This window comes from Astatotilapia calliptera, chromosome 13, assembly GCF_964374335.1.
Source record: "Astatotilapia calliptera chromosome 13, fAstCal68.1, whole genome shotgun sequence".
Taxonomy (NCBI): Eukaryota; Metazoa; Chordata; class Actinopteri; order Cichliformes; family Cichlidae; genus Astatotilapia; species Astatotilapia calliptera.
Genome location: NC_137434.1, coordinates 2,762,734 through 2,884,629, shown reverse-complemented (window position 1 = coordinate 2,884,629; position 121,896 = coordinate 2,762,734). Strand labels below are relative to the sequence as shown.

At 39.7% G+C, this 121,896-nt stretch overlaps 4 protein-coding genes and 2 long non-coding RNA genes across 8 annotated transcripts; 5 read left to right on the top strand and 1 right to left on the bottom strand.

The window, feature by feature from the left end:
* The first annotated feature begins 228 nt into the window (after positions 1-228).
* LOC113034913 (uncharacterized) lies at positions 229-21,649 on the top strand. The gene is made up of 8 exons (XM_026190073.2): positions 229-546; positions 8,447-8,592; positions 8,698-9,280; positions 10,188-10,752; positions 13,890-13,948; positions 14,042-14,138; positions 14,231-14,346; positions 20,424-21,649. The coding sequence occupies exons 1-8, from the start codon at positions 343-345 to the stop codon at positions 20,976-20,978; spliced, it is 2,325 nt and encodes a 774-aa protein (XP_026045858.2). The 5' UTR covers positions 229-342; the 3' UTR covers positions 20,979-21,649.
* Positions 21,650-29,379: 7,730 nt separating this feature from the next.
* Positions 29,380-99,394, top strand: LOC113035008 (B-cadherin-like). 2 transcript variants are annotated; one of them, XM_026190234.2, is made up of 18 exons: positions 70,668-71,451; positions 72,541-72,655; positions 75,935-76,023; positions 76,171-76,392; positions 77,611-77,751; positions 78,784-78,939; positions 79,670-79,811; positions 80,120-80,292; positions 80,848-80,976; positions 88,358-88,543; positions 88,698-88,948; positions 93,743-93,885; positions 94,968-95,059; positions 95,204-95,336; positions 95,731-95,952; positions 96,057-96,187; positions 96,563-96,706; positions 97,779-99,394. In XM_026190234.2, exons 1-18 carry the CDS (start codon positions 71,401-71,403, stop codon positions 97,992-97,994), a joined length of 2,736 nt encoding a protein of 911 aa, XP_026046019.2. In that variant the 5' UTR covers positions 70,668-71,400; the 3' UTR covers positions 97,995-99,394. The 2 variants fall into 2 exon arrangements, with proteins under 2 accessions (XP_080143945.1, XP_026046019.2); XM_080287819.1 differs by lacking the exons at positions 70,668-71,451; positions 72,541-72,655; positions 75,935-76,023; ... (1 more) ...; positions 77,611-77,751; positions 78,784-78,939 and adding exons at positions 29,380-29,530; positions 56,795-56,935; positions 58,022-58,177.
* Positions 29,548-36,728, top strand: LOC145419625 (uncharacterized). The gene is made up of 2 exons (XR_013900932.1): positions 29,548-36,152; positions 36,343-36,728. It is a non-coding gene; the product is annotated as an uncharacterized LOC145419625 (long non-coding RNA).
* Positions 36,773-39,819, bottom strand: LOC145419626 (uncharacterized). Its single transcript, XR_013900933.1, has 2 exons — positions 39,756-39,819; positions 36,773-37,338 (listed from the first exon to the last, which is right to left on the bottom strand). It is a non-coding gene; the product is annotated as an uncharacterized LOC145419626 (long non-coding RNA).
* Positions 49,592-51,641, top strand: LOC145419723 (uncharacterized). 2 transcript variants are annotated; one of them, XM_080288079.1, is made up of 5 exons: positions 49,592-49,721; positions 49,917-50,079; positions 50,583-50,684; positions 51,093-51,267; positions 51,412-51,641. In XM_080288079.1, the coding sequence occupies exons 3-5, from the start codon at positions 50,630-50,632 to the stop codon at positions 51,560-51,562; spliced, it is 381 nt and encodes a 126-aa protein (XP_080144205.1). In that variant the 5' UTR covers positions 49,592-49,721; positions 49,917-50,079; positions 50,583-50,629; the 3' UTR covers positions 51,563-51,641. The 2 variants fall into 2 exon arrangements, with proteins under 2 accessions (XP_080144205.1, XP_080144206.1); XM_080288080.1 differs by lacking the exon at positions 49,917-50,079 and having other exon boundaries at positions 49,619-49,721.
* Positions 58,776-68,074, top strand: LOC113035007 (cadherin-1-like). The gene is made up of 10 exons (XM_026190233.2): positions 58,776-58,912; positions 59,227-59,399; positions 62,139-62,267; positions 62,891-63,076; positions 63,227-63,474; positions 65,367-65,509; positions 66,327-66,418; positions 66,603-66,735; positions 66,870-67,085; positions 67,187-68,074. The coding sequence occupies exons 1-10, from the start codon at positions 58,786-58,788 to the stop codon at positions 67,318-67,320; spliced, it is 1,581 nt and encodes a 526-aa protein (XP_026046018.2). The 5' UTR covers positions 58,776-58,785; the 3' UTR covers positions 67,321-68,074.
* Positions 99,395-121,896: the final 22,502 nt, after the last annotated feature.

The window sequence follows — 121,896 nt, the reverse complement described above, 5'->3', positions numbered from 1 at the left end:
TGCATCATGACATTGATTTAATGCAAGACAACACTTGCATTAAATTAAGGAGTTGTATATTGTCAAGGATTTTTGTGTTTATATACAGGGTATATAATTTAAATATCCCTATGGTGAAAACTGGGAAATAACGTTATAGTCTGAAACATTTAGTGAATGTCTAAGCTCTGACCAAAACAAAAAATAGTGGACTGTATTTTGAAAAGATTACTCCGGAAGTGTACTTGTTGTCTTTCCGGCGGAAGCTGCAGACGGCGAGAATTGCAGCGGCAAACCCTAAACACACACTGGGTTGAAAAGAGCTTCTCTTATTCAGCGTTACGTGTCCTCTTGAACACAGACATGTATCGCCCGGGTGAACCTGTTCGCCAGGTGCCTCCACCGCTGCCGTTCGGACCTCCACCGCCTCACGGCCCTCCTTTTAGACCCACAGGGCCCTGCTCTGTTCCTCCTCCTGGACACTTACCCCCCAGGCCCTGTGGACCATATCCGGTCGCGGCACGAGATTATCTCCACAACAGACCGCCGAGTGGGCATTTCGTTCGTGTACGTACCCAAGACTAGGTAGTACTAGCTTAGTGGTGAAGTAACATGATTGGGAAAAGGGAGTTGGCAACCATAACGCTAGCGTACGAATTCATAGACCACTGTGAGATACAGCTCTGACACTCCTGTATGTGCGGGAGGCCTCAGTGCACAGCATGCACCTCTCATTGTGAAAGAAGTGGTTGGTTTCTGTATCCTAACTCAGCTTTTTGTGGGTAAATGCGAGTCACGTGACTGACATGAGCACGCTACACAACGTTTGGCTTCACGCTTCATAACGTTGTACTGCAAATATGTGTAGCCGTTTCTTATTAGGTCTACCATATTTAGAAATAAATTTAATATATGTATATGATCGATGCATAAAGCAATTTTGAGAATTCATAAAGTCATATGTAGTTCAGAAAAAAACAAAAACATTTTATTTAAATTAAAAAAAAAACACATTGTTGGGAGGGAAACAAAGAGAAACTGGCTTCTTTTTCCACTCTAACCGTGTTTACAGGCCGTTATCTGTTTTACACACTCGATCAAATAACAAATACAAAATAAAACAAAAAGCAAGTTAAGAATCATAATGTCTCTTTCAGTGGACATAAAAAAAGTCTTCGGCGTAATGTTAAGTCTTTTGTGCTATTTGGTGCATCTCAAATATATAAAAGAAATAATCCTAAAAGTAGCTATATTAATACTGAAACAAACAAGAACAGAAAGTAAAATATTCCCTCCAAACAAAACGTATAAATACGAAACATGCAATTCAGTCCATGCTCCGCCCATCTAGTTATAAAGCACCAAATCACAACAACTGTCCTGCAAGGCATGGCCAGCGACACTCCCTTTTCTGTCAATGTAAAGAACTGTAAAAACACATTAAATCCCTTAGATATGTTAATAAAAGACAAATAAGTGCAATTTTAACTGTATGTATCAGTTTTTGTACATGATAAAAGAAATCCGTCAGCGTGGGCAAGAAATAAGTGTGTAAACATGCAGAAAACATTCTGGTAGCTCACTGGCCAGACTGTCTTTTAATTATAAAACGCAAGACTTCTTTTAATCAAAGCCATTTTTCCCCTACCACCCTAAGGCACATAGTGGAAAAAAACAGGAAAATTTCTGTCATTTAATTGTTTCTGTTACTTAATTACTTTTATCCGGTAAGTTGTAAAGGTTAAGGACATACAGTTAAAGGTCTAGCATCTACGCTGTCCAAAGACACACTGGGCTGGATTGGAGTCTTTGTCGAGCCAATTCTGTTCCCTGGTCCTTATGTTTGACAACCATGATGTAGACAGATACAGTATATAGCCTACAAATTTCTGCTAGACTAAACATCATTTTAGACAAAAGAGTGAATGAAATTTAAAAAATGTAGTTTTTGAAATGGTAAAGAAAATCAAAATGTCTTCTTAAGAAAAAAATGTTTAAACATTAACGTCTTGTGTTTCAATTTTGAAAAGTAGTCACATTCCTTATACATTTTTAATAATGTAAGCTGGCTGCAAATAACTACTAACATTCCATTTGTTACCTGCTGTCTAAAAATGACACTCTTAAATTTATAGAGGTTGCTGGTAGAAAGACATACGAGAAAGGAAAGAAATTTTAGAAAAGGTATAAGAAATACACTGTTATCAACCCTAAAACAGCCGTAATAACTCGGAATGCTTGCAAACTTGCAGACATAATTAATCTTCTTTAATTATGTCTTGCATTGGTTAAAGGTTTTTAACCCCCGGATAAAGTACAGAAATGCTAGTCCACCTGTTTGTTTCTTTCTAAGATATGGTTGAAATGGTGCTGCTGTCTTCTGCTGATCCATTTTTTTCTGTAAAAGTAATTAGTACTTGCTAGCTTCCTATCTAATCAGCAACTTTATGTTTATATGTATGTATATATTAACATGGTACTTAGCTAGAGAGGGCTACTTTTGGGTCAATTCATACGCAACGTTTTCTGTCTGCTGTGGAGTAGTGACAAGCGGCTGGCTTTGTGGTTAATTTGTCAGTTCCGTATGGATCAGTATTTGCTCTAACTGCTTCACATCAACAAGGGTAAGTTGGCACTTTTTTTTCTGATGAAAAACAGTCTAGATCATTTGTGAGTTGTAGTGTTTTATAGTGTCTCTGTATGTTAATTGCTAATGCTAATGACAATAACTGAGCCGTATCATGAAGTGTATCTCCAGGGAGTCTCTTGTTGCTATAAGTCAGTGTTTGGACTTCACTTTGATTAGTCTGTTCTGTTGAAATAACAAAGTCTGAGTTGACGTAGAAAAATGTTGGTGATCTCAGGAAAAGAAGTATTTAGATAGCATGACCCAACCAATAAGGTCAGCAGTGTAAGCTACTGTTGAATGAGCTTGCTGCTGTTAGATATTATTAGATCAAATGTGGAATTATGCCAAACATCATATCCTACTTAGATCATCTGACTTTAAGGAATAAAATTAATAAACCATTCTAATGCTGGGACATTCATCCCCTTTTAGATAGCAGAAACCATCTTAACAAAATGCAGCCACTACAGATCCCTTTGTGGATGTGTTAGTAAGAGCATCTAGCGTAAAAACCCAAGTAGCTCTTTATCTTCAGTAGTTTGTGTGAGATTCTTCACCGGGAGTGTGATTCTCCCTCTGTGAAGAGTTCAGCTGAGCCAGTGAACCTGGACTGCATCTGTACTGTTTTAAATGTCATGTAATAAGGTTAAACTGTTATGTAACCTGAAAACTTGTAATGGAGAAGTTAGTTATCCCCTTCTTAGGATTGTACCATTAGTTTATGTCTCTGTTTTGTGTTACCAGTGAAACATTTTTATGAACATAATATATTTTCTGATAGTGTTTATTTACTCTACATTGTTTCCCATATTTTGCAGGATAACATTTTAAAATGAAATCGAATTGGATTTTTAAATCCTGAAGATGCACTGAAGAATTGATGGGATTTGAATTGTCCCTTATTTGCTTTTAGGAATGGGCAAATACAAGTAAATATGTTGTACTGATTCATGACTTTTTTCTTAAGAAACATATAACATGTCATTTTTAGCCTTCATGTAGAGATTTGTCTTCCTTTGTACAGCAGGAAAAAAACAGTACTATCTGTGGCTGCTACTCAGTTTGACTTGGTGGAAGTTGTATGTTTGTGTGCCTACATTTATCAGAGGAAACTATTGTGTATTTTAGTTTGTTTAGTTTTACAATAGCCAAAAGTCTTGCTAAAGAAACATTTTGGAAGTTGCATGTTTTATAGTCACATGCGGTAATTGTACAAGCCAGAGTTCAAGAAGCCTTGGAAGCATTTAAACACCATTCTGATTACCATTGTGAGCACACACGATTATGGCCATGGCTGATTTTTATAGCATTTTGATATATTTATTGTATGTGGCACATGTTACATTAGGTAATTAAGGAGCTCTGTTTTTTTAACCTGTCACAGTGTCTTCATTTGCTTGGTTATGTTGTGACAAAATAACAAATGTATGTGTACAAAAACCTTTCAAAAAGTAAAGAAAACCTGTGTCCTGTGCTGTTTTTTTTTTAAATTTTTTTTAAAACAATTTCATTTTTACTTTAGAAACATCAGCTAGTGTTACTAGAGTAGAGCTGGCTTTTTATGCTTTTATTGAGACTCAGCTACTCCATTTGCATCCCTTCAAAGTCACTGACTGCAGGTTGTCATTCACACAGTGGTTCAGTCACTTTTTACAGCATGTACTCTGTTCAGAATGACCTGAAAGGTGATGTTGATGCTTAGCACTGTTTACTTTATTAAAATTCCTGAGAAAATAGTTGCCACCAGTGTTGGTCAAGTTACTTGAAAAAAGTAATCAGTAACTGATTACCGATTACTTCCCCAAAAAAGTAATCCCGTTACTTTACTGATTACTTATTTTCAAAAGTAATTGTTACTTAGTTACTTTTTAAAAACACGATTTACAATCTGAAGAGGTGATAAAGCGATAGATCTTTCAGCCCAATTCTACTTTTTCTGCATAATCCATCATACAAAATGTAATCAAATGGAAAAGTCTCTTTTTAAAACTTGTTTTATTAGTTTTAATCTTTTAATTTTATGCATCAAGCAAAAATTTAATTATATGCAACATTCTCTGACTGGAAGAAATTAGTTTAACATTTAAACCTATTTTCTGCACATTCCAGCACATAAAATAAAATTTGCTTTTGTGTTTACACTCACTCGTTCGAATAGATGCAAGTAAAACACAGCAGAAAATAAATAAAATCAAAGACTCAGCGTTCCTGTTGCTCTATTTTCACCTGTAAAGCAGGAGTGGGGCAGGCGGAGGTTTACCCTGGTGCAGGTGTGCCGCGGTCAGTTGAAGAATCCGCGAGTTTCTCTGTGAGTTTCCCATTACGTCGTAGCTACTCGGTGCTTGTTTGGAAGTTTAGGGTTTTTTTTGCTGTAAAAAGAAGTTTTCTTCCCACGCACAGCGGACACTAATGTTTTTGTCACTTTTTATGGAATCAAACTCAAAGTAAGGTCAGTACTTCCACGCTTTAAACGCTGCACGCTCATACTCTCTCTGCACTCGATATGTGATCCATTGTTGATCTGCACACAGCTGTTGTCACGAACGGCGCACTCGCTTACGTCACTGTCGTGAGACATTCTCGCAAAAAAAATCATGGTTTTAGTAACGCAGTAACGCAGCGTTCCTACGGGAAAGTAACGGTAATCTAATTACCGTTTTTGCAATAGTAATCCCTTACATTACTTGTTACCTGAAAAAAGTAATCAGATTACAGTAACGCATTACAAGTAACGCGTTACTGCCCATCTCTGGTTGCCACACAACCCCACTCACATTTAACTAATAATAATCTGTATGAACAGTTCCAGTCTGGTTTTCACCCCTCCCATAGCACTGAAACAGCACTTATAAAAATAACCAATGATCTTCTTATGGCAGCTGACTCCGGTTTACTTTCCATTCTTATTCTCCTCGATCTGAGTGCTGCTTTCGACACTATTTCTCACTCTATACTTCTCAGTAGGCTAGCCTCTATCGGTCTCTCCCATACTCCACTAGCCTGGTTTAAATCATACCTGTCTGATCGCACTCAGTTCATTCAACTCAAATCCTTTACTTCTCAGCCCTTTCCTCTGACCACTGGTGTGCCCCAGGGATCTGTCCTGGGGCCCCTTCTTTTCATTATCTACCTTCTACCGCTTGGACATATTTTCCGTAAATACAATATCCATTTTCACTGTTATGCCGATGACACCCAGCTTTATCTGTCCACTAAACCTGATTCTGCTCTTCCCCCATCCTCCCTTACCCTCTGTTTAGCTGAACTAAATTCATGGTTCTCTTCTAATTTTCTCAAACTCAATAGTAATAAATCCGAGCTCCTCTTGGTGGGCACTAAATTAACATTATCCAGAACCAACAGTTTCTCTATTACTATCGATAACTCACCGGTCTTCATTTCTTCCTCTGTGAAAAGTTTGGGTGTCATCCTCGACTTTATCTTTCAATTCACACATTAATAATGTTACTCGGTCTGCATATTTTCAATTGCGCAACATTAATCGTCTCCATCCTTTTCTCACCCCACATGCTAATGCCATTCTTGTCCATAGCCTTGTTACTTCCCGGATTGATTATTGTAATTCACTTCTTTTTGGTCTTACTCAAAAATCCATCCACAAGCTCCAACGCGTCCAGAACTCTGCTGCCCGTATCATCACCAGGACCCCTTCTGTCCACCACATCACTCCTGCCTTGCAGCAGCTTCATTGGCTCCCGGTCAAATATCGCATCAATTTCAAAATACTCTTGTACACATTTAAGGCTATTCATCATCTCTCTCCTCCATATCTCTCTGATCTGGTTAAGATCACCGCCCCATCTCGTTGTCTCAGATCTTCTTCTTCCCTTTCACTCTCCGTCCCTTCCCCCCATCTTGCAACCATGGGCAGCAGGACTTTCAGCTGCTCTGCTCCACGACTCTGGAATTCCCTAAATCCTGATTTAAGAAATATCTCTTCCTTCTCACTCTTTAAGTCCAAACTCAAAACCCACTTGTACAAAATAGCTTATCCCACATAACCTCTCCACTCTGCTATTTTATTTGTTTATGTCTTATCCTTTTATGTTGCTTTTATTCTACCGTGTACAGTGACCTTGAGTGTTTTGAAAGGCGCTTTCAAATAAAATTTATTATTATTATTATTATTATTATTATTAGTCTGGTGAGATTATTTTTCTCTGCAATTCATGAATAGGCATGTTACTGAACTTGCATTTGAACAAGAAGATGTGATACAGAGTTTCCTCCATGAAGAATTTTCCTCATCTTAAAATGAAACATGAACCTTTTAAAGTAGAACAAAAGTTTCACATTTCCATGGTGGTTAGCTAGGGCCTTGTATCTTAATTGCAAAATCCTAACTCTGATATGCTGAGACAGGCAGGATTCACATGGATGAATTTCTGGCTTCAACACTCTTATTTGCCTTGAATTGGGTAACATCATGCATCGCTGATCTAAATTACAGATCAATTGCTTTGCTTTGTCTGTACTATAAGTGGAGAGACATTCAAGATCTGAAGCACCAGTGCAGACATTCAACAGTCATGATTATTCACTTGTGATTTGTGCAGTTTGGCATCTAAATGTAAGAAATAAGTTATTCATTGCAGTGAATAATCACCCTGTCGTATTTGAACAAAATTACTCCGAGGAAGGCACCTCGGCTGATGTTAAAGGCTAATCAAAGCTTGGCTAGCTTGCCTTGTGATGATTGGTTACTATTGCTATGACATTTGTGCCAGCAAAGTTACCCCCAAACATCAGGAAAGCTTATGTCAAACGTTGGAAGCAATGCATTGATGTGAATCCTGCCTTGACTTACACAGGTGATAATACTGCAAGGGTTGACTCAGCTAAACAAACTTTAACTGACTATAACTATAACTGATTCTTCTTCACAAAAAGAAGAACCTCACTGCTTAGTACTCATCTATGTAAAGCTCCAAAAGGAGCCACTCACTGCATTCAGATCTGCTGTAAAAGCTTTGCTATTCTAACATTAAGATAAGTAAAAGACTATATAAGCAAAGACACAGTTGTTATGGAACAAATGCAGACTAACTGAAACGTAAAATTAAAGTTTTATATTGTCAAGAATAAACAGTGAATAGTTTAGAGCAAATACTCTCAAAAGTTGGAACATTATTTTACCCTGGCAGCTTAAGTTGCCGTCACACTGGAAACGATTCCCTCATTGCATATTTACTTTGAAGCTGACGACTGGTCACTTAGTAGAATGCCGGGAAGTTGAGAGATGTTTCTTGGGTCCTGCTCGCTTTGAGTCACCAGCTGTTATTTTCCCCGTACTTGCTCGACGCGACTTTCTATGGTCTCTGGTTGTTACATCAGTGTAAATTGCTTCCAGTATGGATGCAGCTTCAGTCTACAAAAAAAAAGACAGGCTTGACACTTGACGCAAGTAGTAAAAGCATTAATCCACTCTGTAGCAATAGTGACAGTTATACTCTGTGCTCTACATAGAATAAAAACTGTCAAAATTACTATGGGTTGCAAGATGAGGCAGGTCAAACATAGGCTGTTGTAAGATTTTGTAAAAAAATTCTAAAATAAGCTAATAATTACCTGTTGTGACCAGACCACTTAAATGGCTAATCTTTTGTTTTTAAATGGAAAACCTTCTAAGTGCAATCATTTAGTGTGATAAACCAAAACTGCATGGGCTTGACCATTTTTAGATAAATACTATCATTTGGGAAATGTCTATTTAAAATCTCTTTAGAAGTTATTCCATACAAAATAAAAAATGCCATAGATAATCTTCTGCAGTTATAACCTGTACAGCACTATAACATGAAATCTTAATGCTCTCAGCCCCACTGTAGCAGCTTCTCCATAGACCGTAGTACACCAATTGCTTTGGGAGGAAGCCAGCAGATTGTTACTCCTGCTGAACCATCAACACATCCGGTACCACAGTGGAATCCCCCTCCAGTGGAACGTCATTCTCTAGATAATAGGTCTGTGTGTGTGTTTGTGTGTGTTTCTGTCATTGAAATAGTGTGTATAAGTCAAAGTTTCAGCATTAAAATATTCTTTTGTTTGTAACACATGTTTGTTTCCAGTGACCGTGCTGGTGAGGAATTCCTGAGATGCATTGCAGCCAACAAACCTCTCCCAAACTATCTGAAAGGCAACATGGCATACAACCTGGCTGACGCATTTAAGTCAGCTAGTATCTTGAAAGAAGCAGTCAAATCAGACCGTGAATTCCAGAAGCATGTGCCTAGAAGCAAGAGCCGTAGTCGAAGCAGAAGCCGAGGCAGGTCTCGAGCCAAGAGTCGCGGTCGAAGCAAAAGCAGAGTACGCAGCCGAAGCAGGGGAAGAAGCAAAACTCAAGCCTGTGGGAAGAGTCGAGCTAGAAGCAAAAGTAGGGCTCGCAGTAGGAGTCGGAGCAACAGTCGAAGTGAGAAAAAAAGTCATGTACGGAGCAAGAGTCGAGCAAGGCGATCCAAGTCACGAAGTAGCAGTAGTGAAAAGAGCCGAGGCAAAGGCAAAAAGAAAAACAGGAGCCCCGGACTCATCACTGTCAACAGCAGTAATAATCTGCCAGGAAATAGTCTATTAGAAGGATTGAAGCTGGTTATGAGCAGCCAAGATTTGGAAGATCACCTGCCATCTCTCAAAGATATCATCCTCACTATTAAGGTAGAGCTTATTACTTATTCCACAAGTTATGCTAAGATCATTGTTTTGCTGGACCAAATTGAAACCAGCTGCATTGTAATAAAAAAATCAACATTAAGAGTTCACAACAACAAACCCTAACATTATAGTAATGTTTGCCAAGTACTAGTATGATTTAGCATTTGTAAGTCATTAATTAGTGTATTTTTTTGTTTGTTTTTAAATTAAGACAATCTTGCAGTGCAAAACAGAATTCTCTGACATGCTTTATGTAACTTGATCTAAAAATGACATTGTGTATGGAAGTAACTAGTAATTGATAGAGATTTCAGCAGCATTATTTATATATATATATATGTATTTATAATATAAAGAAATTATCAAATTCTATGTAAAATGTCTTTAAGTAGAAGTGCATATGTCAAGTCAAGTAAAATTCTTGTAATTGCAGAAGCTGTTTTTAGGAAAATAAGACTTTTCAGTGAAACCTGTACAAATTATGTGCTGTATCTACCCTGCATGTTACATTGGGACAATACTATTACAAATTGCTATTATATTTAAATAATAGCAGCTTAAATTAATAGGAGCTTAAATTGAAATTTCTTAACACAGCACATAGACGTCTCGGACATTGGCAGTTGTAAATGTTAAAAGCTATAGTTTATAATGGCGAGGTTTCAATATAGGCCATATGATCCAGGAAAGAATGTTAGTCTTAAGTTAAAGCATGTAACAGTGCACTGGAGCTTGAGGTTTTTAGTTGGTGTTTATGCTGAACTTATTTATGCTGAAATGAGAATTACATTGACCTACAAAGGCTCGTGGGTGAACAATTGATTGCTTTAGCCCTGAACCTTTAAACTGAGCAGTATAATTGTGAGCAGCCACAAATTCAGTGTATCTAATTGTGATTTCTTCTACACAGGCTCCAGATGAGGGCAAAAAAGTTGAGTGTGTATCTAATGAGCCTACACACATGGAACATGACAGTCAAGACAGTTTATCAATGCTGGAAAAGGAAAGCATGCTGCTTCCGCATGAAAGAGTTGGTGGTGATTTCTCATGGCTTCAAGGACAAAGTCAAGAAGATGCTGCATACCAGAAAGCTAATGAACTTGAAGATGAAGAGTCTTTCTTGTATGGGAATGAACCAGCTTCCCAGATTAATGAAAAGGCCAAACTACAGAAAGAGAGTAGTTCCCTTTCCACTCGTTGTGGACATCTTCTTGATCCAAATCAGTCCCTGCAGTTGGCTTCTTCAACTTTAGTCCACTCCAATCTGGACAACATGGAATATGAGAAAATCAAGACCATATTAAAAAGCCTGGGTTCATCAAGTGAGATCAAGGTGAAGACGCAGGGTCAGAATGAGCAGGAGTCATCTCCTACACTTGTCAATTCAGACAAAGCAGCAGCAACTTTAGCATTGCCAGCACTCAATAACCCAAATGTACGTCAGGCTCTGGAGTCTCTGCAATCTCTGATCAAAGGTGAGAGATTTCTATTAAATGAAAGATTCAGCATAGTTTACTCATGCTACTGAGTTCTATTTTTTTCAGTATTTTGTGTTATTAACGATAACAGTTGTTTGATTTACTTCATTATGGCAGATTATGAGTTACACATAACATACTTTTAAATTTTAAACCTGAAATTGTATGTTATTTGACTTGTCTGTGAATACAAACCATATGCAGTGTATTTAAAATAAACATAGATAATTTCAAAAGATGCACTAGTTAATGGACTACTGTTTTCAGGACTTGAGTTTGGCATTTAGCTAACTTCGTCTTTTGTTTTTGAACCAGAAGGGATTTGGATTTTATATTGGAGGAAGAGTGGAGATGCCCAGAATCCATGTTTTTTTGAAGTCCAGTATCCACAGTTACTGATAATTTGTGGTGCCGCTTCATCTTCCAGTGTTTGTAGTGATTGATCCACTGTGTTTTATCAACTCCATTTTCAGTACAGAAGATTGTACAGCACTATCTCACAAGTGTTATGGAGATGCTGGTTTCTTTTACCAACAGGACCTCTATCTAACGACAGTGCCAAAATTACTAAAATGATTTTCTGATCTGTTTATAAAGTAAACAGTAATAACATACTGTTACTTTATTTAACAGCATGTTATTGGTCAGCTAACTCATCTGACGCTAACCCCATAGAGCAGCGGTGCCCAACCTTTTTTGCGCCACGGACTGGTTTAATATCAGACAATATTTTCACGGACCGGCCTTTAAGGTGTCGCGGATAAATACAACAAAATAAAATGAAAAGGCCAAGACAAAACTGTGGTATTTTGTAAATATAGTAATAAACACTAATTCACTGTGTAATTGTGTAACTTTATTAGCAGCGTCCTCCTGAAATGCTCCAACAAATTTGAGAGTAACATAGTCCTCTGTGCCACTTGCTCTCGCGTAAATATTTCTTTCAAAATAAGACACACAACTACAACACGGGAAAAGACCCAGGGAAACAGAGTTAACGATAAAAACCCTGAAAACCATACATTTCACAACCAAACCTCAAATCTTGCGGCCCGGTACCAAACGACTCATGGACTTGTACCGGTCCGAGGCCCAGGGGTTGGGGACCGCTGCCATTGTTATATTTATATAACATACAGACGAGGTAAAGGGTGCTCAGGCTCCTAAACACGTGCTTAACTTTTGGTGAAAGAGTCTTGGTTTTCTTTTTTTCTGTTTTCTTTGAACTCTTCTTTTTCCAGGGTGGAATGATTGTACAGCATACATTTTTAATTACTTTAAAAAACAAGAATTGGGTGCACAAGTTTAAATTTATTTTGAATTTTCTTTAAACCACACTGTGTTAACATTGTACATACAGGCTCAAATATATACGTCCCCACTAATATTTGGTTAACCGTCCCTTAGCAAATTGCACCTTGACCTGATGCTTTTAGTACCCATTAACAAGCTTCTGGCGTAATCCTGGCTAGATATTTGACTAGTCTTCTTCTAGCTGCTGATCTGAGGAAATGTAAAAGAGGAAAGATTTTGGAGGTTGTAGTCCTCCTTCATTATTCCAGCCACTTTGTGCAATGTACCAGTACAACTGTTTCATGTGAGTGGGACAGTTTGCGTGTTCTTTTTATTCTTGGCTGTGCTGACATATCCAAATAACTTGTACTTATTTATAATTGTTTGAATTGATGATTCTGGAATGTGTAGTTGTTTAGAAATGTCTCCGTGAAACATCCCCTGCATGTGTAAATCTACAATTATCCATCATAGATCTTCACCGAGTTCCTTAGACTTTTCCAGTGTTCTAGACATCGGTCAATACCATGACTGCTGGCAACCAACTTTTTATGCTGGAAAAGAGAAACTACCAATTGTAGTCAACTGGTAGTTTTGACAAGTCAATAGGTAAAAGCCTTGTCAAGTTAAGATTCTGTAGAACCCTCAGCACCACTTATTAAAACATAGTGAAGTGAATGTATAGATTTAAGCATACATATAGTTTTTGCACTTTGTAGATTAGAGACAATCCATCAATTTAAACTTAGGAACCAAATTCTTGTTTTAAGTAATATAAGGTGTTGTACAATCAGTCCACATTGGAAAAGGGTTAGGGTTAAGACTCAAGTGACTACTGTGACTACAACTGTAAATGTGCATACTTTTCAGATGTTAGACATTTCTGTATTGCAAATGCTTTTTGATTGATATGAGGAAATATTCTATAAGTCTGAGGTACTGGATTTCTGATTTTCACATGCTGTTAGCCATAGTCATTGATATTAAAACAAAATAAGCTATTTCACTTTGTTTAATGAATAGGAATGAAATAGGAAATATATATGTAAATTTATCCCCTTTAAATCAAGTAAAAACAAGAATATTTTTACCAAATTATCAGTTTTTTAAAATAGACTCATAAAGGGTAACTTTTGCAGTGGACATGAAAGGGGAAAATGGGAGAAAATTATAAAGATCAGACCTTTTTCTTGTAGCAGTCTGTAATGAGTTTTATTTAAGCAGTGAAGTTGGGCATTTTGATATGGGAGTCTGTGGAGATTGAGTTGCTTTTGGAGGCATCCATGAAACTGCATTTTCTGGCTCCCTGAAATTTGCTTCCTTTTTAAAAAAAATCCTGAAAGGGAATTGGGAAAGACCAAAAAAAATAATGGTTTAAGTAAACCATTGTTTTTTGTATATATTTAAGCATATATACGCATGCTTAAATATATACTTCACTCTCTTTTAATCCAGTTTCTGGGTAACTAAACTATAATGATTTGCTAATTATCACACGTTTTGCATTAGATTTTTACCGAGGTAAAATTCTTTCACTGTGTTGCTGGTGTGGTTGTGATTTTTTTTTCTTTTTCTTTTTTAATGAAAGAGGTCATAAAACATTTTAAATTTCATTAGGTCAGCCATGAAGAAACTTATAGAACGCCCAGCATTATTGTTGCCTGAGGGATGGCAACAAGCACAAAAGTCTGCTTGTGTGAAACGAAGAGACTTGTATGACAGCTATTTACCCAGCTGATGTCACCTGGTCTGATGTCTTAGACCTCTGTTATTATTCTTTTATACTTTTATTAGTGAAAGCATAGTTATACATTAATTACCGTTAATCTTTGATCCTTCAGCTACAAAGGAGAAACGAACAAAAAGTGACTGCGCATCTCAAGCATCTGATAAACATAAGGTGAATTTTCAAACATCATTTGTGTAATGAAGTGAGATACAGGAAAAAATGCTAAAGCACCCGCTTATTTTGAAATTCGAATGTGTTTCACAGGAGGGTGACAGTGAGGAAAGGAAGAGAGAGAAACAAGAGAAAGTAAATAAAATGGAGTCTTTGGCCAAAGAACTGGATGAACTGTTAAAACAAGATGGTAATGTAGTGTTCGTTGTTTATTTCCATTTTGTTGTCTCCCACAGTCTAAAATATTCCTTACACTTAAATACTTTTCTTCTCCATTTGCAGGACTGGGTTTTATAACTCCAGTTACTGGCTTTTACTGCCAGAACTGTGAGGAGTTCATTGGAGATTTGAAGTCTGCTGAAAACCATGCAGCTATCCGCCATCATAGTAACTCTATTGTGAGTACCCATTGTACATAACTCATTATGGATGAGGCACATGATACTCTACATTCTTTTGAAAAACATAAAAGGATAAGTATGTAACCGATTTCAACTTAGCTGACATCTTTTTCACATAGTCAACGTGCTCCTTGCATATACAGAAAAAAAATGTTCAATGATTTTCAGTTATATTTGATTTAAATAGGATCATAACCCTTCAACTTCATGACTACATATTTAAAGGTTTTAATGCCACTTGTGCTTATGTTTCATGTTACTCACCAAAACACACTGTGTGTATCTTTGCATGTTGCTGGAGCTATTAATTCTATGAAAAAAACCCCAGATGGAGTAGCCCTGCACCAACATTTTTGCCAGTGCAATTCACCAGTTGCGATTTTCTTTCTTTCAAATTTCCTTCTAAAGAAATCAAACAGCTCAGAACAGTTGCGTCATTACATACACTCATCATGACCATGTCTTGATAATTTTGGATTTTTTGGTGATTTCTTTGAGCTGTTCTTTTTCCAGGTTAGACTGATTCTGCAACATATATCTTGAGTGATTTTAAAAAACAAGAATTGGATACACGAGTTTGAATTTATTTAGGATTTTCTATCATCCACACAGGGTCAAAAGTATACATATAGGCTCAAATATATGCATATACTCAAAAATTTTAATGAGTGGCGTCAAAAGTTCTACAGTATATTAGTTAGTAATAAAAGTATATATTAACTTAGTAATAAAAAAAGAAGTGTATGTGTATTGCACACTGTTATTATTGCACATTAATTATAATGCACCTTGTTATAAATATAAATATTATTATTGTTAGTTTTTTTTACCATTGTTACCTCCCTCCCAAAAAAGTCCAGGGAGGTAGCCAATCAGGTCAGCTATTTGCATTGATCAGGGCTATTGCCCTGTTGTAAAAGCTGTCCTTGAGTCTATTTGTTTGGGACCTCAGCAGCCTGAACCTCCTGCCGGACGGCAGCAGCTTAAACACCCGGTGTCCTGGGTGTGTGCAGTCCTGTAGGATGCTGTGTGCCCTCTGGAGACAGCTCCTCCTTCAGGTCCATTTTTTCTAAGGATTCTCAGAAAGTGGAGACGCTGTTGGGCCTTCTTTAAAACCACAGAGGTGTTAGGTTTGTCTATGTGCACACCCAGAAACTTGAAACTGGAGACCCTTTCCACACACTCCCCGTTGATGCTGACAGGCTGCAGCTCAGACTTCCTCCTTCCAGGTGAGAGATGGTGGTGTGGAGCGTTGTAGCAATGGCATCTTCAGTTTATCTGTTAGCTCTGTATGTGAAATGGAGCAGGTCGAGTGTGGGTGGCAGGCAGGACATGATGTGACGTCGGACCAGTTTCTCGAAGCACTTCATTATAACAGGTGTTAGAGCAACTGGTCAGTTGTCGTTGAGGCTGCTAATGTTAGTACGCTTTGGCAGTGGGACAATTGTAGCTGACTTTAGGCACGGCGGGATGCAGGACTGGGACAGTGAACTGTTGAAGATCTTAGTGAAGACCCCAGCCAGCTGGTCTGCACACTCTTTTAGGACCCTTGTGGTTACCCCATCTGGTCCGGCGGCCTTCCTGGGGTTCACTGCCCTCAGTGTGCGCCTCACCTCATATTCCTGCACTATAAGGCTTGGGCTGCTACTGCTGTCCGATGTTTCTACTGCTTCTGCCTCTGGTCCCTTCACTTAAAGCGTGCGAAGAAGTGGTTCAGCTCCTCTGCAAGCACCGCGTTACCCTCAGTCAACGTGGTATTGCAGGGGCTTGTAGTGCTGAACTCCCTGCCATACCTGTCGTGAGTTGTTGTTGCTGAAGTGGTCTTCGATCCTTCTCTTGTACGCTGCCTTGGCCTCTCTGATGCCTCTTTTCAACTCAGATCTGGCTACACTGTAATGCATACCATCGCCGGATCTAATCTAGTCTATTGACTTCTCATTACTGTTCATGATTGACTACGACTGATAGCCTCTCTTTGCTACCATAAAAACAATTAGTTTTACAACAGTCATTATACTGATCAATACTCAGAACCAATGTTCCCCCTAAGTTGCGTGCGTGCGCAGTTGCGCACTGCTGGCACGGTCTCTGCACACAGAAAATCTGCATTGCGCAAAAAGAAATCTAACCTGAATTGAAATGAAAATAAATACGTTAACAATTCTGTTTTGCAGTGTTAGTGTTAGTAAATGACTGGCTGCTCCAGTATGGCAGCCACCTTATCCCATAGTCGAGCCAATGATGCGATTCACATTCATATACAGTGGGGCAAAAAAGTATTTAGTCAGCCACCGATTGTGCAAGTTCCCCCACTTAAAATGATGACAGAGGTCAGTAATTTGCACCAGAGGTACACTTCAACTGTGAGAGACAGAATGTGAAAAAAAAAATCCATGAATGCACATGGTAGGATTTGTAAAGAATTTATTCGTAAATCAGGGTGGAAAATAAGTATTTGGTCACCTCAAACAAGGAAAATCTCTGGCTCTCACAGACCTGTAACGTCTTCTGTAAGAAGCTTTTCTGTCCCCCACTCGTTACCTGTATGAATGGCACCTGTTTGAACTCATCATCTGTATAAAAGACACCTGTCCACAGCCTCAAACAGTCAGACTCCAAACTCCGCCATGGCCAAGACCAAAGAGCTTTCGAAGGACACCAGGAAAAGTATTGTAGACCTGCACCAGACTGGGAAGAGTGAATCTACAATAGGCAAGCAGCTTGGTGTGAAAAAATCAACTGTGGGAGCAATCATCAGAAAATGGAAGACATACAAGACCACTGATAATCTCCCTCGATCTGGGGCTCCATGCAAGATCTCATCCTGTGGGGTCAAAATGATCATGAGAACGGTGAGCAAAGATCCCAGAACCACACGGGGGGACCTGGTGAATGACCTGCAGGGAGCTGGGACCGAAGTAACAAAGGTCACCATCAGTAACACACTACAGCGGCAGGGAATCAAATCCCGCAGTGCCAGACGTGTTCCGCTGCTGAAGCCAGTGCATGTCCAGGCCCGTCTGAAGTTTGCCAGAGAGCACATGGATGATACAGCAGAGGATTGGGAGAATGTCATGTGGTCAGATGAAACCAAAGTAGAACTTTTTGGTATAAACTCAACTCGTCGTGTTTGGAGGAAGAAGAATACTGAGTTGCATCCCAAGAACACCATACCTACTGTGAAGCATGGGGGTGGAAACATCATGCTATGGGGCTGTTTTTCTGCCAAGGGGACAGGACGACTGATCCGTGTTAAGGACAGAATGAATGGGGCCATGTATCGTGAGATTTTGAGCCAAAACCTCCTTCCATCAGTGAGAACTTTGAAGATGAAACGAGGCTGGGTCTTCCAACATGACAATGATCTAAAACACACCGCCCGGGCAACAAAGGAGTGGCTCCGTAAGAAGCATTTGAAAGTCCTGGAGTGGCCTAGCCAGTCTCCAGACCTCAACCCCATAGAAAATCTGTGGCGGGAGTTGAAAGTCCGTGTTGCTCGGCGACAGCCCCAAAACATCACTGCTCTCGAGAAGATCTGCATGGAGGAATGGGCCAAAATACCAGCTACTGTGTGTGCAAACCTGGTAAAGACCTATAGTAAACGTTTGACCTCTGTTATTGCCAACAAAGGTTATGTTACAAAGTATTGAGTTGTATTTTTGTTATTGACCAAATACTTATTTTCCACCCTGATTTACGAATAAATTCTTTACAAATCCTACCATGTGAATTCATGGATTTTTTTTTCACATTCTGTCTCTCACAGTTGAAGTGTACCTCTGGTGCAAATTACTGACCTCTGTCATCATTTTAGGTGGGGGAACTTGCATAATCGGTGGCTGACTAAATACTTTTTTGCCCCACTGTATACGCAGCTAGTCAACGTCGTTGACAGGCTATGACAGCATCCTTATGTGCCGACACCGGTGTTTTAGCTAGCAAAGCGGCGTGGCTGATGTGGAGTGAAGCCACGTTAATGACAACGTGAACAACCATTGGAGATGTGAGCAGGACAGACGGAACAATCGACGGAAAAAGTGTGGACTTTATACCAGTTTTTAAACTGTGTTGAAAACACGTAAAACCAGAGTTATGATAAAAATATGCAATGTTTGTTTTTTTCTTGAATCCTATCGTTGTTTATATTTACTGGAAAAAGAAACAGTAATAACGGTGTTTTATAAGGAAAGCGCTCGAAAGCACTCTCCCCCTGTGAGCAAAAACAAAACACAAAACCACCCCCGCGCCCCTCGCCTTTCCTATTGGTGGAAACATGTACGATGTGGACCAATCAAAAAATGATATGGCAACAAGGCATTTAGTTGTTTAGGAAGGGAGGAAGTTTTAGGAGTGACGGCGGTGTTTTGAGATGTGAGAGATTTGCGACGTTTAGCGCAAATCTTGTGTAGTCAGTGTGTAGTGTAGTCAATAGTTTTGTTGTGTGTGTCAGAACAATGAAGCGACTGCTGAATGTTACAGGTGTTACAGCAGTGATACATCTCCTGTTGTTAGGCCTGCAGGTATCAGGCTGTTGTTCTCCTTTATCTCATAGTGGACAGAAATTATTTTTTGGAGTGGCAGAAATAATTTGTGTGGCATCAGATTTGATGCAGAACAGCTGATTGTTCTGTAAATAGTTTGAAATGTTTATTTTAAAAACCACCTTGGCTGCATTTTTAGGTAAACCGCTGCAAAAAACTTTGTTTTTTGAAAAACTCAGTTACTTTTTTGAAGAAGTAACTATATAATTAATTGCACAACATTGGCCATTATATACTGTATTTTGCAGACAGAGTGACAGGACTCTCTCCCAGAGCACAGACTCATACTCATAATACAAGTCAGAGCTTTATAAAAACAAAATAAAACAAAGTTGTAAAACTTTGGTTTTGTTTTGTTGTTTCCAATAGTGTTAACATACTACACAGGTCATGAACAAGATTTTTTTTTAATTTTCACTGTAAGTGGGCTAAAGCACTTAGAATAGAATAGAATAGCCTTTATTGTCATTGTACAGAGTACAACGAAATTGGAGTGCCACTCCCTTGGTGCAAGATAAATAATAAATATAAATGTAAAATATAAAAAGTACAATAAAATAATCGCAAGTACTCAAACAATAGTAAGTACGATATATACAGGATAGCAGCATTAATATAATGACAGTATGAATAGCAGCATAATATAATGGCAGTGACGGTATGGTATAGCTAAGCAGGTTCAATTGATTTTGTGCTTAATGCTGTAATTTGATTATTTTGATAAACCACGTGACTTGGATGGATTTGATGCTGGCGTGACCACAGTGCACACGTCTGCTGTTGCTCACAGTGGTCCAACGGGCCTCTCAGGGAGTTTGTGTGTTCGCTCAGACACAGAAAGAATTAGAGGGAACATTGCTCAGAACAAGGGTTAAAGTTCAAGCAGCCAAGTGAAAATCTAAGACAGATAATTAGAAATGTCCAACTTGGAACATGTCTTGGAGTAATTTTTAAACAAGTACAGATTCCAAGGTCATTGATCCAAATTGTTTTTTGCAAGTACCCAGATGTGTCACTACTTTGAAAGGGGCTAGAAGCACACCCAAACCATCACCCTCAGATAAAATCTGGACACAACTCTGTGTTCCAACAGGATAAGGATCCTGAAAATTTGTGGACTGTGCTTAAAATGTAGGTCGAACCCAATCTGCAAAGAAGAGTGGTCAGATATCCAGTTATTATGCGCTAAACTAGTTGATGGTTGCCAAAAGTCAGTTGTAACTTGCTACGGGGCATTTAATCAAAACTTAGTAGGGGTGTGTATAATTTTGACCCTGTTTGGAATAAAGAAAAAAATCCAGTTGTGGACCCAGTTCTTGTTGTTTAAATGAATCAAAGTTGGAAAAGGAGCAGTTCTAAGAAATTATTAAAAGCCTAAAATATACTATGATGAATGTATATAAACCTCTGACTACAGTTATATAACTAACCGCATATACAAGCTTGAATCTAAAAATTTTGTTTTCACAATGAAAAAAACTTTACACTTATCCCAAAACTGTTTATGTTCAATCCCCCCTCGTGTATTTGTAGGCAAAAGAACAGACGGACAGGCACTCTAAAGACATCAAAGGACACCCACATCATTACAGTCCCTCCAGTAATCGACACCCTGACCCCCCAGACAGGAGAGATCACAGGGGTTATGGTTACCGCGGGGATTCAGGAAACCACCGGAATAGCACAGACCATCTACGGAATTGGAAGGATGGCAAAGATTTCAGAAGCCGATACCATGATGATGACCACAAAAGTCACAAGGATAGAGATAAAAACATCTTCTTGAAAGAGGAAATGAAAAAGGAGCGAATGTTTATAACAGTCTCCGATGGACTGACACCTTCAACTTCTAACATCAGGGTCAAGGAGGAGGTGGACAAGGAGAAGGCCACTGGAAGCCATGGTAAAGTTAAAGCGAAAGACCTAGAATCATCCAAGGAAAAGAAAGGCAGCATTGAAAATGATCAATACAGTGATAGCACTGATGATGACGGAAAATCACCTAAAACAAAAAAGAATAAAAAGAAAAAGAAGAAGAAGGAGAAGGAGAAAAAGAATAAGAATAAGAAACAGAAGGAGAAGTCTTAGGTGTTATTTTGTCCTTGTCATATAACTCTGGGATGATGGTAGCAGCTTATTTCTGGACTGATTTTCTAACATAGTTTTCTCACTTTCTTTTCCTCCACCCAATTGTTTTTTGTTACTGTCATTAGAAGAGGAAGGTAGACCTCAGAGTGATTCATCATGTATGAAGGAATAGACTGATATGTTAGGAAGCACGTTTGTTGGTGGTCTTTCTCTAAAAGAAGATTAGTATTACTTTTGTCTTTGTGTATCTAGTACAGTGGTCTTTACCTCACTTAGAACTAAGATTGAATTTTCTCAGTTAATTCAGGTATTTTTCCCCCACTTCAGACAGCGTGTTTGCTCGGTCAAATTAATTCTCATGTGGAATGAAATGTTCTCATGTCTTCCTCAGTAAACAGGCAAACAAAAACCTTTTCCAAGACGTCTGTTCCTTTTACACATTCTGCACAGTTTTCAGCACTGTATTAAAGTCTGCCACGTTTCAGGTATGGCATCACATCTTGGTTCTATTTTTTAATTAAATGTTCAATAAAATAAGCAGTAAGAAAATAAGCAGTAAGAAATTTTTTTCATTTCATTGGACCAACAGCATTGTAGTTTTAGAAAAGGTATACATGTATCTGACATCTTGTATTCATTTTGATCTCAAATAAAGACGTAAAATAAACAAATGTGTACTATTCCTTAGTTTTTGGGGTTTTCTTTCTTGATTTTATGTTTGATATTATGTTTGAGTGGCTCCCATCAGGAAGTACATGTAGACTATGCTTCCAGGATGTAGGACACAAAAAAAAGGGTCACTAATGTCCCTACAGCATTTCAACATCTGAACTGTAAGCCTTTCCCACCCCAGTATTGCATCCTTTTCTTGCTTCCTTCCCCACACATTCAGTTCCTTGGTAATTGAACTGAATCATTGAATCTGAACTATGATTGGTCATTTTATACTGATGCTTTTATGTTCTATGTCTTATGTGGTGGTCTCTGTGCCTTTTTAATTGCCCCTTGGGGATAAATAAAGGGAATTTGAATTGTATCAATACATTTGAAGTGATCATATGCGTGTTTGATTTAATTTTAAATTTACCACAATTTGTTTTTAATATCTGAAATGTTCAAATTTATTCAGGTAAATGGCAAAGAACCTGCATCTAAAGAGTAGTTTAGAATTCTAGTACAAATTGGAAATAGTGAAACTACAAGTAACTCAAAGTTACTTTACTAAGTTCGTAAGCTAAGTTATTTTTGCTTGACGTCTGTGGAGAAAAAAAGGTCTGACTGGTTTGACTGTTTTTACATACTAAGGCTTTTGACTGTGTCTAATGTAATGCAGTCGAAGCTCATCTATCAGAGATGAATATGCCATCCAAAAATGGAGGAACACACTCCATATTTTGTTGTAAATTATTATAGGTATATCATATGTATCTTTTTTCTATTGTATTTACCAACATCAAGAAGTCACAAGAAAAGAAAGACCACACCATGGTACATGTTTAAATACGGAAAGTTTATTGATCTAATTTATTTATTAAACAAAAAGACAACATTTTTTTCACACACAAGGGTGGGCCAATATCAGACAGAAATGTGAACTCCACTCTGTACAGTAAGCAGTAAACTGTGATATGTAGATTCAAGCTGTTCATATTTTTGGCCACCAGATATGACCGTGTTGCAAAGCTTTGAGTAATGTTAAGTGGAGTGATTCTTATATAGCGCTTTTCTACCCTCCCAGGGTACTGAAAGCTCTCTATTCAACATGCCACATTCACCCCATTCGCACCAGCACCGTCTTGTATCAGCTCACTAACTACTAGTGATGGGTAGATGAGGCCTCGTGAAACATTTCAGCACATTCCCCAAACTGTATCGATACTGTGTCGACACAGTGTTGCTGTTTTGCTCCATACTGACACCTGCTGGACCTTAAATATAATTGCGGACAACTTACTTGAGACTCACAACAGACTGATTCAATGACCTGGGGCCCGTTCTTCGTACGTCGCTTACTACATCCAAGATCAAATGACACATCCAAGACCAAACCATCGCGCTAACCGTGAGCTCGCTAATCCGGTTCCCCGAACACACCTGCTGTTGACGATTAGTACAGCTGGATGAAGTAATGTGAGATCACTGGGTGTCGTAAAAGGGGCTACGCATCGATAGTAGAAACATTGATCGGCAACCCTCTGATTGGTCGGCGAAAATGTCGAAGGAGAGCGCTCGGTATTTTTCGGCAGCAGAGCAAGAACTCTTGAGTGAGGGATTTCGGGAGTTTCAGAGTTTAATCAGAACGCAAGGGAACACTGCAAAGGCTCCAAAAGGAAGGAGAGAGGGCTGGCAGAAAGTTGCTGACAAATTAAACTCGTAAGTAATTTAATAATAACAATAATAATGGAGTGGATTGATATAGCGCTTTCCAAGGCACCCAGAGCGCTTTACAATGCCACTATTCAGTCACTCTCACATTCACACACTGGTGGAGGCAGCTACAGTTGTAGCCACAGCTGCCCTGGGGCAGACTGACAGAAGCCAGGCTGCCATATCGCGCCATCGGCCCCTCTGGCCAACACCAGTAGGCGGTAGGGTAGATTTATTATATTACACTATATTATCCAATATTATATTACATTATATTATATTATGTTATATTATATCCCCTTACACATTAGAGCCACAACAGGACCCACTAGAACATGGGAACAAGTAAAAGGGAAATATAAGAATATTCTACAGAATGGTAATATTTATCACTTATATTGCTTTTCGTCTCTTGGAAAGAGACCCTGGAATAATCTGTTTGTTTATAACAGCAACCAAGAAAAGGGCAGAGCAAAAAAAAAGACAGGTGGTGGTCCTGCACCCCCTCGTCAACAAGTTGGTTAAGTAAATAATACCCTCACGGGAATATCGATATCTCTCTATGAGCACACTGTCTCATAGAGAGGATCCTGTCTATCCCGCAATATACGCTGAATTCTGGAAACTCTCCTTATCAATCTTGCACCTTCCGCAATGGGCTGCTCGCGTATACGGACAGGATATGACTGCGACAGACTTCCCAAATCCACCTTCGCTTTTATAGCCGTGGTCTCCCATCTTGATTACACGAAGTAATTTCCAATTACTACTCTGAAATATGAATTACATCTGTAATAATCACATACATGTAATAGAATGTTAATAGTTCATTTCCCTTTTTTAGGAAATGACCTGTATGTATCTGTGTGACATCAATAAATGGATCAGGTGCTGCATTATCTTTAGTTACATTGATGTTATTTATTTATGGTGAAACAGTGGTAAAATATCGCTGTTGCTTTCGTATAAATGAAGCGGACATACCTGCGTGGCCGCGATCTGATCCTGTTTACATAAAGTGAACCTGCTCCCGAGCAGGTTTACGCTTACGGCTCTGTTGCTATGGCAGCAAGTCCCGGATGAGCTTCGGGGAACCGAACGATCCAAGATCACGCGAAATCGTCAACAATCAAATCCAGCTAACTTACTTAGCGAGGTACGAAGAACGGGCCCCTGGTCATACTTGTACACTGTAAGGTATTGTATTTTCCATGGAATCATTTTGTATCTTTTACATTTCAAATATTGTAGAAATCTTTAAAATATATTGTGAATGACATTAAGTGAAAATTAAAATGAAAGTATTGTGAATGTAATATTACTCATTTAAATGTAACTGACACAGAGTTTATTATAAATTTCTATTCAGAAAAATAAGTTTATCCAATGTTTTTCCAGCTTTGGAAAACTCACAGGCATAGATGAAGCTGGGGTACACAAAAACTGTAAAGCCAGGTGGAAAAGGTTCAGATTAGATGCCTTCCTATTCCCCCAGTACGTTAAAGGATCCTCTGATCTTGGAATGTTTCTCTCCGACACTCTCCACAATACTAAGGGGTTGGCAGTCCTTTATAATAAAATTCAGGACTGCCTTGTCCAGAACAGTCTTCCTAGATGCTTGATTTCAAAATAATAAAACACATATTAATAAAAAAAAAAAGATGATAAAGCTGTTCAGTGTCAATATAGGCCGACCTGTGTTCATTCTCGGTATGTTTGTGTCCTCATTTTCATGTTTGGCTCTATAATGCCTAAACACTGATGAGGTGCTTTTTTGTGTAAGAAATGCAGAACAGATGCGACATTTAACCTGCATAAAATGAAATAAATAATTTACACTGCAAGTCACATTGCTGTTTTTCCTATTCTGATAGATTACACTGAAACAAAGACAACGAACTATTACCTTATTTGCAGTTAAAAGATCACACAGCAGAAACATTTCTTTTTCTTAATAATATTACTCATTACCCGGACCTAAATTTGCAGCTGTTGTACTTACATTTGTGTCTCAGCGGCAGGTGGGTCACATACTGTAAGGGCAGAACCATGAAATAATTTCCAGAGCATTTTAATTTTTTTTAAACTGGGGTGTCCATATATGTTAAACTCAGTATCGAGACAATATACATGATTTGTGGCAAGATTAGTCCAGGAGGGGGGTACAAGTTTCTGATCTGCCCTGCAGCATCCTCAAGTGGTGGAAAACTAAAACATTTTGAAATGAGAGGGGGCAGGGATAGCTCAGTAGGTAGAGTGGTGGCCCCATGACCAGAAGGTTGGGGCTCAAATCCACTGAATGGCTACCCTGAGGTACCCCTGAGCAAGGTACCGTTCCTACACACTGCTCCCTGGGCGCCCAATGGCTGCCCACTGCTTCACTGAGTGAATGGGTTAAATGCAAAGATGAATTTCCCCACGGGGATCAATAAAGTATAAGTATGAAAGAGCCACACGAAGCAGAATATGCTTGTGTTTTTCTACTGATATCAATTTAACTAAACACAACTTTTAGAAGTGTGCACCACAGGAGGCCAAGATTATAAACTAAACTTAAAAAACATCAACAAAAAGCACAGCCATGTTAATAAATTCTGAGCTTTTCTAAATCTCTAAAAGACAAAGGATCCAGCAGGTTGATGCCCTGGGATCAGCAATGACACACCTCACACAAAGCTGAGACCCCACAAATAAAGTAACTCAGATCTGACTAAGAAAGAGTCCAAAATGAGCACACATCATCTGGTCTCTCTTTTTTAAGATTATTTTAAAAAGGATTAAAACCTTTATTGGATAGTGTAGCAGTGAATATAGACAGAAAGCTGGTGAGAAAGAGAGGGAGATGATGCAGCAACGGACCGCAGGTCAGACTCAAACCCAATCCCCTACACATGCTATATGGCATGTGGTCGCCTGCTCAACACTGAGCATGCAGTGTCTGATGCCCAGATGCTGGTGGTTTTGAGGCTGTTTCATAACAGTTTCATATGATTTTTTTAGTGATTCTTAGTAAACAACTGTGGCTAAAGTCTGAATTTCAGTGTGTGTGTATGGGTGAGAAATACACGGGGAGTGAGAGACACATTATCAGGAAGAGGAAGAGACTGAAATCTTCTGAATGTGGATGGCTGAGCTCGGACTCAGATCATTGCTGTCTATATAGGTCTATATTTCGAATTCTTCTAATTATTATTGGTTACAATCATATATGTGCAGGGAATATTAAAAAAAGAGCATTTACACAGATGGAGACTGCTTGGCTCGCACTTTTTGGCACTTTAGTCATCGCTTCTGAGGTGAGACTTCCTTCTTTGGTTATGATTTGGCAGTCTATATTCACTCATTTCTCTTACTGCCCATTCTGTTTAAAGTTACGTAAAATAAATGAATTTTGTTACTTGTTTCACTGAATTTGACAGCACCATTTCTTTTTAAAAGCCGAGTAAACAATCTGTTAAAATTTGGCTCACATCTACCAAGGCCTTGAAGGTTAACTTATTGAAAAATTGGTTGAAAATTGACTGAAAACTTTATAACGTAGACACTAGGATTCTTACAAGTGTGGTGTCTGTTGTCACCATAAAGAAAGTATCGCAAGAAGATTTCAAATATCATGTCTGACTTCTCACCTCTCCTTTAAAGTCATTAGATTAATCTGAATGTCAAAGTTATAATAATGCATTATAGAGCTATTTTTTTAAACTGTTTTTTTACTGCCATTTTTTGTAATGACAACATGTTGAGATTTAGGGAATGATGTGATGATTCCAAACAGCATGTTATTTAGGACCTCTGAACTAATACACTACATGTCAAAGGTTTGGACACACCTTTTCATTTAATGTTTTTTTTTAAATTTTCATAACTCCCCAAAATTTGATTCTGTTCATCTGGACGTAACGTTTTTAGTGGGAGAAACATTTTGTCACTCATCCAAGTCTTCAGACTTCTTCAGTCTCAGTTGACTGCAGGTTTCCCCAACCTTATAAACAGTAGATTTGCACATTGACTGAAATGTGTTAGTGTAACCATTTAAATACATACCAATTTGAATAAAATAAATGTTAATATGTATAAAAAATGAAAAAATCAAAACCCAACTTTACCCATACGGAAAAGAAATAGAAAAAAACTTATAAAAGACTTGCATAAGATTTGCTTACTTCAATATAGTGAATCATATAAGGCTTATATGATTTACTCATGAAAGTGGCCACTTTCTCATTACTTTCATATATTGTTTTAGTAAGTATCCAAAACATACAAGTTTCATTTATATAATTTTTCAAGGGATCTTATATCTGTTTTCACTCTTGTATGCTTTTCATACAAGTTTCATGCAAGACAGATACAAACTCTATAAGGTTTATATATATCTTTTCCATATGGGTAGCCATTCTGTATAGACTAGCTGCTGAGCACACACTAATTAAAAAAAACAATCATATTGCAAAATTGGAGCTACATGTGGAAAAATGTTGTTAATTTCAGCATGTTTCAGTTTACAAACCACGTCCCATATTCCTAACGGTGTGTTCACACCGACCGCGATAGACGCGAACACAGCGTCAGGTTTACATGTAAAGTCAATGGAAAAGCGAGATGACCCGCGATTGCGGCTCCCGCGAAAATTCGGAAGCAGATTTGTGTCGCAATATGGCAAGCCATTAGTGCCAAAAATCGCCACTTTTCTAACCCGTTTGGTTAAGAAATGGCGTAAAAAATGCAGTTTAATTGTTTAAAACGCCGAATAAAACGGCGCTCTGTTCCGACAAACACCGTTTTTTCCGACTCTCACATGGCGCCCTGAACACACCATCCGAGTGACATAAAAAGCGGCATTCAAAGACAGACGGAAACGCTGTTTTTTCCGCCACTCGGCAGAAAACAGTGTTCAAAGATGTACCGTTCCTACACACTGCTCCCTGGGCGCCCAATGGCTGCCCACTGCTTCACTGAGTGAATGGGTTAAATGCAAAGATGAATTGCCAAAAATCGCCACTTTTCTAACCCGTTTGGTTAAGAAATGGCGTAAAAAATGCAGTTTAATTGTTTAAAACGCCGAATAAAACGGCGCTCTGTTCCGACAAACACCGTTTTTTCCGACTCTCACATGGCGCCCTGAACACACCATCCGAGTGACATAAAAAGCGGCATTCAAAGACAGACGGAAACGCTGTTTTTTCCGCCACTCGGCAGAAAACAGTGTTCAAAGATGTACCGTTCCTACACACTGCTCCCTGGGCGCCCAATGGCTGCCCACTGCTTCACTGAGTGAATGGGTTAAATGCAAAGATGGATTTCCCCACGGGGATCAATAAAGTATAAGTATGAAAGAGCCACACGAAGCAGAATATGCTTGTGTTTTTCTACTGATATCAATTTAACTAAACACAACTTTTAGAAGTGTGCACCACAGGAGGCCAAGATTATAAACTAAACTTAAAAAACATCAACAAAAAGCACAGCCATGTTAATAAATTCTGAGCTTTTCTAAATCTCTAAAAGACAAAGGATCCAGCAGGTTGATGCCCTGGGATCAGCAATGACACACCTCACACAAAGCTGAGACCCCACAAATAAAGTAACTCAGATCTGACTAAGAAAGAGTCCAAAATGAGCACACATCATCTGGTCTCTCTTTTTTAAGATTATTTTAAAAAGGATTAAAACCTTTATTGGATAGTGTAGCAGTGAATATAGACAGAAAGCTGGTGAGAAAGAGAGGGAGATGATGCAGCAACGGACCGCAGGTCAGACTCAAACCCAATTCCCTACACATGCTATATGGCATGTGGTCGCCTGCTCAACACTGAGCATGCAGTATCTGATGCCCAGATGCTGGTGGTTTTGAGGCTGTTTCATAACAGTTTCATATGATTTTTTTAGTGATTCTTAGTAAACAACTGTGGCTAAAGTCTGAATTTCAGTGTGTGTGTATGGGTGAGAAATACACGGGGAGTGAGAGACACATTATCAGGAAGAGGAAGAGACTGAAATCTTCTGAATGTGGATGGCTGAGCTCGGACTCAGATCATTGCTGTCTATATAGGTCTATATTTCGAATTCTTCTAATTATTATTGGTTACAATCATATATGTGCAGGGAATATTAAAAAAAGAGCATTTACACAGATGGAGACTGCTTGGCTCGCACTTTTTGGCACTTTAGTCATCGCTTCTGAGGTGAGACTTCCTTCTTTGGTTATGATTTGGCAGTCTATATTCACTCATTTCTCTGGAGCTGGAGCTACCGCATAAAAATGGCGTTTCTTACGGCGTTCTGTGCCAGCTGTAACGGCGTTTAAAGCTGCGTTTTATTGAAATTATGCAGGGCACTCCCCATGGTTCCCTCATCCAATTACTTTCAACTCATTTCACCCAATCAAAGAAGAGGAAGTGCAGACCACACTAATGCATCACCGATTCACCTTGCTGCTAAGTGATTGCCTATTCAGTACCAGTGCTTGTCACAGTATTAACTTGTATTATAATCCCACTATGCATTTTGATGTGTTTAAGGCATGATCAAGCAAACAAACGACAGAATACTTTTTCTGAAACCTTAACTGTGTTACATGTTATGGCAGCTAACAGGTAATAAGCAGAGCTAGCTTCTTTCTTATTTTCCTCTTTACTTTTCTTAACCTTTAACTTATGTCTTAGCAATCAGATTCTGCCATCATGCATTACCGCTTCGTGCTAGTTATGTTGACTTTTCTCTTCTTTTGTCTCCACTTTTTTCACCCGTATTTGGACACTCGGTGCATGGCTTCTTTGTTTACGTTAGGGATCAGCTGTTAGCGCTGCGCCCTGCAGCTACGCTACCGGCAGACAGACCCTACGTCCCCAGTGAGGAAAGAGACGGGGGTGATGTCTCCCGAGAAGGACACCTTACACACCATCTCTCCTTCCTGTAATCACTGTAAATGTGAGATTGCTCCCTGATATGATTGAGGAGCTAATGACGCTAACCCGGTCACAGTGGCAGTATACAGGTGTCGTGCCAAACTAGGTATCCCCGACAGAATTTGTTTCCCCTGCGTCGGGAGCACACGCTGGACTGTCCAAATCACGGGAAACAGTATCCCACATTGTTGATTTTTAGTTCACAAACACCTCTTATTATGACGCATTACTCCTGAAACTTTGGAGGATTTAGCTCTTTATATAGTAAAGTTACAGGAGAATAAAAATAGTTATCAGCCAAAATGTTAATGGTTTGTTAAAATAATCCCATCTGATAGCGTTAGCATCCGTGGAGGCAGCCTGTGAATCTCTGTGGTCCGCAGATTCCAAACGCAATCTCCGACAGCTCTTCTTATAATATCAGGGGACTTTAATCATGTCTCACTGGACTCTACACTGCCCACCTTCACCCAGTATGTGACCTGTCCCACTGTAGGCAATAAAACATTGTACTTAATGTATGCCAATGAAAAAGTGGCATACAGTTCATCACCTCTCCGATCTGATCGTAACCTAGTGCGCCTTGTCCCTGTGTGCAGCCTTTAGTGTGCACGGAGCCACTAATCACCCACACATTACAGAGATGGTCCGCGGAGGGCATATAAATAAATAATAAAAGCAAATAAATGACAGAATTATTTTTTTGAAACAAGTGGAGACATTAACTTTGATCAAAATCCTTTTGTGTTCAGTTTAAATTAATACCACTGTATAATAGCCTTCAAATTTAATAATGTTAACAGTATCTCAGGGATATTTTTGCCCTTTCAACATGCATTAAAAAATAGGTATGCAGTTTTGAATTAGACCTGTATGTACAGGGAGTGCAGAATTATTAGGCAAGTTGTATTTTTGAGGAATAATTTTATTATTGAACAACAACCATGTTCTCAATGAACCCAAAAAACTCATTAATATCAAAGCTGAATGTTTTTGGAATTAGTTTTTAGTTTGTTTTTAGTTTTAGCTATTTTAGGGGGATATCTGTGTGTGCAGGTGACTATTACTGTGCATAATTATTAGGCAACTTAACAAAAAACAAATATATACCCATTTCAATGATTTATTTTTACCAGTGACACCAATATAACATCTCCACATTCACAAATACACGTTTCTGACATTCAAAAACAAAACAAAAACAAATCAGCGACCAATATAGCCACCTTTCTTTGCAAGGACACTCAAAAGCCTGCCATCCATGGATTCTGTCAGTGTTTTGATCTGTTCACCATCAACATTGCGTGCAGCAGCAACCACAGCCTCCCAGACACTGTTCAGAGAGGTGTACTGTTTTCCCTCCTTGTAAATCTCACATTTGATGATGGACCACAGGTTCTCAATGGGGTTCAGATCAGGTGAACAAGGAGGCCATGTCATTAGTTTTTCTTCTTTTATACCCTTTCTTGCCAGCCACGCTGTGGAGTACTTGGACGCGTGTGATGGAGCATTGTCCTGCATGAAAATCATGTTTTTCTTGAAGGATGCAGACTTCTTCCTGTACCACTGCTTGAAGAAGGTGTCTTCCAGAAACTGGCAGTAGGACTGGGAGTTGAGCTTGACTCCATCCTCAACCCGAAAAGGCCCCACAAGCTCATCTTTGATGATACCAGCCCAAACCAGTACTCCACCTCCACCTTGCTGGCGTCTGAGTCGGACTGGAGCTCTCTGCCCTTTACCAATCCAGCCACGGGCCCATCCATCTGGCCCATCAAGACTCACTCTCATTTCATCAGTCCATAAAACCTTAGAAAAACCAGTCTTGAGATATTTCTTGGCCCAGTCTTGACGTTTCAGCTTGTGTGTCTTGTTCAGTGGTGGTCGTCTTTCAGCCTTTCTTACCTTGGCCATATCTCTGAGTATTGCACACCTTGTGCTTTTGGGCACTCCAGTGATGTTGCAGCTCTGAAATATGGCCAAACTGGTGGCAAGTGGCATCTTGGCAGCTGCACGCTTGACTTTTCTCAGTTCATGGGCAATTATTTTGCGCCTTGGTTTTTCCACACGCTTCTTGCGACCCTGTTGACTATTTTGAATGAAACGCTTGATTGTTCGATGATCACGCTTCAGAAGCTTTGCAATTTTGAGACTGCTGCATCCCTCTGCAAGATATCTCACTATTTTTGACTTTTCTGAGCCTGTCAAGTCCTTCTTTTGACCCATTTTGCCAAAGGAAAGGACGTTGCCTAATAATTATGCACACCTGATAGAGGGTGTTGATGTCATTAGACCACACCCCTTCTCATTACAGAGATGCACATCACCTAATATGCTTAATTGGTAGTAGGCTTTCGAGCCTCTACAGCTTGGAGTAAGACAACATGCATGAAGAGGATGATGTGGACAAAATACTCATTTGCCTAATAATTCTGCACTCCCTGTACGTTTTCTGAAAAGTGATGTAAATAAGTAATCTCAAGAACATGAAATAATTGTTTCCCATTTAAACTGGAGATGTCCTTGTCAATGTCATCAGAGTACTCTGGATGTCTTACACGAATTTGACAGTGGCACATGACAGCGCTGCACATAACATAACTAGTTTACCTGTTGTTAAGGACAAAAGAAATATTTTTAATGTGTATCTGCTCATTAGATTGTTTTATGTACTTTAATAATGAAGGCTTGTAGAGCAAGGCCACTTTTGACTCACAAACTAAGTGCTCAGCCAGACTAAAAAACAGGAAGTTGTAGTGCACAGGCATATTAATAGACAAGATACAGAAAAGAGGAACTTTGCACATCACACAGTCTGAAACATTGCTTATATGGAAAGTACCAAAATAACACCTATATGAGGCACAGCTTATGATTCTAATGTTAGAGCTCTTGCAACTGGCGTTTGAACTGTGCAGGGGTCTCTCTCTTCCGGAAGATGATTGAATAAAAAGAAATATAAATGTTTTAACACACTATGAGTCGGTTTTCTCTGTTCTGTCATGGGGACAAAAGAATCAAACAAACAAACTGCCATGCATCATGGATATTCCTCTCAATCCACTTCACCAGGTACTTCTCTAAAAGTGTGACTCGGGTCTGTTGCCCAAAAGGATACAGGAAATGCACTGATTTCCATGATAGAATCATGTCTGTTTAATGCTCCATGATGATAACTTTCCTATGAGCGTTTGAAGATCACTGACATCATGGCTTTTAGCCTCATTGTTTCTGCAAAGAGATTTCTCCAGTCACTGAATCTTTTGATAAAATATATTTTGATACCTCCAGAGGATGCACTATTTCAAGTCTTCCCAACTTAACCCTGAGAAACATTATTCTGAAATTTTGGCACAATTTGTTAATGGAGTTTTTTGCAGATTGACCAACCTCTGCCCACATTTCTTTCAGATCATCTCTGCTTCTCTGAAATGTTATTTTAATATCGAATCATGTTACTGACCTGTTGCCAAGTAACCTAATTACTTTTAAAATGTCCCTCCAGCTGTTTCTTTTTAGAACCACTTATTTTTCCAGCCTTTTCTCACCCCATACCAACTGTTTTGAAACATATTACTGCCATCAAATTCAAAAGGAGTTATTTTTAACGACATAGTCTAGGTTTAAACACATGACATATTTTCTATGTTACAGTGTGAATAAATAATGGCTTTGAGATTTGCAAATCACTGCTTTCTTCTCTCTCTCTTTTTTTTTTTACATTTTACACAGGAGACTAGTATTTTCAGAACTGGGTTTGTACAAAGTCTGTCTGGAGAAAAGTGATCTGCTCTCTAATGTTAACACTTTTTTTCAGCTGTGTACTGTCACAACACCAAACACACACCAAATCACTTTATGTCCACTGCACTGTACTGAGCCACTTCAAGACCTACTATACCGTTTTTTCTTCATCTAATTCTTTACTGTAAATGTTTTATAGTTGTTTATCATTATCAGCTGCTGTAACGTTTACGCAAGTTTAGTTTATGATATATATGATTTATGTATGCAATATTTTAAATTAAGTATCAGCTCATCGTTCACAAACACTGCCTTTCCTCTCACCGCTATCTCGTCCTGTCAGCCCGCAGCAGCTGGAAACCGGGCAGCTCCACACTCATGTCCGGAGTTTGCGGTGTTAGCCAGGACTCCGTTAGCATCATGATGCTACACTGCGGTAGCGCAGCGCTAATAGCTGATCCCTCAAGTAAACAAGGGACCCATGTGCCACACAGTTAAGGTCTTGTTTCACAAAAAGAATGCCGTTGTTTGCTTGTTTGATCATGCTTTAAACATATCAAAATGCATAGTGGGTAACAAGCACTGGTACCGAATAGGCAATCACTTAGCAGCAAGGTGAATCGGTGATGCATTAGTGTGGTCTGCACTTCCTCTTCTTTGATTGGGTGAAATGAGTTGAAAGTTATTGGATGAGGGAACCATGGGGAGTGCCCTGCATAGTTTCAATAAAACGCAGCTTTAAACGCCGTTACAGCTGGCACAGAACGCCGTAAGAAACGCCGTTTTCATGCATCTTTGAACGGCGTTTTCTGCCGAGTGGCGGAAAAAACGGCGTTTCCGTCTGTCTTTGAATGCCGCTTTTTATGTCACTCGGATGGTGCGTTCAGGGTGCCACGTGAGAGTCGGAAAAAACTGCGTTTGTCGGAACAGAACGCCCTTTTATTCGGCGTTTTGAATAATTAAACGGCGTTTTTTACGCCATTTCTTAACCAAACGGGTTAGAAAAGTGGCGATTTTTGGCACTAATGGCTTGCCATACTAATGGCTTGCCATATCGCGAAAACGCCAAAACGCGTGAAACGCGTGTCAGTGTAGCGCGTTTGATTCGCGAAAAAAACCACGCGCGTGAGTTTTTGTGTTGCATTTTGTGCATACACGCGTTTCGCGTCTACCGCTCAGTTGGAAAAATCTGAACTCCAGTGTCAAATCGCACCGCGACAACCAATCAGGAGCCTGGTGACGTGCTCTGACCTAGGTCAAAGGGGCAGATCCAGCCAAAGCCCTTCATTCTTCAATGGAGGGAAGGCTAATCAACGCAGTAGCAAACCACCCGGAGCTGTACGACACCAGCTGCTTTCTGTACCGAGACAGGAATATAAAGGACCGAGCTTGGAGGAAGATATGTGAAGAGACGGGCAACCTGGTAAGTTCATTCATTTCTCTTTTGAAAGTTTTCACTGACCCGGGGAAGCCGCACAAAAGCTAGCAAGCCACCGCTATTTTCCCACTGACGTACAAATACCGTTCTGCTTTTATGCATGTTGTCATTTAGGAATATATTTTGTTTATTAATAAACAGCACACAGTGGTCCCGCTGTTCATCCGTCACTGCTTCGCTTTTTCGCTGATTTTCTTTTTCATTTTCTTTTTTTTGCACAGTACAGCATTGCAATCTGCAGCCTGATTGACAAATCTCCTCCATGTCGTGTCTCCTGCGCTTGCCAAATTTATCACGTTTGGTTTTGATAACCATCACGTCCAATAGAAAAAACAGCACAAAAACACCCATAACTATGAGCCTCATTCGGAAATAGACACCTGCACCGCGAGGGAAAAAGGCGCACGAAAGTGGCGGGCAGATGAAGACAAACCGCGGCATAATAATACTTTTACGTTTTGCAATCTACAAAGGTTTGCACTTTGAGAATCAATTGTGAGAACTGTGACCAATGTTCATGTGTGTGTGTGGAAAAAAGTGTATAAAGTGCGTGGCCAGGGGCTAGTTATTCTGAGAACCCCTGCTGCAATAAATGAGGGACCACTGTCTACTCTATGATTATTATATTCAACCTGTTAACATTTAATACTGTATTGATAGAACCAACTGATTCTGCAGCAGAGCATCCCCAGTCCCTGAGCTGCTGCTGCTGCACCACAGGTATGTAATTGTAGCATCAGATGTACAGCAAGCACTGATAGCTTTTTAGTCGGTGGGATTGCCTTGTGATCACCTTTACTAAATATCTACAACCAATCTGATTATATCCTGTTTTTTTGTTTTTTTCGATCTTGAAATTAAAATCTAGTAGCAGTCTTCTCATTTCTTTGTGTTTTGTGCTGTTTTACAGGCCCACAAAGGAGGACGGCTCCAAGGCAGATGAGGGACGTTGTTCCAGATCTACTGGCGTTTAGATCAACTGGCGTTGGTCGAACAGATGTGTGGCAAACGCCAGTTGATCTAAACGCCAGTTGATCTAAACACCAGTAGATCTAAACGCCAGTAGATCTGGAACAACGGTCCCAGGACGGTCCATCGGCGGTGGAGCTGGCCATCCTGGAGTCCCTGAAGAGGCCACACCAGTCTCCAATGGAGCATTTCCTCCTCAGCCTTGTTCCTGCTCTTGAGAGCAGCTGGTCCTTTTTATTCCTGTCTCTCTGTAAATACTTATATTTTATGTTTAATGTTTTTCTGTGTGAGAATTTTAATATTATTTCAAATAAATTTTTATAATGACTAATGTCTCAGTTCTACTACACGTATGTCCTACTACACACGACTTGACACATGTAGAATTTATTTCATATTATACTAATGACAAAATATACTAATACAGTGGGATGCAAAGGTTTGGGCAACCTTGTTAATAGACATTATTTTCCTGTATAAATCGTTGGTTGTTACAATAAAAATGTCAGTTAAATATCATACAGGAGAGACACACAGTGATATTTGAGAAGTGAAAAGAAGTTTACTGGATTTACAGAAAGTGTGCAATAATTGTTTAAACAAAATCAAGCAGCTGCATCAATTTGGGCACCACAAAAAAAGAAATGAAATAAATATTTAGTGTATATCAATGTGTGTGTCTCCTATATGATATATGGGGTGCCTTTGTCTGGACGTGCTTCCCATCCAGAGCTGCACAGCACAGAGGAAAGTTCCAGCGCTCCTGGAATCCCTCTGTGATGGACCGCCAGTCTTCAGTTGAAGGCACAGCCATGGAGTCGTCCACTAGACAGTCCCAGATGGCCGTCGCTACCTGGGGGGTGATCTGGCTCACCGTGGACACACCGACTCTGAAACTGAACGCTTGGTGCTGAAGGAGTCCCCGGTGACAAGGAACCTGGACAAAATTGTTCAAAATCAGTATTATGTGTACTGCAGTTACAAAATACATTATTCAAATTCCAAAACACTTTTGTGATGTCAGATTTAAATTACAAAACATGAATCTTACATAAAACATTTTGTAATTATAAGGATAATTACATAATATATATTAGATATATATTAACAGTTGTGTTTGGTTTTAACTTTAACATATCATAATTTGATTGGTAGCAACTTTCACAACTACAGTGAGCCAATCACTCATAATTCCTAAACATGTCAATCAGGTAGGAATGAAGTAAGACATTAATAGAAATAAAGAGTTGTGTGTTGACATGTAGCCCTTTCCTTGCTTAAATCATTAATATTTTTGAAAAATTAATCTGTGATAAGACATAGCTTATCAAGATAGAACCATGTAACTAAAGATGAACCAAACTGTTCACAATTTTATCTAGCTCTCAGTTTTAAGAAAGGCTGTGACCCCTGCTATAGAGTCTGACAGCTGCAGGAATTATATACAAATATTCAACTATCCCAGAATTAAACCAGGGGCCCGTTCTTCGTACGTCACTTACTACATCCAAGACCAAATCATCGCGCTAACCGTGAGCTCGCTAATCCGGTTCTCCGAACACACCTGCTGTTGACGATCAGTACAGCTGGATGAAGTAATGCGAGATCACTGGGTGTCGTAAAAGGGGCTACGCATCGATAGTAGAAACATTGATCGGCAACCCTCTGATTGGTCGGCGAAAATGTCGAAGGAGCGCGCTCTGTATTTTTTGGCAGCAGAGCAAGAACTCTTGAGTGAGGGATTTCAGGAGTTTCAGAGTTTAATCAGAACGCAAGGGAACACTGCAAAGGCTGCAAAAGCAAGGAGCGAGGGCTGGCAGGAAGTTGCTGACAAATAAAACTCGTAAGTAATTTAATAATAACAATAATAATGGATTGGATTTATATAGCGCTTTTCAAGGCACCCAGAGCGCTTTACAATGCCACTATTCATTCACTCTCACATTCACACACTGGTGGAGGCAGCTACAGTTGTAGCCACAGCTGCCCTAGGGCAGACTGACAGAAGCCAGGCTGCCATATCGCGCCATCGGCCCCTCTGGCCAACACCAGTAGGCGGTAGGGTAGATTTATTATATTACACTATAATATCCAATATTATATTACATTATATTATATTATGTTATATTATATCCCCTTACACATTAGAGCCACAACAGGACCCACTAGAACATGGGAACAAGTAAAAGTGAAATATAAGAATATTCTACAGAATGGTAATATTTATCACTTATATTGCTTTTAGTCTCTTGGAAAGAGACCCTGGAATAATCTGTTTGTTTGTTTATAACAGCAACCAAGAAAAGGGCAGAGCAAAAACAGACAGGTGGTGGTCCTGCACCCCCTCGTCAACAAGTTGGTTAAGTGAATAATACCCTCACGGGAATATCGATATCTCTCTATGAGCACACTGTCGCGCTGAGCTAAAGGATCCTGTCTATCCCGCAATATACGCTGAATTCTGAGGACTCTCCTTATCAATCTTGCACCTTCCGCAATGGGTGGCTCGCGTATACGGACAGGACATGGCTGCGACAGGCTTCCCAAATCCACCTTCGCTTTTATAGCCGTGGTCTCTCATCTTGATTACACAAAGTAATTTACTATTACTACTCTGAAATATGAATTACATCTGTAATAATCACATACATGTAATAGAATGTTAATAGTACATTTCCCTTTTTTAGGAAATGACCTGTATGTATCTGTGTGACATCAATAAATGGATCAAGTGCTGCATTATCTTTAGTTATATTGATGTTATTTATTTATGGTGAAACAGTGGTGGAATATCGCTGTTGCTTTCGTATAAATGAAGCGGACATACCTGCGTGGCCGCGATCTAATCCTGTTTACATAAAGTAAACCTGCTCCCCAGCAGGTTTACGCTTACGGCTCTGTTGCTATGGCAGCAAGTCCCGGATGAGCTTCGGGGAACCGAACGATCCAAGATCACGCGAAATCGTCAACAATCAAATCCAGCTAACTTACTTAGCGAGGTACGAAGAACGGGCCCCAGGTCTAAATAAAAAGGAGTGAGTATCACTACAAAGATTAACCCACAGTGGTCCTCGTACCAGTTTGATATCAGCAAACACTGAGAGCATACATTGATGTGACACCACAGCCATGCTATCATTGCAAACACTGATAACAGCATAAGTCGAATTAAATCGGGACTTGATGAGACCTTTCGAGTATCACTAGAAATATTATAAACAGTCGTCTCTGTACCACAGTTTGCTATCAGTAAACACTGACGGCATTCATTGATAGCATGTCTATAAACGATAGTTTAGCATATATTAGCACAGGTATCAATAAATGACTACCATATTAAATACTTTTACTAACCTCAGGCAGACGGACAGGCGCTCTGCAGGTGGGATTGAGCGCCTGTAGTTGGTGTCTAGGCGGCGATACTTGGACCAACGTGGGACAGCAGGTCCTCAAATTGGGCGAGGGAAAGACGGCGATATCGCAGAAATCGAATGTCATCCAGGTGCAGCTCCTGGAGCAAGTGGTGAAACTCACCAAACTGCTCACCTGTCTGGAGGACCTGATGGACCCAGGTACGGCGAGGACGTCCTTAACGCCGCTGTTCTGCTCTCCACAGTACATAGAGAAAGGAGACTCTCTCTTCAAACGCTAGCTCGACAGCTGCCATCTAGCAAAGATACTGGTCTGGCACAACTTCCTCCCACATCCCTCCCACAATTCCGGTTCACGCGCCTCATGAGGCGCGATGGATTTTTCTTGGACACGCGTGGAGGTGCGAATGTGCACGCGTCAAATTAAGGGCGTTTGGGGCGTTTTCGCTAATAATCAGAAGGTTGAAATGATAAGATAAGACTTTATTGATCCCATGGTGGGAAAATTTGTGCGTTACCACAGCTCAGGTAAAGATAGCTGAAGAATACAAGAGTATACCAAGAAAATAAAGTGAAGACATACAAAATAAATAAGATTTCGTTTTTTTCTTAGTCAGTTAACACTGACCTAGAAAAAAAGCTTAGTCGCAAAAACACTTCCAGAGGACCAACTCAGTATGTAAACTGAGTGAGTTTATAATTCTTGTGATTTTATACACAGTAGATATTCGCTGTAAACTATACAGGAACATCTACACACTTGCTAAATTGTACAGTACCTTTGACACAATAACAATCATGCTATTCTTATACTCTCCACTAGCTGTCAGCAGTGAACCATGGTAAATGATGCTTTGAACAATAACTCATGCGAATTTTCGGATGAATGCTCTTCTTCACCATCCATGGCATGTATGGGTGCCTCAGGAGCATAGAGAGAAAATGCCTGAAGTGTTTGACCATGAGGATTTAAAGGGGGGGGAACAGAACTTCCTCCATCACCTTTACCTATTTGATGCAGTGAGAATGGTAACATTTACATTAGTTAGCATCAGATTAGCTTACAGCTTAGTTAGCATCCAGAGGGATCCAGAGGGATCTGTTTCCCCATCAGCACCTGATACACATGCTTTGTGTGTATCGTGCACACAAGGTTTTGTAAATGAGCCAGAGGGATGTTGTGTACGTATTTTTAGACATTTGCATACATGTGAAATGGATGCAAATGAATATGTTACAAACGTAATTATGGGCAGAAATCTGTGCCACCAGAAACTGAATTTGAAAAAGTTAAATTTGAATTTGAATTGCTCAGATTGAATCTGAATTGTAACTTGAATAAATGCTTTTAAAAACTGAATATGAATTAGCCTAATTTGAAATTCAATTTATTGGTTTGAAAATGATCATCACTAAACTGAAATTGAATTTTATAGTTTGAAAATGAATTCATTTGCTTTGAAACTGCATTTTATCCTTTAAAATTTTAGCTCTCGAATAATTTCAGATTCACTTCTCACCATTCAATTTCACTTCTACACTTCAATTTCAGTTCCAAAATTCATTTTTTTTGGGACTTACATCCGGTTCCGGTTCAAGAGTAATCAAGCGCAGATTAATAGAACTACGTTTTACATAGTTCATAAAAGTGTCAAAAAAGATCTTTCTAGATGGATGGATCTCCCGGTCTCCTGGATAGGAAGAATAAACTTAATTAAAATGAATGTGTTGCCACGGCTTTTATATCCCTTACAAATGCTCCCAATAACTCTTACCAAAAAAATTGTAAAAGAAATTGAAAAAGATCTGTCAAGGTTTATTTGGAGGGGTAAGAAACCCAGATTAAGTATGAAAATGTTACAGCTGCCCAAAGATAAAGGGGGTCTTGCCTTTCCTAACATTTTGCTGTATAACTGGTCATGTCATAGTAGACTTATACATCAATGGATCCACGCATATCTAAAAGAGACAGAGAATCCAAATGAAGCCTGGACATGTTCGCCATTTAATCTCCTAAGCGAACTAGTGAGTAAATATATTAAAAAACGTAACAAAGTAATGATTGATACTTACTTAAAAACATGGCGTGATATGAATAAATACACTGAAAGTAATCCTATACTAAGTTATCTAACACCTTTTATAAATAATCGGCACTTTACACCAGGAATGAAAAGTGTAATATTTCAGAGATGGTTTGGTGCAGTGTGGTGGGTGATTTGTTTGATGGGAATGATTGTATTTCTTTTGAGCAGGTCCAAAAGAAATATGGAATACATCAAATGGATTTTTTTGCATTTTTACAAGCTCGTCACCTAATTACTTCAAGTTTTGATACTTTGCACAATACAATGCAACTAGGACCCATGGAAATTTTCTTTTTACACTTAAATGCAGATAATTGTACTATAAGACAGTTTTACAATACACTAGAAGGTTATAACAAACATAATATTGGAAAACTGATTAGGAGTTGGGAGGGTGACCTCCAGTGTCATTGTGATGATCATGCCTGGAGTGAGTGCATACAATCTGTGCATTCTTTATTTCTTAGTAACAGATTTAAAGAAACACAATATAAAATTTTACATAGACAGTATAGAACGCCTATTTTTCTGAATAAAATTGATCCGAGCAGGTCTGCACAATGTATTAAATGTAAATCTGCGGCGGGTTCCTACTTGCACTGTCTTTCGACTTGCTCAAAAATCTCAAAATTCTGCTTCTGTGTAACAAAAGAATTAAAAGGTATATTTAAAAGCAGAATACAAAAAGATCCAGCTCAGTATTTATTGGGGCTGCCAATTCTGAACAAATTTCCAGATAAAAACAAATATATACTATTATGTAAATTATTGTTTTTGGCAAGAAAATGTATTCTTAGGGGCGATCGTGGCTCAAAGAGTTGGCAGTTCATCTTGTAACCGGAAGGTTGCCGGTTCGAGCCCCGGCTCGGACAGTCTCGGTCATTGTGTCCGTGGGCAAGACACCTCACCTGCCGCCTACTGGTGATGGCCAGAGGGGCCGATGGCGTGATATGGCAGCCTCGCCTCTGTCAGCCTGCCCTAGGGCAGCTGTGGCTACAACTGTAGCTGCCTCCACCAGTGTGTGAATGTGAGGGTGAATGAATAGTGGAATTGTAAAGTGCTTTGAGGGCCCCGAAAAGTGCTATATAAATACAATCCATTATTATTCTTTTCAATTGGATTAATGAAAAACCACCAACAATAATTCAGTGGTATAAAGAAATCTTTAGAGTTTTACCAATGGAAAGACTGAGTGCAAAATTAAGTGCCAATGAAGATATTTTTTTGGATATATGGCGCCCGCTATTGGATTACTTACCTGATGATCTGAAGAAAACCATAGTGAGAGAGGCAGCCCCACTCCAATGGCAGGTTGAGTTTGTCAGGACAAATGTGTAAATGACTGGTAGACCGAATTATATATACTGTATTAATTTTTCGTTTACATGTCTCAGACTGCTTATTGTGTTTGTTTGTTTGTTTGTTTGTTTGTTTGTTTTTGTGTTTTCTCTCTGTTGTTGTTGTGGTAGTTGTTTTTGTCTTCTTTTTTTTTGTATAAAGGAAAAAAGTAAATAAAAATATGATAATTAAAAATAACTGCAAAGTCCTGAAAGCATTTGTTAAATTCCCAGAAACTGTAGCTGGCTGTAGCTCAGGAGGAAGAGTTCTCTACTAATCGGACGACCCACTAATCAGATCGTCCAATTAGTAGATGACCTCATTAGTAGGTCTAATAATCAGAAGGTTGAAATGATAAGATAAGACTTTATTGATCCCATGGTGGGAAAATTTGTGCGTTACCACAGCTCAGGTAAAGATAGCTGAAGAATACAAGAGTATACCAAGAAAATAAAGTGAAGACATACAAAATAAATAAGATTTCGTTTTTTTCTTAGTCAGTTAACACTGACCTAGAAAAAAAGCTTAGTCGCAAAAACACTTCCAGAGGACCAACTCAGTATGTAAACTGAGTGAGTTTATAATTCTTGTGATTTTATACACAGTAGATATTCGCTGTAAACTATACAGGAACATCTACACACTTGCTAAATTGTACAGTACCTTTGACACAATAACAATCATGCTATTCTTATACTCTCCACTAGATGTCAGCAGTGAACCATGGTAAATGATGCTTTGAACAATAACTCTTGCGAATTTTCGGATGAATGCTCTTCTTCACATCCGTGGCACGTATGGGTGCCTCAGGAGCATAGAGAGAAAATGCCTGAAGTGTTTGACCATGAGGATTTAAAGGGGGGGGAACAGAACTTCCTCCATCACCTTTACCTATTTGATGCAGTGAGAATGGTAACATTTACATTAGTTAGCATCAGATTAGCTTACAGCTTAGTTAGCATCCAGAGGGATCCAGAGGGATCTGTTTCCCCATCAGCACCTGATACACATGCTTTGTGTGTATCGTGCACACAAGGTTTTGTAAATGAGCCAGAGGGATGTTGTGTATTTTTAGACATTTGCATACATGTGAAATGGATGCAAATGAATATGTTACAAATGTAATTATGGGCAGAAATCTGTGCCACCAGAAACTGAATTTGAATAAGTTAAATTTGAATTTGAATTGCTCAGATTGAATCTGAATTGTAACTTGAATAAATGCTTTTAAAAACTGAATATGAATTAGCCTAATTTGAAATTCAATTTATTGGTTTGAAAATTATCATCACTAAACTGAAATTGAATTTTATAGTTTGAAAATAAATTCATTTGCTTTGAAACTGCATCTTATCCTTTAAAAATTTAGCTCTCGAATAATTTCAGATTCACTTCTCACCATTCAGTTTCACTTCTACACTTCAATTTCAGTTCCAAAATTCTTTTTTTTTGGGACTTACATCCGGTTCCGGTAATCAACCGCAGATTAAAAGGGAGTTTTTCCTTCCCACTGTCACCAAAGTGCTTGCTCATAGGGGGTCATATGATTGTTGGGTTTTTCTCTGTATCTATGAAGCGCCTTGAGGCGACTTTTGTTGTGATTTGGCGCTATATAAATAAAATTGAATTGAATTGAATTAATAGAACTACGTTTTACTAGCGGACCGAAAGTGTTACTGACGGGAATCTACAGCATCTTGAGCTAAATTAAGACTTCAAGGTATGTATTTCTATTTCACATCATTTATACCTGTGTTACTGTGTTACAGACACATTTATATTCAATGACCACTGTCTGAAAGCTTTAGTTAGGTTTAAGTGCAATATCCCATATCCCAAAAATAAAGTAAAAACATTTGATCCTTGTATGTTGCAGATAAAAATGGAAGGCAGTATGAAGCTGTGAATGTTTTTTATTGGATGACATAATTGTGCAATATAACTTACTGAAGATGTTGAAGATATTAGAGCAGTAAACAGATGATGGTTGAGTCTAACAGGAGAGAGACGATACAGAAACAACACATCCTTATAAGAATGTACAACCTTTCACAGCTCTTTGAACTTTTTATTTAAATGAGCTGCATACATTTCCCACTGAAACTAGCACAATTCCACTTTAATGAAAACAATATTTTAACTGAATATATTGTGGATAAATAAAAGCATTATCAAAGTTTGGTTTCCTGAATGCAGCTGGTATAGTTTGAGTTGGAGATACGTCTGCATTTACACAAAACAAATATCTAGAACAGGGGTGCGGACTGCAGACCTCAAGGGCCGGTGTCCTGCAGGTTTTATATGGCAGTGTTCTTCAACCTTTTTTGAGTCGCCGCACATTTTATAGATCACAAATATCCTGTGGCACACCACCAACCAAACGTTTTCCAAAATGACACACTGTAGCCTTGTACAATACATATAATGGAAAGTTGGTCCCTCAGTTTGTTTATACTCACTCAGTGAGAAACCTGGGCCTATCTAGATGAACACAAAGATCATATTCTGGGAGGAATTTAAGAAAGGCATACACAAAGCTCTTCCTCAACAGCTCTTAATCTCGTTCTGTTTTTGGTTTGTATAGCAGCCATGCTTGAAAAGTTTAGCTCACATAAATATGTTGTTGAAAATGGGAGCAATGTCAAAATTGCTCTGTTTGTTAGAATGGGGAACTACATGGCAGCAGTCAACCGTAAACTGTGCAAAGATAGATCAGCAAAACTTAGCTTTAAACCACGGCCTTGTCTCAGTTCAGTTAGTTCCTCCTGCTCCTGCAAAGTCATATCCTTTTCAAAAACTGCTGCTGAGCTATATGGGTCCTTACCCAGTAAAGCCATTCAAGTGGATACTGAGGGGAAATAAATGGACAACTTCTCCTCAAGCGTTTTCAAATGTTTACCTATTATTTCACACAGTGTGGCAGTTTTCATATCTCCTTGCCATTTCTGAGTGAGCGGGAAAATGCCAATCTTGGCACTTTCCAGATGTTGTTGCCAGAGGTGCACCTTTGAATGGAATCCATTTATTTTATCTGTGCTTTTGAGCAGGTTTTCATCTCGGCCTTACATTTGTGTGCTTAGTTCATTTAAATGCTGAAATATATCTGCCATGTAAGCCAGCCTTGCACACCACTCCTCACTTGCAAGCAGCTTTGCATCGTTGTACCTCTCATCACTCAAAAACACTTTTAGCTCTTTCCACAGCTCATACGCACGGGCCAGTACTTTTCCAGATCTGCTGGTAAAGTCTCAGTAATGAGTGCCTCGCAGTGCAGAAATTAGTGCATAACAATAACATCTGGGTGTATCGCTTTCACTCTGCTAAACCAACCTTTGATGTGCCCGCCCATGGCTGCTGCTCCATCAGTGCAGACACTTGTGGAGTTTTCCCACTTAAGTCCTCCTTGTTCAACATATTTGGATGTAACCCAAAACATTTCCTCTCCTGTTGTTTTTTCTGGCAGTGCCTTGCAAAATAGAACGTTTTCTCTGATGGAGTCCCCATCCACAAAACGCAAATTGGCCAAGAGTTGGGTTTGTCCAATAATGTCTGTAGACTCATCAAGTTGCACTGCAAACTTCCCACTGATGCGTATCTTCTCCAAAACCACACTTTTAGTGTCTGCAGACATGTCATCGATACGTCTGTCAATTGTGTTATCTGAAAGCGGGACACTGGCTATTTCCCGCGTCAGGGCCGAGCAATCTCATTCACAATGACTTTGCAGGCAGGTAGTATTAATGTCTCTGCTACAGTGTGTGGTCTTTGGGATTTGGCTATAAGTTCAGCTACTAAGTAGCTAGCTTTGAGAGCTCTTTCAGACACATTTGCGTTTTTTCTCATTAAAGTTACCTGTTTCTCAGCGTGTTCATACAGGCGAACAAAATAGCCTGTGTTCTTGTTTTGAAGTGAGGGATGTTTTGTGTAGAAATGGTGTTTAAGATAAGATAAGATAACCTTTATTAGTCCCACACGTGGGAAATTTGTTTTGTCACAGCAGGAAGTGGACAGTGCAAAAGTTATGACGCAAAAATTAGAATACAATAAGAATAAATACAGTACACAGCTGTACAGAATAGAATAAAATAATATACTATATACAGTAGAATAAAATAGAATAAAAATATACAATAAGATAAAAATGGAATACGAATGCTATATACAACTGAGTAAAAATACAACGATGCCAGAAAAGATTATTGCACTTAGTGTTATTGCACATGTGTGGATGTGTGTGTTTGTTCAGTTAAAGTCTTTGTTGTGGAGTCTGACAGCAGTGGGGAGGAAAGACCAAGCTTGCTACCTTGGCACTGTTTAAGAGCTTTTCCACACACACCAAAAATAACAAAGTCGTTGCATTCGGATCTCCAGTGAAAGTAATTCCAAATGAAAGATAACTTTCGCTGTACATTGCCTCGAGCTCACCGTTTTTGCTTCTTGATTAGAATGTTGTCCAGGGCCCAGTTCAGAGCCCTTAGTTTTTGATTTCAAATATTTATCCATCTTGGTTGTAAGTCTATTTCCAGTCCATTTTAAATCTTTACTGATTTAAAATGGACTGGTTCAGTGGTTCAGTGTTTGTGCAGATCTACAAATTAGATCTGCACAAACTTAAGTGACAGAGCCTTCTCTGTGCCAGGTACCAGAGTCCGGTACCTGGCACAGAGAAGGCTCTGTTGCCATGAGATTTAGGTTTAGACCATGAAATCGATAACATCCGTTTCAAACAGGACCTCGTGGTTCTTTCTGGAGCATAAATAAATAGATCATAATAATAGCTCAGATAATAATGGTAGTGTAGTAAATTTAACATGACAAATAGTGTCTTTATAATGTTGATTAATAATAATGATTCACTTGCAAGGCTTCCACAGTCGATGATCCATGCAGGAACGTATTTCTGTGGAGGTCACGTGTTTCCGGCTACTGTGGAGGTCCCAATATGGCGAAACTCTGGAACAGTCTTCCCCCTTTCATAAAATCCTCTTCATCCTTACAAAACAATGGCAACAGGTCTTACTGAATGATATACACACCACCGCAACCAAGTAGTTCCTGTGGTGGGATGCACTGATTCACAATAAACAGGTTTTGAAGAGGCCTATACAGGTGGATAATAGACAGTTTCTGTAAAAGTCTGTGATGAAGTGTGTTGTGGCCTAGGGGACACAAAAAGGCTAAAGCTACATGTACCCAATGAACAGGTAAAAACAAACAAAAAACAAAGACTCAAGAGTTTGCTTTTTTTTTTTTACAACTCTCAACATTTAAGTTGATCAGGTTAGAAACAGAAAACTCAGTCACTTTATTTGCTAGAACAGAAACAGCCAACACTCTCCGACCATAGCAACCCAAGAATCAGTCGGAGTAACGGCTCACTCATGCACAAGAATAGAAGAAATAGTCTTAATGATTGTAGTTGGAACTTCAGGGAGCCCAGTGAAATGAGCTGTGGCTGTGAGAACCCCACTTTCTACTGAAAGAGGGAGCAGCTGGAATGGAGGTTGCGAGCTCCTCATCCTCTGCCCACAACACTGCCAATGAGGAGGCCGGAAATGGCAGCTTTACTTCCAACAGACCAGTCAGGACAACCTCCCATTGAGCTGGGAAATAGCCATTTCCAGACTGAAGACCTAAGTAGCAACTGTGTCGAAGCTGGAAGGCTTGGCAGCAAAGTGCACTGTTAACCTTTGCTGTATTTTTCACAGTAAAATACCACAAAATGCCCAGTAACTTACCTGAAAACATTTCTACAGTTAATTACTGTAATTTGCTTTGCATTATGGGTATATTAAGGTTATTTACATTTACTTACTGTATTTTTTAAAATTGCGGTAGTAGTTATACCTACCGTTAACACATTAGCAGTAGTGCTACTGTATTATGTGATTTGAATGGTTCATCATACTGTTTGTGTATTTTTACTCTTTCAGTGGTTGGTTGCAATAGTGCATTACATTTTAACTCTTTCACTGCCAACCATTTCCAGATTTTCCTCCAACCTATGCCATTTGTCAGTATGATACCAGTGAAAGTATTATGGTTTTGACTTTTTAGGGGACTTGCCTGTGTGTAAGGTTCAAGAATTCTGATCATCTAATCTGCTGCATGCAGTTGTATGCACATGCACAGCTGCTGCAAGTGTGTGCTTGCCACTGCGTTGCCAAAGGCGAACTTCAGTCAGTGGAGAATATTGTAATAATTTGGCGGAGGCTTCTCAGTCGAGCAGTAACTGAATTGCTCATTTACTGAACGTGCAACATGTACAGAACTCTTCTGGGAACTAGTCAACCCAACTTAGTGAAACACACGCTGAATGCTTGCTGGCCCCGCCCACCCAACCACCTCTACCAACCACCACTCCATATCCTGACTGACATGACCTGTGATCCAGTGATTGACAGGAGAGGAAAGACAGGCCAACTTTGTTAACTCTTCGTTACGATATGCTCGAGAGGACAAAAGATTTTGCACCTCGTTATTGTTGGACCTCTGTGTGGAAACTGTAAACGGGACGTCATAAGGTAATGCAAAGGACTCTCCTACCTAACATACTCGTTTATTAATTCTTAAGAGCATATATATTTTTTGTGTGTGTGGGAGGGAGGGGGGGCTTAAAATCAGTGTTAGCTTGGTCGGAATAGCACATTAGCTGAATTATTCTGGAAAAAATAGGTTGTGTGTGTTTTTTTTCTTTTCTTATTTAAATATATATTTAGATATATATTTTCCACGGGGAGGGGCGAAGAACACAGGCGCAACGACAGTCTTTGTCTTTTTCCCGCCGAGTGTGGTGCATTGTCCTCCTGCGCTTCTGTTCTATGACTATTGAGAAGCTGGCCACGCTAACAGTGGGACATTTAGCTTCAGCTAAAGCAGCAGGTAAAAATACACATTTAATGAGAATAAAGAAAGACAACTTTTTTTTTGGAAATTTAGAGACTGCTAAAACAATCTTATCCAGTTTTGAGCTTGCTCATGTAGGTTAGCCTGCTTTATTTAATTTTGTGTGAGCTGCAGTACACAACATTAAAAAGTTAATATAACATTAGGTTGGTGGCGCGAGGAACTCCAACCTAAGTTTAATATTTATTATTTTTTTAGGTGGGAAGGGGAGCATGTTTTTTTTCCTTTAATACAACGTCTTCCAGGGTCTTTTTCATAGGAAAACCGTGTAACGTCTGTGTTAGGTTGGTCAAAAGAGCAATTAGTTGAATTATTCTGGAAAAGATGGGTTGTGTGTTTTTTTTTCTTTTATTTACTTATGTAAATATATTTTTCAAGGGTTAAATAAATGCAACATTAAATTAACAATTGTCTCTCTGTCTTTTCCCGCCCAGTGTGGTGCATTGCTGTTCTCCTGCCCTTGCTGGCTGCGCTGACAGTGTGATGTAGCCTCAGTGTTTGTGTTTTAAAGGCTTTTTCCACCAAGATGTCTGTTGAGAGAGAGATGACCTTACCCATCACACCAAGGGTAATAGCGCTTGGTAAGTAAATAGTTTCAATCCTCTTGTAATATTTTTATAAAAAATCTATGTAATTATTGTGGTATTTGTACCCACAACAACTTACTTAACAGGGGTTTGTCTGTTTTATATTGTATAAAAATAGAATACACACAGTTTGCTGCTGTTTCTCTTATTATTTATTATACACAATGACCAACAGGAAAAAACAGCCTAACATTTCAGCACAGGCCAAAATGCCAAAACATTAGGCAGTTTTTTCCTGTAATTGATCATAATTTTCATTACATAATAAATAATAAGAGAAACAGCAGCAAACTGTGTGGATTCTATTTTTTTACAGTGTGAGGCCTGCTATCCAGCATTCTTGTGGAAACCTTATTTGTAAGGGTGAGCACATTGTCTTATTGGACTCTTGTCTGTTTTTAGGGAATAATTTCATGTCTGCAAGCCGCTGGATGATCAGTTTGGAGGGCAAGGTATTTTATGAGCCTGAGCAGATGCATGACTTTGCCAGCACCCTTGCTGTCTTCTTTGCGTCATACTACGTTTTCAACCTTGAGTATCAGGAGTCAGCGTCCCTCACACTGGAGATGATACAGAGGTAAATACTTTACACCATTAAAGCTTACACCATTTAAGAATGAAATATATGTGATAGCTTGACTACAGTTGCAGAAACATATAGGTGATTGCTGTAATGTATGTTTTAATTTTGAAATTAAAGCAGCCTTTTTTCCGTTAAAAGGTTCTTTGTGAGGATCAATCCAGACATGGAAACAAAATGCCCTGCAAAACTTGGTACAAGCTGCAAGACAGGTCGTGTCGTAAAGAGGAAGGTTACAAGCATCAGCCCTCGGATCACCACCTTCCTCCAGCGGCTCTCTGAGTTTGAATGAGTTTTTTGAGTTTTATTCAGTTGAAAAATGTTTTTCTTGTTAAAAAAATATCAACAATAAATGTTGGTTTAATTCACTATTCTGAGACTACTTTATTGAATTATATTGTTTTTTGTAAATGTTCTTATATTGAATATGAATGTTAATATTATTTTATATGCTGTAAAACACAATTACAGTCTAAACAAATTATACTGTACACAATTACAGTGTTATACCATAAACCACATTTGCAGTACAGTGATACTATAAAACGTAATCACGGTAAGTCTTTCTAACTGTAAACCACGTTTACAGTAAAGCTGTTGAACTGTAAAACATCACAACAGTAAAGATACTGTAGATCAGTAATTACAGTAACTTACTGGCAATAGTGTTGCCAGTAAGTTGCTGTAAAAATACAATAAAATGTCTAACAGTGTGTTAGTGAGTACCAAAGGTCTAATAAACCATAGGAGAGCTCCTGATATGTGACTCGAACTAATGATACTGCCTCCACCGTCAGGACCTAGGCTTTCAGGTTGATGCACTGGCCAAGAACAAGTTAATAGTGAGGCTTGGGAGCGGGTAGATGGCACAGCTGGGTTTGAGGATTGTAACAGCGACAAGCCGGCTCATGAGGAGTACTCAGACAGGGTAAAGAGCTAAAAGTGCAGCAGCAGGTTGGAACTGTTTAAAAACTCAAAAACTGTTTTGAAATCACAATGATTTCAAAACGTTTTTTTGTTGCATCTCATAAATGACAAATGGTTCTGTTTTGGCAGTATATTGCGTTTTTTGAGATACTTCGTAAGCAACTTTTGTTAATGTCTGCATTTTAGTGTGTGTGCATGTATGCTAGTTAATTGCCACAGCAAGGAGAGAATGGTGAACACTCTGATTGGCTGTTGGCCCCTGGTGGAATCATGCTCCTCCCATGCAGGTAACGCATGCCCTGGCCGGAGGACTTTTTAACAAATAGATTTCTTCAATTTGGGATGTTTACCATTCCAAATAAATGAAGTGATTAGTGAGTCTAGAGATTTAAAGTTTAGAGTTTGATCGGGAGAGATTATAGCAGGAAGAATTTTTCCAGCCTGTGCGCCAGTAGCTTAGACAGAATTTTAACATCCGTGTTTAACAGAGATACAGGCCTATAAGAAGCACAGTCCTTGCCCTTCTTAAGTAACACTGTGATACAGGCCTGGTAGCATGAAGGAGGAAGTGCCCCAGAGTCTAGCAATTCTGCAAAAACTTTGCAAAGGAAGGGAGACAAATCATCCAAGAATTTTTTATAAAAGTCTGTAGAAAATCCATCAGGACCTGGAGATTTCCCAGATTGCATAGATGCTATTCCCACCTGAATTTCTGCCTTTGAGACAGGGGCTTCCAGAGTCTGTCTGAGCCCTGGGGGGAGCGAGGGCATATCAATGGAGTCAAAGAAACCATGCAAATCTTTTACATTAACAGTAGATTCAAATGTGCAGCATTCGATACTGTCGACCATAATATCCTATTAGAGCGATTAGAACATGCTGTAGGTATTACAGGTACTGCACTGCAGTGGTTTGTATCATATCTATCTAATAGACTCCAATTTGTGCATGTAAATGGAGAGTCCTCTTCACACTCTGAGGTAATTATGGAGTTCCACAGGGTTCAGTGCTAGGACCAATTCTGTTTACATTATACATGCTTCCCTTAGGCAGTATCATTAGAAGACATAGCATACATTTTCACTGCTATGCAGATGACACCCAGCTCTATCTGTCCATGAAGCCAGATAACACACACCAATTAGTTAAACTGCAGGAATGTCTTAAAGACATAAAGACCTGGATGGCCGCTAACTTTCTGCTTCTTAATTCAGATAAAACTGAGGTTATTGTACTCGGCCCCGAAAAGCTTAGAAATATGGTATCTAAGCAGATTCTTACTCTGGATGGCATTACCTTGGCCTCCAGTAACACTGTGAGGAACCTTGGAGTCATTTTTGACCAGGATATGTCCTTCAATGCACATATTAAACAAATATGTAAGAACTGCGTTCTTCCATTTGCGCAACATCTCTAAAATTAGAAATATCCTGTCTCAGAGTGATGCTGAAAAACTACTTCATGCATTTATTACTTCCAGGCTGGACGACTGTAACTCATTATTATCAGGATGTCCAAAAAACTCACTGAAAAGCCTTCAGCTGATCCAAAATGCTGCAGCAAGAGTCCTGACAGGGACTAGAAAGAGAGAGCAGATTTCTCCTGTTTTGGCTTCCCTTCATTGGCTTCCTGTTAAATCCAGAATTGAATTCAAAATCCTGCTCCTCACATACAAGGTCTTAAATAATCAGGCCCCATCTTATCTTAATGACCTTATAGTACCATATCACCCTATTAGAGCACTTCGCTCTCGCTCTGCAGGCCTACTTGTTGTTCCTAGAGTATTTAAAAGTAGAATGGGAGGCAGAGCCTTCAGTTTTCAGGTCCCTCTTCTGTGGAACCAGCTTCCAGTTTGGATTCAGGAGACAGACACTATCTCTACTTTTAAGATTAGGCTTAAAACTTTCCTTTTTGCTAAAGCATATAGTTAGGGCTGGACCAGGTGACCCTGAATCCTCCCTTAGTTATGCTGCAATAGACGTAGGCTGCCGGGGGATTCCCATGATGCATTGAGTTTTTCCTTTCCAGTCACCTTTCTCACTCACTATGTCTTAACAGACCTCTCTGCATTGAATCATATCTGTTATTAACCTCTGTCTCTCTTCCACAGCATGTCTTTATCCTGTCTTCCTTCTCTCAGCCCAACCGGTCGCAGCAGATGGCCGCCCCTCCCTGAGCCTGGTTCTGCCGGAGGTTTCTTCCTGTTAAAAGGGAGTTTTTCCTTCCCACTGTTGCCAAAGTGCTTGCTCATAGGGGGTCATATGATTGTTGGGGTTTTTTCTCTGTATCTGTGAAGCGCCATAAGGCGACTTATGTTGTGATTTGGCGATATATATATAAAATTGAATTGAATTGAATTGAAAATGTATATAAAAAAATGTCACCACTCCATTGTCTGCCGTCACTCCGGTTATGATTTGTTTAGCCCTAATACCACGCAGTTGAGTGGCCAAAAGCTTACCGGTCTTTGCACCATGTTCGTAAAAATCGTTCTTGTTTCTAATCAGACATTCTTCCACTTGTCGAGTGGAAAGTAGGTTGAGTTTGGTTTGTAGACTTAAGCGTTCTTTGTATAGCGCCAGTGATGGTGACTGAGCGTACTGCCTGTCGATGTTTAAAATCTGGTCTGAAATAAGCCTCTGCTCCCGCTGTGCACACTGTCTTTTAAATGCTGCCACTGAGGAGATTTCTCCTCTCAGGAATGCCTTCAGAGCTTCCAACACCGTCTTGTTTGGCATACCAGGTGTTCTATTCTCGTTAAGAAAATTTTTAACTTTAGAAGAGATGTTAGAAACAAATTGTTCATCCGTGAGCAGCAATGGATCCAATCTCCAGAGCTTTCTCACAGAGTCGCAGCCCTGAAAAGCTACTTTGAGCACGAGGGGGGCATGATCAGAGACAGTAATGCTTTCATAGCTGCAGAATCCAATACTATTAATTAGCAAATTATCAATAAAAAATTATCTATTCTAGTGTAGGTGTGGTGTACATGTGAGAAGAAGGAATAGTCTCTACCAGTAGGGAACAAAAACCGCCAGGGATCTGTGAGACTATAATCTTCAAGAAAAGACTTGACATAAGTTGCAGATTTGTTAAGAGTAGCAGCTTTGGGGGATGAACGATCTAAAACCGCATCCAAATAAAGATTAAAATCGCCAGAATTAAAGAGTGAGTATTTAAGTCCAGGAGGTGTGAAAACAGGCGTAGAAAAAATTGCACATCATCAAAATTGGGTGCATAAATATTGGCCAAGGTCACAGACCTGTCGCAGAGTTTGCCAGACACTATTATAAACCGACACTTTTTGTCTGACACAACAGTGGATGGAACAAATGTGATGTTCCGATCGATAAGAATAGCTGTACCCCTGGCCTTTGCTTTAAAATTAGAGTGAAACATCTGTCCTGACCAACATTTCGCCAAGCGTGAGTGATCCGAATCCTGCAAGTGAGTCTCTTGCAAAAAAACTATCCCGGGCTTAAATTGCTTCAGGCGTGATAAGGCTCTCTTTCGCTTTATTGGGTGGTTCAACCCCCTCACATTCCAGCTAACAAAGGTAAGATTACCACTCATCAAGGAAGTCCCACATTTTTATGTGCAGAGTTGCCCAAGGAGGGAAGGGAGGGGACGAAAACAACAACAACAACAACAAAAAACATGACAACCAACCCCACCCCAGAAATAAAATGCAATACAATAACATATCACTGCGTAAAAAAAAAAAAAAAAACCAATACCACCCACCAATATCTCCCCAGCAGGTTGCAAAAGCAACCGCGTAAGCCCCTGCTTTCTTCCCATACTAGTCCCAGTTTTCAGGACACGAAGAAGAGAAAGAAAAAAGAACAAGAACAAATCCTACCCGTTGTTTCTACGCATGCGCACAACACAAAATTCTGTGGCGAACCGTCCTGCCTTTGTGAATATAAGCTACAAACATACTTTGACTGGTAAAATTAAGTGCCAAACCGTCCTACCTTTGTGAATAAGAGCTAGAAACATACTCTGACGGGTAAAATTACGTGCCAAACCATGCTACCTTTGTGAATGTTACCTACAAGCATACTTTAATGGGTAAAATGAAGTGGCAAACCGTCCTGGCTTTATGAATGTGAGCTACAAGCATTCTCTAATGGGCAAAGTTACGTGGCAAACCGTCATACCTACTTACATTTGTGCTGGAATTACTCTGTGACAGCAGAAATGTGCATAAACTACTTACGGTAGGACGTTTTGCCAAAGTAGGACGTTTTGTCAGAACACCGGAAAACGGAAGTCCATGGATGGAGCTTTTAACAGTTGCTTCTGCGTCCTCTCCAGTAGACTTTGGGATACACAAAGTTATCCCTCATGCTATGGGCCGGGAGACAGTATCTTGAAGCTTAAAAAAGTTTGTTTGATTCTGAGCTAAGTCTCTTTAAGGCACAAAACCTACTATTAGGTTTGTTTTCTACCAAGTCTCCATCACTCCCTCTGACTTACCTCTCACTTCTCTAAGTTGTGTAATTCTGAGATATACAATATAATCTGTAGTCTTTATTGCAGTTTGTCAATTTGTGAGTGTTCTTCTATCCAAGCTTTCTGCATGTTTTCCCAGATTACCAATGATCCACAAGTGTCTGTTCTTCAATCCCCCAAGTCTGGTGGAGGGGTGAGGAGGAGGAAGAGAGACTGGGTTATTCCTCCACTCAGTGTTACTGAGAATAAGAGAGGAACCTATCCCCTGAAAGTAGCTCAGGTATGAGGAACTGAAGGACCTTGTGAAGAATTTGACACTAAAGTGCATTGTAAATGTTTATGTTTCCTCTGCAGTCAGCAAGTCTTTTCCCCCTATTTTGAATTCTCATTATTGAATCTGCAGAGTTTTCACTTTTCTTGGATGTGTCTTTGTCATAAGCTGACCTTGTTAACTTTAGTTGAGTAAAAATATGTACATTTTTGGTGAAAGAAACGTTATTTCTTAAATACAGATCAAAAGTTTATTTGCTATTTACGATAATGAGAGCAAGATATTAGCAGTCAACAGTAACTGTCCCACACCTGGGGGAAAAATTAGAATAACAGATTTATCCTAACCAGAGACCACATACACACATACAGAGTCATGTTTCACCCTATTTACATACAGTTGAGCTTAATTTGTCTCACCATAAATGTATTGATATCCACTGCAAGGAAAGAAAGTAAAATGTTTATTCATATTTTGTGTTTGAAATTTCAGCGTTTAAATGCTAAGCCTGGTCCTGCTGGAAATTTCTTCCTGTTAAGAGTGGTTTCCCTTCCCACTGTCACTAAGTGCTTCCAGACCAGCTGATTCTTGAGGTTCTTTCTCAAATATTGTAGCATCTTTAGGCGGCTTTTGTTGTGAATTGGTACAATATAAATAAAAGTGAATTGGGGGCCACGTGAGCTCAGTGGATGAGCAGGCAACCACACGTCACATGGCTGCAGTGCAGCAGTCTGAGTTTGACGTGCAGCGCTTTCCTGTGTGTGTGTTTCCCTTCTCCTTCTTCCCCGTTTTCTGTGTATCTTCACTGCTACATTATCCAATTAAGGTAAAAGATGATATTATAGAAAAAAAGACATTAAAATGGTTAGCACCAACAGTAAGCTAATTAGTTAAAATTAGTAACTGTAGCTTGTCTTCTGATAAAAAAGAAACACATTTAAAAAATCCCAAGTGCTTAGAGAATCTAGCAATCTTGTTGATTTGAGGAATCTCTTGATATTTTTGAAGATGAACTTCCACAGCTTCTTTATTGTTGCATAACCTTTACCATAGACAGTGAGAGTGATCTAACTCCGTCCTGTGTGTTTTTTCCAGATCCGCTCTAGTGACGATAAAAAAAAGAAGCTCTTTTACAGCATCACTGGTCCTGGAGCTGATCTGCCTCCTGCTGGTCGTTTCACAATGGACAGAGAGATGGGCAATCTGTATGTAACACAGCCACTCGACAGAGAGGAAACAGCCAGTTACACGGTAATCATCCTCACTTTGTCCAAATGTGTTCCAAAGTGAGTATGTTTTAAAGATCACTTAGTAATAAAAACTTTTATCCTGATTATTCTATCATGTTGTTGTTTTTTTGTAACATCTTGTGTTTCAGGATCATATTGAAATTAATTCAGTTTTTTAATCAACTACAGACAATACTTCACAGTTAAGAAATAAGATTCTTGATGTGCAGTCTGAAATGTTCAGTTTAGATAAGTATTAAGAGTCTTTACTAGTCTTACTAGGTTTGTTAAACCTTTACAGCTGGACATTGCAGGTCTTTTTGGCTGTTTTGAAATGGAACACACAAAAACCCTTTTGAGAGACAGAAACAAGAAGTCAAGTGACGCCTCACAAAACCTACTGTAAATGAATCAAATGTGTAGAGTCAAGACAATAAGTCTTTTCATTTCATTTTATTTCTAGAATTTTAAAAGAATTCGATTCAGTTTATATTAAATTCACCAGTCACACTGAAATCTTTACCTTGTTTGTATTGTGTGTAATGTTGAAGGCGTAGAGATAAGTGAATCAATTTAAAGCTGAATCAAACATGTTGAAATCTTCTGCCTGTGTAGTTTGGAGCACATGCTATGGTTGCCGGAACAGGACAAACTGAGGAACCCATGGAGATTATAGTCATTGTGATCGACCAGAACGACAACAAACCTTATTTTACGGTGGAGTACTACGCAAATGTTGCTGAGGCCACGGCCATCGGTATGTTTAAACATATTTTTGACATTATTTTGTTTTTTGAGATATTGAACAAGCAAACTTGTTGGCACTTATTTGCAGTTTTCTTTATTTTTTAAAACTATCTACAATTCTCATCAATAGAAATCAATGTAGTGCAGAGGTTTAAATGCAATGAATTTTAAGATAACCTTCAGAAAATTACAATGTGGGTTGGAATGAAATTAGACTTTTTACGCTAACTCTATTTTGATTTAATAAATTCTTAAATGAAGCAATGTGAAGACCTTCTAAAACTTCTGCTCTTTATTTCCTTTTTCTGAATTCCTCCACTCCAGGGACTGAGGTGGTTAGGGTTGAGGCCAAAGATGACGATGAGCCAAATACTGACAACTCAGAGCTCCGCTATCGTATTCTGAACCAGGACCCACCGCTGCCCACTGACAACATGTTTGAAATCAACCCAATTACTGGAAGTATCCGAATCACTGGTAGAGGACTGGATAGAGAGGTAAGACTTGTTAAACATATTTAACGTACAAGTGTCCTTTTACACCTAAGTACTGAAAAAAGCATTTTATAATGAATCAGGATCAGTAGTCTGCCTGTCACTGCTAGAAATCAGTCAGAAAGAGGGTGCTGCATCAAAACACTGCTGGTGATTTCTTCAATTGTGAAACTTGAAACTGTTTGCCTTCAAATAAAAGTTTTACTTAATGTTGAAACCAACAGATTTCATGAGGCTACACTTTTACTTTACAGGCTAACAGTCTCTATTTCTGGCTTACATTTCACCAGTGGCCCCCAAACCCCGGGCCAAGTCGTTTGGTACCGGGCTGCGAGAGTTGAGGCTCGGGTGTGAAATTCATGGTTTTCAGGGTTTTTATTGTTAACTCGGTTTCCCTGGGACTTTTTCTGGGGGTTCTTGGGAATCAGGGCTATCCGGCCTTCAGTTAGCCATTCCAGGTGTGGAAGAGGTCTCACTGACAAGCAGCTGGTTCATTTGTACTTATAGGCGTTCACATGGAGTACAGTATGTTTCTTCAGTCAGTAAATGTGAACCACGTCGGGGCCTGGTGCTGTCCAATTCTTCATAGAGACCCTTTCTTGGCTGTCTGCCACTATGATGGTTACCCGTACCTGTTCAGGAAAGTTGCTGTTGTCTGTTCTTAGATCCACTAGCCACTGAGCATTGGCGTTATAGGTTGCGTACTTCTATATGCGCTTCGAATATTGCTTTGTCTACAGCCTTGGTGATGCTATTCCCATATTGTTCCCCTGCCATTCTGTTGCTCACCCCTTCAGTGGAGAACAGCTGGTTTATTCTGTTGCCTTCTATTACTCTGGTATAGTTCTTTAAGCAGCTGGCCCAGGCTGTAAGTCATTGTTTGGCAGTTTCTAAGGTCTAAGGTATGGACAGCTTGCTGTACTTACGCACATTCTTCATTGCACCTTTCTGCAGCTCTGATAGTTGGCAAACTTCCCTCCCTGCCACCTTGAGCATACATAGATCAAGGTATGCATGGTATATATCAATCATAGACAAAAAATGCCAGGACTGATTTTTTTTTTGTCCCAGTCCAGTCTGGCTCTAGTTAAGATAGGAATCCTTGCACTTGGCAGCAGTGTTGGGTAAGTTACTTTAAATTAGTAACTTAGTTACATTACTAGTTACTTCTATCAAAAGTAACTTAGTTACTTCAAGTTACTTGTTACCTTCAAAGTAACTAGTTACTAGGGAAAGTAACTTTGGTTTTACTCAGAATTCTCTTGTTAATGTGTTGCTTCCATAACTTTGCCAGTCTTGTGCGCCTTTTACATCCAACACAAAAACTGCAGTCGTGGTGCTGTCGATTGTACTCAGAACTCGGAAATTCTGCCTTCTGAATAGGAAGATGCAGGTAACACCAGACTGCAGATGAGTTGCATACAGGGCTGGACTGGGACAAAAAATCGGCCCGGTCTGATTTTTTTATAGGAAAAATCATAAAGCCTTTGAATGAAAACCAACGCTGTTGTGACAGTGATGTACACTGTTTTGATGGTATATATGTCTCAATCTATCAATCGTTTGTTGTAAGATTAAGATAATTATTTTTTAAAAGCTAGATATTTTAAATGAGAATAAGAAAGAAAAGTATTTCTTTGTGCCCCCCTCTCCCTGTTAATGCCCTACATGCCCCCCTGGCAACACTTTGCTAGACCCGCCCCTGCACAGTTACCAGCTGTCAGCTACTTAGAAAAGGATCCTGGTGTTATTTGTCTCTCAGAAACAGTTCATAACTTCCCTTCAACTCATTCATGTCACCTAAAAGGTAAACCTGTTTCTCCATCACCTGTTCAGCTCTGATGATCCAGTAAGGACATCTCCTGGTTTCATCTTCATGTTTCCCTCTCACCACATATCCAAACCGACATCATGACCAGCAGCTTTACAGCTGTGGCTCCAGCAAACATCAGCTGATACTAGAAAGTAATATTAAATAAATTCTAACAACAGCTGATCAAGCTTAAACGTGCTGCTGTTGTTTAGCGCGACATCAGCTGGTTTCCTCTTTCTGGCGCAAAGTGGGCGATAAACAAACAAGAGAGCCGATCAGCTGATCATTGATCAGTTTCATGATTGAAGTAGAAACAGGAGAGGGAGGGGGGAGAGAATGAGAGAAGAAGTGGCAGCTGACAGCGTAATGACAGAATAACTCCAGCTTTGTGTTTTTCCATTCTAGCTGACAAACTGTGTTCCTTTTCACCTCAATACGAAACGCGTAATATTTTCTCTGAATAAGAGACGATTCGGTTTTTTAGGGGACGGTTGGCAACTCTAATAATTAACTTTATGAACAAAATAAAGTTCAACATCAGTAACATAGCACCCACCCAGCTGTATAGAAACCCAGTCATGCTAGCTAGCACGCAGTACGGGAAAAACTCCACCTAAACTTGTTTTTTTATTGGTTTACCCAGATAGACTGCAGGTCATAACTTCTTACCTGAAGTTCAGTTCACCTGACACTCGGTTTCGACACGGCTATTATTAGTTAATGGCATCAGGTTTACAGGTATTTGTCATAAGCAAAATATAAAATGAGTTTCGCTTCAGCCTTTCGGCAGAGTGCCAAGCCTTCATAGATGAACGACTCTAGTCAGCAGTTTGAAAGCTGTGTGTTATAGAAGTGTGTAAACCGATGTCAGTGTTTCTTCCTTCCTGTTGATGAGCTGATCTACCTTAACAGTCCCTGTATCTTAACAGAAATATCCACAGTACACTCTGACAGTGCAAGCAGCAGATATGGCAGGAGAAGGGTTAACTGGACAAACAAACGTCATCCTCACAGTGACAGACAGCAATGACAACGCTCCAGTCTTCACTCAGAGCTCAGTAAGTATGAAGTAACTGGAAACTTCCTGTTTAACTGCTGCTTTTTCACTCTGTTAAAGCAGAATACATTCATCCTGTATCTAAATGCATTACTAATGTTGCACTCACACATAGTAAAAACAGCAAAAACCCACAATAGAACAAAACATGTCCACAGCATGTGCACTTTAGCAGCTGTTCAACATGTGCTACATTTTGTGTGTAACTTTGGCATTTACATGTGGACAGCCGGCAATGAGTAAAATACTGCTGTCAATTTAAGTAAAAATTATTAAAGAAATTATAATATTTATATCTACATAGTAGAGCTGCCTCCACGTAGTTGACAACTAGTTGTCACAAATGAAAATGTAGTTATCTATAGATTTTGAGATGCATCAGGGTGTCCTGGTTTGTACAGGGAATAGTGAGTCTTTGACAGCACATGGAAAATATGCTAATATGGTTAAAAACACTTTTGTTCCATTTTTAGTGAATTAACTTTATTTAATAAAATTCCACAGCTGTGCAGTAAGTAATGAGCCCAGTATAATGACACAGACTACAAAATGAGGCCATTATTCTCTATCCCTAATGAGGAGGCTTTAGATCTGTTTTCACTGCCATCCTTTATTTTCCCACAGTATAATTCAACAGTTGATGAAAACAAAAAGGATTTTGAGGTGGTTAGGATGGTAGTAACAGATGAGGATGAACCACAAACTCCAGCCTGGAACGCCAAGTTCAAGATCGTCAGTGGTGATCCTGATGGACTTTTCACAGTAAAAACAGGAACTAACAAACAGGAAGGAATCCTTTCTACTGCAAAGGTACGAAGAAAATCAGGAATTCATTCATAATATTGGAAGATAATTGTCATCAATGAGTATTTTCTTTAGTCGATGGAAGTACTTTCTGTGATTTGTTGTAACTTAACATTGCCAACACCCTTGTGTTTTTTTTCTCTTCCTTCCAACCAGGAGCTGGACTTTGGGACGGCCAGCAAGCACACTCTGTTGGTTTCAGTGGAGAATGAGATTCCTTTTGCTGGTGTTTCTGTGGTCACTTCTACCGCCACAGTGGTGGTGAATGTGAGAGATGTGAATGAAGCTCCAATATTTGATCCAAAGGAGACGCTTGTGGTAAAACCAGAGGACCTTGCTGTGGATGAAGTCGTGGTGCAGTACACTGCTTCAGACCCAGACACTGCACGCAAGCAGACAGTCTCGTAAGTCAAACAGGACAAAAAAACGCCTTTTTACTATGAACAAATTTCTCACTGACAGAGACAATGTATCACTAACCTCATAAGTGCCTCAAACATTCAGTTTTTCAGTCAAAAGTACACTATAAAAACACTTCATTAGTACCCAGACTTTGTTTTTTGGCACCTGGCAAACCGACTGAGGGGCTGTAAAAAAGAGGCGTTCAGTTTCCAAACAGGGAATAAAAGTCTGTAAAATGTGTAATATTTCCTTGTAAATTTACATAAATAATAAATTGGTGGAAACAATAGTCGAAGAAAAGAAGTGACTATATATCCATTGATCATTTGAAGGTAAAACTATAGTATATATATCATTTATTTTTGGCTCCACCCACATGGAAAAGAAATAGTAAAAACTTATATGTGATTACTCATGAAAGTGGCCACTTTCATATATTGTTTTAGGAAGTATCCAAAACATACAAGTTTCATTATATAATTTTTCAAGGGATCTTATATCTGTTTTCACTCTTATATGCTTTTCATACAAGTTTCACAAAAGACAGATACAAACTTTATAAGATTTATATACATCTTTTCCATATGAGCATAGTTGGTTTGGCAAGTGAGAAGTTGTATCTGAAGGGAATGTCCAGACTGCTTCAAGCTGATAGGGGGGCAACAGTGACTCAAATAACCACTAGATATTCATAGGTAGACATGCATAACCATCATATGAAGAGCAGCATCTCTAAATGCACAGCACATTCATCCTTGAAGCAGATGGGCTACACCAGTGAACCATCACAGTGCGGGACACAGTTGTTAGCTAAAAACAAACAAACAAACAAACAAACAAACAAAATACAGTTCACTTGGGTTCACCAGAGTTGGAAAAACAAAGATTGGAAGAATATTGTCTGGTCTGAAGAGTTTTGATTTCTGTTGGATGGTAGGATTACATTTTGACAAGCATGAAAGCAATGAAAAGCATGACTCCATCCTGCCTTATGTCAACAATTCAGGATGTCAGTAATGGTGTGAAAGATGTGTTCTTGGCACTTTGAGCCTCTTAATACCAATACTAATTCCACGGCCTGCTTCTGGCTGTATCCCTGCCTTCGGTGTACCAATCTTCGTATTGCTGCTTCCAGCAGGATAACACACCATGTCACAAAACTCAGATAATCTCAAACTGGTTTCTTGAACATGACAGGAACGCCCTGTTCACTGACTACAATTTGCATGATGCTGTCAGGTCAATATAGACCAAAATCTCTGAAGAATGTTTTCAAAATAGGTTCCAGCCCAGTACTACCACTGATTACCAGAGAGAGATGAACTGGTTCTCTCTTTTCTTTTCTTTTTTTAAAACACTTGATGTTAACAATAGATGTAACAATCCTAACAATGCAAAGTGTTGACGTACTTTACAAAAAAACCCACTTTGTATATGTAATTCAAAATAGATGTGGTACACAAATATTTCTAAAAATATTTGTGTACCACATCTATTTTGGCTACCTCTGGCTACCCTCATAGTACATTTGGTTTGCTTATCAAAGCCCCAAATATAAAGAACGTGAGAAACCTGTAACAGTTCATTTGTCCAATTACAGTTATCATAACACCATGGATTAAACATGAGGGAAGAATTAAGAGATAAAATAATGATAATATTAAGAAGAAATATTAAAAAGAAGAAATATTAAGAAGAAACATATAAGATATTAAGAAGAAAGATAACTATTATTGTCACTCGTGGTCTACACAGAGCTACATTTGCATAATAAAAATACAGCCCGACAAATGTCCAAAATCAAATAACACACTGTGCCATATTGTGAAACATGCTAATTCTAATCATCCTGCCTGCACAGTATTACCATCTTTTCTGTGACTGTCTTGTACAGGTACAAAATAATGAATGACCCTGCAGGCTGGCTGAACGTGGACAAGGACACAGGTCTTATTAAAGTGAGAGCGTCCATGGACAGAGAGGCCATCTTTGTCACAAACAACAGATACATCGCAACCATCGGGGCCTATGATGATGGTAGGTGGGAGTTAAGACTGATGCAGATTATTATCATCATTTGACTCCCATACACAATGACCACTGATATGATTTCATAAAATAACAAGTGTCTGAATAATTACACTGGTAAACAAGAGTTTTGCTGTGGCTCTTTCACCTCTACTTTAACAAATCTGTACAATGTCAGAGATGAACATGAGGAAAGAGTTTATCAAGAAACAAAAGTGATATCAGGGAAACAGGCAAACAAAATGTATTTTATTGTTCACTGGATTAAGGTGTGTGTGCACGTGCGCTCGCTCTTTGCAATACAAATTCCAGTACAAACAGATGTTCCTGGCATGCTCACAGCTAATAACATTGTTGCCCTTTGTTAATGGGTTGCATTTATATAGCACTTTTCTAGGCACCCAAAGCGCTTTACAATTCCACTATTCATTCACTCTCACATTCACACACTGGTGCAGGGAAGCTACAGTTGTAGCCACAGCTGCCCTGGGGCAGACTGACAGAAGCAAGGCTGCCATATTGTGCCATAGGCCCCTCTGGCCAACACCAGTAGGCGGTAGGGTAAAGTGTCTTGCCCAAGGACACAACGACCCAGACAGAGAGAGCAGGGGGATCGAACCGGCAACCTACCGGTTACAGATAAGCTCCCCAATCCCCTGAGCCACTGTCGCCCTTTGTTGCAGTACCTTCAATTATTTGTGTGTCAAATGTCAGTTATGTAAGAACTGGAAGACCAGAGGAAAGTCTCTGAGCGTTAAAATTTGGACTATATTTCACTTTGTCGATGGAACCCACCTGTGAACATCTGTGTTTGTTCTGTGACCAGATGCAGTCCCAGCTACAGGAACTGGTACTCTGATCATTCAGCTGGAAGATGTCAATGACAATGCTCCCATCATTGAGCAGCATAAAATTATGGTATGTCTTATTTCCCACCAGCTCAACAGGTGTTTTCATCTAACACATCAAATAGTGGTGCAGGATGGGTGTATTTATTGAATCTACCGACTTCAAGATGCGATCAATTAAAAAGTTTAACCAAGCCCTATTTATGCAGTCATGTGATACAGAATATTAGCATAAAGGCTTTGTGTTTCCTCAGGTGTGCAACAAGGATCCAGCTCCTCAGCTGCTCTCAGTAACAGATAAAGACGGACCAGAATTTGGAGCTCCCTATTCGGTGTCTTTACAGGGCATGTCAAAGACCAACTGGACCGCTAGGATGAACGACTCCAGTATGTACACTGTATAAAGTGATGCTGTCCAGTCACATGGCCAGAATTTGAAATATTTTGAAATAGAAACGTAATATATTTCATGACTTGTGTTGAGATTATTTCCTGCGAATATCTGTTTTGGTTTTTTTTAGGACAAGGCATCATCTTGAATTTAGCCACTGAGCTGCCCAGTGGAAATTACAGTGTTATACTGACAGTGGCAGACAAGCATGGGTTGGGGCAGGACAACATCATCAAAGCTGAAGTGTGCGACTGCAAGGGAGAAGATTTGATGTGTACTCAGCGTGCTTTAGGTGGCAGCAACCTGCCCATTATTCGGGGAGTACTTGGAGGCATTCTGCTGCTCAGTGAGTTGTGAATGGATTTATAACTTGTAGCCTCTGTTTTCTTTCCCAGCTAAGTGGATTTGGTTGGTTGTTGTGTGCTAAACTTTGTGCTCTGTGTTCAGTGCTGGTCCTGGTTGTGCTGTTTGTCAGTCTGAGGAAAGAGGAGCAGAAGGAGCTAACATCTAAAGACAACATCTTCTACTATAACAGAGAGCAAAGTAGAGAGGATGATCAGGTAAATGGACACCAGTTCTGATTGCAGCGTTAGCCTCATCCACACCTGTGTCTTCATCCACACCTGGTCCGGCCTCTGTGTCTTCATCAACCTCGTCTGCTCCTGCTTCGTCTGGTCCTGCGGTTGCCACACCGTCATTGGACCCAGCTCATCCTATTCCGCCTCGCCTCTGCCGGCCGCTTTCCTTTTCGCCACCGCTGGCTTCGCGGTCGTCCTCCGGACCTGCTCAGTGGCCACCACTGCCTTCCAAGTGGCCGGCCTCCTGATTTGTTTTGTCTGCACCACCGCCGTTGCCGTGTGCACGGTCGGCCCCCAGAACTGTTTGTACGGTTAGATGTAACGGTTTAGGATTTGTGTTCTCATGTTTTGTGTGGGTTTAGTTCCATGTGTCATTTTCTGTCTGTCTCTCAATGTCGAGTCTGCGTCTTTGTGTAGTGATCTGCGTCTCATGTGAGTGTGTTCAGTTTACCTGCCTTGTCTCGTCTCGTTAATTACTCCCAGCTGTGTCCACCACCTGTAATCTCCCTGTGTTTCTCTGTGTGTATTTAAGTCGTGTCTTCTGTCATTGTAGTTGCTGGTCCGTCTGTGTATCTACCATGTTCCTTTCGTGTGTTCTCCCTGCTGTCACAGTCATATACCATCTTCCGTCTTCCTTCATGTTCAGGTTCGTGTCCTTGTTCAGGCTCAGTAGTTTAGTTGTCCAGTATAGTTTAGTTCTCCGTTTACCATTTGTCCATCTATATTTTTGTGTTTAATAAACCACCCTCACACCTTTGCAAGTGCCTGCGTTTGGATCCTCCTTTATTTCTTCCACACGGCTCATCTCACTCACCGTGACACTTCCGTTGTGTTTTGGAGTTTGTATGTGCTTTGTCTCTAGGGGCCACCGTATGTGACTGATGCAAGCCAGATCCTTTTATTTAGCAAAACTGTGATTAATAGTTAAATATTATTGTTGAGGGGCACAGACAGGACCCCACCCCGCTCTGCACGTGCCTGATTTTAAGTATAAAATGGAATCCTGTTGTTGCATAGAGAACAGAAGTGCACCAAAAGTTTGTGGTCACGTGACCTGTGTGCTTTGAACTGCGTTTCCAAACATCTGCGCTCGACACATTGTCGAAATGTCAGTATCTGCAGAATGTGGCTTGCTGAGCTCAGACTCAGAGCACTGTTGGTAATACTGCTGCCAGCTCCTACTATCTGCTGTGTATCTGTGAAGTCAAGGGCGTAGATTTCGTTTTGGCATTGGTGGGGACGAATGATTCAGTTTTTTTTCCCTTTTGTCTTTGCTTCTTGATAACAAAAGGAGAAATGTACTTGCCTACATATGCTATTCTACATGCTTTTAAACCATTTAAAATTACAATTGATAGTTTTATATGTGAGTTATATAATGCTAAATTACAATTAAACAAATGACTAAGTATTTTAGACTTTGGTTTACTTCAGCCATATTCAATATAAATCAGGTATCATACAAAAATAAAAATAACTTCATATTCAGCAGGGCTGGACTGGGACAAAATATCGGCATTTTGACTAGTGGTCCCACCATGGTATTATAGGAAAAGTCATAAATCCTTTGAAGCCTTTATAATTAAACTTAAACCTACACCACCTTCCCTATTCTGGTATTCTAAACAGTAACACCTCATTTATAATTACATATACCTATAACTAAAAGGGTTGCTAACTCCCAGCAAAAAAAGAAAAAAAGTAGGGAACCACTCCCCCACCCTCTGCCTCAAGATGCTTAACTAACAAAACCGATTTAAATTTAATGCGCGTATAAAACAAATGCACATAAATCTATTATTTTTCTCCAGTAATTAAATAGATTCAACATCTTTCTTCAACAGAATTGCAGACTGCACAGAAGGTACCTTAACAAAGTAAAGAATACTATAACTTACTAGGGTATATACTAACGAGACTTAATATTTACTGAATACAATAATGGATTTCTATACATTTTACATCAGATGAAAATGTTGGTTGAAAGATTCAGGTAATTATTTGTTAAAAGCGAGACATTTTAAATGAGAATAAGAAAGAAAAGTATTTCTTTGTGCCCCCCTCTCCCTGTTAATGCCCTACATGCCCCCTGGCAAAACTTTGCTAGACCCGCCCCTGCACAGTTACCAGCTGTCAGCTACTTAGAAAAGGATCCTGGTGTTATTTCTCAGAAACAGTTCATAACTTCTCTTCAACTCATGTCACCTAAAAGGTAAACCTGTTTCTCCATCACAGCTCTGACGATTCAGTAAGGACATCTCCTGGTTTCATCTTCATGTTTCCCTCTCACCACATATCCAAACCGACATCTTGACCAGCAGGTTTACAGCTGTGGCTCCAGCAAACATCAGCTGATACTAGAAATTAATATTAAATAAATGCTAACAACAGCTGATCAAGCTTAAACGTGCTGCTGTTGTTTAATGCGACCTCCGCTGGTTTCATCTTTCTGGCGCAGAGAGAAAAGCCGATCAGCTGATCATTGATCAGTTTCATGATTGAATTAGCAACTTTCTAGCTGAAGTAGTACGGGACAAATCGCGTTCCTTTTCACCTTAACTTTAAAGTTTGACCTCCTCGGCTGTAATTGGTCCAGGCCAGAGTCGATCATGACCAACTGGCCAATCCACCACCGTTCATTTATACCGTTAAAAAAAGAAAAGGAAGAAAACCCCATCGGCCCATAAAAACGAAAAATCACGAGCGGCCCACTGGGCAAATGCCCGGTATGCCCGATGGCCAGTCCAGCCCTGAAATACAGTCATGACAATAAACATGAGTTCAAGGACTTAACAACATTACTTCAGTTATGTTGTCAGTGACCTCGCCTCTCCACCTCTGTCTGAGCTACAACATGGCAGAGCTGCCTCTGTCACCTGATAAATAACAGTGAGACATTCAAATACATGCAGTCACACATGTGCTTCAAATACAGTCATTGAAACAACAGGTCATCATCCAATTCCACCTGTGATCTTGTGTCACCATTACTCTCTGAGCTTTGTGTTGGTTCTTCTGTCACCTGACAAATAGGACATACATGACAATAAGAATAAAATGTGCAGCTGCTTCAGTGTTTCTGTCAAATTGTGCAGATCTTGACTCATCAGTAATGTTTGTAGGGTGAGTGCATTTTTACAACAATTTGTGCAAACTGCACTGCAAGGTGGAATATTTGCAAAATCGTGATTACCTCATGATATTTTGTCTCAAAAATTAACCCTATGAATATGTCAGTGCCATTAGGATAAAATTGTCACCAACATTTTGACTTTAGACATATAATTTTAACAGCCTCTGTAAACTAATATCCTGGCTCGCTCGAGGCTACGTTTTCTCTGACAGTTTCAATCAAAATTAGAAATGCTGCTCTTGGAGTGCTGCCTGTTGTGCAGTTAGTTTCCAAAACACGTTATTAATGGGTACATACAATTTTAGACTAATGTGGGCCAAAGCCTAGCATAGCCTGTAACATTATTATGACGGACACATTTTATGAGTGAACTTGAGTTTAAGTGACTTACAGGTTTCTTTGAAAAATACTTTCTTATATCCAGGTTCTTCCTTTTTGCTGCCATCCTCCTCTCCTCCTGGCAGCGCAGGCTTGCCGCTGCTAAAACTAAACAGAGCTCACTGAAAAGCACAGCCAATCACATTGGCCATATTTCTCACATGACGTAGGACTCAAGTAGAGAACATAATTTAACTCTTTCTGCACCGCTGGGTGAATGAGACGCTGACAGATGTTTTTTTGTTTTTTCTTTCTATCGGGTTGTTTTTCTTTACTCAAAGAGATCAAATTATTGGTGGGGACAATTCAATAATTGCCGGATATTGGTGGGGACATGTCCCTTCCGTCCATGCCAAATCTACGCCCTTGTGTGAAGTACTCAGGAACAGAAACAGAAACTACCATGTTATGTCTCTTTACGCATGACGGAACCAGGGTGTTGCGCACCTGTAACCTGACATCATCTGCTGAAAGTACTTAAACTTACTTCCATCCAGCTCACACCCAGTTACTGAAGCTACAATTACGGTGCGACAGGAAGAACAGGAATATTAAAAAGGGGATTTGGAGAGATGGGGACCGCTTGGTTCGCGGTTTTTGGCGCTTTAGTCATCGTTTTTCAGGTGAGACGTCTTCCTTTTGTTATAATTAATTTCTGCCATTTTCCATTCTGTTTAAAGTTACTTAAAATAAATATGGTTAACCCTTGTATGGTGTTCGGGTCTGTGAGACCCGTGTTCAGTTTTTTTCAACAGAAAAATTAAACAATTAATTATTTTTTCACGTGTAAATGTGTTGTGTCTTTCCACTCACTCCACTTGATTATAACTGATTTATTTATAACATTTTATATAAAAGAAAAACGAGAAGCACATTAATTCATAAATGTGATCTAACAAAGGTAAAGGGAAAAAATTAACCATGTTTCCTGTTCATATGTCTTGTAATTGGGATGAAGTAAACATCTGTTGAGTAATTTAACATAAAATTGTTTGATAGTGTTAATTTGGAAAGCCAAAACTCTAGCGGGTCCACCAGACCCATGAACACTGGCTGAGTAACAAAAATACGAACACCACACAAGGGTTAATGTTACATTACCTGCTGCAATTAAATAAAATTAGATTCATTTTCATGTGGAAAGCACCAAGTCAAAACAACAGTCACCTCAAAACCCCAGCAATCTAAGAACCACCTAGGAGCAAGTACTTGGCGACAGTGGCAAGGAAAAACTCCCTTTTAACAGGAAGAAACCTCCAGGAGATCCAGACTCACGGAGGAGCAGACACATTTGTTGTGTTTATGCATCAAGTAACCTTTTATTGTAAGAAGAACACTTTTATTAGTCATAGCACTTGCTGATGCTCTTTAAATGGGCAGAAAAAACTTGTGCAGGATTTAAAAACTAATTAATCTGTTTCACAGGCATAGCAGGCTTTTTTCCCCATATCCCTCCACGTTGATTCCCATTATTCCACTGATGATGTTGTGTTTTGTAGTTTTATTGTTTCCTCTGAAAAATGGCATATACACATTTCTTAAAGTATTCATATTATGCGATGCAACAAAAGTATTTTAATTGTTGTTTAAAATGCCAGTTATAGTTATTGTTATATTGTCTTGTGTTATTCAGTTACTCTTATTTTCTCTTGCTTATGATTAGTTACTTTATTATTACAGGTCCAACCAAAATACTCTTTCTCCTCTTCTAGGTCTCATCACCAGAAATAGCTGCGAGGTCGACATGTGTGCCTGGATTTGAGTCAGAGCTGTTGATTTTCAGAGTGTGCAGGGAACACCTGAGGACGGGCATGAGACTGGGCAGAGGTAAGAACAACCCAGGAATCTAGTGTCTTACTGGTAACCTGAATGAAATGGTTGATGTTTCTTAACATCCAGTAGAATATCATAATAGATATGTGAGGATTTGTTTATACAAACCTGTGGGAGCATTTAGACGTGAGTTACAGCCCTACATGAAAAAACTTTTGTAAACGATTCCTCATGCCCAGATGGCCTTTAACAGGTTAGCTGCTTACGTTGTTCTCGGTTGAAACCCAAACAACATCATACCATTTGTTCCAGATTAAGTTTGTCAGAATATTCGAGTTCCCAATCAGAATTTTCATCTGGACCTTAACTCCAAGTTTCATCTTGGAAATTAGCAGCATCCTCCATTTAATTGTTGTCAGTCCAAGATGGCAGCAATGAAGGTAACAATACTATAATTTTTAATCTGTTCTGCCACAAACTGTTGTTTGTGATCACTAAATAAAGCATATGTAAGGCACTGACAAGGCTGTGTCCAGACACCCATATTAACCCCCCCAACCCCAAAAAAACAAACAAAAAAACAACAACTATGATGCTGTATTGCTTGCAATGTATTAATAGCTCTACCTTGCTTTGAAGTAAAACACGTCTGTTTTTTGGTGCTTTTCCAGCTTAACTAGTTGTGGCATCCAACTGCATCTGAGTTGTAAGGTTTCTGGAATGCAGATTCAGCTCTCACACTGCTCACAAATACTTTTAACCTCAGGTCAGAGCAATGTCACCAAGCCTGTTTAGCAGGTTTTGCTATTCAGATGTTATGAAGCACTGAAAGAGAAGGAGAACTCTGTTGGTTTCATAAAACTGAAAGATGATATAAAACATAAGTGGACTGTAGCCTTTTTCAAATTAACTGTAGTTATGCAGGCTTTAACATGAATATTCACTTGTTGCCTTGCTTTATTTGCCTTTAGTTGCTTTTATATAGTGCCAAATCACAACAAAAGTCACTAAGGTGAAAACAGAGAGAAAGAAAACTATGAATACATTTTGGCACTTCAATTCAAGTGGGGATGAAAAACTGCCTTTTAAAAGGAAGTAACATCAAACAGAACCAGGCTCAGAGGAAAGCATCTGCCATCACCGGGTGGGGGGTGAGGCGAGGAACACTGAAATAATATTCATATCAAAAGTCTTGCGCGACATACAACATAATGTCGAGCAAACAATTTAATTTCACAGATGCAGGTATTCATTGTCATTCACACAATTAAATTCCTTACATGTAAACATTTCGTTACATTTAAACACACAAAGAATAAAGAGGAAGAGCAGTTAGTGAGACAGTGATGTCAGGTGGAGTGAAAGAAACTGTTTTTCTCGTATCTAAAAGAGTTTTAGATACGAGTTTAAGAGTCTCGCAGTACTTGTGACATACTGATCTTTGCTGGGAAAAATATAGCAGGATTCCTTCGTCAAACCACCTGCTTAACAAGCTGTGAAGAAGAGTTTACTTTTCAGCTCCCCCAATTCACCACTGTTTGTTTTACACAGCAAAAAAGCTACATTATAGTATTGTACTATAATCACACCTGTAGGATGTGATTATAGATGAACAGATAAGACCCACATAGTGTTTCAGTTGCACACTTTGACAGCAGCTGTGGCTTTCTATCACAGTGCTACCTGTGCCGTGGAGGGGTGGGTGTAAAGAGAGGCATCAGGTTTACTAGAATTTATTGTTTTATTATAATAGATTTTTAGGCTTTAGTAACAAAATATTGCCAATTTAGGATAATACAAAAGATAAATCGTTTGTATTAAATGTTACTATTTCAAATCATAGAAATAAAAGCTTTTTTGCCTGCAAAAAATGTACAGGGGCCAGTGTAAACTCTGTGCTACTGACCTGAGGCCGTTAAACTGGACACTGAATTATTAAGATTAGTTTTTAACATTAATTAATCTACATTATCAGAGCATCTATTTCCAGCTCCAGGAAACTTCAATGTGCAGGACAAGACTCAGTTCTGAGAATGTTTATGCTCACTTTGCTTCATTTTAGCCGCCACATGTGCAACGTATGCACTCATTTACTAGTGCATGTAGACACACACACAAGAACACATGCACACGAACAACAAACATTTTTCTCTTTTTTCCCTTGTCTCTTGAAAATGTACTGTTGCTCATTAATAAGAAGTATTTCTAATCCAGTTCTACCCATTATCCAGTGGAATCATGGGTAAAACTGGTTAAGAAACAAAGAGCAGCCTCCAGCAAAATTCAGTACTTAGCAAAATAAAAAAGAAATTTCCTGCCTCAGGTGGAAACCACAAAAATATTTATCACGATATACATTTGAAAATTTGCGATAACGATATAACTGACGATATAATTGACACTAGACAAAATACTTTACAACTCCACAACTTTCTTAGTGCAAAAAAAAAACATCAATGTATTTTCACTTAAACAAGCAGCTGTTTTTTGCATTAAAGCTATATAAAAATTTAACAGTGCAAATGCAAAATCCTTGCTGACAGTTTAACCAAAAGGCATTTCCAGTGGAAACTGGCTGACATATCCTCAGCATAACCATGTATAATATCCACAAAACTTAAAAAGAGCTTATACACACAATATACGGTAATGTTAAGCACAGTACGTATCACTCCGCGAGGCTCCTCCCTACGATAAACGTAATGCTCCGACAATCCATCAAGTGTTGCGGGTTTGAAGCTTAGCAAAGTCGTACTAAAGCATCAGTCAGTAAACACAACCAGAATTCATACATAAGGCACACGGGATTATATGGGGCACTGTCGATTTTCAGAAAAATCAAAGGATTGATTTTAAGTGCGCCGTATTTTCCAAAAAACACAGTAATAATGACGGCCCGCTAGCATGCGCTACCAAAAATAGTGCTTTGTTGTGTATCTGACGGCTAAACCAGTTCCACACTGAAGTTTTCACATTTTTACAAACCAATTCTGGTTCATCTGTTTCATTCAACGATCCGCTTTCGCCCTTCTCATTCTCTGTCGCCGCCGTGCCTTTTTCGCCATGTGCGTATGAAAACAAAGGCACAGCGCATGCGCGTTTTACCCAAATTCTATTGCGATACTTCATTTTCTTGTCATTGCCCAACATTATATCGGTATTACCGTGAACGATATGATATGGCCCAGCCCCAGTGAGTATTCTGTTGGAAAACACTAAAAAATACAGCAACACTACCAGCAGGACATATGCAGCAAGGTGGTGTAGACTTGCCAGTTATTTCATTACATGTTCCACATTTATAATGATTCACTTTTTTCTATCCTTTCTCAGTGGGCTTCACTGACTGCACAAACCGCACAATATTTCTTTTCGGCACTGATGACAATCGCTTTGGTGTAAAGGCAGATGGTGTATTAATGGTGAGTTAACTTGACGGCAAAGTTGGAATTACTGTAAAAATCACAGGAAAGTTTGTATAATTGTTCTAATGAAATGTAGAAACTCATTTCTAATGAATTGAAGTGTAGTGGATGCACTAATAAAACTTTTGTTTTTTTACTTTCCAGGTAAACAGAGAAGTTGTTCTTTATAATGGACACCAGAATTTCTTCATCCACTCATGGGACTCTCAAGGTCAGAAAATAACAGTTCCAGTCAGGGTAGTTCATTATGAGCATCACCGTGGACACCATCATGGTCATCAATGTGGAAAGCACCACAATGGAGACCACATAGAATACAGTCATCAGCATCACAGTACTGAAGTGAAGTCTGCTGACCACGCAGAGGTAGACACTGTTTCATACGGGACTGTTTAATGTTTTATAGACACTGTTTAATGGGGCATGAAGGAAAAGTTCAAATCTATTTATATTTTTTCCAAAACTACACATTTACAGACAGGGCAGGACTGATAATCTGGCATATTGGACATTTTTCTGGTCCACTGCACACTGACAGCATCCCATTCAATCATTCCACCTGACACAGCCTTCGCTGTGGCAAACAGGTGGAGCTGAAAAGCTGAAAGAAAACAATAAAAAGAATATAAGTGGTACCAGCAACTAGTAACTGGGCCTCACAGTCACAGGATGATGCTGCTAGCACCAGCTGTGGAGGAGTGAGGAAGAAGTGATGGAAGATTAGATTAATGTGGTAAGAAAAGTGAAATGAATGGCTACTTTATCCATGAGCCACTGCTAACAGCTAAAGTGTAACTTTTAATGCTAGGGCCAATTTTTTTGTCGCAATCCATTCCATTCAGATGTGAAGGTTGTTTCTGGAAATCATCTCTTTATTTTGCATGAGAGGCCAGACTTTTACCTAATGTAATTTTTTGTGAAGTGTTCTCCCAGCTTCATGAAAGTCTTTCAAACTGATTTTTCGGACATTGAAAATTATTTAAAAAGTAGCCAAACTGGTCCTTGGTACCCGAGAAGGGAATGTTTTTTCAAGCTTAATTTTAACCTTGCAGCTTAACCTTAAGCTGCAAGTGTTGACTTGATGGATGTACATGGGCGTAAAACTCTTATCAGCTGTTTCTACTGAGTTTTGTGGGGCTGGGATGATGTCTTTGTAAATGTGTGACAGGACTGAACACACTAACACCTCATGGAAAACCTCAAATTTAAAATTCTGCTCCTCAAATACAATACTTGAGTAATCAATCCCCATTTTATCTTAATGACCTTAAAGTACCGTATCACCCCATTAGAGCATTTCGCTCTCAGACTCTGGGCTTACTTGTGGTTCCTAGAGTGTTAAAAGTATAATAGAGAGGCAGAGCCTTCAGCTTTCAAGTCCCTCTTTTGAGGAACAGCTTCCAATTTTTCTAATATTTTGTTCGATTTTTAATCTATGAATCAGCTGTCTTAGGTTAAAAATGGTGTAGACGATACACAGTCACAGATTCTGAGATATATTATAAGATCTGTGGTCCTCATTACAATTTCTGAGTCTTCTTCTGTTCATGCTTTTGCCAACAATATGTCTGCATGTTTTCCCAGAATGCCACTGATCCACAAGCGCATGTTCTTCAATTCCCCAAGTCTCTTGGAGGACTGAGGAGGAGGAAGAGAGACTGGGTTATTCCTCCTCTCAAAGTTTCTGAGAATCAGAGAGGAACCTATCCCCTAAAAGTAGCTCAGGTAAGGGGAACTGAATGACTTTTGTTGACATTATTTGTGGACAGGATTTCTCTGTTGTTCCTCTGCAGTCAGCACGTGTTTTTCCCATTTTTAGTTGTCACTATTGAATCTCCAGAATTTCCAGTTTTTTTAGATGCCTCTTAGTTATGAGCTAACTTTGTTAATTCTAGATAAATAAAATATCTATGAAAGAGAATGAAAAGTTATTGCTTTAGGGAAAGATCTAAAGTTTATGTGCAGTAATGAGAGCAAGATGTTGGCAGTTAGTACATTGACACTTGTTTTATTACTGTCTTTTCCATACTGTGTGTTGGAAATTGTTGGAATAACATAATTATTCTAAGAAAACTACAGAGTTGTGTTTCACGCTATATACTGTATATTGGTTAATTTATCTTACGACATCCACTACTGTGCTGTCTTTCTCTGCTCTCTTATGTTTGATATCAGGATAACCAGGATTCTGTTGAATATTAATGTGCATAGCCTCTTTGCTGTTGTATAAACGTTAAATGAACTGGTTCATGAACAGAAATTTTTTTACTTCTTCATTCTCTTTCTGAGCACTCAGAGTGCTTTATACAACTTGTCCTATTCATACGAGGACTTTTTCCCATGCTTTTTTTGTGAAAGTGCTTTCTAACATTCACAAACATTATAAAGCAAATCATGGTTAGTATCTTACTCAAGGATATTTGAAAAGCAGAGTGAAGTAGATAGGGATTGAACCACCAACCTTATGATCAGTAAATTACCTGCTTGACATCCTGAGCAACAGCTATCCCAGAACTGTTATCCTCATCACTGAGAGTGATTTAAGTCAATGTGGTTTTTTCCAGATCCGCTTAGAGAATCTAGCAATCTTATTGATTTGAGATCACAAGATGACTGAATCATTCTGATCTGTGTATCAGGATAACCAAGAATCTCTTGATATTTTTGAAGATGAACTTGCACAGCTTCTTTATTGTTGCATAACCTTTACCATAGACAGTGAGAGTGATCTAACTCAGTCCTGTGTGTTTTTTCCAGATCCGCTCCAATGAAGATAAAACAAGGAAGGTCTTTTACAGCATCACTGGTCCAGGAGCTGATCTGCCTCCTGTTGGTCGTTTCAGAATGGACAGAGAGACTGGAAATCTGTATGTAACACAGCCACTTGACAGAGAGGAAACAGCCGAATATCTAGTAAGCATCCCCACTTTGTCCAAATGTTTTCCAAAGTGTGTATCTTTTGATGATCATCAAAAGATACACACTTTCATCACACTTGATGATGAAGGCTTTTATTCTGATTATCCTTTCATGTGGAGTGACTTTGGAAAACTTTTTTATAAACATTTTATGTTATAAGTTCTGTTAAAATTGTTTGTTTTTGATGTTCTTTGTACATCACATAAAAGAATCAGCCCCCATCTTATCTTAATGACCTTAAAGTACCGTATCACCCCAATTAAGTGCTCTCAGACTGCAGGCTTACTTGTGGTTCTTAGAATATTTAAAGTACTCTTCTGTGGAACCAGCTTCCAGTTTGGATTTGAGAGATAGACACCCTCTCTACTTTTAAGATTAGGCTGAGAACTTAGAACTTTTTTCACTCATTGTGTTTATACACTGCTCTGCATTCAATTATTAGTTATTATCAATCTCTAGCTTTCATGTCAGCGTGTCTTTTGTTTTGTCTCCCTTCTCTCGGGGTGAGAGAAGGGAGACAAAACAAAAGACACGCTGACATGAAACCAGTAGCAGCAGGTGGCACACAAAAGAAAAGAATCACAACAAAAGTCACATCAAGACACTAAAATCTTTGCTTTGTTTGTATTGTGTGTAGATTAAAGGTGTAGAGATAAATGAATTAATTTAAAGGTGAATCTGAAACTTTCTGAATCAAACATGTTGAAATCTTTTGCCTGTGTAGTTTGAAGCACATGCTGTGGCTGATGGAGCAGGACAAGCTGAGGCTCCTATGGAGATTATAGTACGTGTGATCGACCAGAACGACAACAAACCTTATTTTACGACAGACTACAAAGCAAATGTTGCTGAGGCCACGACCATTGGTATGTTTAAACATATTTTTGACATTATTTTGTTTTCTTGTTGGCACTTATTTGCAGTTTTCTTTATTTTTGCTACTATCTACAATTCTCATCAATAGAAATCAATGTAGTGCAGAGGTTTAAATGCAATGAATTTTAAGACATTCAGAAACCTTCAGAACCTTCAGAAAATTACAATGTGGGTTGGAATGAAATTAGACTTTTTACGCTAACTCTATTTTGATTTAATAAATACTTAAATGAAGCAATGTGAAGACCTTCTAAAACTTCTGCTCTTTATTTCCTTTTTCTGAATTCCTCCACTCCAGGGACTGAGGTGGTTAGGGTTGAGGCCAAAGATGACGATGAGCCAAGTACTGACAACTCAGAGCTCCGCTATCGTATTCTGAACCAGGACCCACCGCTGCCCACTGACAACATGTTTGAAATCAACCCAATTACTGGAAGCATCAGAATCACTGGTAGAGGACTGGATAGAGAGGTAAGACCTGTTAAACACATTTAAAACACAAGTGTCCTTTTACGCCTAAGTACTGAAAAAGCATTTTTATGAATCAGGATCAGTAGTCTGCCTGTCACTGCTAGAAATCAATCACAAAGAGGGCACTGCACCAAAAACACTGCTGGTGATTTCTTGGATAATGATAATATTTACCTTTGAAGTAAAACCTGAATTTACTGCTGAAAACAAACACTGTTCTTGAAGCTTAACTTTTACTTTAGAGTCTAATGGTCTCCATTTCTAGTTTGTGTCATGCTTGTCAGTTTCACCACTGCTTGGTGAATAATACACTATATTTAAAAAGTTTGACTAAGGCTAATATCAGATAATGGCATCAGGTTTGCATGTATTTGTCATAAGCAAAATATTCTATGAGTTTATCTTCAGCTTTTCAGCAGAATGCCAGGCCTTCATAGGTGAAGGGTTTTAGTCAGTTTGAAAGCCGTGTGTTACAGAGGTCTGTAAACTGATGTCAGTGTTCCCTCCTTCCTGTTGATGAGCTGATCTACCTTAACAGTCCTCGTCTCTTAACAGAAATATCCACAGTACACTCTGACAGTACAAGCAGCAGATATGGCAGGAGAAGGGTTAACTGGACAAACAAAAGTCATCCTCACGGTGACGGACAGCAATGACAACATTCCAGTCTTCACTCAGAAATCTGTAAGTACAAAGTACTGGTAACTGGAAACTTCCTGTTTAACTGCTGCTTTTTCACTCTGTTAAAGCAGAACACATTCAGTCTGTATCTAGCTGCCTTACTAATGTTGCACTCACACATACTGCCACAGCTAATGCACACCATTTAACAAAATAAGTCCACAGCATGTGCAGTGATGCATGTGAAATAAGAAATGACACAAGGAAAAAGTATTGAACATGCTTACTGATGTTTAATACTCCATCCAAAAGTATTTTGGATTCAAGATGCCTCCTTTATGGAGAAACTAGTCGCATGCATGCACACAAGCAGTTTTCAAATCCTGAAGCTTCTGTGGGGCACTTCTATGAATTCTGAAAATGTATAGACAGAGCCGAAGCTCAGGTGGATTCTGGTCTCAGGGCTGGGCCATTCTAGCAGCTTTATTATCTTTCTCTGTTACCAACTGAGTCTTTCCTTGGCTTTGTGTTTGGAATCATTGTCTTACTGAAAGCGACCATCCTTGCCTCATCTTCATCATCTTGGTAGATGGCATGGTGAGTGGGCATGCAGACCATGGCAGTTGAGTGCATTGCTTATTACTTTCTTTGAAACAATTGTAACTACTGCATCCACCCTGCAGGGGCCTGTCCTTCCATAATGGTTCCTACTCTTGCTCCTCTTTCTTGGGTTTCTGCTGCTTGAGTTATTCTCTAAGCACGTGGTCAGTCATGGCCATCTTTTAAGCAATGGTTTAACTAGAGCCAGCTTGAAAGTCTGTTGTCCAGCCATCATCTTCTCCTTATCCGAGGCCGGGTTGCAGGGGACGCAGCCTAAGCAGAGAAGCCCAGACCTCCCTCTCCCCGGCCACCTCCTCCAGCTTGTCCAGGGAACACCAAGGCGTTCCCAGACCAACTGAGAGGTATAATCTCTCAAGCGTGTCCTGTCCCTCCTCCAAGTGGGACACACTCGGAACACCTCACCCAGGAGGCATCCTTGTCAGATGCACGAACCACCTCATCTGGCTTCTTTCAATGTGCAAGAGCAGCGGCTCTACTCTGAGACCCTCCCGGATGACTGAACTTCTCCCCCTATCTCTAAGGGAGATTCCAGCCACCCTTCAGAGGAAGCTAATTTCCACCCCTTGTATCCGCAATCTCATTCTTTCGGTCACTACCCACAGCTCGTGACCATAGTTGAGGGTAGGGATGTAGGTCGACCGGTAAATTGAGAGCTTTGCTTTTACGCTCAGCTCTCTCTTTATCTTTTAGAGAGCTTGTCCATTCAGACACTGAGTCCGAATGGACCATGTTCAGCACCTCCATTGCCGAAGCTGCTACACTGAGCTGCAAACCGCAAGGTTGTTGGAGTCTGTCGTGATGGTAACCCCTGAACCAAATGGTGGACACCAGAGGTGAAGGGAGGCACCAGGCTAAAGAAGGAGTCCTATTGGGCTTGGTTAGCCTGTGGGACTCCGGAGGCAGCTGATAGGTATCGACAGGCCAAGCGGAATGCGGCTCGGGCAGTGGCTGAAGCAAAAACTCGGATGTGGAAGAAGTTTGGAGAGGCCATGGAAAAAGACTTTTGGTCTGGTATGAATAGCCGGTTATTAGCGATAGGTTCATCTCGGTTGTGGGCAAAAGACCTGCAACTGACAAATAAAGGCTATCTCATCTCTCATCTCATCATATTTAAGATTTTAGTATTAATTAATGGTAGGACTTGAGCCGTCTTGTAGGAATTGGGTCTGAAAGAAATGTTCATCCTTTACTAGAAGTGATTACCAAAGTTAACTCAGAAAGATCTCTTGGAAAAAATTGTCTAAATAAATATCAGTGGTATTAAAAGTAGCTGCACATAATTTTATGTTTGTGATTTGTTGGAGTGTTTTTTTTTCTTTAATGGCTAAAATTTTATTTGTGAAGAAATTCATGATGTCATTATTATATACCATCAACAGAATGGTTGGCTTAACAAAGCTCTGACATTTGACATATACATGTGAGTCTGGCTGCGGTGCTGAAGAGAAACCGAGGATTGTTCTTATTTTCTTTAACCTCCTAAGACCCGAACTCTTCCACGGCATGCATTTTAATTTCCCTTTGATATTTGGGCTGGTTGGGACCTGATGAACTACCTGATTTTTTTTACCATGACTTCATCCACAGCAAGGTCCTCTGGTTTCTGTCGATGTGAATTATAATTTTACAGAATTTACATTTACCCTTAGCCAGCAGTTTTAAATGTCCCTCAGTGTCGCCTTTTCTAGTCCCTGGAAGGCACTTGACTATGATTGCTGGTGTCTCTAGCTTCACATGTCCCAGAACATCCATCTCCACTTTTCCAAGGCCGGGTTGGGGGGGGAGGCAGCAGCCTAAGAAGAAAAGTCCTGACCACCCTCTTTCCGGCCACCTCCTCCAGCTTATCCGGGGTAACACCAAGGCATTCCCACACCAGCTGAGAGATATAATTTCTCCAGCGTGTCATTGGTCTGCGCTGCAACATGCTTGGGACACCTCACCCAGGAGGCACCTAGGAACCATCATTGACAGATGCCTGAACTGACTCAACTGACTCCTTTCGATGTGGGGCAGTAGTGGCTGTACTCTGAGCCCGTTCCAGATAGCTGAACTCCTCACCCTATATCTAAGAGGCAGAGTCGAGCCATCCTTCGGAGAAAGATCATTTCCTCGATTTCCTTCTTTCGGGCCTACCCAAAGCTCATAACCATAGGTGAGGGTGTGGATGTAGATTGACCATTAAATTGAGAGCTTTGCTTTTATACTCAGCTCTCTTTTCATCACGATGGACTGGTACAGTGTCACTGCAGCCGCAGCACCAATCTTTGTTGATCTCCTGCTCCTCTTACTTGTGAACAAGAATTTAAATTAAAACTTAAACTCTTCCACTTGGGACAGTAAATTGTCCCTGACACAGAGTGGGCACTCCATTCTTTTCCGGCTGAGGACCATGGTCTCAGACTTGGAGATGCTGATTGTCATTCCTGCCGCTTCACATGGATGTGAACCGCTCCAGTGCGAGCAGGAGTCTGCACAAGTAGAAGCCTTTTGCAGCCTATTACAAGTGTTGTTATTGCTAAAGCAGGCCGATGACTAACTAAACATCTGAGCAGGAAAGTGCACGAGGCACAGGTAAAGAGGCCATGCTGCTAGCGGGTTGGCTATGAGCTAAGCTAAGCTAGCAAATCCCTAAAGACACACTGAGTGACTACTGTGAATGTAATTAGTGGCTGAATCATTCCATAAAATCATCATTCCATAAAAAACTCTGATTAAAAAAAACCCCTGAAAATCAAGTAGCAAATATTTATGTAATTCACATAGTTTTTGAGACGTCATTTTACTGGTTGTTTTCTAATGTCCTGTTTTGTGAGTGCCCCACTTCCCAATTTAAGACATCAGCCAAGTCCCCACAAAACTTAATCCAGACAGCTGATATGAGTTTCACACCCACACATCCACCAGTTAACCCTGGTCTAATACATTATAATTTGAATGACTGCAAAGTTAGAACACAGTTTGAAAAAAGATTCCCCTTCATGCAAAGGCATTGAAGCATTAAAGCAGTCAATGTCCAAAGAACAACTTTGAAATTATGGACAATCTCTACTGCATCTCTAGTACAAATGAACCATCTGTGGATGAATGAGATGCCAGAAAGCCTGATCTCCCAAGGATCCCCAGATGGGACTATTCCCATTCAAGTACCAGCCAATAACTTATCTTAGCACAACATGGAAAGGCCTGTCGGATGTCAGAGGGGCAAGACACTAGCTCGAGCAGTTGCTCAACACTGTAAGACCAGACTGACGAACTTGTGAACCACCTGGATTGTTTAAGTAGTGGGACTGAAAGATAGCACAGAAACGCTTCATCATCATAGCAAGACATGAACGAGTCCTAAGCAGAAGATTGATAGAGAGTGGGGGGCTACCACACCACTCAAGATCCCTGGTGCAGGCTGTGCAAAGAACCCCCTTGAGAGAATCCAACACATAGCAGCAGGATAAAAGATGCTAGCAGACTGGTATAGTATACAAGGTCAATTTGGGATACACCCACTCCAAGATGATTGAGAATGACCAAGCTATGATCCTGTGTGACTCCCAGCTACAGACAGCTACAACTGGTGATGGCTAACTAACTGGACATAATAGTTTTTGATAAGGAGAGGAAGAAGGCTGTAGTGATAGCAAGTAATGGTAAAGCACTTCAGAGCGCCATTATTATGGCCCAAAAAAATCATTGTCCATCCTCTTCCTTCCCTAAAGGACCTGTAGAGCACTCGCTATCTCAAGAGGGCACGCAGCATCCTACGGGACTGTACACACCCAGAATGTTTAAGCTGCTGCCGTCTGGCTAGAGATTCAGGCTGCTGAGGTCCCCGACAAACAGACTCAGGGACAGCTTTTGCAACAGGGCAATAGACCTAACCAATTCTAACAGCTGACCTGAGTGACTACCTCCCTAGACTTTTTGGGGGGCAATAACAATAACAATAATAAAAACAATGTACAATAAACATACGTTCTTTCTTTTTATTTATTAAGATAAGTTACTGTGTTGTGTTGTGTTATGCGCAGTGCTGACGCGGGACAGTTTCCAATTTCGTTGTGCTATTGTACTTGGTATGACTGTGCAGTGACAATAAAGAGTTATCTTATCTTCAATCCCTGTTTACATCCCAAATATGTTACTTTAAATAAGTATCAACTTTACATAAACGTGTATAGTGCTCGTATGCTGCTCTCACCTGAAACACAGCAAAACAGCAGTTCTGTGTTACTGATGGCTTCCATATAATAACCGGCCTGTGTTACTTTTTGTCATGTTTCAGCTGTGTGCAGGCAGAAAAAGGACCCAAACGGAAAACTCACAACAACAAAATTAAACTCAAAAAGCTGCTTTATTGTAGAATAGCATGGAAAAACTAAACTAAACTAAACTGGGACATTGATAAACTGACACACAGGGAAACACAGCCATGAGGGAGACTACAACACTGACAAAGAGAAACACAGGGCTTAAATACACTGAGGGATAACGAGGGAATGAGACACAGAAGGAGAGCACAGCTGGGAGTAATCAGGCTGGACCAGACAAGGGAAGCAAAACTAGAAACACTGACATAAGACACGGACCTTCAAAGTAAAACAGGAAACACACTGACTGAACCCTAGACATGTGAACTTAACAGCAACTGAGGAGAAAGAACATAGGGACCTGAAACATGGGACAGAAAGGCACAGTAGACACAACGTGGACATAACAACGCCACAGGGAAAGAGTAAGACAAAACACAGAACACAGGACCTCTTACAAAATAAAATAGGAAACATAATGAAACGCAGACATGACTACATGAACTTGACAGCATAAGAAGAGACATGAAACACATGAAGGGCAAGGGAGACTTAACAAGGGTTGAAAACACAAGGGGAAACTAATAACAAATGAACTTAGATAACCTAAAGAACTTAAACATACCATAAACATCAAAATAAACTAAAACTCAGAACGTGACACTTTTGTAAGGGATTACTTTGCCAGTTACTAATTTGTCTGAGCCAGTAGGTGGCAGTAAGTGGCCATTGCCACGTACTGGTGAAATTAAATATCGCCTTAACACCACATCAGGTGGGAGCAAATGAGCTTTTCACTCTAGGCTATGAAGTAAACTATTGTCACAACAAAAGCAAAAAAGGTGATGGCAACATTAAAAGAACTTCAACAACAATTCTTAGACTTGTTTTTGATACTTAAAATACTCAGGGTGCCAGACATGTACAGAAGAAAACAACACCCCATCTCCCATAATTGTTTTGAGGATCCTGAAAGGCAGTATAGACCATCCATTCACGTAAACAATGGAATCTACAGTATAAATAATAAATATTGTCTTATTAGAATGATTACTCTAATACAGGAGAGAGAAAACCACAGACCGAATATTTAGCTCCATTCGTTCATATTAGAAGAGAGAAAGAGAAGACTGTGCTGTGAATTCATTAACATCTGTCAAAAATAGCCGCTGCTTTCAAGGAGAAAAATAAAACAAGCATGATTTTTCAGCTCTAAGCTATTCTCTTTTTTTAATAATTTCAACAGAAATCTTTATCTTATTTAAAATAAATTAAATGCTGCATCTAGTACTATGCAAGCTTCTAGCTTTGCTTGACAATGTTTAGAATAAACCTGATGACATGACATTCCAGAAAGTCTACAACAAAAGACGAAGCAGACTGAGCCCAGAAATTGCTAAAAACTTGTGTTACTCTTACAGTAAACACATCAGTCTTGTTAACAAATAGAGAATTTGTCATCACTCTTAAGTAATTAGTTCTTTGATATTTTGCTGAGTGCTTTATGAAGTTAATGGGTTCATCTAACATGTCTGCTTTATCTTTAGATTGTGATTTGTTGTGTTGAGTTTTGGTCAGAAGACTATTGCTGGCTACTTTCCTTTTTGTGTTGTAATCCATTTGACATTTATTTACCCATTTATTTTTGTAAGTAGAAGGTCTATATTCAGTTGCTGGAGTTGAATTGTATGTCTAGTTTAAGTAAGTTGGTATTTAAATATTAAAAATTCACATTTTTGGGCCAGGTGGGTGAGTTTGATGACTGTGCTGAAGTTTTAGTTGATAATTATGTTTGTTGATTTGGTTAATAATGAAAAGAGGTTGTGGAAGAAAGATGGATTGTCATTGCTGGGGCCACAAATGTTGACTAGCATGAATATTTTATTACTTAGGGATAAACTGATAATCTTATTGGATCACTGAGAGATGTATTACAAATTAATGTTTTTTTCACCTCCTTTACTATTATATGTTTGATATTATATCTTGTCAAACTTTGTACTTTAAGATTTCGGATTTCATAGTGAGCAAGTCAGTTTCTTGCAAGAAGTATATGTCTGCAATAAGATTAGACGGAATTGAACATGAATTATTGATGTACAATTTAAGTTATTTGGCGGTTAGGCGACCGTGGTGCTGGAGGTTGGGAAGCGCATCTGTAACCGGAAGGTCGCCTGTTCGATCCCCAGGCTCTCTGTCCTGGTCGTTGTGTCCGTGGGCAAGACATTTACCCTACCGCCTACTGGTGTTGGCCAGAGGGGCCGATGGCGCGATATATAGCAGCCTCGCTTCTGTCAGTCTGTCCCAGGGCAGCTGTGGCTGCAACTGTAACTTGCTTCCACCAGTGTGTGAATGTGAGAGTGAATGAATAATGGAATTGTAAAGTGCTTTGGGTGCCTTGAAAAGTGCTATATAAATCCATTATTATTAGACTCCGATGACCCATCACAGCAAAAACAGAACAGAACACCAAGATCTGTTTTGACTCCCATGATTCTGACCCATCCTTAATTTTCTCACAGTATAGTGCGACAGTTGATGAAAACAAAAAGGATGTTGTGGTGGTTAAGATGATAGTAACAGATGAGGATGAACCACAAACTCCAGCCTGGAACGCCATCTTCAAGATCGTCAGTGGTGATCCTGATGGACTTTTCACAGTAAAAACAGGAACTAACAAACACGAAGGAATCCTTTCTACTGCAAAGGTAGGAAGAAAATCAGGAATTCATTCATAATATTGGGAGATATTTATCATCAGTGATTAGTTGATGGAAGCATTTTCTGTGATTTGTTGGGACTTAATAAAAATCTGTGCCAACACCCTTATAATGTGTTTTTTTCTCCCTTCCTTCCAACCAGGAACTGGACTTTGAGACGACCAGCAAGCACACTCTGTTGGTTTCAGTGGAGAATGAGATTCCTTTTGCTCCTGGTGTTTCTGTGGTCACTTCTACCACCACAGTGGTGGTGAATGTGAGAGATGTGAATGAAGCTCCAGTCTTTGATCCAAAGGAGCTTCTTGTGGTAAAACCAGAGGACCTTCCTGTGGATGAAGTTGTGGTGCAGTACACTGCTTCAGACCCAGACACTGCACGCAAGCAGAAAGTCACGTAAGTCAACTAGGAACTAAACCCCCCCAAACATCTTTTTACTTCAAACAACATTTGAAGTAAAAAGGTAAACAAAAAATGTGTCACCAACCTCATAAGCAAACATTACATTACTTTTGAAATATTGAAAAAAAAACCACACTATAAAACACCCCTAGTATTAGTCAGAATTTGCTTTTTAACACCCAACAAGCTGACAGACGGGCTTGAAAAGTTTAATTGTTTTCTTAATGTTTTCTTGATATCAGAGGAGAACGGCCAGACTGCTTTGAGCTCATAGGAAGCTAGCCTTGACTCAAACTACCACTAGAGATTCATATGTAGATATTAGGGGTGCAACGATACACAAAATTCACGGTTCGGTTCGGTTCGATACTTTGGTGTCACGGTTCGATATGTTTTCAATACAAAAAAATATTCATGCCTTTTTAATTTGTCATTTATTAAAATTATAAATATATATTTTAACTCAAAGGTACAGTTTTTAAGTTTAATGTTGCTGAAACAACAAAATAATAAAAAAAATAAATCGATCTGATCGAGAAAACACTCATCTTTGGCCATTTCTCTTTATTACAGAGAAATGTCTCTTTCCAAAATAAAAGCTATACTACACGCTTCTTCTGGGCTATATTCTCAGCAGCATATTAAACATATCAGGTCCCCATAAGGAGAATCATGTGCTAACGGCTGTCTAAATGACTCGGGTAAAGTTTGTAGCATGCGTGCTTGTTGTTTTGTCTGCTTCCACTTGTCTTTGCACCAGGATGATGTCAGCGTAAATACGCAGTCATATTCGTTGTGTTCCCACTAGTGCTGTCAGCGTTAATCTCGTTAAAATGACATTAACGCCATAACGCAGCAAATCTCCGTTAACAAGTTACCGCGGATCGCCGTGGACGGCGTCGACACGTTAACAACCTAACTGCGCTAACGCACTAGTTCCCACCAATTGAGCATTGCGTAGCACATCCGACATACTGTTTTACTTTTGTCCATGACTCGCTTACCATCAGGGTCATACTTCACATGAAAACCAAAATAGGTCTAAAGGCCAGATCTGAATGAGGGTGGGGGAGGTTCAATTTCGGGTAGCGTTGAGGCAGTTGCCATGTTTCAACGAGCTTAGCTTCTGTCTTGCTAGCTTGCGCTGCGCTCAGTGTATATGCACTCGACAGTGCAGCCTAGGCAGAGTAGTCGAACGCAGATCCACTGAGCGCTCAACACAGACAGCATCGTCAGAAGAAAAGCTGATAAAATAAATAAAAAATGTTGTATTGTTCAATACATGTGCGTACCGAACCGAAAGCACTGTATCAAACGGTTGAATATTGATACATGTATTGTTGCACCCCTTGTAGATTTGGATAACCATCATATGCAGAGCAGCATCTCTAAATGCACAGCACATTCAACCTTAAAGCAGATGGGTTACAGCAGTTAAAGATCAAACCAGGTGACTGGGTGATTTGTTAGCTAAGAATAGATAACTGAGGCTACAGTTTACACCACACCTGGACAAACAAAGATTGGAAGAATATTTTCTGGTCCGAAGAGTTTTGTTTCTGTTGAAAGGAACAGAATTTGTCAGTAACATAAATTACACAGCCTGCTACATGTCCCTCCCTTCAGTGTACCTGCCCTTCTTATTGATGCTTCCAGCAGGACCACAGACCATATCTCAAAGCTTAGATAATCTCAAACTGGTTTCTTGAACAAGGCAGTGAGTTCACTGTACTCAAGTTGCTTCCACAGTCACGAGATTCAATCCAATGGCACGCTGTTGGGATGGAATGGGAGATTTGCATGATGGCTCCAGAGCTGACAAATCTGCATGATGATGTCATGTCAACGTAGACCAAAAACTTTGAAGAATGTTTTCAAGCACAACGGGGTCGAGCCCAAAACTTGCATTGTGCACCAGAGAGAGATAAACAGAATAAATTGGTTCTCTCATTTATGAAAACACTTGATGATAACAATAAGTGTACAATCTTAACAGTACAGAGTGTTGTTGATAGCTGATTGGTACTTCATAATCGTCACACAGACTAATTATAGATTTTAAATAACATTTGCGGAAGGGGCTCAGAGTAGAGCCGCTGCTCCTCCACATCGAAAGGAGCCAGCTGAGGTGGTTCGAGTATATGACAAGGATGCCTCCTGAGCGCCCCGGGGGGAGGCCCCGGGGAAGACCCAGGACACGCTGGAGAGATTATATCTCTCGGCTGGCCTGGGAACGCCTTGGTGTTCCCCCGGATAAGCTGGAGGAGGTAGCTGGGGAGTGGGAGGTCTGGGCTTCTCTGCTTAGGCTGCTGCCCCCTGCGACCCGGCCCCGGATAAAGCGGATGAAGATGGATGGAAATAGCATTTGGTTTATATATTTTTCTGTGATGCAAAATAAATTTGGTGCCCAAATATTTCTGAAAAAGAACATTCTCTGGCTACCACATAGATGTACTGAAATCTCTACTAACCCCAAGTGAATATGAATGTTAGATAGAACACACTTGTTATACAAAAAATGTTTGAATGGGTAAATGTGGCATGTTATGTGCTAAGGTGGAGCAGAAAAGTGCTGTGTAAGAATCAATCCATCTACCAGATTTTGCACTGTCGCTGCAATTAAGTTCTCATTAATGACAATATAAGGAAAACAACACACAGTAGAATCATAAAATGATCTCTAATGATGAAAAGCATTTTACCTAAAAAGTAGAATTTGGAACCTATGTCAGCTGTGGTAGAGGCAGCGTACACCGTGTCTCGCAGAGCCAACACAAACAATTATTCACTCTCCCCCACACTATGGGCACGCAGGTCTTTGGACAGTGGGAGAAAGCTGCAATAGCCGGAGAGAACATGCAATGTCCACACAGACCCAGGACTCGAGACCTTCTTGCTGCGAGGCAACAGTGCTAACCACCATACCACCTCCCACAAACTGCCATAGTAGCAGAAACCCCTAAATAGTTTAAAATTACAGCTCAAAGTTAAGTTTTTTCAAGAAACTGGGTGCCACGGTTGCTATACCCTCAGAGTGAAACCATACTTCAGAACTGGTTTTACTAACATGGAAGGAAATGATTCCTTCCTTTTAGCACATAAAAACACTTTGTGGTGGTAAATATGACGATTTTGAAAAGATGGTGCAGGAAGCTGCACCTGGAGAAGGCCTTTGTGGGGTAGGCGCTTTTTCTCTTAGACTCACTAGACAAGGGAATCTTCCAGTAGCCTTTAGTTGAATCCAGTGTCGTCAAAATACGAGCAGTACCAAACTGGTCCAAGAGCTCATCAACCCAGGGTGTCATGGCCAAAAACCAAAAGCCACCAGGTCAGTGGGTGACCTGAACAACAGCACAAGAGTCCATGGTCACCAAGCCGACGAGACATGCTGGCTGCTTGTCTCCTGAACCTCCAGCTGAGGCAGACAGTGGTACTGGGGCCACTGGTTGCTGGGCTTGACCTGTACGTCCAGCAGAAGTTGATGCAGGACCGGTATGGAGACCCCTGGCAAATCAGAGAGCTGAACAGGAGGCTGAGCTGGTAGCCGAGCTGAAGCCTGAGGGGAAACAGTCTGTTGGGACATAACTCCACACTCCGAGAGGGCAGGTGAAAAACAGTCCTTAGTGCCCACAGCTTTTAAGCAAGTGCCAATAAAGTGAACAGTCTTAATGATCACAGATCCTGAGCAAGGAGTCTTTGAGTTCTCAGAGTCTGAGTAAACAGTCTTAGAATCTTTAAAGCCAGAGTTCATTTTCTCAGGCCTAATGTGAGATAATTAGGTCACATGAACAACATTTGCATTGCTGCTAGTGAAAACGTCTTGATGCACTCGCAATCATCCAGGAAAGTAAATCTCCAAAAAGTTGATTCTGTTCATCTGGACGTAGCGTTTTGTGGGAGAAATGTTTGGTCACTCATCCAAGTGACTGGATGGTTGTTTCCATGCTTTCTGCTCAGGTGCATGTTCATGTTTTTCTTTTCCACATGCACCGTTTCAGATTCATGTTTATGCTCTAAAGTCACAGTTAATCATAGTTTATTCCCAGTTTAGATTTTTAGTTAGTTTATCTCAGTGCGCTTTTGCCTTTGTTTTTTCCGGCCTCCAAAAATTTTTTTGGTAAATCAGATTCCTGCCTTCAGCATCTTAAATAAGCTCAAGGTCTGCTGCTGAGGCCCCGTGACGTTTATCTTCCTTCTGGTCCTGATGCCCCTGAAATAACTGAATTGCTTTCAGCTGCCCTGCCAGCCTCTCTTGTACTGTCCCTTGGGCCTGCTGAACCAAACCCCCTCTGCAGCAGAGCCACAGACCACACCTCCCTCATGACTTTTAATGACTCCTAATACTACTTTGGATTATCGTTATCAGTAAGGTCTTAAAAGCCATTATTAATATTATTATTATTTCTATTTTTTTCTCTGTTTTTTATTTCTTTTTCTGAAGAAAAGCATTTTTTTTACCCTTCAGCTGTAAAATCCTGATTAATAGGTGTGTCTACTAATGAGCTCAGGGGTAGCACTGGTAGGATACAGGAACCCTGTGACAGTTAATGTGTTTCATGAGATTTGCAAATTGAATTGACTGTTGTTGTGATTTATCACAATATAAATAATACTGAATACTGAATAAATGGCATTCTGCGCCTAACCTGTCACTGTGTATTTAGCCTAAGGAAAAAGTAAGTCTATGTCAAAAATCAAATAACACATTGCGCCACATTGTGAAACATGCTAATTGCAATCACCCCGCCTGCACAGTATTGCCATCTTTTCTGTGACTGTCTTGTGCAGGTACAAAATGATTAATGACCCTGCAGGCTGGCTGAATGTGGACAAGGACACAGGTCTTATTAAAGTGAGAAGATTCATGGACAGAGAAGCTCCTTTTGTCACAAACAGCAGATACATCGCAAACATTGGTGCATGTGATGATGGTAGGTGGGAGTTAAGACTGCTGCACACTATTATCATCATTTGACTCCCATACACAATGACCACTGATATGATTTTATTAAATTACAAGTGTCTGAATAATTACACTGGTCAACAAGAGTTTTGCTTCTGGGATTCCTTCACCTTTACTTCAGGAACTTTCACTTGCTGAATAAGAATCTGAAAACTGTTTTTGTCTAACACATCCTGGTTTACAGTATGATGTTCCAAGTACTGAACAACGAAGATGACTGGACAGAAACAGCAGCGCGTTTCAGCATTTAGGAAATACGTTTTGTTTCAAGAAATATGTTCTGTCTTTAGAAATAAAGTGAAAAAAAAGTGAAGCTAAAATTAGGTTTGTCCTGAAATCTGTGAACTCATACTTGACATTGAGCTCAAAAGGAAACTGAGGCCAACTAAACGATCAGTTTGTGAAGCATTCATGCAACCAATATCAGGGAAAATTGAGTATGATGGGTGAATACTGTTGGTTCTCACAAAAAGAGAGATGTGCAGTACAAGCACAAAAAAGGTGCCTCAGACAGGTTTCAGCTGACTGACCTCATTTTATTTTGAGCTGAATTGAAAGAAATATATTTTAACACATCTGCGGTATTGTCATCTAATTCGCTTTCATAATAAAGACATTAAAACAGTTTTCATGAGAAATTATTAGAAATCAATACTTTCTGTTGATTATACTATTTTGATCTTCACAAGTATTAAAACGATGTGTATCTTAAAAAAAACAGAGGCTCAAGCTTAAATTGGATATCACATCTGAAATCAGTGTAAAAGCTGCAATAGCTGGTCTGAAGTTCCCAGTAGCAAAATAATAGTGATATGAAAGTGTGTTATTGCCCTGAAGTTTTTTTCTTCTCCTTAAACAAAATTCCAGTACAAACTGATGTCCCTTGGATGCTCATAGCTAATAACACTGTAGCCCTTAATTGCTCTGCCTTTATTTGTTTAACAGCCAAATGTTAGTTATAAGAATCAGTCCAGAGCAAAGTTTTTGAGCAATAATACAGATTTTATTTAAATACATTTTGGTCTCCTGATGTGTTTGTTCTGTGACCAGATGCTGTCCCGGCTACAGGAACTGGTACCCTGATCATTCAGCTGGAAGATGTCAATGACAATGCTCCGTTTATTGAAGAGCGTGAAATCACGGTGTGTCTTATTTCCAATAGCTCAAGAATCGTTTTGTGTTGAACTTGTCTAATTGTGGTGCAGGATGGGTGTGTTTGTAAGATTTCCAACTACAGGATGGTCATCAGCATGAAGAAAAGCTTCACTGTGACTTTGTTTCCTCAGGTGTGCAACAAGGATCCAGCTCCTCAGCTGCTCTCAGTAACAGATAAAGACGGACCAGAATTTGGACCTCCCTACTCGGTGTCTTTACAGGGCATGTCAAAGACCAACTGGACCGCTAGGATGAACGACACCAGTATGTACACTGCTAACATGTGACAAGTACAAACTTATGCTGTCCAATAAGATGGCCAGAATTTGAAATATTTTGGTACATAAATTTCACTGATATTTTATCAGCTGTGTTCTTTTGCGATAACAAAAATATTTCCTGTTGTGAACATCAGGGCTGCTTCCTTCCAAAGGCTAAAGTTTAGCTCATACATGATTCAGTTTTCATCACTGAGATTAGAGTGATTGGTGCTTGTGTGAGGAGAGTGAGTACTGCCAGAAAAGAAACCCTAACACAACATACTTAAAAGAAGGATGATTGGCTTTATTCAGATGTCTCATTTTCAAAAATATGTAACAAAACAAATCCATCAACACAGAACTATAAAGCTACATTTCTGCTGTCTTGTTTATTTCAGGAACAGGGGTCATCTTAAATTTAGGCACTGAGCTGCCCAGTGGAGATTACAGTGTTATACTAAGAGTGGCAGACAAGCATGGCCTGGAGCAGGACAGCATCATCAAAGCTGAAGTTTGCCACTGCAAGGGCAAGGGAGCAGAGGCGACATGCACAGACCGTGCTATAGGTGGCAGCAACCTGCCCCTTATCCTCGGAATACTTGGAGCCATCCTGCTGCTCGGTGAGTCACACATCTGTAGTCTCAGGTCAGAGCATTTCTTTCCTTTCCCAGCTAAGTAGGTTTTGGTTGATTACTGTGTGCTAAACTTTACACTCTGTGTTCAGCACTGGTGCTGCTAATGCTGCTGTTTGCAAAACAGAGGAAAAAGGACAAAAAGAAGCCACTGCTGCTAGATGATAGTGTCAGGGACAACATCTATTACTATGATGAAGAAGGAGGTGGAGAGGATGATCAGGTAAATGGACACATTTACGCGATTACACATTTACACAAGTACAAAGTAATCAAAGCTGCACACGCAGGAGCAGAAAACCTTGGAAAATATGTCACTGTGTTTATTGGAGTACTGGAGAATTCTGCCATTGCCGTTCCCAAGCCTGGATGAAAAAGGAGGGGAGTTGGGTGAAATGCCAAAAAGAAAAACGGAGAGTTTTAAAAGGCTGATTAAATTTGCTGTATTATTTCAGTGATTTGACCCAGGCCTTTTAGTGATAGAAAAGTATGAGTACACAACAGGCCTAAAGCAGTGAGTGGATGAAGAGTGTGGATTGCAGAAGTACAGCATAAAATATTCCATATAATAATGCATCATTAAATCACTTTCTATCAGGACTATGACTTGAGTGTTCTCCACCGTGGTCTGGACAACCGGCCTGAGGTGTTAAGAAGTAACGTGGTGCCAAACTTCATGCCTGCTCCTCAGTACCGACCTCGGCCCACCAACCCAGAAGACATGAACAACTTCATTGAAGATGTGAGTGAGATTCTAAAGTACCTTGAAACTTACTCAAGCATGGTTACAAGATTTCACTTAAGTGGGCTCACCACCCACGGGAGGTACCATAGGGGTTAAGGTGCATTGTGTGTTGGATGGCTGTTATGTGTGCAGGCCCTGGCAGTCTGATCCCTGGCTGTTAAGACTGGCTCTGAGGACATGATGGAGTTGGTTGCGTGGTAAGAAAGGAGCAAGTGCATGAATTTAAAAGTTTAATCTGGTTCACAACTTGGAACCAGTGTCCTGGAAAACAGCTAGACTCTACTCTAGTCTGGAATTTCCGTTGGCAACATGGCAAGCAGGGACGGGTCCTGTTTCACCTTCCCACTGTCACCAGAGGCTTGTTCACAGGTCATCTGATTATTGGGGTTTCTTTCTAATATTGTAGGATTAACTTGATAATTCCAAGTTTCTTGAGTACTACTGTTTTTGTTCTGATCATGAAATGCTGTACCAGCTCTTTATGCTCTAGAGTATTCCAGAATGCCTAAACAGCTTACATGTGCTTTGTCACACTTGGAGAAAGCATTTTGTGCCTTGTGGGCAGTTCTTTTCAAATGAAGGTTTTCTTAGGGGAACTGTGGCTCAGGAGGTAGAAGGGGTTGTCTAAAAGTCATAATCATGGCTGGCTTCCTGGCTCCAGTCCTCATTTTCAAAGGATCCTTGTGAAAGACACTGGACCCTGATGTATCCACTGTGAGTGTGTGAATGCTAGACAAGGCACTTTAGTACAGATAAGGTTTGTATGAATGTTTTTGTTATTGGGTGAATAAAACTAGGTTTCCCCCTGGCGAGGTGTTTAAGGCATCTCCTACCAGGAGGACGCCCTGGGCATGAGCTGGAGATGGTGGCTGATGAGGGAAGTCTGGACTTCTCTGCTAGCAGACGATAGAGGCATGGATGTGGATAGATGTGTACGTCAATTGTACGTCATGTCTGGGCTTTAATAACTTCCACATTCATTATTCTGTTATCTTTATCCAGGCTATGTAAGGTAACCAAAACAAGTTGTGTAAAATTTCTAGAAAAGTTATCTTTGCTCCTCCCTCAGAACCTGAAGGCTGCAGACAACGACCCAACAGCACCCCCTTATGACTCCCAGATGGTATTTGACCATGAGGGAGGTGGTTCTGATGCAGGAAGTCTCTCCTCTTTGAACTCTTCAAGTAGTGGAGACCAGAACTATGACTGCCTCAGTGAGTGGGGCCCTCGCTTCAAGAAACTGGCCAACATGTACGGAGGAGGAGAAGATGATGATATGCTGTAATCATACCACATGGCATGGCCTCATGTTTCATTCAAAGCAAGCCAGAAGGGACTTTCAACTACACATTAGTGTTTTGTCTTGTTTTTCATAGATATATATATATGCATTGTGGTTTGCCTTCTCACTGAAATGCCATTATCAGTTATCGGCCACTGCTGAGAAGCCAAAGGATGAGCGCTTTTGTTTTGTTGTTTTTGAATTTCCTGTTTTGATTGCATTAGGCTCTGTATGCCTTTTTTACATCCCTGTTTGACCTGCAGGCTGAACACATAAATACTTTGGTAGTTTTCTGTTGAATGAGTGCTGGAGCCATGTGTTGCCTTTTTCATAGGGTTTGTGTTTCTGGTCTCTATCTGTTTAATAAGTACTCTTGTGTATTTTCATTTTTTCATTTGAACACAATAACACACTCTAGTTCCTGATCAGCCATTATATATATCCGTGTGTGTCATTTCCTGTTTAGGTCAGTTATGTTTGTTTGGGCAGTCATTTGGTAAGTTTGCAGTTCTTTGCCTGAGTTTAGTTTTGTTTCTTTGACCTCTTTTATGAGCTCAACATTTATTACTTTTGTAAATATAATTTTTTGGTTAAATAAATGGAAACCCTATTTTTCTGATAATTCCTGTGACTCCTCTCGTCCATCACAGACAGTAATCTAACCTTTGATAAACAGATTAATGCTGTAATCAAGACCTGTTTCCTTCACCTCTGGCTACTTGCAAAAGTGAAGCAATTCCTCTGTTTTAGAGACTCTGAGAGAGCTATCCATGCTTTCATTTCATCTCACCTCAACTTTTGTAATAGTCTTTACTCAGGTGTCAGTCTGTCATCAGTTAGCTGCCTGCAGCTGGTCCAAAAAGCTGCAGCATGGTTACTAACTGGCACGACATATCTCACATACTAGCATCCTTACACTGGCTGCCAGTTAGTTTTTGAATTGATTTTAAGATTTTATTATTCGTTTTTAAGGCGTTGCACGTGTTAGCACCCTCATAACTTTATGATCTTTTAAATTGGTACACTCCTGCAAGATCACTGAGCCCTGCAGTTCAAATGCTCCTGGCTGTCCTGAGGTCCAGATTAAAGCACAGAGGTGACCGGGCCTTTGCTGTGACTGCTCCTAAATTGTGTAACAAAGTGCCCCTTCATGTCAGGGCCTCCTCAACATTAGACACTTTCAAAACGCATCTGAAAACCCACTTTTATTCCTTGGTTTTTAAATCAGAATGATTTTGTACTACTTTTGTCTTGTTTCTTACTCAAATCTTCTCATTTCATGCTTCTTTTTCTTATTTTTTTGTCGTGTATTTATAGAGATAAAAATCTTTTTTGATTATCTTAAATGTTGTTCAACAGTTGTTTTAAATGTGCTATACAAATAAATTTGACTTTAACTTTAATACGACTGGATTTGTGTGGTCTCTAATTTCATGTGAGCCTGGTTCTGCCGGAGGTTTCTTCCTGTTAAAAGGGAGTTTTTCCTTCCCACTGTCGCCAAAGTGCTTGCTCATAGGGGGTCATATGATTGTTGGGTTTTTCTCTGTATCATGAAGCGCCTTGAGGCAACTTTTGTTGTGTTTTGGCGCTATATAAATAAAATTGAATTGAATTGAATTTGAATGGAGGTCTCGCTGACACAAAGTACAGGTTTTCATTTTGTGAATAACTCGAAAATCTTAGCTCAAACAGCTGCAAAACCGATTTCCCCAGCATGGAGATGCTGGCGGTGACATTTAACGTATTTTATCCGATAAATAAACCCTGTAAAATGTATTTACCCCCCCCAACAGCCCTTTTGATTGTCTCCCTAGTATGGCCACAAGACCTCACTCTTGGAGCACTTTTTTTGCCACATGTATCGCAAACGACGTCTCAGCTGTTTGTGGACGTAAAATAAGTCCGCACATGACCCCAATTGCGCTCAGCCATAGTTGTGAGTAGTGAAGTGCGAATCATGAACGAATCGTTCAGTACTCGAGAATCACTTTACTGACTCATGAATCATGATTCACAAGCCCAACTGACTCACTGACTCATCCCTGTTGCTGTTAGCAGCAATGTATCTAGCTTATAATTAAAATTATGGAGAAAAACACAACATTACAGCAGAGAGACTGGATGTGATGTCAGAACCCTCTAAATCTTGTAATTTACAGATGTAAATGGCCTGTATTTGTATAGCGCTTTACTAGTCCCTAAGGACCCCAAAGCGCCTTACACATCCAGTCATCCACCCATTCACACACTGGTGATGGCAGCTACATTGTAGCCACAGCCACCCTGGGGCGCACTGACAGAGATATTTAATTCCAAATGATTTGACTGCATCATTGTGTCTTTGAGTTATGACCCAAACTCTCTATCAACTTTGTGAGAAAAATTCATGTGTGCCCAGGTGTATGATGTGGCTCTTTGCGGTGACACAGTAAAAATTGTGGCTCTTTGTCTGTGCCTGGTTGGCTGCCCCAGCCCTGGCCCTTCATGTATTTCAGTAATGTCTTTTTCTCCCGTCTCCTCCTCTCGTTTACATGTTTCGCCCTTGTGACCCATCCCTTCTGTCACGTGTGTTTTCCCCCCCAGCCATCATGCTCTGTTTGTGCTTAGTTATGTCCATGTCTCATCCCCAGTCCCCTTTTCCCTCTGTATGTATTCACAGTGTACGTGTTCCTCGTCGGTTCGTCATGCTAAGTCTGCGAGTCTTATTCCGTCATGTGTCATGTATCACTCCAAATCTCACTACCTTTAACTGATAATAACTGTTTCCTGATTGTTATGTCTAAAAGGTATTGCACAATCGCCTCTAGTAGAGGATCAGGTTTGTTTTCCACTGATAATGGATTTTAACATGACTGACCAATGATTGTGGAGCACGTCCATGTAGGATCTTACAAATACAACGAGCAAACTTAAATGTTTTAAAATGTTCAAAACTTAATATATTATATTTCTGAAGTATGACGGAAGGAAAAAGTTTCACATTTAAAAAAAATCCAATTTCATATGATCAAATTTATGTCAAAAAGTTCATATTTATTCCCTCCTACGTCATGTGTGAGTACTGTACTGTAAATGTCACATATATCAGATGATACTGATAACCTAATGCTAATTGCAATAACTATGCAGAGGTCTCTAGGCCTCGACTTTTATGGAGCATGTGAAGTTTGGGGCAGAGTGGACAAAGAAAAGTTTCTCAGCAGGTTCAACAGGTTGCTACAACACAGGCCGATGGAGTATTGCACTCACTCATCCAAACTGGCAAACATGTAACATACACCCTAAGACTGATCCTGCTTTTTACTCCTTTGCTATGATTTAATTTGATATTATGTAGCCTTGGAGACAGTTTGCATAGATTAGAATGTTAGATTCCTGTGATGTCATCAATGCCCGATGTTTTGTTTTAATGCCTTGTGATAGTTCTAAGTGCAGACAAAGTCAGAGTTCAAGTGAGTTTAGTCCAATTTTGAACCAGTTTCTGACATGTGGTCAAAATCTTGGCCGACCTTTACCACACCACGTGCTGTGGGTGTGCGTAAATATCTGGATGAGTAAAGTCTCCTTTACCTGTTAAATTCAATTTGTTTGGTCTCTCTGTAGAGGACTTTGAAGAAGACATTAAGCCAGACAAGAAGAAATGGTAGGTTGTCAGCCTCACTGTTTAAATGTCCTTGCCTGCCCACACGCTTAGTGTCCACATGAATTCCTTACCATGAATCCAGAAAGTAATTACTTTCTGGATTTTAGGGACCAAATCAGCCGCTGTAAACTGGCAGGACTTTAATGCCACCACAGCAGATTGTGTCACAGTTTTGCAGCTGGGTGCGGTGATGGTTTGGCTGGTACGTCACATCATCCCTGATGACAACAACACATCTGAGATGCACACTGACATTTCAGAGGGTAGAAACCTCAGGACTCCCTACAGTTTCTGCAGAGCTCCAAAACCTCCTCTTGTCATGGTCCTGGGTCATTTTGACCCAGCGTTTTGTGTTTCCTTGAAGTTCATTTTTGTGCCTTGTGTTTATTCTGATTTTGTACTAGTTTAGGGTTGAACCTGAAGTTTGGTGTATATTCAGCCCTACCTGTGTCTGTCCTTGGTGCTCTGTTCATGTCCCCGTGTTGTGTTGTAAATCAGTCTGTGTGTTTCCTGCTTTACTTTGAAGGCTCGTGTTCTGGATTAGGGTAGAACACTGCTCACCAAAGCCGAGGGTTTGTCTCGTCTGACCTATGCTGCTCAATCTTTACATGTCAATAATTCTACATGCAAATCTGTTGATAAAATATTATTTATTTTTCTGTGGAAAAACAAAGTTCACTACATTTGCAAATCCGTAGTTATGAACGATTATAACAATGGTGGCTTAGATTTTATAGATTTCAGCTCCCTAAATTACACTTTCAAAATAAATTGGATTAAAAAACATCTCAGCTACTCTGCAAGTACAATATTCAGAAAATCCCAATTAACTCTCAAACTTTCATCAACAAGCTCTTTTGGCATAGTCCTTAATCTATAAACATAACTTTTCTTCACAAAGGTTTTATATTTGGAACAACTGTAACACTAATTACAAGAATAAGTCGCTGATCTTTGAAAACTGGTTTAATAATGGTATTCTTCTGGTGAGTCAACTATTCAATACCGCGGGCTTATTATACAGTTCCTATCCAGATATAACATCCCAGTATCCCCAAGGGAGTTTTGTATTGTTTTTGATGCCATACCGTCTGGTCTGTCCATGTTGTTTAGAAATACCACTGCCTCCCCACTCCTGTTCTTGTCCCGCCCTGTCCTGAGAGGCTCCTTTAGGTTAGGTTTGTTTCTCCTCTTGTAAAGGTGTGAATTTGTGGAAAGATATCGCTAGTTTCATCTCTAAGAATATCTTATCAAATGTTGTGCTTTTTTACCAAAATGTGTTATTTGGTTACACTGACTTTAGTCGAAAAGACTCGAATGCTTTTTACCTCATTAATCTGATTTTACTCCTCGCCAAATACCACATCCATAAATGTAAGTTCTCAAGCAAGGAACCTCAGTAGTAATATACCTATAGCTATCTTATCATGTCAGAGGCCAACAGAAACCATGTCCAACAGAGTCTCCAAAGGCTTTCCACCTTTCTCTTTACAACCTGCTCTTTATATCTGCATCTCAGAGCCCAACTGAAACCAAGTCCACCTATATAAAAACACCCCATCAGACACACAGTATTTTCCTCAGCACTTCACAACTGCTGCAAGGTATAGCGTTTTAACTTTTTATTTTTTCACCTGAATGTGCATTGGAGCCGACTTTGCTACCCGCACAGAGCGTTTCTGACAGTCGGGCGCTGCTTATACAATAGAGAAAAGCAACAATACAGAGTGTCTCTCTGCTCCAAGAACTCCGAGGGCCTTTCACAAGGTAAGCATGTCTGTTATACCCAGGGCATAAATGTCTGTATGTCAGTGCTGATTATTCAAACCCTGTTTAAAATGTGACACATATGTTGTCCGAAAACAATTCCTCTAAATTTGCAAAGTTACTGATTTAAAAAATATATATTTTCGAATTTTTAGTTGCATGTCAAACATATGATAGACTCTTGAGCATATTTGTATAGCTAAATTCACAATGGTATAACCGTGCTAAATAAAAGAGGCCCAAGCACCAATGCACTCTAATCCACTCCGCTAAACTGTATGTTGATAAGTACATGAAGCGTACCTCTACCTCTACAGCTGAAAACAGTTTGTATCCGCACTCTGAGGGTCTGCTGAATTGTTTTTAATACGGCACTTTTTGACGAACAGCAGATGATGAAATCCTCTTTATTGTAGAAACTGTCCCTAAGCTATTGTTGCTCATACTTACTGAGGTCCCTAGCTACTTCCTTACTATGTCAGTAAACTTTTTTGAAAAGGAAGCTGTTGTAGATTTAAAGAAACATCTTAACTGAAGCAAAGGCAAAAAAACTGGAATGAATTTTATGTGACTGTTCATATTAATAATGACTTTAAAACATCCATCCATCCATCTTCATCCGCTTTATCCGAGGCCAGGTCGCGGGGGCAGCAGCCTAAGCAAAGAGGCCCAGACCTCCCTCTCCCCAGCCATGTCCTCTAGCTTACCCGGGGGAACACCAAGGCGTTCCCAGGCCAGCCGAGAGATATAATCTCTCCAGCGTGTCCTGGGTCTGCCCCGGGGCCTCCTCCCGGTGGGACATGCCTGGAACACCTCACCCAGGAGGCGCCCAGGAGGCGCCCAGGAGGCATCCTTGTCAGATGCCCGAACCACCTCAGCTGGCTCCTTTCGATGTGGAGCAGCAGCTGCTCTACTCTGAGCCCCTCCCGGAGGAAGCTCATTTCTGCCGCTTGTATCCGCGATCTCGTTCTTTCGGTCACTACCCACAGCTCGTGGCCATAGGTGAGGGTAGGGACGTAGATCGACCGGTAAATTGAGAGCTTCGCTTTTACACTCAACTCCCTCTTCACCACGACAGACCGGTGCAGCGTCCGCATTACTGCAGCTGCAGCCCCAATCCGTCTGTCGATCTCCGGCTCCTTTCTCCCATCACTCGCGAACAAGGACCCCGAGATACTTGAACTCCTCCACTTGGGGCAGGAACTCATCCCCGACCCGGAGTGGGCACTCCACCCTTTTCCGGCTGAGAATCATGGCCTCAGATTTGGAGGTGCTGATCCTCATTCCCGCTGCTTCACACTCGGCTGCGAACCGTTCCAGTGCGAGCTGGAGGCCCTCACCCGATGAAGCCAACAGAACCACATCATCCGCAAAAATCAGAGATGAGATTCTGAGGCCACCGAAGCGAAAGCCCTCCGCCACTTGGCTGCGCCTAGAAATCCTGTCCATAAAAATTATGAACAGAACCGGAGACAAAGGGCAGCCCTGGCGGAGCCCATCACCCACCAGGAACGAGTCCGACTTATTGCCGGCAATGCGAACCAAGCTCTTGCAACGGTTGTATAGGGATCGAATGGCCCGTAGCAATGGGCCAGACACCCCATATTCCCGCAACACCTCCCACAGGACACCCCGAGGGACACGGTCGAATGCCTTCTCCAAGTCCGCAAAACACATGTAGACTGGTTGGGCAAACTCCCATGCACCCTCAAGTATCCTGGAGAGGATAAAGAGCTGGTCCAGTGTTCCGCGACCAGGACGAAAACCGCATTGTTCCTCCTGTATCCGAGGTTCGACTAGCGGACAAACTCTCCTTTCCAGCACCCTTTAAAACACTTAACTCTAATTTCTGTGGTTTATTTTAAGTTTACAGAATATAACATGTGGTAAGACGACGAGTTTTACTTCTCACTGTCCGTGTTATGTGTATCTATTTATCATGTATGCTACTTTGCTCTGTGGACTGTAAAATGTTTCATTGTGTTCATGAAATAAACCAGACTTTCACCGTCTGCATCTTTTACTGTTTTTCTGCTTTTGTTCACTCCAAGTTTGACAAAACCTACAGATATCCAGAGTTAACTCACTAACAATGTGGAGCAGTCTCAGTGTATTTAGCTGCTTTTTCCCTGAACACAACCAACTGAGAGAAACGCCTGTAGGCCTCACTTTGGTCATTTGAACGCTGAAGGAGATTTGTTCCATAGACACATACCGTACTAGTGTTTCCTGCACTACTATGTTCTATTTAAATCCAGATTCCTTTTATAGTTTGCAGTGAAATTTGTTAAACCGTTGCTTAATGGGGCAGAAGTACACGTCACTCTTTACTAACACATTTGTAGATGAGTTTATTGCTGAACAACACAGCTAGCAGTCTCACACACTCTTTAGGTTTTTCAAGTTATGTGTGTAAGGGTTTAGTCTCTCAAACCTTACCCTTTTCTCCCCAGTATCACAACAGTACGACTCCCAAAGTACGGCTCAGTAAACAACCAATGATTCTAAAGCCAGAACAGAAAGATACAGTTGGAAGATGAATGATTGCGTTTTTATGATGCGTAGTAAAACGACCCCCTCTTCTTCTTCTCTGTGTTGTTCGTGTGTGTGTGTGTGTGTGTGTGTGTGCCTTAGAAGTCAAATAATACATTAGCCATACTTAAAAAAACATCAGAATTTCATTTAGAACTGAGATTCTAAGTTGTAAGCAGAAATCTTATGCACAGCCAGAAACATGTTTCCCCACTTTCACAATGCTGAGGTGACAAATCCACAACCCCCAACAAATGGTTTGTTACACGCGGGTGTGAAGGGCAAGCTTTACTTACACAGCCTCACACACAGCAGATTTTTAAAGTTGTTGGGTACAGGGGTTTAGCCACAGATGCAACTTCCACTTTTGATAAAGATCACTCCACCTGTTTATTTCTTAAGAAATTAAGCATCTTTATTAAGCTCTTATTTATACATGTCTACACATTAATAGACACCGTGTGCTCTGTGACATTACAGTCTTCTACTTCTGCTTCCATCGGTTTGCATTTTAAACTCCCAGCCTTTCAGTTTGTTATGAGCGACTTATATTTCTAACATTTTGTGATATAAAAGTGAACCATGCGACTTTTTTTATTTTCTGTTTGATGGAAGGACTTAAGACACGAGTTATTTAAACAATTCTAAATGACAGTGTGATGGCCATAGTACTTTATGTGGGCCAAATGTGTTAGGGATAATGTTTATCAATGTAAAATTGCAAAGAACTTGTGGATAGATTATAACATTTTGTAAACAATTACCTCAGAAGCTGTACTGGCAGATCTATGTATGTAAGGTAAAACTTTCCAAAGTACTTCCACTTAAACACATAAAGTCACCCTTAACCAATAATCCACTGCTCCTTGAAAAAGTAGCACAAACAGACAACTGACTGAGCAATGATAAGTAGAGCTACCCGAGGCCGAGACTCAAGCAGAAGAAAATTAAAAGTTGTTTTTGTGGCTCGAAAAATTAAAGAAAGTATGTTTAATAATTCAACAAGACCCGCACCTTCAACACATGTACATTCAAATTTTGGAACAGGCTCAACATTGCTGCTGTTCAATAGTTTTAATCCGTTCGAAAAAGTCATTTTACGGCTTTAATGTTTCCAGCTGATAAGGAGAATGAGTGCATTTCAAATGAGCGTCCAAAGGCTTTAAACATCTGCTTTGTCTGTAACGACGGTATCAAACTACAGAGCATTGTTTTTACTAAAATTCAACATTTTCAGATGAAAATTTGGCTGCTTTTTGTTTTTTTCACTGTAACACCCACCTCAACGCCGTTTTTAGGATATTCTTGGTGATCCCACCTTTTTCATATTTATGCTTTTGGCACTGAGGGTATCTAATACGCATGTTGTCACTGTGTTTTTGTACTACCAGCTGTGAGGGCTCTGCTTTTGCTTTGAGCAGTCTGTTTTTATTTTGTCTCGTGACTGTGTGTTTTTTCAAACGAGATCCTCGTCAGTTTGATTTTGTTACCACAAACTTTGTGTGAAGTTCACAACAGAGGTAAAGAGATTTAAACACCCCAGTTTAAGGAGGCAGGCAGGGGTTGGACCACCTGCACAGGACAGGTGAAGCAGAGAGTGTCCGGGGAGATGTGCAACAGAAGCAGAGGGAACATTTTACAAGATGATAAATGGCAGATTTAGGTGATTAAGGACTGTTGACAAGATTAAAAGACACGTCCGTCAGAGTTCAACAACATTACAGTTTGATTAAATAAAAAGTTTTTAAACTACACAAGGGTCATTTTCTCCTCTGATAGTAATCACATTAAACATGTCAAGAAAGAAAGAGTATAAAGAAAATAGTAAATGTGTGTCTAATTAAACTCTTCCTGTGAACCTTACATCATCCTTTAATATGTTGTCATGTTTCGGCTGTGTGGCAGGCAGGAGAGGACCCAAACGCAAACTCACAGAGACAAAAGGTAAACTCAAAAAACACAGCTTTATTGCTGGCGTGAAGTGGGACACGAAAAACAATACAAAATAAACTAAACTGGGAAAACTAAAGAACAAAGAGCCACAGGGAAAAATCACACAGCTATGATGGAGACTACGACACTGACAAAGAGAAACACAGGGCTTAAATACACAGAGGGATAACGAGGGAATGAGACACAGGAGGGCACAGCTGGGAGAAATCAGGACTGGATGAGACAGAGACGTAAAACTAGAAACACTCACATGAGGCATGGACCTTCAAAGTAAAACAGGAAGTATCACACAGAGACGCGAACTAGACACAGTGGAGACAGCAACTAAGAAACAGAGACAAACCATAAGGCAGAGGTCTAAGAACCAAAATACACAGAGGGAAATACTCAGCTTTGAGCACAAGAGACTAGACTAGAGGGAGTAACAAAAGACCAACCATGAGAACATAATGCACAATGCAGGGTGACAGAAAACAAGAAACTCAAACATGCAAAGATACACAATAAACAGAACAGAGGGGGCACAGAGAGACATGAAGGGCAGGGGAGACTTAACATGGGTTGAAACACAAGGGGGAACTAATAAGCAAATGAACATAGGAGGCCTAATGAGCTAAACATACTATAAACATCAAAATGAACTAGAACTCAAAACACTGGGTCCTAAGACCCAGGATCGTGACATATGTTCGGTGTTACAAACTTGAAGAAGCACAGAAAAGATCATCAGACATTAATCTAATCTACAGGCTGCTGAAAGCTCGGAATGTTGCCTTCAGAGATGGAGACGAGGCAAGCCTGAGGACAGCTAGGGCCAACCTTTCCCGTGGCATCAGAGAGGCTAAGAGACAGTACTCCAGGAAAATATCTCATCACTTCAAAGACAGCAGAGACTCACGGAGCCTGTGGCGGGGCATTCAGACCATCACAGATTACAAGCCCCCACCACAGACTTGTGACAGTACTATCCCCCTGCTGAACGAGCTGAACACTTTCTTTGCTCGCTTTGAAGTCCGAAACAGCACCACTGCACAGAAGACCCCACCCCCTCCTGGTGACCAGGTGATGACTCTGTCCCCGGACAGCGTGAGGAGATCCCTCAGCAGGATCAATGCACGTAAAGCTCCGGGTCCTGACAACATTCCTGGTCGTGCACTGAGAGACTGTGCAGTGGAACTCACTGACGTCTTCACAGACATCTTCAACATATCACTCATCCAGGCTGTCGTCCCCACATGTTTTAAAGCCACCACAATCATTCCGGTTCCAAAAAAGTCATCTCCCTCCTGCTTTAATGACTACCGTCCTGTTGCACTTACTCCCATCCTGATGAAGTGCTTCGAACGACTAGTCATGCAGCACATCAAGACTGTCCTGCCCCCCTCCCTGGACCCCTTCCAGTTTGCGTATCGGCCCAATCGCTCAACCGATGATGCCATCTCCACTGCACTCCACTCAGCACTCACACACCTGGACAAAAAAGATTCATATGTTCGAATGCTGTTCATAGACTTCAGTTCAGCATTCAACACTATAATCCCCCAACAGCTCATTCAAAAACTGGTCCAGCTGGGGCTCAACACCTCACTGTGCAACTGGCTGTTGGATTTCCTCACCGGAAGACCTCAAGCAGTACGGGTCGGCAGTAATACATCCAGCACCATCATTTTAAACACGGGGGCCCCGCAGGGATGTGTGCTGAGCCCCCTCCTCTTCACTCTGCTGACCCATGACTGCACTCCATCACACAGCTCCAACCTCTTCATCAAGTTTGCGGACGACACAACGGTGGTGGGTCTCATTAGCAACAGGGATGAGACCGACTACAGAAGTGAGGTGAGACGCCTGGCCACGTGGTGTGCTGACAACAATCTCTCTCTGAATGTGGAGAAGACGAAGGAGATTGTTGTGGACTTCAGGAGAATGCACACCCAACATGCTCCTCTGACCATTGACGGAGCGTCTGTGGAGAGAGTGAGCAGCACCAAGTTCTTGGCTGTGCACATCACAGAGGATCTCTCCTGGACGTACAACACCACAGCACTGGCCAAGAAATCACAGCAGCGTCTCTTCTTTCTCCGCAAACTAAGAAGAGCAGGAGCTCCAGCCCCCATCATGTACACTTTCTACAGAGGCACCATCGAGAGCATCCTGTCGAGCTGCATCACTGTGTGGTTTGGAGCCTGCAATGCGTCCTGCCATAGAACCCTCCAACGCATAGTGAGAGCTGCAGAGAGGATCATTGGTGTCTCTCTCCCCTCCCTCCAGGACATTTACAGCACCCGTCTCACTAAAAAAGCCCTTTGCATAGCGGCTGATCCCACGCACCCAATGCAAAGCTTCTTCAAGCTGCTGCCGTCAGGGAGGAGACTGCGGAGTCTCCAGGCCAGGACCAGCAGACTGAAGGACAGCTTCATCCATCAGGCTGTCAGGAAGCTAAACTCCCTCCCGATTCTGCCCCCCTCTCCCCTCTTCTCCACCACGGTCTCACTGAACTCTGTCACACACACACACACACTCACTCTCTGACGCACTCACTGGCCTGCTCCAGTCACTTTGTGGAGCATTGGACTGCTTAAGCATTGGACCTCATAAGACTTTGTTGTTACACTATCTCTTACCGTACACTACTAAATCCCCATTTGCACTATTTGCCTATTTTGCACCACTATGCCTTCTTACTTGAATATTGTATATTGTATATTGCATAGCTTTTTTTTGTTATACGTAAAATTGTATTGTATTTATTTAAATTTTTACTTTTTAATTATTTTATTTGCATTTTTCTAATCACTAGGGTTTGAGAGTAACGCAATTTCTATTCTGTGTATGTCCTGCACATGTGGCAGAATTGACAAATAAAGTTGACTTGACTTGACTTGACTTTTCAGCCTTCATTCATATTGAAAAGTTGAAATCTTCCCTGCTAGACCCAAGTGCAGCGTTTAACACCGTTGGCCATAACATTTTATTACAGCTATTATTAAATGGAGAGTCCTCTTCACACACTGAGGTTAATTATGAAGCTCCACAGGCTTCTGTGCAAAGACCAGTTTTGTTTACATTATACGTGCTTTAGAAGGCATAGCATAGCATACATTTTCACTGCTATGCATATGATACCCACTTTTATTGGTTAAACTGCCGGGATGTCTTAGACACATAATGAGCTTTAATTTTCTGCTTCTAAGTTCAGATAGAACTGAGGTTATTGTAACGGGGCGTAAACATCTTAGAAACACTGTGGCTAACAAGATCCTTACTCTGGATGGCATCGTCTTGAGCCGCCTGTTGTAGTGATTTGGCACATTATAAGTAAAATTGAAACATACAATCCCATAGCACAACATCAACATTTATATAAAAAAATAAAAATGCTCTGTAGTTTGATACTGTCGTTACAGACAAAGCAGAAGTTTAAAGCCTTTGGACGCTCATTTGAAATGCACTCATTCTCCTTATCAGCTGGAAACATTAAAGCCGTAAAATGACTTTTTCGAACGGATAAAAACTATTGAACAGCAGCAATGTTGAACCTGTTCCAAAATTTGAATGTACATGTGTTGAAGGTGCGGGTCTTGTTGAATTATTAAACATACTTTCTTTAATTTTTCGAGCCACGAAAACAACAGCTTTTAATTTTCTTCTGCTTGAGTATTATTATTAACATTATCCTTAACACATTTGGCCCACATAAAGTACTATGGCCATCACACTGTCATTTAGAATTGTTTAAATAACTCGTGTCTAACGCTACCTTGTGGCAATTGTGAAGTGCTGAGGAAAATACTGTGTGTCTGATGGGGTGTTTTTATATAGGTGGGGCTACTTTCAGTTGACCTCTGAGATGTAGAGATAAAAGAGCACGATGTAAGGAAGAAAGGTGGCAGGCCTTTGGAGACTCTGTTGGACATGGTTTCTGTTGGCCTCTGACATGATAAGATAAGATAATGGAATTAACTGTTTGTGAAGAAACACCTTTGGGCTGGGATGCTCTTGATAAGGGAGCCTCTTTTGTTGCGTCATGACTTCTTTTGCAGACTGTTGGGAGCCTAAACCCCCCCTGTCTAACTGTTACAGGGTGTGGTTAGGTGTAAATATGTGTTTTTTAGAAGTATCTGGGATGGGTGCTGGGATGCTCTTGATAAGGGAGCCTCTTTTGTTTGCTTCATGCCTTTTTGCAGACTGTTGGGAGCCTAAACCCCCTCTGTCTAACTGTTACAGGGTGTGGTTAGGTGTAAATATGTGTTTTTTAGAAGTATCACAGTTTATTTCTAAAAGAATACATGTTCTGTCACCATGTAACCGTATTCTGTTTAAATAGATTTTCCCTGAGAAAGTTACTCTTTAGTGCCCCCTTTTGGCATGACCTGGTGTAACGTGCTCAAATCCGTCTCTGTTCTATGATGTCATCAGAAAGCGCATGGTTTTTTTTTTTGGTTTTTTTTTTAAACTTTTCCTTTTTTTTTTTTCTTTTATTAGTAATATAAACATACAAACAAAATGCACCATATATTACAGATTCAGAGAATAAACATTTCTTACATATTAGCAACTTTCATATATAGTGAAAATAAAATATAAAGATGGGGTCACATAAATTAACAGATTATTAACTCACTAAATCAAAATCTTCTACAAAGGAAACAAAAAAAGCAGCCTTTTTCTTTTTAACTAAAGTCAAAGATTTAACCAACAGGTTTAGGTCGTTTTTCCAGTGAGCCAGTGTTGGTTTAATCTTAAAAAAGCGACATTTATGTATAAAATACTTACACAAGATTAATAACACATTAACACCATAATTAGCTTTCTTTTCTTTCAAAAACACTCCAAACATTATCATATTTAAGGTAAATGGGGTAATTTGAATCCCACTGGAATAAAGCCAGGTATGAAAATCCAACCAAAATATTTGTATAAAATTGCACAAAAAGAATAGATGGTCCAAATCCTCCTCTTCTGTTTCACAAAATACAAAATTACCCGTTTCTATTTTGAATCTATCACTAAGGAGTCTATTTGTCGGGTAAATTTTATTCAAGATTTTAAATTGGACTTCTTTCCCTTTAGGAGGGATAGGGAAGGTGATATAATCAGTTCTTATTTTTTCAATTTCTTCCCTTTGGAAATCTTTATGTAATTACGTCTAAGTAAATTTGGAGAATAAAGACTCCTTAATGAAGATCTAAGAAACTTATTGTTGCATTTAACATCACAAAATCGAATACCATCTATATATAATTGCCTTAACCCTCCTGCCATCCTTTAAAAAACTCACACCCATCACCCTAGGGACCATTCTCAGCCACGCCATAAAAAGACCATATATCCATATTTTATTCCACTTTAAATTAGCCAACCTTGTAAAACTACTTCTCCCTGAAATATTCATGTAAAGTTTTAATTATATTTTCGTTGTTTTAACCCTTCAAATCCCAGTGTTATTACATGAGCGCCCTGTGTTATAAGCCCCAAAAACCAAAAAACGAAACTAAATATTTCCACAAAAAAACAGTTGAAGTAATATGTGATTGTCATTATAAGTAGGCCTTTAGATGGACCAAAGATTGGCACCAACATACATTTTGACCTGCCATTATTTTTTTGCATTTTTTTTGCAATTTAAAAATGAAAACTTCAAGGCCCTGAGTCTTCATTGACATCCAAGAAAAGAAGAAAAAATAAAATCATATGATGATAATTTGGGGTTGAAAAATAACGTTTATAATGGAAGTCAATGGGCAGAAAATGGTCCCCAGGGTGATGGGTGTGGGGATTTCTGCTGCTCAGCCATTTTAGGCTGATTTAAGGAATTCACACTGGAATATTAACATTGACAGGTAAAAACTATCCTGTGGCAAGTTTGGTTATATTCCACTGAACACAGTGGAAATGGCAGCCATTTAACACATAGCAGTGGCACAAAAAGGTCCCAAGAAGGCAGGAAGGTTAACTTGGGGGAGATGTCAGAATATATTATATCATTTACAACTATGTTTTTAAGTGACAATGGAATGGATTTTATAACCCGATTAAATTTACTTTTAGAACATTGGATATTAAACTTTTGGCAAAAATCTTGATGTCCTAGAACATGTCCTTCCTCATCTACAAAATGGGCAATTGCCCAAACACCTTTTGATAACCAATCTTGAATAAAAATAGATTTTCTGTTCATCAGTATATATCTATTGTTCCAAATTGGGCTATTATGTGGAGTGAAATTATGTTTAAATAACATTTTCCAATAAAGAAGGACCTGTTTATGGAATTCAGAGAGTTTAGCAGGTAGCTTAGTAATTTCAAAGTCACACTTTAGGAGAAAGTCGATACCCCCTAGTGTGTTAAAGACCTTACTTGGTATAAAAAACCAAATGGAGTGTGGATTATTTAGGAAGGATTTTAACCATTTAAGTTTCAAAACACCATTCATTATGTCAAAATCAATTGCGTTTCCACCGCCTTCAATGTATGGTTTAACCAAATCATCTTTAGATATATAATGGCACTTATTCCTCCAAATAAAATTAAAATTCAAGCTATTAATTGTTTTAATAACTTTATTCGATATTGATAGAGTAAGCTGGATATATAAATCTAGATAAACTATCCATTTTGGTTAATAATATTCTTCCAAAAATTGTGATGTCTCTTTGTAACCACTTATTTAGGATTGTCTTACATTTGTCAACATTATCTAAAATATTTACTTTTTCTAAGACTTTGTGATCTTTTGAAATTGTGATGCCCAAATATTTTACCTCCTTCTTCACCTTTATATCGTACAGTAATTGTGAATTACACTCCTTTAATGCCAATAATTCACATTTATTTAAATTTAACTTTAAGCCTGAAGCTTTTGAGAATGTAGTGATTATTTGTTTTACCAGGGGAATCTGATGTTCATTTTTTAAGAAAAGAGTAGTGTCATCCGCAAGTTGACTAATTATTAAAGAATTGTCCATAATCTCAATTCCGGCAACGCTGCTGTTTTTAATTAGAATTGCGAGCATCTCCACAACCATTATGAACAACAACGGAGAGCTTCCACACCCTTGCCTAATTCCTCTTTTGATGCTAAATCTTTTACCAGTGCCATAGCCTAATGACACAGAGCTATTTATATCATTATACAGTATATCTATTATCTTCCTAAATTTATCCCCAAATCCAAATCGAGTTAGTGTTTCTAAAATAAAAGGATGTTCTACTGAATCGAAAGCTTTATAAAAGTCCAAGAAAAGAATAAAACTGTCATCACTAATCAGATCATTGTAGTCCAGTAAGTCTAAAACCAATCTGATATTATTATGAATGTTCCTGTCTTTCAAAAACCCTGATTGTGTCTCACTAATTATACTTGAAACCCCTTGTTTGAGCCTTGTTGCAACTGAGCTAGAGAAAATTTTATAATCTGTATTTAATAAAGTTATGGGCCTTAAGTTATCCAATTGTCGTTTATCTTTGTTTGGTTTAGGAATTAATGTAATTAATCCTTGTTTCATGCTAGACATCAATTCTCCCTTTTCAATACTGGCCAGTATAGCTTTGAATAAAATTTCCCGTAAGTCTTCCCAAAAAAATTGGAAGAAATTAACTGTAAGCCCATCTGGACCAGGGGATTTATTAAGTGCCATTTTCTTAACAGATGCATCTAACTCTTCAATTCTGAAGTCAGATTCACATAATTCCTTAAATGATTCATCAATTTTAGGGATCAGATTATCTATTTGATCAAAAAAGACATCACAATCTGCTTGGGAGAACTGTGAGGAGTATAAATTGGAATAGAATGTATAAGTTTCATTCTCCAAAATTTTAGGGTCGTCACATTCAATGCCATCAATTAACAGAGAAGATATAAAATTTCTTTTCTGTCTGCTCTTTTCTAAATTAAAAAAATATGAAGAATTTCTTTCCCCCTCCTCAATCCACTTGGCCCGTGAACGCACAAAAGCTCCTTCTGCTTTATTTAGGTAGAGCTGATCTAATTTAGTTTGCAACTCCATAAGTTTACTCCTTTCTTGGGTATTTAAATCATCTTTACTACAGCAATAAGTAATTTCTTGGAATAATTTACATTCATATTCTCTTTGCTTTTGACTTGTGTTTTTACTGAATTGAATACTAAATTCTCTAATTTTGAATTTAATGAATTCCCATTTATTGATATATCCTACAATTAGATGATCAGCCATAATATCTTTTATAATTTTTTTGACTATGTTGCAGTAGTCTTCATTTTGTAAAAGTTTGGCATTGAACTTCCAATAAGTTCTTTTATTTGATTGTCTAATTTCCGATTCTAAGCACAGTTCAATAAAGCAATGATCAGATAGAGGTGCATTTGACATTGCAACTTTTACAGTGTGGCTAAGAATGATGTCACTTCCTAGCCAATAGTCTATTCTAGATTTACAAGCTCCATTTGGTTTAAACCAGGAAAAGCTCTTAATTTCTGGATTTCTTACTCTCCAAATATCTGTCAAGTTGTTATTAATCAAAAAATTCTATAATTAGGTTATTTTTTTGTGGTCTACCTGTCCTTGAGGGCCATCTATCAGTCCATTCATCAGGAGTCATATTCCAATCACCACCCATTAAAATGTATTCTGTAGGGTATCGACCTTTAAGTTCAAAAATATTTGAAGTTATATCTTCTAACATAATTTTATTCTGACTTTCATTGTTATATCCATAAACGTTGACTAAAATGAAAAACAAACTTTCAACTCTCATTACAGCAATCAACCAATGACCATTCAAGTCAGTTCGTTGTATTACAAGATCCCCGGGAAAGTTATTGAATAAAATTGCTACACCCCCCGACCTCATTGAGCCATGGCTAAACAGGATTTTGCTACCCCATTGGTTTGACCAAAAAGATACATCACTATCAGATGAATGAGTCTCTTGTAGAAAAATACAGTTTGATTTTTTACCTTTGCAGTACAAAAATAAGGCTTTTCTTTTAACAGATTCTCTTAAACCCCTAACATTTAAAGAACCAAAACAAATGTTAACATTCAACATGAACTATAGACAGAATATCACTCACCACGTGAGAAAAAGAAGAAAAAAAAAAGTACTAAATGCTGAGCTCCTCAGACCGCGAACAAGTTTCCACTATTTCAGTTTTTGTCATTTTTAGTTCTCCTGTCTTTCCTCAACTTTGCGTCCATCAATGAAGGCATGTGGACCACGAAAGTAGGCCCGTTTACCCGCACGTCTTGCTTCCTCCACCAGAGGCCATAGGCGCTGTCGATCTTGTATGTCCTCCTGCGGCAACATCTCCGCGAAGCTGATGCCTTCTTGCTTGCAGGTTGAAGAGTCTTTGGTGCGCCTCCACAATTCTTCTTTAATTCGCCTCTGTGTAAATAGAATAATGATGTTTCTGTTTCTGCCATCAACTCGTTTCCCTAAGCGGTGGACAATATCAACGGCCTCTTCTAAGTTCAAGTCAGGGGCAATCTTCTGAAGCGTTTGCAAAACCTTCACTCTAATGTTTTCATCTTTGTCTTCCTTCACCCCTTTCAGTTTTAGGCACCACCTCATTCGGTAGCGCTCTTGTTCTCTCACTCTTCTTTTCAAGTCTTCATTTTCTTTAAGCAGCTGTTCATTCGCATTTGCCAGTTTAACAACTTTCAGTTTGCAATCAACTATCTCTGCAGCATTAAACTCTACAGCCTTAGCCAAGCTGGCAACCATAGCTGCACTTTGTTTGTTTTGTTCCTTGATATCCTCCAGTTGTGCTTCAAATTTTTTGTCAAGTCCCATAATGGCTTCAAAAATAGTTTTATTGGAGATATCATCTTCCTTCTCTGAAGATTTTGTTCTTTTCTCCTCTGGCGGTTGTTTTGAAGGAGTTGGCGGCGCCGAGTCTGTTCCCCGTTCTCGCTTGTTTAAGCCCACGTTGGCAGCTTCAGTGCTAGCATAGCCATGGTCACTGACTTTAGCATGCGACGACGTCTTAACAATGGGGTTTGACGGCACAAATTGCAGCTTTGCATTCTTAATAACCTTTTGGGAATCCATAGTTATAGTTCGAGTGGAAAGAGAATAAAGTTACTTAGTAAATTTTGCGGTCTTTCGGAGCTCCTGAAAAAACACGACTGTTCAAGCCGCCATCTTGGTGCCTCACCAGAAAGCGCATGTTATTGTTTGGGGAAAGGACTGTCACTACCCGATCCGTACCGGAAACCCGATCGGCATGCGCAAATCTTACGTCACTTCCTCTCTTTGCCAACATTGCAACATTCAATATATTTGAATGGTACGGTTAGCGCCCAGTTAGCTCCTAGCATTTCTCAACAGCTCTGCCTCCTTTTCGACTGCCCGGGACATTTAAACAATGGATAATCCGTATACAAAGAAATTCATGCTTTTCTCCTCAACAGAGAGCGTCCCCCGATTGAGCAACAGCGCCGTAAAATAAGAAGAATGGCGCCTAATTACAGAGTTAATAATGCAGACTTTGTAATATCTCACGTGTAGATTCATCAGCCAGATTAAGTGTTTACTGACAATTGACAGTGATAGCGCACATCATCATCACTATTCCAACAATCCTCTCCTCACAGACAAGCATAAACACACTCGACTATCGCTAAATCAGATTTAACACACGTTTGTAATGACGATAATTCAGTTTATAATAGGGTTTATTCGCTCGGTCAGCAGGTGGCGGTATCCTCGTACACTGGGGAGTAAACTGCCATTAAACGAATAGAAGAAGAAGAAAACATCTGCACATGCGCGGTACGGATCGGGTAGACCCGATTTGTACGGTCAGACTTTACACATGCGCAGTAAGGATCGGAGAGTCCTGATCTGTAACTTTCTTTTTATTTTTCGTTTTTGTCTACATCGTACTGAAATGCTTCATTATTGCAAACATTTTAAGATATACTTGTTATTCTTAACATCTTAACAGATACGCTGACCCATAACTATCGTAAAACGCTACGACCGGAAGTAAAAACCTTTCGCGCATGCGGGGTACCGATCGGGTTTCCGGTACGGATCGGGTAGTGACAAGGACTTCTCCCGTTCTCCCGTCCGCTGCTGTAGTGGCATTTGTCTCCCTTAAGACGGTCTTTAAGAGCATTGTCGGTATGTTATTCTGTTCCATCTTTACTAATGAACAATCTACTTGAAGAAATGTGATTGCAGTGTTTGCTTAATAGAAAAGTTTGTAAAGAGGGAATTAGCTAACGCTTTCGGCTAAACAAGTCATTGTACTGTTATTGTGTATTTCTCCTCATCTATGGTTTCTAAGAGCATTTCATGTCATGTTGTTTCTCAGTTTTACCCTACTTCAACTGGCCTAAGTAAAGGGAGTGAAGTCAAACCCTCTTGTCTGCGTGGTCATTTTGAAGAGGAGTTTAGTCTGAATGTCGACTCTAGCAAGGCGTTAGAGGCAGAGGACATGACAATACATGTTGTTTGTGGTGCTCTATTTAAAACTGTTGGCCTGTGAAACTTTTAGAAAAGTGAAATGCCCCTAAAGTAGTTAAATCATCTATGTGTAATCATCGAGTCTAACTGTTGCAGACTAGTAGATAATTATAAGACTAGTTGCATTAAAGCCACATTGGGGTTGATACAGGTGAATATGTACTTTTAGAAGTATCACAGTTTATTTCTAAAGGGATACATGTTGTTTGTGGTGCTCTATTTAAAAACTATTAGCCTGTGAAACTATTAGAAAAGTGAAATCTTCCTAAACTAGCTAAATTAAATGCTGTGTGGGAATACACGGTTTTTAGAAGTATCACTGTTTATTTCTAAAGGGATACCTGTTATTTGCGGCACTCTGTTTGAAAACTATTTGCTCCTAAAGAAAAAGCAAAATGCTCCTAACTAGTTAAAATACCCCCAAAGTAGTTAAATTAAATCATCTATGTCTAAATAACAGAACTCTGAGACCTATACAATCCTTTAAAAAGAGTTTTAAAAAAAAGTACAGGTATATTACTACTGACATTGTAAAGTTCTTCTTTAGATGTTGGCTGCTTTTTCTTCTGTTCTGTGTCAGGACTATCTTTTTGGGGTCTTTCTGTTGTATTCCTGCTTCAGTAATATTGAGATCCGGGCTCTGGGAGGTCAATCCATCATGGATAGTGTTCTACTGTATGTTTTTCTATCCGGGCCTGCTTTTACTGCATTGGCAGTGTATCATTGGCATGCTGAAAAAACAAAGCTGTTGCCAACCAGATGCTTTTTAGATGGTAGATCAAAATCTGATGATACGTTTCAGCTTTAATAAGACACTCACTGTTGTATCTCTTCTCCTGACAGTCCTCACATTTTTAAGGATACACTGCACAACATGCAGAGATATGCCAAGATATTCTAATAGCATTTTAACAGAAAAACTAAAATTTTATACCTGTCACACTGTGTCCTTTGTCATTTTTCTTTTTTACAGAATCAACTAAAGAAACGGGAACAATTATGTGTTTTTGTGATTAACAAAGTGCTCAAAGATTTGGTTTTACCTGTGCTATTTGTCCACTAACACCGATTCACCTGTGTTACTTGCCGTTTTATGTTTGACTGAGTAATATATAAAGAAATGAGGAGTAGATCAAGACTGTTTGCACAGGACTGGATATCAGAGATTGTAGCTTTCCTAAAATGCAGCCACAAAAGGATATAATAGTATTACCAGCTAAAATCTGGCAGACAAAAACAAATGCTTGTTGAGTTAAATGGTAATTAGACTGATTGTTATATAGTGTTTTTCTGCTCTCCTGGAGCCCTCAAAGCGCTTTATACAACATACCACCTTCGACTATTCACACAAGCATTTTCTTCTATGCTTCTAAGCACTTTCCAGCTAACCTTCACACACATTCATACTTGAGGGGGGTTAAGACTACACTGAAATATTTAAGTCCACTGGGTTTCCTTAACCAAAACAATGCCAAGATGTGTGAAAAGTAAAACAAAATAAACAAGAACCCTAACCCTAATTACTTTTCCAAGAAAATAGAAACTTGATGGAAGCTAGCAGCTAACATTAGCTTACTCTTTAGCTTTCAGGAAATCACACCGATAAGCACATAAAACTGATATTAATTAACTTCATATTTAATACACGACTTAGCAGATTTTTAATGAATTGAAAACTGAAATAACATCTATGAAACCATCTAATTCATTTAGGTTTTTGACAGACCTTTACCTAACTAAAGTTTGCCAAAATGATAGTTAACTCTTGTAATGATGACAGCAAATCCTTATTTGCCTAGTATCATGTTTTATGTTGTTAATACTCCTAGACTGTAGGGGGAGCTAGAGAGCAAGGGGAGTTACCTCAGAGTAGACTGTGATGGCGAAGCTTTGTTTACATGTGAACCACAGTTCGATAAAATACCTTCTCTTCAAGTAATGGTGTCATTCTTAAGAACCCACAACAACATAAAGAAACAAGACATGGTGTCAGAAGATGGACTTGAAGAAAGGTAACGGACTACAATATAGCAGTACCGACGGATCAGCTTAGCAGTGAATGTAGTGTAGCTAACTCGCCGAGGGAGAGAAAAGAGACCTAGCGACGTAAGCATGGACGGCTTACACCCACCACCGATTCTTCAGTTGACTGGAAATGTGGCTGAAAATTGGAGAAGATTTAAGCAACGTTTCACGTTGTACCTATCAGCAATTGGACTTGACGAGGCAAGTGAGAGAGGAAAATCTTGACCTGGAAAAAGCATTAACACTGCAGAGCAGCTGAAACGGTGAGGGCACAAGCTAAAGAACTGCTTAGTGACAGCTGCAGAGTGGATGCTGTGAATAAGAACACACACAGAGTCAAAAAGGAGAGTGCTGCCGCTGAAATGAAACTGCAATTGAAATCGCCAGCAAACAGGGACAGAAAAGAAAAGACTTGTGGTCGCTGCGGAATGCAACATCCTCCTAAAAAATGTCCAGCATATGGGAAAAGATGCAATACATGTAACAAAAATAACCATTATGCTAGGTGCTGCAAAGCTCAAACCCTGA

Excerpts from the sequence above, each read along its gene's own strand:
- LOC113034913 (XM_026190073.2), top strand. The coding sequence starts at position 343 with ATGTATCGCCCGGGTGAACCTGTTCGCCAGGTGCCTCCACCGCTGCCG. Across the intron at positions 14,139-14,230 it reads TGAACTGTTAAAACAAGATG|GACTGGGTTTTATAACTCCA; the intron begins GTAATGTAGTGT and ends CTCCATTTGCAG. Across the intron at positions 14,347-20,423 it reads GCCATCATAGTAACTCTATT|GCAAAAGAACAGACGGACAG; the intron begins GTGAGTACCCAT and ends GTGTATTTGTAG.
- LOC145419723 (XM_080288079.1), top strand. The coding sequence starts at position 50,630 with ATGTCTGTTGAGAGAGAGATGACCTTACCCATCACACCAAGGGTAATA. Across the intron at positions 50,685-51,092 it reads ACCAAGGGTAATAGCGCTTG|GGAATAATTTCATGTCTGCA; the intron begins GTAAGTAAATAG and ends GTCTGTTTTTAG. Across the intron at positions 51,268-51,411 it reads ACACTGGAGATGATACAGAG|GTTCTTTGTGAGGATCAATC; the intron begins GTAAATACTTTA and ends TTCCGTTAAAAG.
- LOC113035007 (XM_026190233.2), top strand. The coding sequence starts at position 58,786 with ATGGTTGCCGGAACAGGACAAACTGAGGAACCCATGGAGATTATAGTC. Across the intron at positions 62,268-62,890 it reads CAGTCTTCACTCAGAGCTCA|TATAATTCAACAGTTGATGA; the intron begins GTAAGTATGAAG and ends ATTTTCCCACAG. Across the intron at positions 66,419-66,602 it reads TTGAGCAGCATAAAATTATG|GTGTGCAACAAGGATCCAGC; the intron begins GTATGTCTTATT and ends GTGTTTCCTCAG.
- LOC113035008 (XM_026190234.2), top strand. The coding sequence starts at position 71,401 with ATGGGGACCGCTTGGTTCGCGGTTTTTGGCGCTTTAGTCATCGTTTTT. Across the intron at positions 80,293-80,847 it reads GTAGAGGACTGGATAGAGAG|AAATATCCACAGTACACTCT; the intron begins GTAAGACCTGTT and ends GTCTCTTAACAG. Across the intron at positions 95,953-96,056 it reads TGGAGCCATCCTGCTGCTCG|CACTGGTGCTGCTAATGCTG; the intron begins GTGAGTCACACA and ends CTCTGTGTTCAG.